Source organism: Nipponia nippon, unplaced genomic scaffold (genome assembly GCF_047370975.1).
Source record: "Nipponia nippon isolate SJK-2023a ecotype South Korea unplaced genomic scaffold, ASM4737097v1 scaffold_5, whole genome shotgun sequence".
Classification (NCBI taxonomy): domain Eukaryota; kingdom Metazoa; phylum Chordata; class Aves; order Pelecaniformes; family Threskiornithidae; genus Nipponia; species Nipponia nippon.
The window spans coordinates 4,724,453-4,836,074 of record NW_028262369.1 but is presented as its reverse complement, the minus strand read 5'-3'; the positions used below and the strand labels follow the sequence as shown (position 1 = coordinate 4,836,074).

The following is a 111,622-nucleotide window of genomic DNA, read 5'->3' as shown; positions in this document are numbered from 1 at the left end:
TTAATTTAATGCATTCGCTGTCTATTATCCAGATAATTCCAAAATCAGAATAAGAAATGGAAAGCATGGCAATTTTGAAGACTGTATTCTTGTAAATTTTTAGAATGAACTGAACACCTGAGAAAACCTCCTGTCTTCCCCTTCATAGGTGTGTGTGTTTCCACGTTTGAATAACAAGTTACTTGTGCTCAAAAAAAAATTCATAAAAAACTTCAGTTACTGAAAACAGTGCGTACGGAATGCCTTAAAGTATCATCTTTTCAAAACTAGCGTGGGAATAGCACAAACACTAAAGCATGTGAAGACTAGTCATCTAAAAATCAAAAGGCACACAAAATTTACTTTGTTAGCGATATTTTCTTCTGAAATAGGAAGCATTGTGATTTCTTCAGATATTCCCTAAAAGCTGCCAACATCTCATAAATTAATGTGAAAACTTAGTGACATTCAGATACAAGCTCATTTTTATATCAGTCTACCATAACATTAAATTTACAAAATATAATTAGGGCTTACTACTGCTGACCAGAGTCTCTGATTTTACAGAAATATTTTGAATACAAAACCTGACATTTACTGAAAGCCTGTAGAGACAATCCAAGTACTAGTAAAAACACCACTTGGATGGTGGTGTAATTTCTCGCCAGTTTGATGCAAATACAAATCAAAGGACAACTTTATCCACTTAAGGCAGGCCATTTAAGCGCTTGCCTCTACCTGTAACCTACACACTCAGATGACAAAAAAACCCCAAGTAAACAACTAGTTTGCCTTGCTTGGAAATAACAGACAGTTAAAAGCGCTGCAAGATATAAATTAAAAAGAAATCCAAACATACCTAGAACTTGAGCGATTAATTAGTTTTAAAGCTAAAAGAATGAAATAGATCTTAAAATTTAATTTAAAAATACTTGCTGGTGTTTTCAGTAATCACCAGAATCCATCCCAGAAAAAAGTATAAAGGCCATCACATGTATACAACCCCTACTACATGTTTATTGATAGGTCTGAGAAAGGGAAGCTTCTAAGCGCTTTCTGGTTTGGTTATGAATACAGGGAACACATTACGGTGGGAATCTATTACTCTATTAAGAGAGCTTACCTTTAGAGACTCCAGATTTCACTTTACACCATTTATAATATTAGACTTGAGAATCTGGACCACAAAATTTTGTACAGGCAGGCAGAGTCAAGTCTACCACAAAGACTCTACTACAAGCTTTACAAACAAACTAGTAAAATATTTTTTCCATTTGTCTTAATTGTACATGGCTCCTTCCTGGAAAACCTTTTATTTGTTAAGCTCAAATGTCACTAGTTAGGAGGTAAAAAACCAAAAACCAAAAAAGCCTCCAAAACCTAAAACAATTGAATAGAAAACCCCACAAATTTCCCCCAAAACAACCAATATGAGGATTATACAATTGTCAACACTTAAGAAAAAACCCACACCTTTACCCAAACCTCACAAATGAAAACACTTCCCAAAACTCTATTTCCAAGGAGAGGAGAAATCTTCTTCAATGTCCATGTCATCACTCACCGAAGAAAAATTTTATAGAAAATTTTATTCAACATACAACATTTTCCAGCAAAAAAAGGCAATATACAGGAAGAGTTGTTGTACACTGCGGCTACAGAAACAAAATAAAATACTGGAAAAGAATGTAAAATTAAGTGTGAATTGCTGATTCTATCTTTACTGCACTCAAAACTAGACACGCGGCTGGCATTAGCTCCAAAATAAAAGGAAGCAGTCTGGGGACTGAAATAAAACTACACACAATGAATATCAACATCAGTGAAATTCACTTGCAGACTCACCCAACAAAATTAACCTCCAAGTGTTAAATTGTACATGTTCATTCATTAAATATACAATTTCATTTTTTCTGTTTTTCTTCTTTTTTCTTTTTTTTTTCCTCCTTTTTTATACAAAGTCAACAGCTTACTAAACACTAGTGAGCATGCCCTCTGTGCTAAAAGGCTATTTCTTGTGTTTTCCCCATCTCTTCCCATGTTAACTAAATTAATGATATTTATAATCCTTTCACTTGCTTTTGCCAACTTTTGAGTGTCATTCTATTTGCCAGAAGATGGCATAATAAATCGCAACAGTATTTATCAATGGTTGAAAATTTAATAAAAAGACCCAAATATCTCTTTTTAGGACTCGGGGCATCCACTTGGCAAAACGGGATGCGAAGTAGTGACTAAAGTAAACGAAAACTAGTTTATTAAAAAAGATTCTATGCAGCTGGAGGAGACAAAAATCCCGAATAAGTGCCAACAATGTACACAATGAAGTAGAGATTGCTATTTATTGATGATGTGAGTTTTTTGCATTTACAAATGCACAAAAATGTCATTTAAAGTATAACTGAAGGAAATAAATCTGATGTGAGTCTAAACATAAGACTTACTAGCTGCAGTGATGGTGAACACCATACTGGGAAGGGCAGCCAGCCAGCTTATGCCATCTAGAAACGTACTACAGACAAATATTTTGCCAATGTCAACTGTTTTACTAAACTCTTCCCTCATTATGCTGACAATTGCCTTGCATTACGTTTACCATAAAATAACTCTCATTGGCATCCAAGCTTTATAAAAACACCTTCATTTTGCTCAAAAAGGGCAGTCAATAGATACAGAGAAGCCAAACTGAACAGCCTCAACAAAATAAAATTAACATCAGCAGCAAATCCTCTTGCTGAAGACTTCAGATATAGTGCACGTGTACCAAAGTTCTACAGTTGTTAAAAAGGTGCACACACACACTTATTTTTGTCCCTTGCCTTGACAATCTGGTTAAGTAAGTCAGTTATGAATTTTAATAGCTTTTTCAAGGTAAGTGTAGCGACTTCTCTTTGGGGCTTTATTGAAATGGTCAAGCCCTAGCCATGGCCTTGGATGAGACATGTTGCCTAGAAAAGAAAAGAGAAAAAAAATAATGAAGTTTTAAGATTAAATGGGAAAGTTTCCTTTACACAAACTACTCCTGTGTGCCCTGTTCACAGTTTGCTAGGAACCGCAGGGCACGGAAGAGGACTGCAGAACAGTCCTACAGTCCACAGCCAACCAGGCAGCTTTCTTGACCTCTGCTTTCCTTCCAATAATACATTTTACAGCTGTTTCTGGATCAGGTAGCTGGTTTTTCTCCTCTTCAGTCACTTATAGGAGTTTACAGCAGTGAAGCATGTGCTAAAGCAAGGGAACTGCTCTTATAATTCATGGCCACAGGCATATCAAAGTACTAGCTTTCACCAAAGTGCTGAGCCTGTTTGAAACAGGAAGGCATCCATCATCTAAATATGACAACCTATAGTATTTGCAGTATTATAAGCTCTCTCTGCTGTATTAACTTATTCCTATCACCTGGTTGAAGTGGGAATATTTGTTAAATACATGTAAAACGCAAATAATCAGTTAATTAAGAAATCATGTAACTGACCTTCATTTTCTGAGAAAAAAATTCAGTTATATTTAAGATTGTAAAGAAAATGTACACATTTTTTCACTTGTTCAACCCAATACAGTTTTATCTACCACTAGTTTTCAGGAAAAAACACAGTCCATATACTTATTGCAAATGAGAGAGATTCTCTTTTAAGATGTCCTCAATGCAGACCATCAAATGTTCTCTGAAGTGAAATGATAAAGGCAGAAACTAAACAGCCCCCCAGCAAGAAAAACACACTCCTACATTCAAAGCCATCAACTGCAACCACTAAAGCATGAAACACTTGACCTTTTTGGTTGCCTGCATCTGCATTTTTGGACATATTTTCTTCAATCAAAATTATCTGTCCTTTCGTTTGACGTAATGGTCAATGTCAAATATAAAAAAGAACTGCCACTCTTCCTGAGCTCACTTGAATGTCTTTTAAAGAAAGAAATGAAGTCCTACACCATTAGCGACAGCACAAACATTGCTAGAGTGCATCTTTGTAAAAGCAGAGGGACACTATTGACATCAGCTACGTCAATCAGATTAGAGAATGCCAATGGTTCAATCAATCCAGCACATGTTAAAATTCAGTATTTGTAGAAACACGTCAGCCCCACACCTTGAAATACTACTTAGATAAGAAGGCATTAGAGCACCATGTTATCAGCCCTTCAGAGAATTTCAGGGGAGGAAATGAATTCTATCAAAGGGGCAACTTCCCCTGAACTCTCAAATTAAAACCCTTTAATCTCACATTCCCTACAACTCCTACAAAGAGTTCAAGTTCTCCCTTTTCCAATCTCTGCCATGGTCTCTACTTTTGACCCAGTTACCTGGTTAGTCTTTCATGTTGTTTTGGCAAAACTGGCTCTGCTTTGCTCAGAACGTCTGACAGTTCATTTCAGACTATTGCCTTCCCCTTCCCACCCCCAGAAAAGATGACTCACAGAATAAAATCAGGACTCTGCCTGCTCTGAGCACACAAGAGAGAGGTGAGAAATGGAGAAATCCATGGAGAAATGTCCACCTCCAAGTCTGTCATCCAGAGACCCCTCACAACTAGTGCAGAGAAAGAGGGCCCTCCAGTGACACACTTCTCTGCTCACGGATGACTTGTGCAGATGCAGGCATTCAAAGTTTTGGCAAGTCCCCTCATGTTCACAACCACGAGCCATAAACCTGGCTGTGTAACACACCACGACGAGAGGACTTTTTGCTAGGTTCCTGCAAAGTACTCATTAATGGTATCGGTCTAACTCTCTGTGGGTTTTGAAATAAATGGACAGTTACAGGATTTCTTTACAACTGTTACATAAATCCAGAATACAGCTTGAAAGAAAGCAGAAAGTTTGGCTCTAACGGAACCTGCCAACAAAAAACAGAGCTCATAATTGTCAGAAAAATAGAACTGCAGAGAGCAAGTTGTCCTCAATCTCGTTTCTACCAGACAGAGCACCTCACAAAAAGGAACACTCAGCTAAGCTAAGGGAAAAAATCCCGATGAATTCAAGGCTTTCAACAGAGCCCTGACTGCAGATTCAAAGGTGCCATTCCCAACTGAAACTCTCAAAAGATGACTGTGTGGAACTCCTGAAGGATTAACCTGGTTTCTCCTGTGTGTAAATTCCTCAGAGAATAGAGCTTTAAATATCAGTCAAGTAAACAAGATGGTAGACCATCCACAGACAAATTCAGAACAGAGCTGCATTTATAGCTTGGTGAATCACCTCTTAGGAAGAGAAAATCTAAACAGCACCCTATTCACATATGTAATATCCTTGTTAGATTCTTCAGATTCATTGAAGATACCAAGAATGAACAAGAAGCGTCTTCAGTGAATATGAGAATTCAAATACCTTTTTGCAGCACACTTAAAATAAGACTCTTTTGAGAACGCACCTTAATATTTTTTAGGAATAACACAAGCACACACTCGAATAACAATGTGAGAATCAAACGTAGAAGGGAGCAGATGGCCAATACAGATAAGGTGCAACTGACGTTGAAACTCTCTTCTGTAAAGTATGTTATACTGATATTTGACCCTTTTGGTCACTCAAATGCAAACTTTTAAATCACAAGGAAACAGGTTACTTATTTATGTGCCTATAAAATACATATTCTCAGACTAACATATACACTTAACACTGTTAAGTGTGCACACAAGCTTATATAAATACTTGCTTCGATACTACATATAATGTATTTCATGTACAAAGAACAATCTCTTTCTGCATCCTGAGTTAAGGATAATCACATAATAACAACTGGCAGAGCAACTTTAGCAGGTCAAATGAATAGTCAGGTTGTCTAACAACTCACCAGGTTGGGGCTCAAAGTCTTTCAAGTTCACTTCATACTCATCTTCATTGAGATATTGGTGTCGGCCCATCATTACAATTGCAAATTTAAACTATGAAAAGGAAAGGAAAAAAAAACTGGTAAGATACCACATTAAAATAAAGCCTTCAAGTCTAATTTTGTAGTCTAGCTCGCAGCTGGTTATGAGTGGTATTCTTCAGGGGTTGATAAAGGCCAATCATGTTTAAAATCTTCATCAACAGCCTCGACAATGGGATAACATGAATGCTCAGGAAATCATGAGACTGCATCTGGCATACTGTGTCCAGGTTTGGGCCCTCCAGGGAAAAAGAGATGGCAACAAACTGCAGCAAGTCCAGCAATAGCCCAGTTAGGGGGCTGGAGTCCATGGCGCACAAGAAGCTAAGGGAAATCGGTTTGTTTAGCCCAGCAAAGAAAAGGCTACCAGGGGCATCTAGTCTTCCACTGACTGAAGATTGTTACACAGAAGCAGACTCTTCTCAAGAGCTGCACAGCAAAAGGACAAGAGGCAACCATCACCAGTTACAAAATGAAAAATTCTGATTACCTGCAAGGAAAACAAGCGTCTTCACAATGGTAGTGGTGATGCTCAGTATCCAGAACATGGCAGAATTCCCACCCTTGGGAGTTTTCAAATTGCAACTAGGTAAAACCCTGAGCAACCTGACTTAACTTCAAGCTAGTTCTGCTCTGAGCAGGAACCTGAAGTGGGTGGCCTCTAGAGGTCCCGCATCATCTAAACTCTTCTACGTTACTTTAATGTTTTGCCGAGTATCTCTTTTGATGCAGGACAGAAATACTACTCCTACACACCCTACCTAATTATTCTGAGAAGCAGCATTAAATCAAGCAACTGTTCTATTGATTAAAATCTAAACTTATCCCAAATCTGTGGTGTTCCAACTTCTTAAAATAAACTCATTTAGGGTCTACAATCAGCAATAAAAACTCTCCCAACTTGCCATTACCTTTTCAAATTCTTTTTCTTGTATGTCCAGCATTGTCTGAATCCGCTTCATAACCTCTCTGAAGTGTTCACCCTATTAATTACAACAAGATTTTTAATGTTTAAAAAAAAAAAATCTAGGAAAAAAGGGGTGCTATTAATATTTCCTGTTTCAAGCTTAATTGAAATACATTTCCTTAATCTCCCAGTTATTTACAAAATTACACAAGTGTCAACATCATCCACTACGATACGGAATAACAACATACAACTTTCTATAAATTCAGCAACTGGAAGTCTTATTGATTCATCATTACACAAACTGTCCCATAAATCGACCAAGCACTGCTAGTGATTTGTGCAAGCCAGGTTAAAGTTAAGAAACAAAGTTAGAAAATTAGCAGCAAAATAGGAATTTGGGAAAAAAAAAATTTACATATCCTTCCTAAGAATATTACTTTTTAAAACCTCTACACATGTGATGCTCCCTCTCAATTAGTAGCTTTTTGTAGTATGTTTCTGCACACTGTGTATGTAAACTGCTGAAAAAAGTGATGGATACAATCAACTTAAAAGATCAATAATACGATCACAGACTGGGAAATGCAGTGCAAATGGTTTCCAGCAGAAATCAACACACAGGTTTTGCTCTACATTGATCAAAAATATGGAAATATAGTAAAATTCTATGGGATGCAGAGATGTGGACATATTTCTCATGCCAAAACTTTTAGAAAAGTAAGTAATTTTCATACAAACTAACATACATGAACCAGAAAAAGTTTAGAAGCAAATTGCTAACTGTCCCCAGAAATACACTTTGATATTAAAAGAATGTGTGGCATTCAGTTGGAGCAGCACCACATAAAAACTTAAGAATTTAAATTAAGCTTTCAAAATTAGCTCTCACTCTTGTATTAATTTCCAGCCCTAGAAGATAAAGCACATCAAATTACCGAAGTTATGAAATGCAAAGTCATCTTAGAAAACGTTCAAGAAAGCAAATTCCTTTTCATAATTACGTGTCTCAGTAAGAAGCCAAGCAGCCATGGCCTAGCCACTTTTGCCAACAAGTTTGCATTGCAATTACTAAAATGGTATTAGAAATAGGATTCTAGGTTTGTTGGGGGGGTTAGTATTGCTTTGATAGTATTTTAAGTCCCTGGCTGATACTGAATGCCTACTTTCTAGATATTACACAGGCTTACTGAAACACTAAACAATCTGTATATGCAAGAGAGAACTGAGATGGCAAATGATTTAACTGTAAAAAGGCATATATGGGGCAGAACCTTTTATACAGGAGCGGTATTTTCCTATACACTTTTTATACTCATCAATTTCTTTGACAGTACTTTAAGAAAACATTATCAATGTAATCCCATGGGGAAAAAAAGGGAGGCGTGCTGTACCTGGTGTATCCTCAGCAAGAACGGAATTCCAAATGTCCCAAAAACCTCTTTGTGGAAATGTGCCACTGTGATTAGCATCTCGTTTTCTTTATCTATATCTACCTGGTCCAGAGGAATTTCCTAGATCCAGACATAAAATTATGACTGCAATCAGCTAAAACTTCCCCAAAAAGTGACTTATTAAGTAAGTAAACACAAAGTGATGTACTGTTACTAATATAAACCAAGTCTATTTAAAAACAATTAGAACCATGCTGTTTGACAGAGTCTTTTTACAAGAGTCATTCATCCCCGCATGACAGCATTTCAGCTTCCCCTACTCAGTATATATTCTCCTGGCTTCCCCCGAATGGCTTTTTTGACATGAAATCTTCTATCAGCTGTAGTCATAGCTGATAGGAATATCACAGACCTCTTGTTGTCTCCTCATTACAGTTTACATTGGAGATTTTTTTTTTTTTTTTATTTCTGATCTTTGAGGCGAGTTAACAGATTTGTAAGATGAAATGTTTAGAAAAATCACATGATAAGTATCAAAATTCGGCTCAAGAAGCTCAAACTTCACAGAAAAGGAAAAAGTCTTCTAGAATACTTAAGTTTAGAGTATGAAAGTGGGTTCTAAGCATAAACATTTACATCATGAGTCCTCAAACAAACCTTGGAATTATTGCTAGGGCAGCAAATGTCCTATGGACAAGCCCTTGCCAAGTCTTCCTGTACTGTTATAATAAACATACATAAAAATTTAAAGAATGAAATCGTTATGGGGAAGCAGATGAAACAAAGGAAAAATTTTAGAAGGATTATTTTTAAAAATACATATATATTATCAGGTAATCTAGCTTGCTGCAAGTAACACAGTATTTGAAAATGAGAATCCAGAAAAAGAGAATTACCACTTGAGAGAGTTTCTTCTCTCAGAGTAAAGTTTCGAAGTTTCTTAAAGAAAGTAATATTTACCTCTATTCGAAACGTTCGACTTGTTGCAGGTGACAAACACTCTAACAGCTCATCTTCCTGATGGACACCAATTATTTTGTAACTTACAATTTCTAGCAGCCTTAAAAATAAACAGGAAAAGCGTTAAAAATTAATTAAAAAAAGAAATCAATGCAATGTTTCTTTCTCAAACCTCGAGAAGGATTAGTATAGTCAGGATGTAAACAGGTACTACTACTGTATTCGTAGAACTTAAAATTCAGTCTTCAGTAAAAATTAAGCTGTAAAGTTACAAGAGGTTAAATTACTTCTGGCTCGTAGCAAAAAAGCCAGTACATGCAACTACAAGACAAAGGTTTTTAAATTAAATTGTTGTTTTAAACTCTCTTTACATGACCTTACTTTTAACTCCCGAGAAGTGAACAGCATGAAATGCTTGAATTGGAAACAATTATTAAATTGTGAGTTAACAAAAGCAATTGATAAAACTTTTGCATCTCAAGGATGTAACTTTATGAAATACAAAATAAATAATTATATAAAATACGTATTTGTAGTTAATAAAAACTCTCTTAATGCGAATCTGGAAGCTTTTTATTTTCAACATAGTAGCAGACTTCATTTGATAATAATGGTTTCCACATTATTTTAAATTCTATGGATACTTTTCTGCATAAAATCCACATGACCGCATAAAAGAAATCAAAATCTTCCAGTTTTACCTTAATTTCCCTGAACCTTTTTCAGAGAGTTCTACAACTTTTTTACATTCTTCTAACAGGTCCCGCACACACCCATGCTTATCTGGATATACTGTTATTTCCTACAGAATTTAAAACAGAAAAATCATTAGAAAACCTGAAAATGTAAACAACCATATTAAAGCACAGAATACACTGGATTCTTCATCAAAAATTCATCTTTAAAAGATGACAATTACTAAAGTGAACAGCTATGTTACCTTCAAAGGTTTTGTTAAAAACCGGCACAATTTTTCTAAATTTATTTTTTATGAGGTTTTTTGGTGTTTGGGGGTTGGGTTTTTTTGGTTGGTTGGTTGGTTTTTTACATAAGGTACAACTTCGTTCTAATTTTGTGTTCTTTGGGGACAACAGAGTGTGCGAACTGCACCATAATCACAGCCATACCAGCTTTGACACAGAAATGACAGCAAGTGTGTAACAGCCAGCCTCACTCACCTCTTCCCTAAACTGGCTATTTAGCCATATGCATTTAAAACTTCTTCTGTTTTCAAAATCAGTTATTTTCATTTTGAGCTTAAGGAAGAAAAGAAAAACACTTTAGGCATACTTTGTATAGGGCAGGATTTTTTTTTTTTAATTCATATCAATAAAAACCAAAGACTCTTACCTGTTGATAGTAAAGCTTTTTAGGTTGCCTAGGCTTGAAGAACTGCAGAAGATCTCTTAAAGTACCTTCATAATTATGTCTAAGAGGATTACCAGGGCCATCCCTATAACTACAGAAGGAAAAAGAAAAACATAAATATGTCTTCACAATCCGTCACTGCTCAGTAAATCGAAGTACCAAGTACATTTTTATTCCTGGCTTCCAGTTTTACACAATTGCTAGCACAGTCTAAGCAGCATTATATTCAGTGCTTTACTGATTTTTAAAAAACAGGTGAGCGTAGGGAACAGAAATACCATTCACTGTGCGTGTTAACTCTCTTGGATGTTTACAAGCTCGCCTTTAATGCTGCAGGGTGGCAGACCTACATTCCTCTGAAACTACTAGGATAGAAGCGCGAGTTTTAGATTGTGAAAGGTTAATTTGTGGAGCCGTATGACACAGCAACTTCCAGAGTGACCACAGCACTGTGAACTAGAAAGAGCTACTCAAATTACGACAGGCCCATTGACGATGGAGGGAGATGCCTACATGTTAATAAAGGGCAACCTACATTTACATGAAGACAAAAAGATGATGTAATTTTTGTGTGCGCATTATTCCTGCAGCATATACATATAACTACTAATATGCTGTTTTCTGCTATAGTGTTATACAGATTCAAATCAAGTTTTACACAACTGTGCCCGAGAACACCACTTTAACCAGAAATGCCCCTTTTAGCAGCTGTGAACTTGTTAGATCATCGTCATCTTCATAAAACCTCATTTGCAGACTTTGGGGAAGGAAGGGAAAAATCAGTGAAGTAACTCCTGCATTTAAACCTGTACAATCAGCAAAAATCCTGCTTTCATGTGCACTTGTTTCTGCTCACCTCCATTCTAGAAACCTGCATTCACTGAAACAGCACTTGCATGAGCTTAATAATTTGTCCCATACAGGAAGGCTTTGAAGTAACTAATGATTTTAGAAATTTAAACAGTGATCTTTAAAATGCACCTTTTTTCAATGACATTTACTAGAACTCTTCTAAAATGTGCAATTCTTTGAGGCTCTAGAGCCAGCCATTGCGATACTGAAAACTGTCTATGTCACTTGCTGTGCATGCCAGAACACTAACGTTTTGACTGGTAAGTAAACAATTAGTTTACAACCTGGAAAAAGCAACAAAGTAACTGCTACCTATCTATATTTGGGTTCAGTATTTTAAAGAATAGTTCAGGCACAAAACACTAAGGAAATTCATCTTACCCTTGGGACTTGAAAAACTGTAGTAGCATTGGATCCGTATTAAGTCTTTGCGCAACTGTCTTTGCAACCTGGAAATAAAATTTTTTGTAAGTTCTGAATTATCTCAGACAGTTATGCCATTACTCTACAATCACAGTCATTCGTTACACATCAAGGACATTATGCTACTGAAATTCTGAGAGAGACCCACTATGTCTACTTCCCCGAGGCAAAATAAACTAGTAGCTTTAGCTCCTGAACAGCTGACACAGAATAAGATACACTAGGGAAAAAAAATGAGGAAACTGTCTGTTTTATTACAATAAATCACTGTCACTAAAAGGCCACAAAACCCACAATAGCTCTACCCCTCTTGGTTTTTTGTTTGTTTGTTTGTTTGTTTGTTTCTGCTGTTGGGTTTTTTTTAAATTATACTATTATGGGGGAAATAAGTAAGATCTGCTCTTTGAAAATTCCCCACTGTTCTTTAATTCACTCCAAGGAAGTTACCTTGCTGGGTAACATGACCACGTTATTTCCATCAGCATATTTCATGTCACTGCCTCACAAAAAGCATGGGGATCCTCTGTCTATTTTTCCCTTATCAAAATACGCTGTAAAGACCTTACACTTCAAGTAAAAATTAAATAAGAGAAAGCGAGTTGCCAAAAAGCAGATGATGAGAGCAGGGTAGCAAAAGTCATCCCTGACTTCCCCTGTATAAGCAGGGGCTCAAAGTTCCTGCCTTGGTGACAGAAAATAAACTGGTCTGGTTTTAGGTGATCTTTTTGACACTGGCAAAAGCGACTGCAGGAGAATCATAGGGAGCCAAATCTACTCAGGCTCTTAATAGATCAGACCGACTGTAATTTTTTTTTTTTTTTTTTTAGTTTCATTGTCCAGTTTTCCTCTTCTAAACACCCCTGGTCACCCTTTATGAACACAACAGGTTTGACCTGTTAGTGCCACTGAGCATTGAACAGCATTGTGTGAAGAAAGCTATACAGTTTGGTCTACAAAATGAATATTGTTGATGATATTACAAGCAGAAAATAGGTGTCACTAGATTCCCAAGGTATTTTTCTTTTAATGGCTAAATAAGTTGAGCAAGTGTTACATGTCACTTAGAAAGCAAATGCATATTTCACTACAATATCATTTCCCTAACAGAGCAGAATAGCATATCAAGAAAGAATCCTATTGCCAAATAACTCATTATTAATAAAACTGGGGTTCTTTAGAGTATTTTCTTCTCACAAGCACTAGGGGCTTCCTTAAATTTTTCAGTACTACAACGCAAAAAGCGTACAAGAACAGATCTACTCTTTTCTAAAAATATGTATAACATGCTTGAGAACTAATGCAAAAGTTACTTTCAGAACAAGGAAACAAAAGCAACGAAACAAACAGGACACATGCCTGAAAGTAATTCATCCTATTGGATAAAGTAACAACAAAGCCCGGGTCATTGGGGATGGTTTTATCACAGAAAATGACATCCACGCGATGATAGAGGTCTCGGAAGTATTCTTTAGCTGTTGGTAGTTCACTGTTATCATTTTCTGGGTCATCCCTACAAGAGCAAACAAATGATAATAGCATTACATATCACATTGTTACACATACAAGCAGTTAGGGCTTTTAAAAACATGTTCTACAGTAAGTCAGCGACAGTTGAGAGATACAGAAATAAAGTTTAGAAACCTTTTTAAAGAGCCGCCATTCGTACACAGTAGAACTAATACAGTCAGTAGTGACCCACACCCCTGAGTATTTCTGTGCGGCGCAAGGGCAAACGCACTCACGCTGTGCTCGCTCCTTTGGCAGTCTGGCAACGCTCTGACTCCAGTTGTTTCACAGCGGCGGTCTAGCAGTAGCCTTTCTCTCCCTCCCACCCTGGCACATAACTGCACATCTGCCTTAACACTGCCACAGCTTTCCATAGACTCCTGTATTAACTGCTTTGCAGAGGCCAGATGTGTAACAGCACTCCCTGAACCACAGAAACAGAACAGTCGGCACAGGCACTGGTTTGGGTCACTACTGACTGGTACCCCTATATCTTCTCAGCGGAGAAATAGCACCAGGGTACAAGCTGTGCACTTACCCAGGAGTCAGCAGCCAGCCAAAGGTGCATAACACCAACTGGGTCAACAGGGAATGCGAGTTCCAAGGCATGACATGAGAAATACATTCATCTCACATAATCTGGGGTAAGAGTGCTGAAGATAGACTAGCTGGCTTCCACCCACTGTCAGCCCATGGAGAGAAACAGAGCAACACAGTTGGGTGTGACCATCAGGAGTGAGAGCATAGAAATGCTGATTTATAGCCCTGACAAGCTTATGAAAGATCCCTTTAACGGATACAAGATGCAGGAGTTCTCCTTTTGCCTTGGAGAAAACTCCAGTTGAAGCACCAGTACACCTATGAGTTGCATATGCTCAGGCAAATCATGAGCATATCATCACCGTGGACCAATATGGAACTTATCATGAGCATGAGTAAAAGGAAAAAAAAGGAAAGCAGTTTAGTTTAGTTCTAGGCTGAAAGGAGCTCCAAGCCAAGAGCCTTGTACGGTGGTAACGGTACAGAGCCCGAGATCTGAAATGCTGGTAGGCTCTTCAGTGTCTGAGTTACAGCGGCTCCAAGTAAAACGCTGCAGAACTCAGATGCATTGCTGAACCACACTCTTTGGCAATACTAAGACGTATTTTAGGTTATTAGTTTTCTAAACTAGGATGAAACCTTCTTTTCCTTAAATAATGTGGCATGTGATAATTAAAATACTACCGATATTTTTTCATTTCCCCTTTGAATAAACAAATGAGAACAGCTGAGAACATGTCTATTGTTGGAAAATTACACTTTGCTCTTGTTAAAAATGCTAAGTTAAAGGAAGTTCTGCTTTCAAAGTGAACCAGGTGATTTAATTGCAACGATAAGCTGGCCCCTTAAAATACATACTTCTGAAACACTATGATGTCGCCGTCCATGAGTTCATCAAGAGCTTTATCAAGAGATACATCATAGTCTTGAATCCTTTCTGTTAAATTGGGTTTAACTTCCTGCAACAAAGAACAAAAATTGTTGATCACAGAATAAACAAAAGACAAAAATAAAGTAGTAAATAGTAAAGAAATCATCAGATACGGTAACTTGTATCTTCTTTCAACTGAAACAAATGGATATATATATATATATATATATATATATATATATGTAAATTAAATGTAATCTTAGCTAAGGTCCCAATACATCTAACTGCTATTGATAAAGCTGGCTGCTCATTTTTACCTTTGGAGTCTCACTCAAGTCATCTTAATTTTCAAAAGTATTTTATCATTCAGCATTATCTTGTTAGCACTGAAAAGCTTCCAAAATTCAAATTAATTTTCTACTGATGCAGCTTCCAGGAAGCTTGGAGAACACTGATTATGCTCACTGATTTTAATAGCGCAGAGCTTTTGTACAGCAATTCACTTGTCTTTTTAAAAAGAAATAATAAACCCATGTTAAAAACGCGTCTATTATAAAATATCTACATGCATATTATGTTTTTATACTTGTAGGTTGACCTCTTGGGATAAAAGCACCTCTCTAAACAAACTGGGATCAAACTGCAACCCTGACCTGCACAGAGTAGCAGTACCTGACAGATCTGCTTTTTAGCATGGAAGTGTGCGCGCTCCCCTGGAACCACCAGAGAGAGCAGCATGACTGCTAACAAAAACAGCAATTAAAAAAAAAAACCAATTCCTTGTTCTTACTACAGCACAGACTTTGCCTTGGCAAGATCTGCATCTTCAGCACTCAATAAATACAGCAGTTATAAAGATTTACTATTTCTGTATTTGGGCAGAAACACATTAGCAGTCTAAATATTTTGTTTGCTGACTTTTAACTTAGGGGAGGAAGGAGAAGATGCAACATTTTCTCAGCTCTGCTAAGGGGGGCACTGAAACTACAATGGCCAATAACGTTAGCAGCATTAGCTCCTCTAACACTGCAACTCAGAGGATATGCACAGATTTAGCACAGCAAAGCTGCTTGTGTAGAACTTCATGTAGAGATTTTTTGGTTTTAAAGCCTCACACTTCTAGCTGTTGAATTTTAAATCTGTTTTGAAGCTATCTGCTGATACTCTCTTGCAGCACTGTAGACTTCAAAGCTACAGGTTACAGAGTGCTTATGATTTATAAATTACCATTCTTATGAGCAACTTTTTTTTTTTAACCAATAAAGTTTCTTTTTCTCTAGTTATAACATGTAAAAGACAAAAATGTTACAAAAAGTCTATCAATCCAAACCTCATAGAGGATAAGGTTAGTTTCTTGTGGAAATCCTGCTCTCTCACACATAACTGGAAGCAAGTCACCTATTGGAAAAGAAAAGAAATTTGAAATGTGTTGCACTTCAACTGCTAGCAAGACCTCCTGGGGAGAAAAAAAAAAAAAAAAAAAAAAAAGAACCTATTTTTCTACCCTGGATAAAGAGTATTAAAATGCCTAAGAAAGCCAGCCTTCCAGGTTAAAGCTTCCCTTATTGACATTCAGCCCAGAGACAGACTTTAAGGTTTCCTTCCACTTCATCTGAACAACAACAACAACAAAAAAACATGTGCAAGGCCATCCAAGATCAAAGAGATGAACTAACGCTGTCCCTTCCCCAGATAAAAATTTTAACCTCTTTTAAAAAAGAAAAAATTAAGACAGCTAAAATACAAAATAAGAAAGCATGTACAAGTCATTCAAAATGACAAATCGAAGTATTCTTACTCAGTGGACATTTTCTGAATTTTTCACATGGATCCATATGAAAACCAAGGCTCACACCCAATTCAGTCTGAGCGGCTGCTCTCAGGCTGCCATAGTGAAAAGTTACACAGCAGTTAATTTTAAAAGCTATTGCAGAAGTACATTCCACAAAAAAACTTGAAATAGAAGGAAAAAACCCAAACTGGGGAGCAATATCAAATCACAAAGCTTTACAGCAAGTCTGAACCAGCTGTTTATGGTCAGCAACACCTGGTGAATACAGCAAACTTGTACCAAAAAAAGGAACTGACAGCCAACGGTATATTAAGGCAACTCTCAGCCTTGCAGAAAGTTTCACTGACAGAACATGGGGAAGAAAATTATGTGGTGTTGAGAGAAATCAGAATTCCTTTCTGTGGCCTACCTTTGATTTCAGCGATAAAACTAATACTAAAAGAAAAGAAAAAAGTATGCAATCTCTCATCTTTAAAAAATTTCAATTATAACAATGAAATTTAATTTTAAAACTCACGTATTTTACAGGATATAGGTGTGTAGATATGTCCACAATAATTCAAACTCCGAGTCTTCGGATCATACATCTTCAGAAACAACATTACATCATCTACAAATTAAGAAACAAGATTTAATTTTATGTGAGACTTATTTGAGCATGTTGGGGCAGGGATGGGACCACCTAGATAATTTTCTATAAACAGTAATAAAGACGTGTCTTTGATTTATTAATTTGATTAATGCCCTTAAAATAGTCTTAAATACTTAATGTTTAGAAGTCAACTTTATTTATTTTATATATATATATACACACATATATATAAAAATTATTCAGTGATTCTAAAAACATGTGAAACATATCTTACACTTCCAAGATAAATGAGGGAAAAACTGCATGAGAAAAACTAATTACAGCACTGTAGTTTCATGGGTACATCGATGTCATCACTGAAAAAAGGAATGCACAATGTTTTTGGAGATATACCCAAAATAAAAGTATTTTGTATTTAACTCAAGTTTTAGCATATATGCTTACGATCTTTATCAAACTTGGGTAATGTTGCTCCAGTAGCAGCCATCTCTGGATCTACTGTTTCCAAAAATATTGTCCACGGATTTTCATTGTCACTGAGCTCAATCATCTATGTAGAAAGATGTGGAAGAAGAAAATAAAGTCTCTGAAGAATAGAATATAACCTGGTACCTGCATTTTCATCAGATACAAGACCTTCATGATATTCTACGAGTGGAAGAATTATTATTTTTAGTTGCATTAATGACAGGAAGTTAATGAAGTTTATTAAGAAAAACAATGACAGATATAAAAACACCAAAAAGGTTTTAATGAAGCACAAGTGATAGGTTTTATTTAAAATGGACCTATTTCTTTTTCATTTAAAAAATATACCTACAGCTATCTTTATTATGGCAAGAAAATTACTTCACTTTGGAAGTAACAGGACAGTGAAACCAATCACTCTTTTAGGCGGTATTTAGACACAGTGTTTTACATTTTAAGCAACATATTTCATTAAATTCAGAATTTTTGCCCAAATAATGGAGGACTCAAAAAGACATTTCTGTTTCAAATCTAACATAAAAATCATGATCATGCTTTTTTTTCATGGAAGAAAAATCATGCACCACACTCCTCCCTCCTGTCCAAATCAATCCACTAAATCTCAAGTCTTCCCACAGATCAAACTTTACCAGATACAGGTTAAATTAAAACCTTGAAATATCTGGTGTTCCAAACTTACACATTCCTAAAGAGAACTAAAAATCATGGGTGCTGTACAGAAATAATGTCCTCGGTCAATGAATATTTACCGTTTTATTGCCATCTGCTTCATTATCTAACATTGCAGGTCTTTTTGTTCCATTACTTCTAGCTTGCATTGGCCATAATCTGATTTGATCCTGGGGAAATCCCTAAAATAAATAAAAATTGTGACAGGAAACAAACAAACAAAAAAGGTTAAGATACTTTTATTAAACCCAAACAGATCTTCTATTTTAAAAGGTCTAAATTATGACTACTGCCAATACTTGGAGAAGACAAAGACTACGAAGCAATCACAATGTAATAAAATAAATACATACAGATATTCAGCTACAGAAAACTTACCATCGTTTGAGAGAGATTTTGAACAAATTCTGTAAGCGTGGAGTTTTTTAATACTTTGAAAACAGTGTATTTCACTTTTTCTTCATCATACATATCATTGCCTTGGTGACCACAGAACTGATCCTCTGCCACTATCTGAAAAATTACATTTAAAGGTTACTATTCATAATAACTCAGCTGCACAATGTAATACCTTCTCATGATACTTTACTATGCAACGTCACTGGCTCTCTGGATAGTGGCATACTGCTAACACTATTCGTGTTCTCATGAAGAAAATTTGCAAGTATACAGGTTATAATGAAATTTAAAAATTGTAACTGATAGTCAAATCAGCCTAAGTAATTAAGGTACACTAATTCTTACAACGCCCAGACAATTAAAAACCAGTTGCGCTTAGATCCCAATCTTGGAAACATGTACTCTAACAATCTTGGCGCTTAAAAAAAAGCTACATAATTATTTTACTGGTGTAATGCAAGGAGGCTGGCCTAAAATGCTTCCTATATCTCCCACAGCTCCCATGCATTCTTTGTTAACAGAAAGACAAACGGTGCAACTCTGACAGTCTCTCCACTGAAAACAGCTCTAGAGTAAACGCGATGTAAAACAAGCTGAACTTCACTGATATCTCCACTTATAAACACCAGAAAGAAGATGTAAGGAAACATGGAGGCAAATGGAAAATGGGTTCTATTTTCTTCTGCCAGATGGGCTCTGGAAAGAGCCATAAACAGGGTTCCTTAAGGCAATTCCTAACAATCTAGTCCATCTGGCTTTTCCAAAAAGATAATTGCAAATATAAGCACTCTCTCCTTCTGCTTCTACTTGATGAGCTCAGTTTGGCAGTAGTCCAGGCTTGCAGCCTATGGCTAGATACATTCTAATTTTAGAAAATAATTCCTGAAGGAGATAGAAGTGCAGTGGCAGGGAAGCCATTTAAAATAACCTGGTCCTTTTCCTTTCACCTGAACTTACTATTTTTACTTGAAAGCACAAAACTTCTAGAGAAAACAGAAATGTCTATAACATACAGTACTGTTTGTTTCATTAGGATTTCGTTGCACGTGTAAATATACTTACAAGCACTGAAATTGTAATTTCACTTCAAACGCTACTTCCAAACACAAATTCAAAAAACTGAAAATCAAGGTTTGTCTTGGGTGGCTCAACATCCTGAATTTTAACGGCAAGGTAGTTGCAACCTGATCTGTTTCAAAAGCTGACCTGCACTTGCATGTAGAGGTGAGCTTCCTGCCTCTCCTTCCTCTTCTGAGCTTCTATCCTTTTCTCTTCTTGTAGCCTTTCTACAAGTTGTTGAGGAATATCATGGTCCGTGACAGGCTGCAAAACTTCACCTACAAAGCAGATTTTCTGATGTCATTTCAAGATTTACATGAAACAGGGTTTTCTTCATACACACTTGACTTTCCTCTGATTTGAAGTCAAACCCAGCTTTTTTTCATCTTTTAGTTAAAACCATGGTTTGATATCATCATGTTTTGGCAAAAGAAGCATTTTCTATCCCAAGCCAAAACACACTACTTCCATGAAATGTGTATCAGACTTCTGAATTAAATATTCATTTTCAGGATTAAAAAATATTTATCACCCCTCACATTTTTTTTTGTATACATATATCTACATATTTATAATCAATTGGATCTAGTTTCCATCACTGAAGTTAGTTCACTACGTTTTCCATCCTATAAAACAAAATCAAGGCTAAAGCACTCTGCAGATACACATACACAGTCTTGCCTTACTGTGCTAAGACGACACTAGATTAGCACATACTTTCCAAAAGTGAGAGAAAGGCTGGTTGGTCCCACAGAATCTATAAATTCCAACTACAGCTAACGAAGCCCCTTTGTATAGGAAGATTGAACAATTCAGAAGTAAAATACAGTCATAAATCCCTGGACGTAAATCTAACTTGGAACACATGCAGAGTATACATACTTAATTTTGATTCCCTGATGTAAACCAACATGTACGCATTCGTACAGTGCCGTACAGATAAGTCATCATCATGACCTCCATAGTTGTGTTCAATCGCTTCTTCCTTTGTACATCTTGATACAACATCATCATCAAATTTACACCACTAGAGAGAAAATTTCATATAAATATAATTTTACACACAAAAACATGTTCTTGAATGATAAATTAATCCTATTTCTGGCATGTCTTTCAGCTCTTTGAAGTAACTAAAATTGCTCTTCAAGCAGCATGAGTTTAAAAAAAAAAAAACAAACTAGTTCAGTATAATTTGTGCTACCTGCTACTTGCGCTCAGCATAAGGAACGCCATAAATACCAAACCTTTACTGAAATATTTGAACATTTTACACTGAACATCAAAAGCCCAATAATTATTCAAAGAATTTATTCTTAAGACTGTCGTTCAAATGTCTAACTTTTCTATATGCATTTCAGAAAATTGACCTTATTTGTTGTAAAATAAAATAAAAACCAGTGATACACAAGATACCTAGGAATTATTTGTACATTTAAAGGAATTTACAGCAAATTTTAAATTAAAACAATAAAGCCAATTAAGAATGAAAGACAAATAGCAACAAATTCACAGCAAAATCCGACTTCTACTTTTACTGTGAACAGTCACGTACACACAAAACCAGTCACCTCAAGGGAAGAGGCACCTGACCTATAAACGTCCAATCCAATCAAGTCACCTAAACCTGCAACAGGGGGACATGCAAAGATATTGAACTTCTGAGTCACGGAAACATTTGACACATTCATATTTGCTTCAGCATAAGGTCAGCCTAAAAAAATGCTGGATAGAACTTGATTGCAGTAGGCCTTCCAACACACATACACACACAGCTGAAGGGATTCCCTTAGTTAGAAGTCTTTTGCCAAAAGCCAATAGCTTTTGGATGCTATTGGCTTTGGATGCAGATGAAGCTGCTCCTCTTAAGAGAGAAGGGATTCTTTAATGCCCTCAAATGCAGGCTCCTCCCTAAAGAGCACAACCTAGACACGAGGGCTGCTGTTTTTCCTTTGTAAATACAAAGTAAGTTTCCCAAATACATTAGAATAGGCATCAAATGGAAAAAGTATCAAGCTAAGAACTACATGGAGAAATCAAATCCCTGTGTGATAAAGTGAGTGTGCCAGCATGCTCTTCTGTTAGGGAACAAAAATTCCAAAGATTTGCTCATTACGAAAACTGCAAGTATATATTTGCAAAACACAAATATGTTTAGGTGCTTTTCAATACTCACTTTGCCATCCCCCTTTGGATTTAAGTAAACAACATAATGTCCGCCATGGTTATCTCCACTGTGTACTAGAACTGCATGAAGAATGTAATTGGCAGGATCTTTAGGATCTGTTTTTTGCAAAAATTCATCTAGTGGCAACTGTTCAGGAAACTCAAACCTAGTTTTGAAAACAATTAAGACAGTTGTATTTGTAGTTAAGACAGACACATACAATCATGCAGGACATCAGTACTTACTCCTAAAGCAAGTTAAAAAAAAAAATTGAACAAGTTGTTACAATGCCAGGATATATTGCATACAGTGGCAGATTTTACACCGTTTTAATATGGAATAAAAATAACCTTCATAAGCACCTGAGAAAAAACATGCCCTCAGTAAGAAGGGTAAGAGCACTTTACTGAAATAGTGCTGCTTTGGATTCACTGTGTCAAGGGAAAAGCTCAAAACCTGTTATTTTCTAGTACACAACTACAGCTTTTCTAGCACAGGTACCACTGGACTAGAACATTATTCTGAAATGTCTTTCAGCTGCTACAGTCTCAGCTTCTTGGTGAGACTGAAATCGCTGCAATACAGATTTAGTTTACAACCAACAATGTATCTCCTTGAGAAATTATCAGCCTCTACTTACAGCGAGTGGGCATGGAAATAGATGGAGGGAAAGCAGAGGACCAACTTGTTCACCCCACTCGCTCTTGTGGAAGCCTATGGGACTGTACCAACTTTCCACACGTGGCACCAAGAATGTTCCACAAAGCGTTAAAAGACACGTTCACTTGTTTCATATCCAAAACGACCGCTACAAATGACTATTTAAGTATTCATTTTGTCATTCTGATCATTAATATTCAATCAGTGCACCTTTTGGGGACCTCTAACATGTGCCAGGGCACACACCTTCCTCTTGGAGTTGATTCAAAAATAGGATTTTGGCAAATTATTTTCGATAAAAACAGGTCCAAATTCTACAATGAGAAAAACCTTACCTATCATTTATCTTGATGTTTTGGTCAGTCTGAGGATCATACATAAATCTCATGAGCTGTAGGTGTAATACTGGTGGCAATGTTAGGAACTTCACGCCTTTCTCTGCCTCCTAGACATTTTAAAGGAAATAGAGGGTTGAAATTGCAAGATTTTTAGCAACTCCAAATACTTGTTTGCTGCAGAGACTCTTCCTATGGACTTTTATTTTATAGGCTTGACAACACAATGTGCACCAAAGAATGTTCAGAACTGGGGTGGAAGTTAACTGTCTTAATGCTGCACCAGCCTTCCCAGGAGCTTAAATTTAAATCATTCATACAAGCACATGTGAACATCTCACTGCATTAAGAGCAAGTTACCTGTACAAATAAAATTAAAAAGAGAATACAGAGGAGAAAACTAATTTTTGATCAATTAAGAATTTCATGCTCATTGTATTCTGCCAACAAATATTTGGCTACCATGCTGTACCTTCCTAAGAACAGCTAAAGAATACATAGAACATTACTCACAAAAAATGGTATATGGAAGCTGCAATAATAAGCTTTAGTAAAACAAGGGTTTTTAAAAAGCACTTCAGCTTCCTCCAGTGGGTGCACCGAAGTGCAGCTGAAAAGCTCAGAAACATGTGCACACACATAAATGTTTAAAACTCCACAGGTTCATTTGGCGTTCTTGTTGATGATACAAAACTGACCTCTCAAGTTACTTTTAGAGCTATACCGCTTTTTTACTAGACACATAGAAGAACAGACTACTCTTAGAGGAAGAACTTCTCAGTCTTGAGATCAGTAGAGAAGTCAACCATTCTAGTCACTAGAACACTTAAAGGTATAAAAGCAAAACTCAGTGCTGATTAGACTGTCTTAAAATCCAAGCTCCACCTTAAGAACCTAACAGCAATTAAGAAGAGCTACGTAAAAGCTTGTCTGAGGAGAAAAATCACTAAAATGAGCTGATACAACCTAGAATGGGTTTTGCAACATTTTTTGGCTACTATAGCTTTGTTAAGTTATTTTACCAAGGACAGAGAAATAAAATTTAAAACCAAATTAAAAAAAAGAAAAATACCTGCAAGCCATGTTCTCCTGCATCATACTTGTTATCACCATCCAACTGTTCCACTGCAACGTAGTCAATGAAGGACTCAAAAACTAAATGAAAAAAAGATTGGGTAATTGTAGGGAAGGAGGAAGAAAAATGGAAGTTTGCTCTAGCCTGGGGGCTTAATAATGTATTAATCAAATAACATATTAAGACATGAGAGCTTGTGTTTGAATATTTCTGTCTTTGTTTAAAAAAAAAAAAAAAGCATTATATTGCTTATTGCTTAAGAACACCAATAAATGCACTAAATTGTAAGGGCATACATAAGAATATCAACAGATTTTAAAATCACATAGTTCCAACTGTCTGCCAAATCTCCTATTCTCACTTTGCAACTGTTAACTACCAAGCTAGATGATTCTGTTTGCTGGACTCGTACATGTCCTTTTTCATGTCTTGTATGCCAGGTACTTGGTAAAGTGATGATCGGGGACCACTGTTACGCTGCTCTGATTAGTTTGTTCTTTTTATTTGCTTATTTCTATGTTTAGGTCTAAATAAGAATCTATTTCCTTCAAGTTCATCTTCATATATAAATTATAACCTACTGTGACAACACTACTGTTATCACAGTAGTGCACAGTAGTGCACAGTATGCACTTTTACGACACCAGGAAAACGCCGGAAATTCACAGAGTTTTTAGGAAAAGATATCAGTGAGAGAATTAGGGAGGAGGGAGCAGGGAAGGGAAACGGGAGTAGGGAAAAAAGGTAAGGTAAGCAAAAACATTTTCTGCAGAAAATGTTTTCAATGAGGTGTCAAAGACTCGTTCCTCTGAAATTAAAGCAAGGTATTTCAAAGTGCTGAGCACCAACAAACCCATTTGAAATCAACAGGCACTAAAGATGTCCAACATGTTGAAGTATTTGATTGGTACATATCACAATGTATCACTTACTATTTTTCTTTCCCTTTATACTTAGCTGGATATCATAATAATCTTCTATTCGTTCAGATCGATAGTCTACGTGTTTGCATTGGATATAAGACTGTAAAAAAAAAACAAAGAAAAAAAACCAAAAAACCACAGAATTTCAATGTATATAAGTAACAGTTAATTTAAATTAAAAAAAAAAAAAAAAGAAAGAAAATATTAAATACATACCACCATCTTCCCTCTGAACAATTTAGGAATAGTGCCCTCTACACATGTGCCTTTCATTTTATTTTCCACATTATCAAGCAGCTGAAAGAAAAATTAGTTTTTACATAGGATAAACTTGCAGTTTTTGAATTTATACATCACACACAGATGACTACTTCACTGATTAAACTCTAAGTTACTTGCATAAAAATGAACTGTTAGTCTATTCGTACTGGCATCTCCTTTCTAGTCCTTTAAATCCTCCTCTTCCCCTTAAAAACCGCGTGGAGGACTTCCCCAGCTACATTCCTTTGAGTCTGGAAAACCTCACAAATGCATTTGCATCTTCAAAGCTGCATTTCTCTCCGTGGCTATACAAGGACCACTAGCATACGTTCCATTTCTTTTCAACCCTCCTATCCTTTACAGATTCCTCACCCACAAAAGGCCACAATCAATCCCATTCTTAAAAGAGAGAGAGAAACCAAGGCAAAAACTCTACATCTTAGACACCTAATGTAAATTAATCAGTGCCACTATTACTAGGAGTGTTATTAATTTATATATACACGATATCAAGAGACATTATGCATCACAGATCAGTAAGAAATAGTAAAAACATACCACTCGACATAATTCCTGGACATCATGTTGCATGAAGCTGTCTAAAGTTTCCCACCTTTGTAAGGCAAATTAATACAAAATTACTAAATTTTGAAGAAAACTTACAGCTCAAAAGACATTTTTGTGATTTCTTTGCAGATCAAGAATTTAACACATAGCAAGATGTAAAGACTGAGATTTAGTACTGGCTGATGCGCAGGTCTTTTTAGTTCTGTAGCATTTGCTTGGCAGTAAGAATGGGCAGTGAACCTGTGGGACGTGTTGGCGGCTGTTCTGTGCCCACCTGCCTTCTCCCTCTGTGGATCTGGGGACAGGGACTGGGAAGGCAGCCGGAGCCAGCCAAAGAGGCCAGGGCCATGCTGTTGCTAGCAGAAGAATTCTTCCAGTCTACAACCTCAGTTCACATCAAAAAAAAAAAAAAAAAAAACTCTTAAGAAAAGGCCTGGGAGCAATTCAATGCTGTCAGAACAGTTTCCGCAGCATGCTTCTAGCTGCCTCTCTTCTGAGGGCCCTTCAGGTGCAGTCAAGTAGCGTTCAGGGATTATTTCGGCACGTGAAAAGAAGTAAGTGGATTTATAGGAAATACTGGCTCCTTTGTGCTCATCTAAACAGTCAACCCTGGGTGCACAGTAACTCCAAGGATGCAAGGAGGCATCCAGCTTCCTGAACTGTCCATGTGCAAACACGCTCATGGGAAAGGAGGGGTGGGAGCAACAGTCTCTAAATGCCTCGTAGCCAAGGCGGCACGCTGCAACAAGGGTATTCAGTGCTACTGCCTTAAATAAAAAGGAAGCATAAAGTGGGTTTAGTTTCAGCATGAAATACTTTCTCCTATGAACTCTTTAACTTAAAACTCCAGAATGCTTTCTAAATTTTAAGTCTCTGGCAACTCTTTTTGCAACAGCCATCACTCCCAACCATATGAAATACGCTATGTTTACTGTAGGCTTTAGCTGCAGCGTGAGGTCCAACCCCAGCCCTGGAAGCCACAAGCACAGGGGCGATCAGGAGCAATACTAACTTCATCTTCCCCTTCCACTCTCTTCTCAGCGACTCACCGCCACTGTCACGCGGCAGCACGCTACTCCCAAAAGCAGGCCAGCACACCTGTGTGGGGGTCCACACTTAAACAAGCTGAATTAAGTGACCTGTTGGATAATTAAGAATGGAAAATAACCTCCTGACTCCCTAGGCTTTAAACACTAGCCAGCTTAAAGGACAAAAAAATCAAAGCAAAAGGTTACATACCAATATTAGGATAAAAAAAGGGCTCCTTCAGACAATGGCATCACTTTCTACCAAAAGAAGCCAAACTTCGAAACTCACAATACCCAGTAAAGAGTTCCGCTCTACACAGCATATAGGTAGGTCTCACAAGGTCAGAAACCCCTCTCTGATTTAATGGGGGCAGGGGGGAAAGACCAAATCTTCAAACATACTCAAAAATTCCTTCTCAAGAATGAAGGCAGGCATGAACACATTTTTAAAACCTTGCTCTCAGATACAAAATCAAGCATCTGCAACACCCTCGGGAAAGATCTCTTCATGCTACTGAAGACGACACAGTTGGGATCTTAACTCAAGATGAAATATTTACGATATCAGCAAGTCTTTCCAGTGTAACAGGACAGCAGTAGTGCTGATAATACACAGTGTGCTAGTAAGGAAGACGATACAACCAGATAAACATACAACACTGAGGTTACCAATCTCATTTTAAGATTCCCCCAAAAAGTGAAGAGGAAAGGTTACAAAGACGCAAGGTTACAAAGAGTCTTATCAAGACTGAGCACTACTACAAGCTTCAGCAGGAGATGCGGGACCAGAGACCTCACAAATGTGATGGGACACTATGAGAGCTATGTGAAAAAGATGATATAAGCGTCCTAACCTGTTTTCAAATAAAAAATGCTTGTCAATATTGCTGCAAAAGACTAGTCTACAAATACAGTGCGACAAAATAACGCGAAATACAATCCTTTAGAACAATTTTTTGATAAAAATCCTACTCCATGCTTACACAACATGCAATGAGAAGGCTTGTAACAGTTATGTTACTCAATCTTCTGTCCTAACTTGTGCTCAACTGAAACATCAAGCTAGTTAAAAAAATATAAAAATTTAACATCCTCAATGCATCTATATTGTATAATTCTATGTCTAGATACTCCCGATTTAAAATTACACTCTGTAACACCATCTCACAAGAAGTACCACCAAACTGGAAAAAATACCAGGCAGTGAACTGCATACTGGGCAAAAATTAAAATAAAAAGCAAGCCTTTTTGTAGACGTTTTATGGAGAAAAAAAGGGTGCTAGAATGAGGAAAATGCAAAGAATTACTTTGTGCGTGTGCTCTGACACCTTTACTTCATGTAACAGATACTCCTCTTAAGCTTTAAATCACGAAACAGAATACAGCATTAAATACTTCTGAAATGTGCACAGGCAAAAATACGTGCATCTTTGATATGTCATAAGAAAATGTAACAACAGTCATCAATGCAGAACTAACAATATGGAAATGCAAATTACTGCTATTTCTCTAAATTTAAAACAGATTTAAACTTTTAAAAAGACATTAACATTGCATCAACTGCAACGTTTCAACATATTTTGTCCTGAATTTTACTTAAGTAACATCACACAATTTTCAGGTAACAGGTAAATTATAACCCTGCTACTAACAGTTGTGTTTGAGCACTGCTCCCCTCCCCAAAAACCTGACTTTTGGATCAGCTCTCTTTGGTTCTGACAATAAATAAAAACATATCCAAGTAAACTAAGAAAAGTTTAACATAATGCTGTATTAACACTTCTCTACACCTCTCTAAAAATAGCCTGATTTAAATAAAACCTTTTTAAAGAAAAGCTTTACGAAGCCTCTAATAGACCAATAAACAGTACAAATTTCTGAAACTTACCCAAAAGATTTTGTTAACTTTTTAGTTCCAACTGGTTTGTCACTATGTTGCAGCTCATAAAACACTCTTTGCAATGCTAAAGGAACACTTTTGGATGAATCATCTCCTTCTGTGGGCATCATGTACACAGCCTGAAAAAGCATTTAGTTCAATTAGTACCTAAGGAAAAGTTTATTGCTCATATTGTTTAATGCATTCTTTCCTCTTCAGTGACTTCCTTCATATAACTCCATTTAATCATCACTCCAAAAGTCTGGTAAAAAAAAAAAAAAAGTCATACTGTAGTGCAAAAGCATTAATCGTCTGGAATCGCTCTTCTTAGAGCACAGTGGTTAGAAAGATGTGAGCAACAGATTCCATGCATGGTTATTCTATCTAAATAGTTCCCTTATTCCACCCTAGAAAAGTAAATGCCCTAAAGCATTCAACACCTTCAAACAGCTTATCCTGCCTGGTATGGCTACGCAATCATCACAGCTGGACCAGATATACTTATCAATACTATAGGCTTTTGAAAATAACTTCAGTTTTGTGCTGTAGCTTGGCTATCTGTGAATATTGTCACGGGGGGGGGGGGGGGGAACAACCACATGAAACCAGAAAGTGCAACAAGTGAACAAAACCAGAAATGGTCCACGTGGAGGAGAACCATGTCAGAGGAAGCTCTGAGATTCCCCGATGCATTCATCCCTACTTAACGTCCTCGCTGTCCAGCAAATAAACAGCTTAACAATTCCATTCACTGATTATACTGATCTGGGAAGGATTGAGAACAAAGAAATTGCACAAATAGACCAAACAGGGATTAGGAGAGTTCAATAGGCGCTGAAATGAGATTTACTTTTTGAAAAGTCTATACCAATATAACTAGGGGAGAGTAAGAGCAAAGAAAAGGTATTTACAAGGAGATGCTCATTTAGAAAGCATGAACACAAAAAGAAAACATAGACAACTCTGGAAGGAGACTAGGTAGTAACACATGGAAAAAATAAAGACTCCAATATTAAGTAGCTTATGAGAAAATAACCTACTAAGAAACAGAAAAATTGCCAGCTGAATTTTTGCCTGCGAAACAAGAGGGAATGTTACATTTCTGTGAGTGAAGCGCTGAACTGGGTCTCAGCAGTTCTCACTCGGTTTCTGCACCAGCCTAGATTTCAGGGGTGTCCAGCACCAGTAACTCACTGCGTACTTTAGTTCCCTATATACAGAGCAAGGTTAGTACCTCTACTACACAGCTGAATTGTTGGGGAAACGCATTCATCGTTATATGAATGCTCAATGCAGAGGTGATGAGAACCAGATGAGGTGGACATCAGATACAGACAAGGCTGATACAAAAAGAACAGAAGGGAATGTCAAAAAAAGAAAGGAAGAACTTTTTTTTGCCTTTTTGATTTCTTAAGAAGCTGGCAGGCCGGTTTCCTATTCCCACTTTGAATAGCCAGAAAATGGTTTTTCAGAAGTACAGAAACATAAACACTTAGAAGAATAATATAACAAGAAACTATCGGCAGAATAGCTACAGCAGTAAGATGACATAAAAGAAACTGTTTTACTGAAATATTGAAGAGTTTGATAAAGAAAGCAAATCACATATTCAGACAGAAACACACTGGTTAATTACACAACTGTAAAGCAATGACAGTTCACATGACTTTATCTGTTAAATTTAATTTCCAAAATTTAACAGTAAACAGAGATGACATAAAGCAGAATCATGACTGAACACTAGTAGCCTCCAAGTTTTATGTTTCTACTTAGTTGTGAGCTGCATCATTAATAGTGGTATTTATGCGCATAAAAGGGAAAACATGAATAGAAATTAGCTGACATTTTCATCAGCTTTTTGTTGAAGGACAGCCGGCAGAACCCTTACTACGTTCGCATAATTTTAAGAACAGCCCAGACCCACCCTGAAGGAAACAAAAAAATTCTTCCTTTGCCCTGCTTTGTTTTCAAAATTTGCTTAAAGTGCTTTTCCAAATTTCATAAATTGCAGACAACAGCATCTTTGATTTTATCATTGGCAACAAGTTTTAACTATTGAAACTCAATAATCCTTCATGCCACTATTTTTGCCAATCCATTAGGCTAACTACCTGGCTAACCTGGAAAAATTAAGAGAACGAAAAATAGTATTTTCTCATGCAGTTTCATCAGCAACTTTTGTATTGAGCTAAGCACTGCTTTAAGAGTTTAGATCTTATACTGATTTAGTCTGGGAGATAACTCTGTAGGTTCTGAACTCAGGTCCTGCTCAGAGAGGCGCCAAGTTTGAAGTTGGGTCCAGTTGCTCAGGTCATATCCAGTTGAGTTCTGAGCATCTCCAGGAATGGAGATCCCACAAGCTCTCCACATATCACATTGTAAAGCTGGACCACCCTGATTGTGAAAATTTCTTTCCCAAGATCAGAACATACAATTTCAAAACAATTCTAATAAGCTAATGAAGAAAATTATTTTCAATTGCTTCTCTATTTTTAGTATCCAAATGCAGAGTTACAGTTAACCATGCTGATCTGGGCAACCTCCAATTCAAGTATGAATAGCTAAAATTTTACCTTTGATTTTACAAGCAAAAGTTATTTTTTTGCTTTAAAATATGAATACCAAAATAAGTTAGCATCTTGCAGAGTCAACTTAATCTCTGCCTGCCCCTGCTTTATGAACCCTTTTATGAGCTGGTCTTCACTGGCTACAGGTAGAAACAGAAAATATTTGAATGATCAAGTCTCAAGTCTTCCAAATCTTTATAATCAGCCCCTATTCATTGTTTTTAACATCTTGTAAATGTTTTTTTAAATAACAAAAATATAGTAAGTTACTTGCTATGTTTACACAAATAGAAATGAGATATGAAAAATCAAGTAATGAAAAAAATTCAAATACAATCAGTGCTGACACATTTTCATAAAATATTTTTTTGTTTGTTTGTGGGGTTTTTTGTTTTGGTTTTTTTTTTTTTTACTTACAGATTTTCAAATGCTCAATACCCTTCATAAGAAACCAAGATGATACTATAACAGGCTAGAAGTCAATGTAGTGGGTTTTGTTACAGCCACCTCCGTTGAAAAAGTATAAATGGAAATTCAGAATACCTCGATAATTAATCAAAAACAGATCCTTTTCATTTAGTTCCTATTTGGTTTCCTCATATACCATCTGAACAATTAATTCCTTTCCTATACCTCTCAAGTAATATTAAAATAAACATTTACCATTTATTTATAATGCCTACATTCCAGCTGCCATTGAATAAAACCCAATTTTATTTCCTCTGAAATTCTAAATGTGTTACTACAAACTAAACATTTAACACACATCCCTTCTCCTTCTGTTTGTGTATATAACTATGACTGAAGCCCATTTCTCCAAGGTTAAGTGTTTCTCCAAGCTAAAACAAACCACTTTTCAAATATGATCCTGTACAAACCTTTATTTTTATGCCTTACCCTCCTCAACTCTGAAAGCTTGACCTCACGATCAAGGAGTGAGGCATTTTGATCCATTTGAAAAAAGCGGAATCTCTAATTTAACACTTGAGAAGTTCCCTCAGGAAATGAACACAAAAGAATGACAGGGACATGTATAGGCAATGGCTATAAGCAACAGACACAACAGATATGAGAAAAATTTTAGATATTTACATGGTAAAAGAATGCTACAGATGACCTTAAGCAGTGCGTTCAAGCTTAAGACAACTACTTGAAGAAGGGAAGAAAATATTGTGTATGAAATTCCAAGGCAAGGTAAAACATAGTAGATAAATTGAGGAGAGCCAGATCAGGGAGAAACGTACTGGACCAGTATTTATGATTTTAGCATAGCTATACAAACATTCTGCAGCGTTCTCATGAATTGTAGGGAATTTTTCAAGGGAAGCAGCAAAGAGTTTTAAAACGGACTGGATGTAGCCGCAAGTACTGACTGGCTGGAGGCACTGGTGACAGACACAGGAAGACTCGTGTGACGTGGTCCGAGATCAAACCTGGACCTATTTGGGAAGTTACCACCATCCCTTGCCTGGGCGGACGATACAGAAGCACGCATTTATCACGAACAGACAAAAAAAAGATATGCTCTGAAGAGGAAGTTCCTTTGCTTTATTCCCTACCGCTGAAGCCACCTGGTTGCTAACGAAGGGAGCTCTCATTTCAAATACCCAAGAACCTCCCATCTGGTGGCTGGAAACAGAGCAAAGAAGAAAGGATCTCTCCATCAATCTCACCCACGCTTCACCAGAGTCTGACTTTCCATAGGTACGTGCTTGCCTTTACCGTTGTTCATTGCTTTCCCAGCCCTACTCTTGACAGCAACTTCTCTGTTAACAAAGCTCTAAATAACAGCAATAGAAATCATTATTTCTTCTAAGTAAGGAGGATTAACACAAATAATGGAATTGGTGATAAGCAAACTGAGGATACTAGACATTTTATTTTACTCGTTTTTAAGAGGAACAAGTTTGCTCACAGTGAAAACAAAGATGATGTAGAAATTCATTTTTTCAGATGAGACAACTACCGATTCTTCCTTATCTGTAATAACAGCAAGTGAGTATGAAAACTGTCTAAAACTACCGCGGTAGTCTGCTCTGTTTATAGGGGCTCTGAAAACCTGAAGAATGAGCAGAGAATTGGGCATTTCAGCTGATGTCCAGTAACATTTCCATAAAGGAAGCTGCAGTTACCAGTTAGTAAATCGAGCCTTCTCATATGGTCACTATCCCGATACTAATGCTCCCTAAAAGCTGATATTTCTTTGGGGGCTGGGAAGAAATGTGGAGGAATGCCTGAAAAGATTAGTTCGGCTGAAACAAATCTGTATCACCAAAAGAATTTCTTCACAGAACAAGATTACTTCGTGGTACATATTGATTTACTGACTACAAGACAGTCTTGAAAGGAACTACTCAATTGGATTAGATGTAGCTATTATAAAAACCACATTTTTCTTTCAAGAGCTGCGTGAAGTTGTCCAAAAAAATAAAATGCACAAACATTATGAGTGCTGAGCAAAAAGAACAGGCATTATAATGAATGATAAACTGAATGAGCAAATGATACCTCTTGCAAAAAAGAAACAGGTGCATCACGTGAAACAAGTCAAGTATTTATTTCTCGTACATGGCATTGGTAAGATCTCAGTTACAGCCTACTGGAGTTCGATGTGCTATTTTTTGCAATGCTTCAGAGTAAGCAGCACATTGCAAAAGAGAAAAAAGAAGTCCCAACTGGGACACTTAGAGGCCACAGTGATATAAATAATGAGAAGATGGTGGAAAAATCTAAGACAGTGAAAAGTAGGTACATTTAAAAGGGAAATTTTGGAGAAAAGAAAGCTTAATGGAAATGTAACAACTAGTATACACAAGAGAAAGCAGAAGTCAGAATAGTTCACTTTCACTACGAGATACACAATAAGCACAGGAATGTGCAGAAGGATGAATTAGGATCAATAGGACACTCCAATAAACTAAATGGTGCCAAGTTACATTTTTTCCCAAGTATATCCCCTCTTCCAGATAGCCACCTCCAATACCAAGTCAGCATTTATGTTTTCATCCCATTAAAGCTATTGCACTGTTTTGAAATGATACACCATTGAGCATATTTTCCCCTGGGTTTGGATGAGACATTTATTAAGCTGATACTTAAAGCAGTTCTTCCTTCCAGCAAAGAAATAACATCTACAAATAAAAAACATATGAATGAAGCAAATATAAAGTTGTTTAAACTACTGAAATTATAACGCTTTCTATCACTGCAAAGATGCTAACCATAATAACAGAAAATTCAACTGCATAATATAAATTAAAAGACAGAACAAATGAACTACAAAGGTCATATGTTTATCTTTTTACACTGTTTATTGGCTGAGAAGTCATAATTGACTTCTCTATTTTAACTATTTCAAGAAAGGAAAATTACTTCCGTCTCTCATCTGCAAGATGTGGAGGTTTTGTTTTTGTGGGTTTTTTTTGTTTTGTTTTTTATTTTTTTTTATTCCAACAATTCATAGCAACATTAACACAAGACAGTCTAAGAAACACCCCTTAAGCTCAGATCTCCACCAGGTACTCTGTGTGCTTTCACAAAAACCAAGAGCCTATGGTTCAACAAACTATAAAAGGAAGCTTCCTGCGCTCAGCCTCAAATAAGATGTGCATCACCGTGCAAGTCATAACTTCTCTAAGAGGACAAAGTAGGCAAAAGGAACAGACAGCTCTGTTTTGAAGCATTTATAAATATAACATACTGGATATCTCAATTAGCAATCCCATTTTCTTTCACATATTAATTACCTTTCGTAGTTGATTCGTGAAAAATAAAGTCTGTAACAAACTGTTCATGTAACAAGTTGCTCCTTGGTTCTTCAAGCCAACATATCCTGTGTGCTTCTTTGAATCCCACCTAGAAAAGAGTTAGTAGTTTAAAAAAAGATAGTTTTGCATTAACTCTAATAAAGAGTATTTGTTCTCAGGTAGCACTGCTGGTAGATATCAGCTGCTCTTCATTACTAAGGTTCAAATAACAGGCTACACTTCACTACTGCCTGCCAGTAACAACAGCCTTGGCAATGAAATGCTTTCTGATTTTGTTAAGGTTTCTTTTTAAAATATATTCTATATGGCAGAAAAACTATTTCCTATGAAAACGTACTGGAACCCAGAACTGTACTTTTAAGTCTGCATTTCAGTACAACCAATTTGTTTAAAAGTTGACATGAAGTAGAACGACTCAGATGAGGCAGTTTTAAAACAACTGTAAACCAAGGCAAGTTAGATATCAGAGCCACCTGACTGCGTCTGAAACCCTTATCAGCTGTAACATCAGAAACGTTGAGGCTAGATTTGCAGAGATGTTAAATCACAAATCAATTGATACAGAAGTTAAAGTTCCACAACATTATGCTGACTAATGCAAATGGAAATTTAACCTACACAAAAATCTCTATGTGACAAATGAAAAATATTGCCATGTGAGAATTCATCAATTAATGGTCACAAAGTGAGAATGTCTAATGACAGCTACAAATATTAATTACATAAAATATTTGAACAATCTCAAGTAACAGAAAAATACTGGAATTAAGAATTTTATTTCTAAACAAAGATACTTACGCCACTCCATGCGGAGCATCTGCTTGAACATAGACTTCAAAAGTAACTTTGTCCTCTTCTATAAAGCCTTTTTCAGGATCAGTAACCTCCTGTAAAACAGGAATGATACACAAACATGAAAACTGGATCTTGCAACATGACTGTATCCAGTTACACATCACTTAATTTCCAAGCCTGAGCTATCAGTAATAATAAACTGAAGAACAAAAATTGACAAACAAACAAACAAGCAAGCTGTTTTTCAGCTTAATACACTTTAATTCTTTTTTAATGTCTCAATACAGGAAACTTGTTCCTGGCTTTTAAGATTTTGCAGTATTATTTCAATTTTCTGTGGAAAATAAGAGTCAGTAATCAAAGGCTCTGTTTCTTCTGGACAATATTCCAGCCAGATGAAAAATTAAGGGCCCAACCTTTGAAAATGCTTAAAAAGCAATCTCAAATCAAGATAAGCCGTAGTAGTATTATTAGGGCATTAAATATTTGTACACATATACAAAGAACAGATGGAAATGCAAGAAAAATCTATTTTGCTTCAGAATGACATTGACTATCACGTAGTGAAAACAAAAAGCAAGGATTCAGATATGCAGAAAATAATAATGAGAGAATATTTAAATCACAATGTAAGTAAAAGCAACCTACAATAACTAAGTACAGGAATTTATAAGAAATTGAAAAAGAATCTTCAGCAATGACAGAAAAAAATAACAGCTTGGGAAAAAAAACCCAACTTTTCTATAGGTAGCTCAGTATTCAGGAGTGCAAGTTCAAAACTGTTCTTATCTAGTAGAAGATTAATACATGTCCAATTACTTACACTCCAGGCCATGAAGTTGGAAAAGCCCCAGTCATTTTCCTTATGAAAGAACAAGTGACTAATACGACGACTGAATGATTTTTCATCATCCTTGTAGTTTATTATCTTGAGAACTGCTTGTGCATGACAAGACCATGACCTATAAATACAGAAGAAATACTTGAAACTCATTCAAAACGAAGCTTTTTATAGTTATTAAAATAATTTTCTGTTAGGGATTTTTGGTACATTACTTTCACATATAGGAATTTTTTTTTCTTATTGGATGTTAAGATCTGGTTAATTGTTATTGAGGGCACGAATCCCCGGGGCTTTCTGAAGCCACATTATGAACGTGAAGCTGGAACGGAGATTTTCTTAGGGCCAACAGTGTTGTTAAAGTACTGTGGGGCAATCGCAGGTAACAGTGGTTTAAGAAGCTAACTGCTCTCTAAGGTGAGCTATTTCTAATCTTCTTCAATGCAGATAGGTAGGGCAACTCAAAGTAGTCTTGGTGTCTAACAGAGTGGGAAAGTCAGCCTTTGGCTAAGGCAAGGAGGTGGCGGTTCTACCTTCCCTTCCACAAGATACTCTAATTTTCTCAGCAGCACTTCTTTATGACCATTCCTGTTCAAATTCAGCCCGCTTGTGCAATATGATCAGACTGAATCTCAGTTCAGACAAGGCCTTGTCACTCTCCCATGCAGCGGCATTACTGCTTGCTTAGCTCCACCAGCTGCACCTTGGTTGATACTTTGAAGATCACATTATTCTTTTTCTGTGACTACTTGGGTGTGAGCCACTTCTCCCGTGACTAGCTAATACACTTACAACTTTCTTCTTTACCTTCTGCACCAAGCGCTCACCTTTTAGATTACAAAAATGATGGAAAAGAGCAACTTCTTATTCAGAGTGAACGGAAGTTGTGTGAGATTTGGTGCAAGAACGGAGTTACCCTACTGGAAAGGAAACCTCTGAGGGGTCTGCACTCTCGCTGGATAACCTGCAGGGATGCCCCAGAAATTTGTATTTATCTTTTTAAATTTCCCTATTATTTACAAAAGTGGTCAAAGATAGCCAATTTTCATTTGCACACAGGACTCCAAGAACACGTACATGTTCGTATCGCCCTTGATGAGCAATGAACTCCATTTAAGGAGATGACTACCTCATACACTGCTTTGCCCCAGTTTCCAGCAGTTACCTGCTCCTGTGCTTTACAGGGCAGGATTTATAGCTCAGCAAGGTTAGAGAAGCTCCAGTAGCACTTCAATCTGAAATAAACCCCGAACTTTTCCCATGCCAAGGAAACTCTTAGTCAAAGACTTGTCCCCAACAATCAAACATAAATATATCTAAATTCTACCACAAACTTGTAGCTACACAAGCTACTTTTAGCTCCTCCTAAAGAGAAGACTACTCTTATGCTTTGGGATTTAGAACGGTGAGGGAAAGGGGACTCAAACCCTTGCAGGAATTCCTTCCTCTTGCAGAAAGCTAGATAAAATAATTTTTTAGATGTTTGTATTTCTTGTAATACAGATTAACTAGTATCAAATGAGGACCTGTACAATAACTAAGAGAGTCTTACGTGGAATCAGATTCAGCATTGCATTGAAGGAAGAATCCTACGCTTTTTTGGTGTGGTCTGTCCGGGTAGAGTCGTGGCATAACCATGATCTTCCATGGCAAATTCCGTACAAAGCAGGGAGGACTGAGAACTGACTCGCTCAATCTGTTGAAGCGTTCGACTGTAAACTGAAATGTCGCTTCTGATCGCCAACTTGTATCTGTAAGACACACACACAAAATTATTTGAAAAACCTGATGTTCTTCAAACGGTCATTTTCAAAAATCATGCAACATGAGCATGTTTTATGTAGCAGGATATTGGAAGCAACCAAAAAAAACCCCAAACCCAGAGAGGCACTGAACTCCTTAGCAACTGAAGTTGCAACTTTTTCATTTTGAAAAACACTGCAACACCATTCAGGAAAAAACAGAGCACTGAAAGAAACGCATTTTGTACGCTATTGTCTTAAATAATTCTTTAGTACTAGAATTCGCTACCACTCAAGTTTCTTCTAAAGCAGCAGATACAGCAGGACAGAGACATCAAATGCTTTACAACATAAATCACAGCCCACTCTCTTCTATGTTATGTAGTATCTTCACAGCCCAGTTTAAGTTAGCTGCTTGCATGAACCAAGATGTGCAAAGGATTTTCACAATCTGTTCAACTGCCCTATTGATACCAAGTCACCATTTAGTTGTTTTCTGCTTGCAACAGTATCTTTTCAAAACAGATGAACCCCATGGTTGGTTCTTGGGTTTGTTTTTTTTTTTTTTAAATCTCATACCAGTTTGCTGAAAAATAGCTCAAGAATAGGGTTTTGTATTCTTTGTGACATGTGAAAATTTTAGAGAGTTTTAGTGGTCTAAAACAAAGTTAAATGAGACACTTTTTTTTTTTTTTAATAGCTTATTTTGACACACACAATTAAACTAATTTGCCTTCTTCCCACATCCCCAGTTCTTCATATACCACAATCTGTTCTGCTTCTGTTGTACACAGCTATAACAGGGTGCTGGAGACTGCGACAGCTTCGGGAAGGCACAAGACTGGGCTCTCTTTATTGTGCCATGCCTCAGATTGCATACAGGGAAGGAAAACCTGCAACTTATCCCAACAATTTTACAGGGCAGGAACGAAGTACAGAGTATGCACAAGGCACTCCCCTTCTTTTCCATGGTTCCAACTTAACACGTGTGTAACATGAAGAGATTTGCTACTGGGCGTAAGGAGGTTTGAGCAGCGTACAAGGCAGCAGACAGCACCCATGGGCAGACGGCTACTGTCACACCACCCGTGGGTGATGCAGAACTGAAGCAGACGTGTCACGCGTGCAGTGACACCCAAAACCAAAAGTACTGAGGTACAACGACAGCAAGCCAGAAATCGGATCATGAAATTATGTGACAAGGCGCACATATACAACAAACGTATTACTTCTGTACGTGCAAAGCAGTCGTTCACTCAGAAAGCTTTGCATGGCACCAGAGACAGTGTTGAAGGACTTTTTTTAAAAACCGAGTGAGTCCTGGTGGCTCCCTTACTTAAAAACTTACTCTCTTGATTACAACATGCAACATGTAAAGATCATACATGTCAATAAAGAAAATGAACAAGTTATGTCCGCAACTGGCGGGGAGCTTTGACAGATTTCATGCTTCTCCTTGCAAAACGGTTCTCTTTTCAAGCAGTTGTCCTACTTCTGATATTGATCTTGGCAACACAGTTGATCTTATTTGTATGTATGGCCTGACAGCCCTAAGTATTCCCAATTATCTCTTGAAAGGAATAGTACTACAGCAGAAACCAGCTTCCCCTCTCCTCTAGACCCGCAACGACCTTCGCGTTACCCTGTGCCGTCAGCTTCCTCAGTAACCTCAGTAACGGGAGAGTTCAAAGGATTGTTCTCTCCTCTTTTTCCCTACATGTAAATGTAGCTAACCAGTAGTCTGTCACCTACTCAAAAGCTGTTCCCTACCCATTTTACCTACTCACTGCCTGTTGACAAGTGTAGAGAGCTGATATTCTACGACCAAGAGTCAGACAGGCTGCAGCCGAAGGAGCTGTACGCTCTCAAACTTGATTCAAAGGCAGAATCAAAGTAATCTGTGACACAGTTAACAATTTAGAAATCAGTCTTGCCTCACGTGTATCTCAAACCAGCTCGAGAACACCTCCCTATTCACAATCAAGATCAGTACTTCTGGGCTTAGTCTAAGCTTCTGAAAAATGAGCCGACTGAGTTTGCTTTCTGCCTCCTTTGATGCAGCTTTCAGAGCACTTCAGCACAAGGATGCAGCAGCGCTGCTACGGCGTCAGCTAAAAAAGGCAGCCCACGCAGCATCTGCAGATGCTTCAGAGAAAGTTTGCCTGTATTTCTTGATTTCTTTTCAGGAAAGCCTGTGCGTGAGAGCTCACCAGGGAAGGGTACTCTTCTCAGTAAAATATTTGAGCAATCACTAGTAACTTCTCCGCAAAAAGGCAGCCTCATACCAAAGGTCAACCCTAAAATAGAAGTTTCTTTAAAAATACTAAACACAACCCCCTGAAGTAACAACCTTCCTTTGCTTCCAGAAAGCCCATATTTTTAGCAAGCATGATTGATTAAAACAGGAATTATATTGAAAAGCAAAGTTTAAATAGTAAGTGTGATGAGTATTCTGAGCACTTAAAGAAATAAAACCTTTTTTCCCCATCACAAACGTCCACCAGTTTCCAGTAAAAGACTTCAATTGGCATCAGGATAATTTAGTAGTGACTGGCAAGTTAAGACTATAAATCCCTGAACTACAAACACAACATATGATCCTGAACATGCTGGGTAAAAAGAACAGACCCAGCTGACAATGCTTGGAGAAATTACATGCAACGGATTATAGTTGCTATGTGGAAAAGATTTTTTCACTGATGGGATGTCACATTTAGCACCTTGATACAACAAAGATCCTTCAAATCAGAGATCCAAATACAGAACATGATCCATTTTAAGACTGAAGCACATATGTATGTGTTTAAACCTTTGAGAAAAGCAGATTTCTTTATTCTCTTAGTAAATGTTGCTACCTTTAAAGTACATGGAGGTTATTAAAATATTCTGAACCTGAATTATTAATGGAGAAACTGGCTGAATATTCTAATAATAATAATAATAATAATAATAATAATAATAATAATAATAATAATAATAATAATCCAAATAATAATGATCCAAATACAGCATGCAGTACTAGCATATGGCTAAGACCGATGCTTCTGAAAGCCTCCTAGCCTCTGCAATTCTTCACAGAAATAAGACTTCAGTAGGTAATTGCAAAGCTGTGAGTTTATGTTTAGCTAGAGACCTTCTGTTTGAACTTTAACTTCTAAGGGAATTTATTCTATGTGCTGCTTCGAATAGCAATGCACTTGCAAACAAAATTTGATCAGAACCTTGTTTTTATTATTTTTTATTTGCAGAAGCTGCTATTCCAGCTCACAAAGCTTGCTTCATTGAGTCATTCTCTGTACAAAGCATGGCACATTCTTTCAGCTGGTTCTTTTTAATTGCTAAGACAGCAACAACAGGTTCTAGTGAAACCACCTGGGAGAACGAAGCCTGATCTGCAAGTCCTGTTGGTGGTCCACTGCTGCCCCCATTACGTGTTCTTCACGGCACCTGCGGTTAGTTGCCTAGCAAAGGGGATGAGAGCTGCACTTTTTTCCCATCTTATCAGTCCTTTCTTTTTGTGCTAAGCAGAAAGAACAAAATCACCTCAAAAGTTTCTTGAACTCAGAAATTCACCAGAAAGCTGGTTTCTATGGTCCAGCTGGAAGCATCAACCTTTTATCCTACTCTTCACCTCTTTTGCAGGAACCATTAAACTCAATGTTTTCGTTGAAGAGAGAACTAAATTCTCTTCATGCATTCTTTATCAGCTCAGATTGATCCCACTTGATATGAATAACAGCAATGGAAAACAGAGCATGTTTATCAAAGACGCCAATGTCTCCCTCCATTTTTCCTTATCTTGTGGATCTCCAAGCTGTCCATTATACATGTACACCATGCTGCAAACCAGGATAGCAAGAGAACGAACAGCAAGGGAGCAATTGCACTGATGTGTAAATCATACAACAGCAAGCAACTAATATGATTTACAAGACTTGGAAAAGAGGCATCATCCACTTACGTGATGCAAGTCTTCAGGAATGTTTTTACAATTATAATATTTTGCAATAACACTATTTTCTATCTGTGTCAATGCAGAGCTATCACAGTACCAAGATGTAGCCAGACACTCCTTATTCAAATATGATAATGAGGAACTATTAGAGTATTGCTTAATAATCACATTTTAACCCTGAAAGATGTCCCACAGCAGACTGGACCAAAGCTCCTGACCATACTGAAAGTCCACAAAGACAGGAGTACTACCACAAACACAGAAGCTTTCACAACCCTTACAACCCTTTTGCGAAACACCTTCAGATACTTCTTCTCCCTACCACACTTCCATATCCAGTTCTCTAACACCAGTCGAATATTCGGTAAATGACAGAAACTGTTTTACAGCGGCCTTTTAGTTAAAAGGTCAACGTTCTTCTGAATGAAGAGGTGTACACCTGATCACTCGCCATCCTTGATAGGGCCTAGGTTTCATCAGCTGCTTCTGCACCTTAAGTCCCTTTTGCTTAATTTGTGCATGTATATACAGAACAACTTCTGGACAAATGTTTGTACTAATTGACCAACGTGTTATCTACTGGCTATATTGACAGCAAACACCATCAGGCTTTCTACCTGTAAATATCATTACTGCGAACAGAAGTTCAACAGAGCTGTCCTTGCTAGTCGGTGTCAACCCACATGATCTTCTCTTGCCACCCTCCAAATATCATGGCCCAACAAAGACATTTAACATGTTTTATAACAGGTAACTTGATTTTGATAAAAACAGAATTCCCTAGTTCAGTCTCAGCTAGTTACTCTGAGCAAGAAATCAAAGCCCCCTGAATGAGATCAGGCAATCAGACAAAAAAGGTTCATAGGCTAAGCAGACCTCATTTTTACTTTATTCTGAGAATCTGATCACAGGAAACTATCTTCACCAACGATACAGAGGCAATTCAACCATGAGATGCTTTTGTCCTGAATTTAAACCATATTCTCTTCATGGAACATTACTATTTTCTATCAGTATTCTATGTTCCTTGGATACATGAAAGTGACCACTTTTTTGACCTTTAACCTCAAACTCTGACTTTTCTCAAACAAAAATCACTCAACGTTTTGCACAAATCTAAATAAATGTTTAAGCCTAGTCCTGAACGCACTCTCACAAGACAGCACGAAATAAGGAATCAGAGGGGAACAAATCCCACTCGTATTTTGTCTCCCTTCTCCCAATTCAATTTCATTTAGTTCTTTAAAACAAGAGCAGTCCCCCCATCCTCTCCTAAGAAAATATCATTGTACATTTTCCTCGCTACACAAAATAACAGACTTAAGCGATTTACAAACTCATTATCTCTCTTTAAATAAGCCCAGACACATCTCCTTAAAAATTATTTACTCTTCTGTAACAAACTGTACACCCTTATTTTCATTTAATAGACCAAAAAAAAAGACTTCAAAAACACGTCCCCTTTTATTAACAGGACATCAATACATACTTCTTCCTTCGCATTTGCACATAAAGGGGCATCAGAGTTGGGGGGGGAAATGTTCCCCAACAGAACAGTTACCACTGACGTGGGTACAAAGACAAAAACTGATCACAGCTGCCACCTGACAACAGAGTAGGACAGAGAAGGATTCTAAATGTCCTGAACGAATTGTGTAACTGACAAAATTACTATTCAGCAAAGCACCAGCTGCAGTACGTTTAAAGGGACGTATCACAAAAATGTAACAATGGACAGTAGCACTGTCAGCACTTCTTAAATGAGTACCTAGAAAGAGTACGAGGAAAAAAAAACCCCAAGCCCTCAGATGCCTAATCCTATTGTATACCTATGTTAAAAGGATGCCTATACAGAAAACCAGCAGTCGTAACTACAGAGGGTTTCATTTTTTTAAATGAGCTGCAGTTCAGAGGACACAGGTAAGACATGGACCATTTTGTCCTCAAAAACCATAAAAATGAAGAAGCCGACAAACCACAAGTTTTTTATCAAACATTTACTTACCATCTTCCATGTCTTCTTCAGTGTTGTTATGTCCGTCAGCCATTGCTACATTCCCATTAATGACAGGATTTTGAGTAATTCTTGGAGGATCATCTGTATCTCCAGCTAACACAGAAAGAAAATATAAAAATTAATCAGCTATATTAACATTTCTGTCTCAGGTAGTGCTTATGAGACACAAACGGCACACTTTTGTGCAAGACAGTATCTACTTAAATTACAGCACAACAATTGTACTGGCATGCGTCTAACTAAAATTCCTCAAATAGATGAATACTTCCAGATGAAGCAAAAAGTCTGCATTAATGCAGAATACAAATATGACGAACATAAATTGATTCTTAAGTTTCCAAATGGCCTTCCAGTCAGCATCTCATAATCAAGTCGCAAAACCAAACTTTTAAATTACCTTTTCTGATATTCCATCTTTTTATACAGACACAAGCTTCTAATAGCAGACTTTCTAAATTAACAATTTACTTTAAGACTTCTTCGATGTTACTGCTTTTTAAAAAAACCCTAAACATTTAATCAAATGTAAGGGTAAGATTTAAATCTTACTTGGGAAAAATTGGAAAGGAAATCCTTTATCATCTCAGGAACATTTTAGAGGTAACATTTTCCAGTTTACAAACACCATTGCTATTAAGTTTTGCTACAGTAACTGTTTAAAACCTATGTAAACACCACTAAAACAAGAGATATGAAACAACACCATGAGCTAAAACCCCACTATTTTAAAGATGCATTGCTTTGATTGAACAAGCATCTTCCCGATTTATCCAACAACTGAACAACGTCTCCTTCCACCGCTTGCGCATCAAAAGCTGATGGATCATTTCAGCATGATTACAGGGAAGCAGATATATTCTTGAATAAACCGTTTTTAAAACCTAGAACTGCTTGCAACCATCTCAAGGACAAGCACTGCTTAAAAGACACTCTTTAAAGCGTCTGATTAAGTTTGTCTTTGACATACCAGCCCCGCTATTAACTTGTATATGCTACTACACCACGAAACCCCCAAAGCCGCCGATTTCTGTAGGGAGGGCCAGTTTAGCCCCGCAAAGCCGCAGACAAGTTACCGACTGGCCGGTCGCCCAGGCGGCAGCTGCTCCCGCGGCGCCCGGCCCCTCAGCACCCTGGACAGCGCCGCCCGCGCCTCCCGGCGGGGCCGGGCCGGCCCCGGGCCCCACCCGCGTTCGTGCCCCCGCCGGCCCGCGTGGGGCTGCTGGCCGCTACCAACCAACCAGCCAGCCAGCCCGCCCGCCCAGGCGCTCGCCACCTGTCCGAACGCAGCTGCGTTTCTCTCGTACGAGACGGACAAATTGCGGCAACCACTGTGCGATACCCACTGGAGTCTTTTAAAAGCCAGGGCAGTAAGGCCGGGGCTCCGGTGAGCCACGCGAGGCACAAAGCAGGGCCAGCCACCAGTTGCTTCCCAGCCCTCCCTCTCCCCACAGCCGTGCTGAGGTGTGCCCAACGCGCTTCCGCAGCCTCACGCACGGCACACAGGAAAAGACACTGTCGTGCCCGGCATTCCTATTCTGGTTATCCACTCTTGTAGTAAATCCACAGAACTAACAACCTCTGCACCGAGCACAAGCAGAAACAGATCCGGTCAGAGACTTGCTTCTGGATTAGAACTACAAAAGATCACAAACTTAACGCTCAAACACGGCTTTCGGAAGCTTACTAGGATGCAGCAAACCTCACTGAGGCATGAGTGAAATGTATATGCTGAAACATACAGTGTGCAGCACCCACAATAAAGTGCACGCCTTTCTCATTTCTCATTATTCGTATGAAAGCAAAATCAAGTATGATTTAAAGTTTTGATTTTATTAGAGAAAGGTTTGCAGAAGACTGGCTCCTGAGCGATACAGCTGCAGAAGCCCCCACCAGCAGCTACCTGCACTGGCAAGGCTGCGGCGCAGCGGAACAAGCTAAAACACACAGAACTTCATTACAACAAAATTGGCGGGGGGGGGTACACAGGTTTGAACCGCTGCAACTCAAGAACAGGAAAAGTGACAAAAACAAGAATAAGAAGGAAAGATGACCAAGTTTATTCCTGCAGCTTGCCTTTTTTTTTTTCTTTTTAATCTTTTGGCAGCATGGTGATAGTCTAAAAAGGAAGCTGTCCTCTGAGTCGCTTCTATCGGGGAGCGTACAGCATGCCTACAGCAATGCAACAACTGCTTACGCTAAATTAATGCAAGGATTTTTTATTACTTTTATTTTTAAAGTCATCATCAAGGCAACTTAGTATCTAGAAACAAACTGAGGCGAACACCTGAGGAACAGTCAGTTCTTCACTAAAAGCTCATCCAAAATATTGTTTTAACAGAGAATTTACATGTTGATAACCATATTTTACAGGGAAAGAACTGTCCTTAACTAATAAACAGCTTTCGATGAGACGCTGCTCTACATTCCTCAAAAGAATGAATGGTTAGCAGAGAGGAGGGAGAAAATGCAGAAGAGATCATAGCAAAAGCAATCAACTTGAAAGCTAAACAGAGGCACCTTCTGAGAGATACTATTTTGTGATAAGATAAACTGAATCATGATGTATGCCACTGCCGTTTTTTCTGACATACATTGACACCCATTTTGTAACACAGCTTTCAGGTATGGAACCCAGATAACACCAGTGAATGTTTTTGGCTTCTGTAAACAAAAGAAAATTTTAACTTCTAATAAAATTCAACTACTACAGTAAATACTTTGCACAAACAGAACACAGTCCTTTTTCAACAGTTACTAGCAAGCAGTATGACAAAATTTATTTTCAACTATAGCATTGAAAACCAGTAATTTATGTTTTCCTCTGTTGTCCTTAAGAGCTCATAGGAAAGAACTGTCAAACCATACCAAGACTTAATTAAGAAACATGTTTTCCTTTGCCTCAAGCAGAACGGTGCCAAAGACTTATTCAAATTATACAATACAGGATTAAGAAAAAATACCTGTCCATACTGGCCAGGAAAACCTTCCTACCCAACATACTACTTAATACACTGCTGTCTTTAATGCAGCTTAAACCACAGTGTGTCAACGTCACCCCGGTCACGTCATCTGTCCGTTCCAAGACCAGAATACCCAGTTTCAATCGTATCCCTGGAATAAACTAAAGAGGCCATCTATTAATCAACCAAAAGTTACCATAAACCACATAAATTAAGAAAGTATTACAACAAAGCATGAGGTGACCTTATGAATAAGGACTCTTTTTAACTCTTGCATTACAAACAAGCAAGCAAGCAAGCAATACAGCTTGAAGTGCTTAAAGAGGGTCTCTGCAGTTTGGAGATTAAAGACACCTTCCAAGAAGAGGCATTTCAGATATTAGTGAGTTTGAGAAAACCAAGAGCTTTCACTTATTTACTGAAAGATCATGAATGATGAAATGAAATCAAGTCTAAAAATTGACGTATGCAACTGGAAAGAAACTGGAGCATGACAATATAGTTTGGGCAGTTAGTAAGAAGTGTCAGTCACCTTACACAGACAAATTACTGGATAATACATAAGTGGCTCTGCAGGTGCACACTTCTCATCGCTCATTAAGTCTGTCACTGCAGTGCTGAGATGAAAGCCAGAAAGCAAAATGGTTATTGCAATTGATGCTAAGGGGAAGGAAAGAAAAAAAAAAAAAAAAAAAGACAAAAAAAAAACATCAAACCACAAAACAAAACCAGACACACACAAAAAAAAAAGACAACCTTGCCATGGGATGCCAGACCTTACAGAAAGTATTTAAAAAAAAAAAAAAAAAATCTCCTTGTTATGGACTATGACCTCAACATTATCACACTCAAATACTCACACTGTTAAGTAATCAGAACAAAAATAGCACCAATGATTAAAAAAGACTATACTGAAAAAAAGCTGTTCGGATGGATTCAGCTGGTTTAATAAGATGAACTCAATGTCACTGAAAGATATAGTGCTCTCTTGTTCTACTGTTCACAATAATTCAAATCTACAGGGAAGGAATCTCAAAGTTTGCTATATTTTTTTTCCTATTAATGAGAAAGCAGAGAAGATTTTGTCAAGATCATGTTGCTTTTGGCACAACATAAGTCCTGTTATAAGGCAGGAGTATTGCAGAATTTCATCTCTCTCCAAGAGGTAGGATACATTGCTCAGCAGCAAACACGTGCTTGCAGTCACACGTGGACAAAAGCTACAGAATGACTCCACTATCGCAGCAATTAAATTACGGTAGAATACTGCTACTAGTTTAACAATGACGACAGCGAGCTACTAACTTCACAGGTTTCAGTCATGACTCATATCACACCAAGTATTCAAATTTTGAAAGATTATCTATGGTTGTCATTAGCTTTTGGATGTGGCAGCCACAGAGGAGAAACTGAAGTAGTCTCTCCCCAGCAGGTTATTAAACATTTCTGTTTCCTTTTGAGGTTGAAGAGACCGCAACGGAGGAGCAATAGCAATACTAAAAACTTGCTTACAATTATCACGTACAACTGCCTCACGACGGAAATCACTAGTACTGAGGACTTTTACATGTCACTACAGCCGGTTTGCAGACCTCCATGAAGAACTGCCACAGCTATCCCAGAAACGACGAGGGAGTTGCCCTAACGGTAGCATCAGCGGGCTGAACAGAAGTCAGACAGTCACTCACTGCTGGCAGCAGCTTGAAGACTTTGACACTACAGACTTCATAGCCAGGGTTCTGCCTTTGGGGGGGGGGGGTGAGCGAAAACACAAGACTTTCCCCCTTGCTGCTGGACTACATGGACATTACAGAATCAAAGCCTTTATAAACGAAGTTTTTAAAAGGTCTTTTAATATTTTTTTAAAAAATATAAATAGAACTGTATGTAGAGATATGATAAATTCGGGGGGTAAATTCCAATGGATGCATCAAGCTGCAGTGAACACTGAGAAAAGGGACTTAGTGAGCAAAAATATAAGGTGGTGGGAGATAAGAATAAAGTCAGGCTATGTAAATCCCACTGAAAAATGAGCAAAGTCAGCCTTGTAGCAGTCAAATTACATCAGCATCAAAGGATATCAATTGCATGCTGAACACACAGTCCAGGTCCAGCTTTGCACCTCAGCGTCGGGACTCTCCGGACCGCTTGAAAGCGGAGGAACCTGTAACCCCCCTCTGGGACAGCCCTGCTGAGCCGCCGGTCCTCAGCGCTCGCTGCGTAACTCCTCTTCAACTGTGGAACATACTATAAACTCTTTTAAAGTGTTTTAAAAATAAATATTTTAAAAATATATCAGGCAGTATTTCAAATAAACCTCTGTACAAGTTTGCTTCTTCAGTGCATAATGCAGAATGCCAGTTTCGCATGGATAATACCACACAAATAAAATTATCACCATTGCTAGAAATTATCATGAAGAATATTCAACGATTTCAAGCGCTATATTAAATATCATCTCTTTTACCACCAAATTGACCTTTGCTATTGTAACTGTTGGGAAGCATATCAAAATACATAATTGAAAAATTCCTAAAGCAAGCAGTAAGCGCAGTGCTTTCTGAAGCAGTTACCGAACTGTGGTGGTGCAAAGAGGACACTGATGAGACTCATTCAGAAAACCTTAAAGCAAGGATATTACTCCTTGAAGGCAAACAGGAAACTTAGAACAATGTGAAGATGATGAAGAATACCTGCCTCTAACTGGAAAAAACGATGTGAACAGGTTACTTCACAACTCTCTGTAGCACAGACTCCGCAAACCATGCCTGTAAGCAGGCTGGAGGTAGTCTATCGAACCAGCAGAACTGTTTCTTATGTGACTACGCTAACAACTCAGAAGAAAACCCATGGGCGCCAGCGACTTGCTTCTCTAGAAGTCTGGAAATCATTGCTATGAAAGCCAGATTAATAGGCATGAATTACTCCCAGGAGGCAGGGTTTAAAAATAAAAAAAAACCAAAACAAACCCAAAACCGAAATAAAAACACACACCAAAATTAGCTAAACAAGTTCCCAACTCTATGATCTGAATGAAATTAACTTACAATAGCCAATCTTTAAACAACCAGAAGTGTTCAAAGCAAAAATTTCCTCTCACTTGCTTTGGAAGAACTCAGCCTTTCAAAAATAAGAGGAACTATTTGGCCTCTAATCCCTACCTGCAGTTACAATACAAACACCACTTACTGCACAAAGGGACTCAGGAGAAAAGGAATTTAATGAAAAGTGTGCTACACAGTTTCATTTTTTAAAGTCAGTTCTAGGTTGCCGTAATGAAATTCTGAAGAAGCATCAACCAATTTCTGTAGCGTGCCTGCCTTTCAAAAGGCATCCAAAAATAAAGCAATCCACCTAAAACATTTTTAAAGGGTGAAACAGTAACAGAGATGGAGATTAGTTTGGCCAGCAGAATGGGAGGAGGGGAAAGAGAAGTACATAATTCCCTAAGATCCTACAGACTGCTGTCAAGGTGCAGATAACTGCTGCCACAGATGTTTCCATGACTTGTAAAAATAGTGTAATTTGCATTTACAGCTAATAGTTAATTCTCACATTAGCAAAATGGTGGGTAATTTGCTTTTGTTTCATTTATTATTTTTATTCCTTCATGGTTCCCTTCTTCTTCATTACCTGATCCACTGTCCAAAGGTGTATCTGACACTGTAAACCTCTAAACAAGAAAGAAGGACAATGACTAAGTCTTCAGGGGAAAAGGCTTCTAGAGAAGTATCAGGAGGCAAGAGGCAAGCTTACAGATTAAGGGAGAACGGTGTTATGAGCACAGAAATGAGATGACTTGCAGCTAAGGACGCAAGGTTTAAAGGTCTCCAATGCTTTCAAAATTTGCCTTAGCGAATTTAGAAAGAAAGAAAGAAAGTAGAAAGGACATTTAGTTACTAAAGAGCACGTAGTCAACATTAAAACTTAAAGAAAAATAGAAACAGTATTATACGGAAGTCTCTTACCCTCTAATTGTCATCTGAAACAAATAATTATTGCATTATTGACTGTGAACTGCAAATCCCCCACAGAAGGAGATGATGCTACACAAGACAGTAAATGAAGAAGAAAACATTACTGGGATGGGACAACTTCCTGGAAGCAGACTCATCATCTCTGCCATGCCTACAAAATATTTAGCAATGACTAGACAGACAGTAACACCGCAGCCAGCACTTATTATGCTGATCAATCATTGTATTGCTGTTGCCTTGTATTCCTATCATTATGTCTGCCTGTCCAAAGAGAACATTTTGACAAAAGAGGATGGCCAGATGGGTTTTAAATTGCGCCGATGTACCTAATGACTCAAAAAAAAATTGATCATATTAATAGGTTACATGACTATTCTAGTCGTAGATAAAACAGGTAAGTTGTTACTCTAAAAAGCTCCTGAACACTAAACGACATGCATGAAAGATACCAGTCTGTAAGGTAAATAGTATCTGAAACTTCATCCTACTGAGAAACTTATCTTTACTTGAAAACAAAAGGGAGGTGCAATGTAACTTTGTGGATCGAAAAATAGCTGAGAACAAATAGCCTACCCAGAACCTGCTCCATAAACTAGGCAATTTGTTGCAGCAACTCATTTATCTGCTTATCTTTGAAGAGAGAAGCAGTCTGAGGGCACTTTACAAAACAAAATTTCAAGTCTTAAAAATGTGATTAACTTCTTATAGACATGTATAAGCATTTAGGCTATTATCAATGCAATTACTCAGTGGATCAAAAGCTGCCATTTAAGAAGTCACCCCGAAAAATTTACTAAAACAAGCAGTGACTGAATTACTGCCTGCTTTCAGCAGTTTAACTCATTGCTTTATGAATAATTCAGTGTTAAATGAAAGACTGCATGAACCAGAGTTCAGTCTGGACACTAACAACACACCTATAATTATCCAACATATTTACAACTTTATGCTCTTGCTGAAGGAGTTCGTATAGACAGCCTTCTCATCTTAAGAAATTTTTCATACGCTTTTTAAGCTCCAGGCATTTATAACTTGGGGTAGACAGCAGCACCAGCATGAGTTTTTCTTCAGTCCGGTGATGTTATTTATCAGAAAGATACCAACCTGCCTGTCTCACTAACCTGGCTTTACCCATTCCACAGTGCCACAACCCCTTGGCAGTCATCACGGCCAGCGAAGGTCTGCTGAAAAATCTTTCATAGTTCCTTCTTCTTAGTCTGATGAGCTTTGTTAGCTTAGGTTGCACTTCTAGAAAACTATCAGATCAGGAAGAAAGGAAGGAAGACGACTGCTTCTGGCTCCCATGTAATACTCAAAAACCAGTAACTAGAACAGTTGACAAGACAAATTATTTTCTTCCATGATAAGGAAAGGCTGAAACATCAGAAGTGTCACGACCTATTATGGCAACAGCTACTGGACTTGCACTACGTTCTCTTTACTGTATCTAGAGCAGCAAGGCTGTAGAAGTGACTACCCTAACTCGTCACGTCTTGTCTCTGCACATTCCAGAGATGGTAGCATGATTACATCTTTGCCGAAGACAAGGCACTCCGTCCCAACCTACTGGACACACCCTAAACAATGTGTTTTTCCAGTATCACACCCCTCTTTATGTTTTACTGCTTTACTGAGTAAGGGACTTATCTCTTGCAACAACAAATGCTAAGCTCTTCGGCAATCATCACTAGAAAGGCTGAAACACTACTCAAAGAAAAATGAACTTCTGACACAGGGAAGAAAAGGATACACTCTCAGCTGGAGCCAGGGCAGTCCAAGCATCGCAGAGCATTTGTGTTTATACACGACACCACGCTCAGCACGCTATAGCGCTGCGATCACATTCTTGGTGGTGTAAAAAAGACAAATTAAATAGCCATTAAAATGAGTTTATTTGGATAATAATATGAGCACATCATGGGATTGGTGACTCTGCTCCCATCAGCACCTCCCTCTTTTCTTGTGAAAGTATAGAAAAGCACACACCTTCACCACCTGGACCAACGTAATTTTTAGTAGTCAGTCAGCTACATACGTTTTCAGAACTCACTTCTGTATCATTCTGGATGAGTACAGCCCACAGTTTCAGAAAGTTTGGGGGTATATCTATTGAAGTAAATACTATGACTGAATGCTTGCTATATACTTAAGCAGCAAAAAGGTTTTGCAAGGTTAGCAGTAATATGAAATGTTGTCTCACTCTTTCTGAAAATTGGGTTAGTATAATTACATATACCACTTGCCCAAACTAGCTCTGAAGGTAGAGTGATTCTGTGTAGTTACTTTGTTACAAAGTCAAAATATTATTTGCCATTATTTCACATTCTGAAATTCTGTCTGAGAATGGATTCATACTTACAGCAGATGCTAATTGCACTGCTCACTCCTGTACTCCGTCCTGAAGCCTGCTGAGCTTCGTTCACACTACCAGTAGCACGGAAAGGGAGCATGAACATATTAAATCTTCTTTTTTTCCTAATTCTGACATGATTTTTTAAACTGTTGAAACACTGTTGATCTGTGCATGTTAGAGTTTAAATGCAAAAATAATTTCCTAGCAAAGAACAAGAATGGGTAGTAAAATGGATTTTGCACTGCAATTAATTTTACAGACACTAGGAGGAAAAAAAATTAACTTTTAACCTCATACCTTAATTTAGCCTCACACCTTAATTTACCTTTAAAGAGGACAGATCACTCTGAGCTAGAGAAACTGCAATGTGCACATCAGAGGCCTCACACCTAGGATCTAACACCTTCAGCATTTCTTCCTGTTATTTTCAGTAATGCTTTTAAAGGTCTTCCTTTATCACTGGATTTGCTAGTGTCGATCTTGTTTTACCTCTTCTTCCTTATGCTTTCTGCTATGCGGAGAAATGGATAGGTATGTAAAGTAGGTTCACAGGAATCTGACCTCGTGGTTGCAGGTAGCTAGTCATTCTGAGACTAGGCTTTTGTGAGAAGAGGGAAAAGGCAAACAAATCAGATTCAGGAGAATAACTTTAAAAACTGTTACACAATTGTGAAAAAGAAAGCAAGCAGAGTTAATGGTATTTCCTTCTCATTTGACAACATAAACAAGCTTAAACCCAGGCTTCTTTGCTGAACAGTAAAGGAATCTAAATCGAATATGTTCACAAGGAATCACTCCTTTTAGGCTAACTACGCAACTACTAAACCTGTTTTAAAGGTGGCTATTACAGCAAAGCAGCATGAAATCACAAGCCAAATCATCTACAAACTTGATCTGGTAGTCCTATGGCGAATCCAGAAAAATGCAAAAACGTCCTTGGGTACACAGACAGTGGTGACCGATGCCGTGCCACTTGATGCATATGCTGCTCAGCTGGGATGCACAACTGGATGATCTTGGGACTCCCGAAGCACAGTACTTGACTAGAGTGTTCTTGAAGCGGTGCCTCTATAAAGAAGAAGTACTATGGGCTCTAATTAGCACAGTGCACTGAATACTACAACAATCTGAATTGTAATGTGGAAGCAGAAAGATACTGTCTGTAAGGGAGAACTGTAAATAAAGCCTGCCGTGTGTGCTGGTTTGACTTCTTCATATAACACATTAACAGGTTAAGAATGAGGACAGAGAAAATAGACTAGATATATTGACTTCAGAGAAAAGGGTGACTAAAGGGGGGTACCGGATATGCCAGACAAATATCCTGAATAGCATGGAGGAGGAAAAAAACCAAACAACTAAACAAAAACCACCGGAGAACAATTATTTTCTACTACTAACAATACAAGGGGCTTTACATGAAATCACCAGAATGTGAGTTTGAAGGAAACAAATAAAATCCTTTTTCATGCCACATGTGAAACTGCTGAAAGCTATGAAACATTTTGTCAGAAGATGCCATGGAGGCCAAGACACCTTCCCAGCTCCCTCTGGCTCAAAGGCAGCAGCACTAGTGCAAAACAGGAGACCCACAAAGCACAGCACGCAGGTTCGACGCCGGCCGACAAAGGAAGCCATGGCAGGCTGAAGGGACCGGGATCGGGGAGGGACGCTGCTGCAGGGCACCCTCCCAGGCCCCCATCTCATGGCTCTGAGATTCCTGATCTGCAGATGGTGTCTCTGCCCTTCAAAACGCCCTATGAGCATGTGCCCCAACTTTGCAAACCGGTAGACATTACTAGTATTTACAACATCCCAGCAAGGAGTGCCACAGTTTAACTATGTTTTACAAACTAACTCTTTTTCTTTTTTGTTTTCAACCTGCTCTCTGATGTTACATTCGATGTTCTCCGGTCTTACGTTGCTTCTGTTTCACCTTCTTCTGCCACTTGTGCTTCCCAGACTTTTAGCACATCTTTCCTCAGTTATCCACGACACTAGGGCCAGATGGATGCTTCCTAGTCTACTCAGTCAGTCCTGCTACAGCAGCCATTCGATACCTTTTGTGATCTTTATTTTCATCGTTGCAACTTCTTTACTTCTTCTATACCTTTTTAAGATGGAGGACGAAAGCAAGACTGTTAACCAGGCTTCACTCGGTGTTCAAGATGCAAAAGCACCGTGAACTTATACAAAGCATACATTATTCCCCATTCGCTTCTGAAGGCAAAGCAATGAATGGAAGAAGATTCCATCAGGAGCGGTGAAAAGGCTGGGATGCAGCCTGGCCAGGCTCAGACACCCTCGGGGTGAGCACAGCAGGGAAGGGAACCCCCCATACCTCCCCTGCCCCAACATTTAACATAGGCATCTGCTACTGACAGCCCCCAAGACACCAGGTTAAACACAATTTTTGCCCAATCCAGGGTGGCTGATCTTATGTAGATATGCAGAGTTTCTGTAAGAAGCTCGTGAACATTCATACCAAAAAATCCGTTACCAGCCTAAAGTTCACACTGTGTAAAAATGCGGTAAAATGAATGGAGTTAAAAAAAAAAAAAATCCAAGATTCCTGACTCTGAACACAGTTTTGCACTGTCTATAATTTCACTGTGGGAAAAAAATGCCTATCACAGAAGCGTTTAGCACTTTGCCTTCAAAATAAGAGCACACCCAAGTCACGCTTCTCTTCCACTTCAAGGAAAACAATCGCCAGTTGCCGAGGAGCATCCAGGCGGCGTGGGGCAGGGAGCGGGATCAGCCCCGGGCTCCCCACCAGCCCTGCACCCAGAGGCGACGGCTTGGCCTCCCAGCCCTGCGTCGGCGCTTCTGAGGGCTTCCTCCTCGTTTGAGCATGCCGCAGGAGGAGCTGCATCACACATCAGCGGCCGCAGCAGCAAAGCACAGGGCTGAACCAATTAGCGTGGGTCTGCCCAGCGCTGATAAACCCTAACCTCATGTCAGGGTCACTTTTACAAGTCTAGATTAACCGTGGGGAAAACGACAACAACAATTAAACCATTCAACGTTTGGGGGTTTTTTTTGTTTGTGTTTTTTTGTTGTTTTTTTTTTTTTTTTTTTGTATTTTTAAGCCCTTTATGTGAACTGATACACACACACATGCACATCCTGGTAACAGAGGAGCATTTGCTGTTTACTCCCAGCAATATAAGCAGTGCTGCTGGGAAAATCATTATTTTCTACTGACATTTAGTTTATGTTCAAGTTTATTAACACATACGTTTCAAGCATAATGATAAACTATGATTTTAAGAGATTCCTACTACCAAAAAAAAAAAAAATCTACACTTTGGGTTAATTTTACCATTTGTTTTCACTGTAATTAACAAGACATAATTATGCTCTCATCTAAAAATTAACAACCGCAGAATGAGCAAAACAAAAACCGTGCCTTTTTCAAATGGGATGCTTTACAATGAGCTGGACAAGAAACTGCTTTTTTGTTCTCCAAGACACAGATTTCAGAGTTTTCTATTCTCCACCAGTTTCCCAAATTCCTGAAAGACATGGTTCCCACGAGTTTTTGAGGTTGTTACTTAATAAGCTCATTTTCCAACCTCCTCTGTTAGCATTGTTCCATGTTCTACACGACCTGCACCGAGCCAAAGGGGACAAGCAGGGAATGAGCGTACCTTGCAGCACCTAGCCGGGACAGGGAGCTTGGTGACATCCCTGGCTTCGAACAGGCGAGAGGCTCAGGGCGGGTGCCCCGAGGAGCACTGGCTCTGGGGTGGTTTACCCCATCCTGCTCCCCTTCGGCACAAAAATCCCCTTCCCTACATCAGAAGCGTCCTCATTTTGACCGGAGCCGCCATGAAGATTTTGGGGCCTGGACACTCCCAAGAAACCACTGCCATTAAATTTCTGGCCAGGCTTAATTTACTGAATCATTTGCCAGGTGGCTACTCTGTCTTCCCCTACTTTGTAGCACAAACACCAGCAACCATTAAAATAATTTTAAAAGCCTTAACAGAGGACTGAACCCAGAGTCTTCCTCAGTCTTGACAACAGAACCATTAGGTCCCAAAGCAATTCAGGCTTTCCTCAGCATTCACTTTTACATAAGATTTAACCTTTATTTTCCCTTTCCATTCTGACAGCAACCTTTCTACCCCCAAGTGTTAATGCAGGGAAATAATTATTTAAGCTCTGAGAAAGAGCTGATTATTGATGTAAAATGTTCTGAAGATTAGCTTCTCTTTACTGCTTTGAAGATGTAAGTTACTGTACTTGAAAACATCCAAATGTTAGCAGACACCAAAATTAGCACTAAATTGTGTTAATTATTTAATACTGTCTACACGAAGAACGACTTTCTTCAAACAAATAACACAGCTGAAAAACTGTTTTGTATAGAAAACGTATGGAATCTCGGGTGCTAGCTTCCGTTATTTACCAAGGAATTCTTAAAAGAACGCGGAACAGGAATTTTATAATCCTCAGTTAAGCACTCCACTGACAACTTTATCACTTTTTTGTCAGCAATTTTAAGTCACTTTTTTTTAAGTGAAAACAAAAGAAAACTTTTAAGTAGTGACAAAAAAACCTTTTCCTGTTTAACTATTCAAGTGTCAAATAGCCAACCAGTTGTTCTGGTGCCAAAAAGGCTGCCAGGGGACCAGGTAGCCAAGTCCACATGTTAGTTAAGCAAACACAATCAGAAAAGAAGTTATACTTTGTATTCTGGAGAAAACAATATACACACAAAAAAGGCACAACCATAGACACCTTTTGAAGCTAACCTTCTCTTTCAAAACCTAACACAAACGCACTGAAATCAATGAGGCAAAGAAACTGATGTACTCGCCCATACCTGCATTAGCTGAGAACAGCTAAATTCAGTTCTCCAAAATTAAGCTACTGGGAATACAAACAATAAGAAAAAAAAAATCTACTGATAAACACTGGAACACCTGTAAAGCAGCAATCATTTTTAAAACAATTCTTTAGCACAGACAGGGCTTCTTGAACCAGGTACACCATACAGTAACATTCGCAGCTGCAAACTTCAAAACTACGTGGTTTATGCAAATCATGCAAACAACTATTTTAGAAACAGAAATTTGAGAGACACATTCACGAAATGAGACCTTGCACCCATGTAATTTAGATTTCATCTTGCAGTGCAACCAAGTCGATGAAGGGTGAAGGGATGATGCTTCGGATGGAGTTTATTTTATACGCTGGGGCTTTTGCATATTTCAGCGCTCTCATTAATGCCCTCACGTGTCACCACCCAAATTAGTTTTTCCCTGAAAAGGGAGACAAAACAAGTTGGTCAAAATTCTTCTCCTTTTTCTTTGGAAAGCCAGTCACCTCACATGTGGCAGCAGTTATAATTAGCACATTTTTGAGCAAAAATATATTCTGAAGAGGAAGTTGTACTTCACTGCTCACATGTTTGTTGTGTATTTACTTTCTTATTTATTACGTATTACATTTTCTTTTTTGTTTCACGAGCCAAATCCTCAGACAGTATTTCAATAGCTTTCTGGTCAACTATTCTAAGAGCATAAAGGCAACAAAACAGACTTGAAAATGTGTTTTAGAACAGCTGACTACTGCGTGTCACCCAGTGAATTACATCTTTCTTATGCTCTGCAAAACACCCCAATTCCAAAAATACCCTCCCAATCTCAATACTCTATTCTTTCTGGCAAATCTTCCCAACTACTTCTATTTTTGCTCCATTGCTAGCACCACTCATCTGAAGCAAATTTTGAGGACTTCCAAAAATTAATTACTGCCTTCCTGCTTTGCCTCTGGCTAGAAGCTGGTATAAACATCACCACCGAATTAAGATGCATCTCAAATTCTTTATTCTATTGATGATGAATGATTCTTCCGATGTCTCAGGAAAACCATAACTCCCTTAAGTTTTCTCCCCACCCTCTATTTTTCTCTCTAATAATGTAGCATTTGCAGCCTGTGTCATCATCAACTGCTAAAAACTCACAGAAACCCTCACTGCTCACACTTCTTTTCCTCTAGCTGGTCCATTTACATTCCCTGCTATAACTTTTATCCCACAAACGCTCTCAGTGTTTTGAGTATACCCTTGGAGAATGCGAAAGCAGAATTTTTGTCAGTCCTCCCCACTACTGGATCCTCACCTCATTTCCTCTCTTCCTGCTGGACTACTTTTCCATGACTTTAAAACTGCTAACAGTTTTCGTTGGAGGGGGGCAAGCATGGGACAGTGCATGGCAGTGGATCACAGGGGGGGAGAGAGAAATAAATCCAAACACAGAGGTACACCACAAACTGTCTAGTATGTAATTCCTGGCACTTGCTCAGCTCCAGACCTTTTTCACACACACAAAAAAAAAAAAAATCAATAAAGAATCCATAAGGATGTTTCTCCTTTCAGAAGCAGAGGACACAATTTAAGAGATCTTGCTTAAGAAATAAAAGTACATAAAAACACGTATCTGCAATTAGGGAGCACTATTTGAAGGTTTCTCATCGAGAAGTCTAATGTTTTTTTAATACCTCGAACTGACAGAATTGAAGCAGAGAGCTCCAATTTAAATGTCATTACAGTCAGGTCTGACCCAAACCTGAAACGAGCTCCAGATGCTCCAGGTCAAAGTTAGAATAAGACCAGGATTTCAGAATTACTAGAGACTGTCATAATTTAACTGCAACTGTTATCCCTACAGGAATACCTTTCCCTTTCTGAAAGGGGGAACATTCTTTCAGAAAAAAAAAAAAGAAGAGACATGCCATGCCCTTGCAATGAAGGATAAGAAGAGATATAGAAGACAACAAAACCAACAACAAAACAGACTGGGACTGAGAAGAGAATGGTTATTTTGCTGGAGGTCACCAGGGAGGAGAAGCTGCACTCTGGGACACAGCACTCAGACCAGCAAAAAAACCAAACGAACCCTTTGATACAATATTCAGTTATTTCACCTACAAAAAGCAGGTGCCCACAAGTAAGCGGCAACGCGTTGTGTTTGTCAGGGTGGTAATACAACACCGCCGTACTTTCACCAGCTAAGCCACACAAAAGGAAAGTTAGCTGTGCACACGTAACAGGAGAGTCTTCACCTGTTTAAGCTTGTTCACAAACCCCACCAGATACAATACACTGTCTAGATTTTCACCTAGCAGATATGCTTCCCCCCCATTACATCCCATATTAAAATAAAGAAATAAACATACACGTTTTGATTTGCTCTAATTCATATGGCCAAATTCAGGTATTTTAATGTCCCTGTGGATGTTTTACTATCGATACATGTTCAGCACACTTTTTAAGATCAAAGAAACCCCGCAAGACCAAAAGGAGACAGACACAGACAAGGGATGGATGTCTCTCTCACTTTGGCTTGGACAGTCTGCGTAAACAAGAGACTTCAGTAAACATCCAGATGATAATCTGCGGGATGCTAGAGATCTCTGGGATTTTATTCTTCTGTCAAGCTGTAGGCTCTCCCCATACTTCCCTTCTCAAGGCAAGGCCCTGGGACTTAACCCACGCGCAGCTGTACAGCAGGAGAGAGGACGTCCATCGCAAGGACAGGCTGCACGCACAGGGGAAATATCACACCCACTACTGCTGGCTTGCACAATCCACGATAAAAAAATGTGTTCCTTCATTGTAAAAACCACTGCAAATGCCACCCTCCCCTTCTTTGAAAATTTAAATATTTGCCTCAAAGTGTTGACGCAGAATAAATGACCCCAGAACAAAGAAAAACACCTTTCAATGTATCTTACAGGCACCTGGTTTTAGCTTTTGCTATTGCTTCTGCCATCATACCTGCCTAACAGATGCAGTGTTTGCAGCCACATTTGTTTTTAAAGTTTCTGGCCGGGGAGGGGAGTATTTTCTTTTCATTATTTTCTGTAAATGCTATTAGCAACCAACTCCACGAATTTCACAAGCAAACAGAAAGGCTATAAATGTAAGAATTTCAATGCCAACAGTGTTTATTCCCTATCACTTCGTGCAATCCAGCATTCTTGAAGTCCGAGCACCCTTCCAATCCCTGCAACCTTCCTTCTCAGGCATCGCCCTGCTGAGCTGTACAGGGAACATCCACTTGAATGCTGACCTCCAGCTACCGGGGAAAAGGACAGGTTATTCCAGGTCCACCACCAAACGCACCCCTCGCCCATTTGCACGCATGCAAACTAAAACTGAAGACGCTGGTGTCCGAAGCACTCCGGCAGAATTATGGCATCCCTAAGCGATAAACGCCTGTTACATGACAGCATTGCCTGTGCTGCATTAATTGCACGTTACAATCACTGTTCTAGGGATAGTTTTAAACCTTATTTTCCCATTTAATTTTTTTAATGTATAAATATGAAATATTTTTAAGAGGAATGGCATTTTGAGCATAAAAAAGCCTGCTGGACACACAGAGTTTCCATGCGATTTCTGTTATCAATTTTAACAAGTACGCCAATAGGCAAAAGATTGGATCAAACAAGATAGAGCTTTCTCACTTTCTGTTCCACAAGTGAGGACTAAAATCAGAAACAAGAGTGTTGGTATTATTTACAGGATTTAGTAGTATTTTACTATTACTGATACTATTATTGTAATAGTCAATTTACATGAATACTTTACCTGGGATCAAAGAAACGACCCCTACACTTTAATTCATACGCTGGTGTACTTGGCTTGGCCAGATCTCAGACCGAGATCTATCCAGCAGCAATCCAAGGGCCAGCAATACAGTTTCTCCACACCCAACAATCAGAATCTCTGCTTATGCAGGTTCATGACCCTCGTGATGCTTTATCTTAAGGTGGAAACAGGAAAGAAAAACAGTAGACAAAAACCGTAAGTTCTAGGTCATTAAGGATTTTCAAGACTGGATTGCATTTTTGAGTTTTGTTTAGAAAGACAGAGAGGATCAGTGGAAACCACGGCACGTGCACGATGTACACAGAAGAGCTGGTGTTGCCGGTGGTGTGTACCACTACCTGCACCGGTGCTTTTTAAACTTTTTGCAATGGTAACGCACATTTCAATACAGCTCCAACAACTTAACTCTAACCCTTATATTTGATTACTGTTGCTTGAAAAACACATCCGAAAGAACCGGTGGAAAGGAGAAGGTATTTCTCACCACTACAAGTGGCATAGCTACAGCAATTTGGATTTTCTCCCAAATCTTACAACACAGCAAGTGGTTAAACAATCTGGGTAGGCCACCAAGCAAATTATTCAGGTATGTCCAGGTACTGAACTACCATTAAAATATCATCTTAAAATAGCTTTTGCTGCTGCTGAATATCACAGGGACAGTCCAAAATCCAGGAGGCAGCTGCATACATTCAACTATGACACGACTCAGATGTTACAGATCTCAGTGAGTGAATTTACATGGGAGAGAAATATGGTGGGTTGAGGAAAGCGTTCCAGCTCCCAGAAATGCCCACCTCAATATAATCAAGTATACAGCTATCTTTTGAATATAAACTGAACTTCTGAAGTTAACATATACCACTAGAAATTCTGTCTTATCCGTCTGAGCGCTGGCACCGCTCCTTGCCTGGCAGGCAGTTAACATACCATCTTCTCAGTAGCGGCGGGGGAAAAGGAGCAGATACCCCTCCAGCCTCTCCTCTGCTCGGGTCCAAAGAGCATCTAGACAAGGCTGCAACCAAGAACAAGGCATTCTTCTCAGCTGCCCACTTCTCCAGGTGCTCTTCTGAACTGGACCAGTAGGCAGGGCAAAATTATTCTTTTGGAAGTAGTGGCCTATTTTCAAAGCTTGTTCTCCCACAGCACCCCTTCCTCTACCTTTGGTGCACCCTCACCTAGGAAACACAGGGGCATAAAGGAGGCTTCTGCCATCCCTGCGGCACGTCACCCAGCTGGGAGACTGCTCCCGAGGAAAGAGCGCTGCCAGTCACAGGCCCGTGGCCAGGTTAACTGGCCTGGCACACCATGGGGCTACGGGGGTGCGATGCAGCCCCACTGGAGAAGTTACCAAATTAACAACCCCTCCCCAAATTTCTGAGCATGATGTAGAAATCAAAAGTGCAACACTACCACCAAGAATAGCTTTGTAACACCAAGAGTTTAATTAGCATTTCATAGTATGCAGCTGTCCATATTTAGGATAGAAATGACCCACAAATCACTCAACAATTCCACTTACTTAAAAAAAAAAAGTCTTACTTCAGAAAACACAAATATCTCTCTATTTACAAAGTTGTACCCTGCCAAAATTTCAAATACTTTTGCTGTACGCCTATCCTTTGATTTAATAAAGCATGCATCTGAGGTGGTTAATGTGCATTTCAAGGTATATTAAAAATGAGAGATCAAAAATTAACATTAGCCCAGTTAATCTATGCCAATATTTTGCTCCAGCTACACTAACTAGACCCTGTCTAGCATTAAGCCTATCGGTAGTAAGCCAGCTTTATATTCTTAAGTCTAACCTGTGAACATGATGCTAATAGCAATAGGTATACTTTAAGTTGTATTTAAAATGACCAAAATTTCACACATCATCTCCTGTAAACTTTCCAGACTAGGAAGCAGGTTAACTCTAAAATTTCTTTCAACAGACCTGCTAAAAACCTGTATGATCCAACCACATTCCAGAAACCAGTGGCTCCTGTTTAAATTAGGACCATTACACTGGCCAGAGCGCTTGGCTGACAGAAGAGCTGCCGTAAGCACCAACTGAATGCGACCTGGAAATTTTTATCACTGTGCTGAAAATATCAGAAGAAAAACTAGTTTGGACAGGAGGTTAAAACCCCCACAAATACATTTAGATTATGATTTGAAGTAACTGAGATTCTAATAGGTACTTAAATCAGAAAATAGTAACCCACTTAGTACAGGGAAGAAAGTTGAAGATCCTTGAGATGTATCTTCAAGCTGGAAAATGCAAGAGATTATTTTTAGCTACAAGGAATACCCTTGCACAAAAAAAAAAAAAAAAAAAAAAGTAACAGAAGCGAAGACATTCAGAAGCAGACCTGGAATGGGAACAATTTCATCCCCAGAAGTGGTTTGCATCTGAACAACATTCAATTTTTATAACGGTAAAACCATGCGTCTGCACTAAGAGCTCTGCAAGCTTGCACTTGATACTCACCCTTGGACCTTTGCTACAGCCCTGTCCCCCAATGCATTTCTTGGGAGAGACAGGCCCAGGTGCCAAATAAAGGGTCTTGGGAAAGTTTAAAAAAAAAAAAATAAAGTTATAAAAGTTATTAATGGCTTAAGAGTTTTCTCTCCCTCCTGCCTGCTCAGTCAAGCTGACCCACTTGTTTGTGGGGCCAAACAACAAAGCAGACCAGTGAACTGAGCTAGGTTAAAAATAAACCCAAAATCAGGAAGTTACTTTAAATTCAGATCTCTTCATTCATCTCGTTTACCATGTGCTCCCACACACTTGTGTCAGTGCAAGCGAGGAGGCAAAAGGGAGGTGCAGAGGTCAAAAAAAACTGCTCTAGAAGATACCTCTTCTCCGTAGCAGCGTTAAGAGTGAACTAGACACAAACTCTTCTCCTGGCTCCCAGTAGCATATAAAAGTCATCTGATACAATGAAGTCTGGTGCCCAGACCAAAATCCAGGACCTTCCCTGCAGCTTGTGCTCAGTTTTGGGTTAGACTCCTCTTTCTTGCAGGCGCTATTCTCAGCTGGCCTGCTGCACAGCACAGCCACCTGACACCGCACCAGGTAAGAGACACTCCTTGGATGTGGGAGATGTTTGATGCCTCCGAATCCAGAGAGGTCTAGCACGCACACCTGCTAACTGCGAGTGGGCTTCCACTCTACCCATTTAGGCAAAACTTAGGTAACAATAATAATATTCTCTAATAAAATGGGCCTTGAAGATGTGCTCTGCGTTGGGTTCAGTGCTACTAGTATAACTTTACCAGCAAAAGCACGTGTTCACACATTTGGACACATAAGGCACTAGGAAGGCTCCCACGGCTCATGTTCAGACCTTGACCATGCTGTACTTCAAGCAACCAAAAACTTTTCTTGGACTTTACTTCAGCTTTGTTCTTGAGAAGTGCCACAAAGTATCTAAATTTTGATTCATCTTCATTCTTAGTTTGCAATATGGATTTATACAAACGCTTCTGGCACATGTGGAATTTGTATGACAACAGACAAGCATACTGAAGAGAACCACTTGAGGCACGGTCTCTCACTGCATTAAAGTTAACACCTCTCAGTTGATTACATACAAGGCTGCTGAAAGGTCTTAAAGAATTAGAATGTTTTCTTAATCCAGCAAGAGAGGTCACTGACCAATAAAGCTGAAGTGGTTTTATCCCAAGTTTAAAAGTCTGAAGACAGACGCTGGGGTTCCACACACATTTCTTCCGTGGCAATGCCAAGGCGCCCAGTCCCCAGGCTCATTCACACCTCCACACCCTGCTCTTCGCCAGAGCCCGCTCAGCTGTGTTCAGCTGCAGGGACGGGCCAACCCACCCATTTCACTACACATCTCCAGCAAAGCAGAGGCGACAGAACAAAGCCACGGCTGAACAGGGTTCCTTATGAACAGGCAACGGACACAGGTGAAACAAGAACTTTAATTATTTTTCCCCTTAATCTGTGCTATTATCAAGATCAAGAGAGGGTTTCCCCAGCGGAGCTCCACTGGTAAGCAAAGGAGCTGCACAGCATCCTTTCCAGTAAGGATCCTATCCCACCCACGCTAACCCTCTCCTACTTTGGATGATAGACTTCAGGGCACAGGTTGTAAGCTGAAGCATGAGCCCGATGAACAAAACAGGTTAAAAAACCAAGACATATCTGCTGAGAGCAAGAAAATATCTTAAAATCAATATGGAACTGAAGCAACACATTTCAAGAAACAATTATTATCAAATCCTGTGGTTAAACGTTTAGAATAAACTACTTTAAAAAAATTATTAGTAATCTGGCAGATTTTGGTTTGATTTTACTGCTGCTTATTTTTAATTCCTCAACTGTAAGGACACTTTAAGAAGGAAAAAAACAAAAACAAAAAAACAAACCAAAACTTACACTTATGGTTACTGCCTTCATGGCATAACAGAAATATTGCAAAGCGTTATGCTAGTTTTAAGGGGACTGTTTTTTTGGTGCAGGGTTTAAGTCCAAGAAGTATCTGAAACAGTCAGACTGAAACAGAGGAGATAAAAACCACACAGGAAGAATAAGAGGGAAAGGAAAGCAGAAGAAAATTGTGAAACACCACTACTGCAACTGCTATTAGCAAGGAGGGTTTTGCATGTGGATTGTGACCCACTGTTTAATTCATATAATTTACAGACACGTTTGAGTTCTCTCTGTGTTCAAACTTCTAATAGTATCTACTGTTCTCCAGAAATTAGGTTCAGCCCTCGATATTTTTAAGCAACTAACACTTAACTAGGTGAAAAATTCTGAAGAAGAGGTCAGTTCCTTGCTACTCCCAATGAAGAAGGAAATCTAACTATCCTTAGCCCGTTTAATGAACAATAAAAGAGGGTTCACGCAGCCTCTGCTTAAGCAGATTTCCTTTAAAAAAAAAAGTACATCTCACATTGTCTTAGGACTTGAAGCCTGTAAACCCATGCAACAGCATCCAAGTGTCTAGTCAGCTCTAACATCAGTAACAGAAGCAAACCAACCATTTATCTAAATGGCATAGTTAAGACATGCTGTGGAGGCAAACTTGTGTCTAAAAATTGTTACCTGATTATCGTTACCAGAAATATTGTGATGATATGTAACTGAGACGTATTTCACAACTACCGAACAACAAGAGCAAAGCGTCGGCCACATCAGGAGAGCTGCCTGGCTTTACATGCAGGAAGGGAGAACCCAAGTTCTTCCCCACCTCCAAATGAAGCAATCTCTGTTCTTGAAAAAAACCCAAAGATGATCCAGAAACCACCATGCCCCAGTACTAGGATTGCCAACTCCGCCTTGGCTGCCTAAAACAAAATATATTTTTAGATGGGGGGGAGAAAAAAATTAAAAACAAAAAAACCCCTGATGACTCCCCAAACACTTTTTAATCTCTTCATTCTTTTCCAGTAATCAGAGACTATCAAGACAAAAAAAATGAAACAGGTTACCGTCCAAAAACTGGATAGTGCTAAACAAGTGCAATTCAACACAGACACTCCGCTAGTCATACAGGGGCTGGGGCGGGCTAGTAGGACCAGATGGGTAATGGTCCCTGCCTGTCACAGCTGATGGATAAAATGGTGATGCATGAAAATACAGACCCCAGGTGCAGGGTGGCCAACCTTTCTGATCTTAAGACCTGCAAACCAGACTGTTCATATCACTACAAGCCACAACCCCCCACCGCTGCCACCACCACGTCCAGAGCAGCAAAACTGCAGAACACGTGCAAGTGTAAAATGCCTACCCAAAAGTCCTCACCCTCTACCAAGAGATAAGGGCTGAACCGCAGAGGTGAGCAACACGAGGGGGTGGCACGCCTGCCCCAGCACCCGCGCAGGCGGCTTCAGATTTCCCCCCAGCCTGCAGAGCATCCCCGAGCCGCTGCCGAGTCCCAAGGGACCGCGTGCTTTCATGGCTCACAAGCAAATTTTACAGCAAAAATTTCCTATCTAGTCACAGAATAACATGTTGATCTTATACTGGGAAGTCAGTTTCTTTTCTTAAAAATATAATTTTCCTTCTCTTTACATGTATCAACTCATTCACTAACACATGTACTACAGATTTAAAGTCTGTACATTTTTAATTCACAAATTAGCCATTTTATGAAACAAATTTACACCACTGATCCCTGTTGTATTTAACAGTAAGAATATTAAGCCACTAAGGTGGATTTGGAATTCAAAACCTTAGCCAAGTTTTAATAGGCATTTGCACCCTCATACTTTTATCAAAACCTCCATCTAAGTTCTGCTGGACAACATCAGTGATGTTAGAAAATAACTCTCCGAAACACAGTGGAAGAAAAAAATCTCTGTTGTGGAAACACATAAGCATTCTGTTTTTTAAACACAGCTCAAAAGAAATTAATCCAATTGTTGTATTGGCATAACACCACATTTAGAGCCCTAAAACAAAATTTTCCTTAGATCTTTAAAAAACACACGCACAGCTGGAGATGCCCTATTTTTTTAAGAACATCCATACAGTTGCACCTTGTGAAATCACCAGATGATCAAGCTTAGAGCTATGGTGAACACCAACGATACTCCTACACATCCTTTCCTATTTACACTAGGAAAAGGAAAATTGTGAAAAATGACCTTAGGAATTTTCACAGATTTCTGCATTTAAAGCAAGTTCTACTGGAGTGCATTCAATGCCTTAACATACAAAACAAAGCTCCAAGTTCTCTTTTTCAGCACTTGTATGATGTTTCCTATCATAGCCTCTCTAGGCTGCAAAACACTGCAGTACTGCAAAAAAAAAAAAAAAAAAAAAAATCTATTTTGAACTTTCTTCTCGTAGGATATTCCAGCTCACTATCCACGTCGTCTTCCTCTGGCTTGCAATATGCTTCGGAGTGCAAGTCGAGGTGCTGGTTTTGATAAGGAAAAGCCCAAGATGTTCAGGAGGCCTGGAAGACTGTCCATCTCCACATACCAGCATCTACGCAAGGATAAGCTGAGGTACGTGTGTTTTCCCCAATTTAAACAGGATGCTCCTGCCACATCTTCTCTGAGCAGCATCACTCTGGAGCTCACTTTACACCTGCAGTCACGGAGAACTCCAGGTTTGCAGGCACTGAATGTCCTGTTCTCCTAGGATGCTTGATGCTACAAAGCACGATGGTTCCGTTTAGATCTTCATTATTAAATGGGTCAGGAATGACTTATTTCGGTAATGTTTACCACAGCTGCCAAACAGCAATCAAAAACACAAACTGGGATATACTATACTGATTACATGACAGAATTTTAGTTTTATCAAAATTTACCCTTTAGTTTTAATCTCCATATTTTTTAAGAGATTTTGCTTAACAAATATGCACATGCTGTTACATTGAACAATCAAGCTGTGTTATTCTAGATGCATAAAGTCCAATATAAAACAGTCTTCAAATGTGTTTTTATATTCTGAAGAGAATCCCAAAGATTCCTAGGCACTATGGTAAAAGAGTAACACTGTCTTCCCCAAACCGCTAACATTCAGGACAGTTTCAGTATTTTCGAAAATCCATCTACTAATTTCCAGAAGCTTTATTATTTCTAGTTGACAAAATCTCAGCCTTCTAGGGAAACTAGGCAAATACAAGTCAAAATAAAACATTATTGCCAAGCTGGCCATTCTTCGTTTTGCTGGCAAGTCATTCAATCCCCATTCAGTGTTTCTAAACTTACAGAGCTTGTTTTACTACAATCAGTAAGCCAAGCTGAAAAAAAAAACAGTTTAGCAGAAATACTGAAATGTGTTAAGTCCAAACCTGTAACAATATGCACAGATACATTATGCTACAGCCGTTGCCACTGATTAGGTGCACTTTTACTCTCCTTGCTAGTGTATCAAATTAAAACACTAAAGCCATTGGAGCAAAATACCTTATCTTAAGTGACCAGTAAAAGAAGTTTTAGAAAACAACACTGCATATTTAATAACTTGACAAGTAAAATAGCCAGTCTCCAGCCCCCATTCTACTTGCCAAGACACTTTATAATAACTGTTAATCCTATTGCTGGTAACGTCAAACTAGCACATAGCAGATTTTACATAGATTAATATACATATGTATTTAAGGGGGAAAAGCACACTTGCTATGGATTACTAATGCCTTGTATTGCAAGCCACCCAATATTTTACTCCTTCAAAACCAACTTTTTACAGCCACAAGATATAAAGTTAAATTAAAGCAACTGATCTGAGACACCTCAAAGCACAAACTGAAGCAAACAATGTCCTATTTTAAATTTACTACCATTTAAGAAAAATTGGATGCTTCACAAGCTCTAAACCAGTTCATTTTCACCCTTACCCCAAATATCGAATGATGTCATGCAAGATGTACTGGCTAAACTGGTTTAACTGCTACAGGCTGGATGCACTGTTTAGATTTTCTTGTGATAAATTATTCTGCAGCAATGAAACTGATTCAGTCTCAAACAACTATCTCCATCTGCTATTTAAAGTTTGGGCTTATATTACTTTTACACACACAACTTGCTACTTTACTTAGTATAGCTTCCTAGTAGTGACAGGCAGCAGATTTTACTTCTCTTCTGAATTCAGTCAATAGCATAAAACAACTGGAGTGGAGTAAGGAAGTCTGATATATATAGTTCATCCTGAATAGCGTGCGATCTACACTTCCCTCTGAATTTTACACACATTTTCCACTATTCCATTTCTCCTTCACAGAAAGTGTACTAAGCCTGACGACCTATTGAGCACCCAGTTCATGAAGAATGCACAGAAGAAACTCTAGACATAGTTAGCACTCTTCAAAAGCCACCGATGCCGCTTTCTCGATTGGCATGAAGTGGCCATCTGTGAACGATGCAACGCACATCATTTCCCAGGGCCAAGCATGCTCTTTCCAGAGGTACTAAACATTATCATTACTGGGAATAAGAGGCCAGGCCTGGTTCTTTGCTCTAGGTATAACCTCAGAATTAACTTAATTTTGCTTGTTGTCTGCTGCATCAGCGTTTTTATCTCCCCTCACTTGAGCATCATCTATTTCATGGAAAAATGTCAAGGCTGGAGAGGGGAAGGGGCAGGAAGAACATATAAACAAGCAGATACCCACAGTCATATGATCAATTTAGTCTGCATATTCTCCTCTCAAACATACAGCCTCACTTTATCACCACTTGGCCAGGAGCAATATAGAAGACAGCTAAGGAGCTCAGGGAAAGAGAGGGATACAGGCCTTCAGGAGAAAGCCGTGGAAGCAGGCAAAAAAAGAAACGAACACTGTGTTATGTATGCAAATGATATTAAATTGCCAGGAACTGAGAATACTAATGAGGACAAAATATGAAAGGGAAGTAAGCATTCAGAAGACAGGCAAAAAAATAAGTGACGTACTTGAGACCAATATCACACAGTGGGTCAGAAATCTAGTAAATTCTGTCAGTAGTGAGCAAAATAGGAATGAGCAGCAAGCAACACAAACTTTCAATTGCACGGAAACTGCAGGACAGTCCAATTTTAAACTTTTCACATATATACATGCACACAGATATGTCATTTTTTTTTTCTTGTTCTTTGTAAATATGTTGCGTCATTTCACCTGCAATTCAAATCTCAACTTTAAATTGCCCTAACCAGGGAAAAACTGAAAAGACGGCATGCCCTGAGAGGCTGCAGAGCCAACACAAGGAGAACACAAGTGTGCAACCCGAACCACCAGTCATCGCGTGTTCGTGGACTGCGACACTGTCTCGATAAGCTTGTGCCGGCTACTTTGGAAAAGAAACTTCCATACTGCGAAACACACGTACGTACGTAACTACGGGCAGAGGCTGAACCTACAAAAAAGCAGATTCAAACTATGAACAAGGGAAACCTAGAGTTATTAAGCTGCAAATGAGACTTTCCATGAAAGAACTTAATGAAATATGTAACTCTAGATTTGTATTAAGCCAAGTTCTTTGAAGTTCAGACACATTTGTGAAAAGACGTTACAGAGGAAGCATATATAAAGTATCGGGATTTGGATTCAATTACACTTTATAGAGCAACTCACCAGCAACTAAACAGCCGGAATTCTTTGCATGATAAAGCAACCTACATACCCACCTTACAGTAAGGAAAAACTATTATTTATTTTTTCCATTACAGTTATTCAGCATACAAATAAACTCTTCAGAATTTCTACAGGATAATTTACTAATCACCACCCCAAAAATTGTTAATTTGTCTAAAACTCAGGCACCAACGGCTCACCTGCAGACTCCCACTCCGTTTCGGCCCAAAGGCAGCCACGGCAGCCAGAATCACACGCTTTTATGTGGCAATGGATGAGGAGTGCACACAAAATCCATGACTGGTGACAGAATTTGGCCGGATAACTGCCAGCATCCATGCCACCTCAAGCAGCCCTTCTTGTTCCTTCCCGCCCCAGTGCCAAACCTTCACCACATTCATGCACCACTACATGGGGCTGCAGGGTGAACCAAATTAAAAACCTAAACTACGTTTTAAAATCCCACTTTCTGTTTTTAATTTTGAGCCCTTCATAGTGACAGGGAGGTGCGCTAGCCCAGCCGCTGGCGTGGTACGCGAGATGAAAACGAGCAGCAGCAAACGCTGTGTTTGTCCAACTGTACCCTCAGCGAGGGAAGCGGCTGCCTTCAGCCGAGGGCACGCAACCTCTGCTGACAGTTCTCATAAATTTAAAGTTTCTCTGTCCACATATCACTACTGCCAAGCCTCAGTAAGGCTAAAGCTGATCACAAACAACATCCACAGGTAACAGAAGACTAGCACAAGGAGGTGATTTGTAACACCACAGCATTCTAGCTAAGTATTGCAAGTAGGTGAGCCTGCACCACACCTGGCCCTGCTGAGCAGGTACCTGCCCCTCATCAAGGCTGTCATTGCTTCTTCCCTTCATGATGCAGAGATTAATTTTTCTTTCTAAAGGGAATGTCCTTCTTCCTCCTGAAGTCTCAACAGCCCTGTTTAGTACAACTTTCTTTTACACAGAGTGTCCATCAGGTCATCAAGAGTAAATTAGTCATAAGGGAAAGGGAAGGGAGAATAACAGGGTCATGAGAGCAGACACTCGAAATACCATATCTGATTTAATGCTAAAGGGTTTAATTCCACACTTTTATATTACATCTGAAATGGTTATTTCACTCATCAAAATTGTTCATCTAGCATGGCTGTACACAGAATAAGCGAACCTCCACATAATTCAAAATCAAGATGTGCAATTTTCCACTGCGCATTCTTCACATACCTCCCAAATCTAACGTGATCACTCGCTGAAGAATGGCATCCGACACTGTTCTGTGCATGTTAAAATTAAGCTAACTACATGTTATTAAATATTTTCCGCACTGCTTAAAAGCATCTCTCTCAAGAAAGCACAAACACCCATACATTAAGATGATGAACATTGTTTTACACACTAAATTAATATGTACCCATGATGTCAACTTTTAATAAAAGTCAGCAATAATCTGATCTCTGCAATCTTGTAAACCCATTTCTCAAGAAAAATCAAGTATTGCAAAAAAACCTCCAAAAGCTAAACTTTTTTGGTTTTATTTTTGCATAAATGGACAGTTCTGTAAACTCTCACAAATTAGCAAGTTCATAATATCACCCGGAATCAGCTGTGTGCGGCCTAATAGATCTCAAACAGATTTCCAAGATAACGCCGTATTCTCAGCATCACTATGTTGGTATACGCAGAGACTCTTTCCTCACCCCTCCAATGGAGGTGGCCACCAGCGTAAGATCTCCACAACCATCAAAGTGATTTCTGCATGTATTTTGGACTCCTGTATCCCCACTGACAGAGGGGATGCAATCCAGACAAGTTCAGGACACCTCTAAACTGCATAAAAATACTCAGCATTTTTCAGTGTGCCCAGCATGGTAGAGCACCAAGCCCATAAAAATCGAAATCAAAATTAAAACATTAAATACAGTCAATATTCTGAAGGACTTGAAAAGGATATTGCGAAAAAGCAGATTGCTAAAGGCTATCAAACAATCTGCTGGAAAATATACCCCACAAGATGGTAATATTTGTACATATACAAAACCAAATATACAGTATATTTTAAATCAGCTCCTTTTACATATTTGCCACACGGCACATAAACACCAGTTTGGAGATTTTTCTAAAGCAAAACCAACACTAGTTGCTAGTAAATAAGTTGATAGTAAATAAGTTTTAGCTATTATTTTATGAAATAGAGATTTACGTGTAGGAAAGCAAGGCTTTATGTAATGACCTTCTAATCTTGAAATGTAATCTCACAGTCACGGTGACAAACTTCCACTAAAACACCTTTGCTCCTCCCAATTTCAGTGGCTCTTATTTAGCAGAAAGGTACATTTGCTAAGTCGATTGTCACGTTTCTGAGCAAAATATCTCGTGTTGGTGAATATTTATGTCACTGTTGATTAAAACGTAACAGAATTGGCATCTTCACAGCCAGGCATTCTAAAAGATATTTAGGTAGTTGGTGGTTTTGACCTCCAAGTCAAATACCATCGGTAGGAGCAGCGTGCTGTGGCTGCCCTTCCTTAAGGAACAAAACCCCGCCGTGCATTTGCCCAAAATAATTTTACATCCTTGAATTCAGACGGAGGGTGTTGCTCCAAGCGGGGGGAGGGCGTGTAAAAATAACAACACAATGCAAAAAAATGCTAAAGGCACCGCCGGAGACTACACCGGACGGGAGCGGGGAACAAGCCTGAAAATGTAGTGCCTCCTTTATGAAACCAGCGCAACTGCATGACGGTGCAGGATCCGGGCCGAGGGCTGTGCAGGCGCTACACATGGTCAGCGCAGCCCGCCGACCCCGCGCTAGGCCCGGCCGGCAGCGGTTTCTGTAAATAACCCTCCGAGAAGGGTTAATTAAAAATGGCGAGCAGCGTGGCTGCCTGCATACAATGAGCGGCCGGGCCCAGCCGCCGCGCCGCCCCGCACGGCCCCGGGCAGGGCAGGGCTGAAGCCCACCGCCCACCCCGCCGGCGGGAGCGGGGGCGGCGGGCCGGGCCGGGCCGGGCTAGGCCCCGCTGCCCGCCGCTCACCGCCCGGCAGCCCCGGGGGCCGGGCAGCCCTCGGGACAGCCGCGTCCCCTTCGCCCGCGGAAGGCAAACCCCCCCCCCCCCGACACCACAACTTCTCCGAGACGGAGCCCCAGCCCCCCCAGGCCGGACGGGCCCCCCGGGGCGCGGCTGCTCGCCCCCGCCGCCCCCCCCCTCCACCCCGGCTCACCTCCCGACCACCACCCCCGGCGGGAGGCTCCCGCTCCCCGCCAGGCCGGAGGTCCGGGCTCACGGCCGCACGCCTCGCCCCGGGGGTGCGGGTCCCCTTTTGTAGCAGCGGTTCCCCCGCGCCCTCCCCCTCCCGCGATGCAAATTCCTGCGGAGCCCCCCCCGGGCCGCCTCCCCCGGCCCCGCGCCGCTCCTCACCGCCGCAACTTTCCCCGGCGCGTCCCACCCCCCCGCCCCGCTCCCGCCGGAGCGCCGCCGGGCAGCGCTCCCCGGGAGGGGGGACCCCGGCTGGCGGGGCTGGCCGCGGCCGGGCACGGGACGGCGAGCTGCGGGCCGCCCCGGCTCCGAGGGGAGGGAAGGGCCGGGCGCGTTCACCGCGGCGGGAGGACGGGCGCTCCCCGCGGGGGACGCGGCGGCGGGGGAGCCCCGGGAGCCGGCAGCGAGGCAGGGGGGCGAAGGAGGGGGAAACTCTCCTCAGAGTTGAGGGCGCGGGGCCCTGCCCGGCCCCGGCTTTACCTTCCATCTCCATGTCCTCGGGCTCGCTCAGCTGCTGCTCCCCGGGCTTCTGGTGCTGCTGCTGCTGCTGATGGTGGTTCATGTCGGGCTGGGGCTGGGGCTCGGGCTCGGCGGCGGCCTGGGCCTTTCCCGCTGGGGGCTGCAGGCCTGTGTCGGGAGGGGAAGGGGCGGAGGAGCGGCGGGGCCTGGGCAGCGGCCGGGACTGGGCACCCGCCTCGGGGGGCTGCGGCTGGGCTCCGGCGGGCAGGGAGCGGGCAGCCGGCGGAGGCAGCGAGACGCGCACGTATTTGCTCGCTATTCGCCCAATCTCGGCGGCGGCACCCGGTCGGGGGAAAGGGGTGGGGAGGAGGGACCGGCCGGGGGTGGCGGCTTCCCCGGGGGCCGGAGGGGAGGGGACCGGGAGGAGGGGAGGGGGGGACGGGAGACCAGGAGTCAGGGCCCGGCGGCGGCGCCCGGCGCTTCCCCCTCCCCCGGCGAGGTGTCCCCGGCGCTGCGAAGTCGGGGAGGCGCCGCGGGGCCCCTCCTCTGCCCTCCCGCCCCCCCCAGCGCCCCGGCACAGCCGCTGGCCGACGCCCGGCTCGCTGCTCCCGGCCCGCGGGCCGCCCCCGTTGCCTGTGCCCCGGCGCGCTGCTGCCGCTCCGCCGCCGCCAGCGTTCTCTGTCTCAAAATGGCGGCTGCGGTAAACGCCGTGAAATGTCACATCCGCATGAGGGGCAGCCCAGCCAGCCGGGGAGGGGGAGGCGGCGCCGCGGCCGCCCCGGGAACAGCAGCCGCCGCCGCCGCCACAGGAGGCCGGAGGGGCGGGGCCGGAGGGGCCGGGCCCGGGCCCGGGCGCCGGCGCTGTCGCGGCCTCTCCGCAGGCCGCCGCCACCTGCGCGCAGCGCGGGCAACGCCGCGGCCGCAGCCGAGGGGCCGAAGCGCCGGGCCCTTCCCGGCCGCGGCGAGCGGAGAACCCGCTGCTCCCGCGGGCCCGGTGCGGAGGCTCCGGTTCCACCTGACGGAGGCCCGGGGTCGCGCCCTGCCCTGGCCGTGCGGGAGCCCGGGCCCGCCCGCGCCTCCGCGGGGAGCGCCTCGGCGCGCAGCCCCCCGCTGCCGGGCCCGGCCGGGGCCTGCCGAGGGGCTGCGGGCGGCTCCAGCAGCTCAGGCCCCGCGGGGGACACGCTGGACTCAGTCTGGGGCCCGCGGGCTTCCGTGCCCGCCACGGGCAGGTTTCCCCCTGGCGCCCAGGCTGGGCGCGGGGCTCAGGGCGGGCTGGGGGCCTGGCAGGGCCTTCCCAGCCCGGTGCTCCGGCCTCGGAGCCGGGGCACGGCCGGGCGGGGACACGGGCGCTGGCCGTGTCTGAGGTGGGCCCCGCTCGGGGCTCCGTCCCCTGGCAGGGCACCCTGCTGCCCCGGCCCCTGGGCTGCCGCTCTTGTAGGGCATGGGCAGGTGGGTGAAGGACATGTTTGTATGATGCATGGAAAGACGAGGGAGAGAAATCTGCTGTAAACAAGACTGTTCCTCGCCTGCATGGCACTATTTTTCATGAGCCTTGTGTGGAGGACATAGTCCCTCCCAGGGAAGAGACCAATCTGTTTCCCTCTGATGGAAGGAGAAGGCAGGGGAGCGGGTGAACACCTGGCCGGTCCAGTTTGGGGTTAGAGCAACGGAGGAAACAACTTCACTTAGGGATGAAAGAGTAGTGGGAAGGCTGTGGAGAGTTGCATTAAACAGCACAGCGTTTACTTCACGGTTCTGGGAAACCCAGGCAGCAGGATAGTCTCTGAAGAGAAGGGCTCAGGACATGCAAAATTGGGCCTCCTGAAGGGATTGAAAGTGTACCTGAGCAGACAGTGCTGGTCTGACGGCAAGTGGATAAGTGAACTAAAAGTTTATTTATTTTTCTAGTTTATAAAATGAGCAAATCAAAACCAATCTGGGGGACAAGTCCAGCCTGTCTGGGCTCCAGCTGGCCCTTTCTCAGCAACAAGGGAGTCTGCAGGGGTGGGCAGGAAAGGAAGATAATTCTGAAGTCTGAAGCACTGCCTTAAGTAGTAAAACTCCAGGGCTTAGAAAGAGGAAGAATAAGGGAAATTGAGGATCTTAGTGGGAAGATCAGGTTTTAAAAACACTTGATAGTTTGCCTTCCAAAAAGTTCATCCTGACTTTCCCTGTTGTTCCTGTCAATTCTCAAAAGCTGTTTAAAGAAAAATGATTTACAAACCTGGAAAAGGTTTGTTGCTATTGACCAAGGCAAAATCATGACAAATCTGCTAAACCTGGGTTTACAATATCTCAGCAAAAGAGGGTGATTTGCACAGAGATTGATGCACATATCTGTAGTTTCTTCATGTCCCAAGCTTCAAATTCCCCACCGCCAGTCTTTCCCTATAATTACCTCCCAGAACAATTGCTCTTTCCTAATGACTTCCATTCCAACCTCCTAAATCATACACAGGTTTAAACTCATCCATCTGTCCTCCCTCCACAGGTGATCCCCAATACAGGACGAACCAGTATGTCACAACAAGAAGGTGGCTACGGGTTAATACCCGATTCTTCAGCCACGGACACTGGGTTTGTGGGCAAGGATCAGCTGAGGAAAACAAATTCACTACTGCTAACAATGAATCCCTAAAGTTAACCGTAAGCTGATGTTATCATAAGCGTTAAAAACATTCTTTTACATACAAAAACTTCTCTGAGCTTCAGTTCATTTTAAAGCAGCTGATTTTCCAAAACTGTTGAACTCTTCTGTTGTTTTAGAGGAGCATAAGTCATGCAAAATACACCTGTACAAATCCTTTCCTGTGGAAAGGGCAGTATGGAAGAGAGGCAGGAATTTTCCTGTCGGTGACTGGACCAGGAACAATATATCACCAGTCTGTGAAGACAGCATATCGCAATCAAGCACCCCCCTTTCTGTATATTCCTAATTTAAGTGAACTTCATCTTTTCAGAGTCCAGCTACAACACGAACCGAAGTACCTTATAATGTTTTGAAAAGACGTGAAAATGTCTCTTATATTGTGTGAAAATAGTTGTGAGTAAAAAAAAAAAAACTATTGAAAATTGATTCATGTACTTATATTTAAGAGGAAATAAATTTTGAATATATGTATATAATAATCTCAAATGCATTTCTGAAATAATTAAATAGTAGGCATTTTATACCATCAGCCAGTGATTGTAGCACTGTGATTTGATTGTTTCTAGATGGGAAATAGAAATCTTATTAATTGCCGAGCCTAAGGTGAAGTCCAGATCTCAACATATGCTAACATTTTATCCCAACTACATGAAGAATACTTCTGCTGAATATTTCTGGCCCATTGCCACTCCCTCCTGAATCTTTCTGCTGATCACCTTTCTCTGGTACAAGACACAAAAGCTCTGCCCTTTGAAGGAAAGGATGGTCACCTTTTGTACAACCACCTGGCCATACCATTGCTGCCGGCATTTCACCCAGCCGCTACTCCGGCACTGATATCCAATCTTGTATTTATCCAGCTGTTCCATAAATGCCTTCTATTTTCTTAATAAATCCATTTCTGGATGCACACCCCATCCTCGACAGCCACATCCCTCTGCAAGTGATTCCTGGCGACTGCAGTTCTGATGGCAAATTCCTTGTGCAGAACAGTTGGGCAAACCCCCAACAGGGTTACTGGTATTTAAGAAGATGAAGATCACGAGCGGGAACATGATGAATACAGTCTATGTATCCATTCCTATTGCTTTTACTCTTGTCCTTCCTTTTCCACTCCTTCCTTTCATTTCCTACACCCACTTACTGAATCTTGTCTAAATTTAGGCCTCTATCCTGTCAACTAATCCAGTCCCTCTTGGCCCTTGTGCCTACACAAAGCACTGGGGAATCTGGTGAAGCTGCACCTGAGCAAAGGATTTCATCCTCCAGGTCGCGGTTGTAGATAGTAAGCAAAGGAGATCCCTTACTGCGCGCTCTCGGGGTCAATAGGGCTGTCGGACCGGCTGCAGCCTCCTGGCATTCTCTCCACATTAGTCATCGTAATGAGAGATGAAGTTAAAGAGGTGCTATCGTCTTTAAAATGCCATTGAAGAAATGGGCTTCGTTTTGTGAGGCTGATCTGCTCCCGAGCCTCCCTGAAATTTAAAAATAAATCCAACACAGGCTGTTTATTTTTAAAACACTCACAAGCCAGCGTTCATCTGCCTGTGAGCCTTTAGGAACCAGAGCGAGCCCTGTGTCTCCACTGCGTTTCTGCCCTCCGGGTGAGAGGTCCTGACCGTGGTGGAGCCGGGGAGGCTCACCCTGCCCTGCCGCTGCTGCCAGAGGCCACTGCGCTGGGATACCCCCTGTCTTCAGCAGGCCCCGATGGCCGCCCCAGGGAAAACTGTAGGAGGGAACCACAGAAAAGTGGGCTGAAGGAAAGGAGGAGGATGCTTAGTCCAGAATCAGCTAGGCCAGGAGCGTTTCTGCCAGTCTGCTTATTTCCTCCCTGCTCCTCAGCTGCTTCAGGAAATCTTGCTTCCCGCTCGGCTCCATTTGCTGCCCTGGCTTCAGCACAGATGTCCTCTCCTGGGCAGTCTCTACACTTACTTCCAGCACCACTTATGGTGCTCCACAATGCGTGCAGGTGACCGTGTCTATAATTAAGATAATTTATAGCCATATAATGACAGAAGGGCAATTACACCAGCACACACCCTTCACATAGATGCACTAAACCAGCAAAACTGGGGTTGCCACTTGTGCAGCTTGCTCTATGTTAATGCAAACGTGCCTCTCCACCAGCACTGTGCTTCCTCAAGACGTTGTGTTTGCGCTTGTGGAACCATTCCCACAGTTATCCCAGGCTGCCTTCCCCACTCAGGCAGCCTCTTCTGGTCTCTCACAGTTTTGCTTCTTCATCCTGTATCCTTGATCGGAGATGCTTGGTGCTACAGTGATAAGAGGGCATTAAAATATTCTCGTTGTTGCCAGAAGCTCTCTGTTCCCTTGTTCATGGTCCTTCTGATGCTTGGGCACATTGCCAGTGCTGCCTTTGTGCCTACAGGATGAAAGGTGGATCCCAGGAGACCTTCTTTAGGGCGCCAAAGAATCAAATCCAATGTCCCGGGCGCTCTGGATTAATGCAATCGCAGATCACAGACCTTCCAGTTGAACCAGGTGATCAGCTGCTCTTGGGAGCACCTGCAAGCTGAGTGTGGGGAAGAAAATAATCACGAGCCTCCTGCAGCACATGAGGCAGGAAAGCGACAGGCAAAAGGCAGAAAATGTTGTTAAAGGCACAAAATTATCTGGAAAGCTAGCTAATTTGGCTGCAATGTATGTATTTAGCTATAACAACTTGTTGCACAAGTAGCGGGATGGATGGAGTTTCACGTCCTATAAATGTATTTTCCACATTTTCTAACCCTCAGAATCCTGCAATAACCCCAGACTTCCCCGGCTTTTCTTTCCACAAAGTGACAAATAGCTCCAAATAACCTCAGTCTTTCTCTGAGCAGGGGCTGGGCCTAATGACCTCTGAAAGTCCCTCCCAACTGAAATAATTCTGTGGTTCTTTAATTAGCCGTCGATTTCCACAAAGTTTGCAGGTATTTATTAGTTCAATCTTCTACCCTTTTATCATTTTTTGTTGAGAGTGACAGACAGGCAGACAGTGCAATAACCTAAGCTCTGTTTCCTCAGGAAAGTAGGGTAAAATACATAATTGCAGAATTTTCAGGGATGTTTTCCAATTCAGAGATCTTTGGTTTGATGGTTTCTCTTTAACTGAACAAACATTATCTTTTAAGGAGATTGTAAATCATTATTCCTTAATAATAAAAGGTGGTAAATCCATCACAACTGAATGCATCCCATAGTTCAAAGCTTTACATGATGTAAAGTATATTTTTGAGAAGTTTTCCAAGGCCACATCTTTCATATGACTTTGACAGAGAGTCAAGACATCTAATTTCATAGCTATTACAAAAAAAAAAATTGATGAAGTTTAATTTTCACAATAAAACCAAGCCTGTTTTGCTAAAAAGTTGTATGTTTACATCTAAGCTGCTAGGTGGGACTCAGTCTCTGTTTACCATTTTTGAAAAGTCCAATGATTCCTTTTTTCTCATCAAATTTTGTTGGACTTCATAGTAAACTATGAAGTCAAGTGTTACAGTGATATACACCCAAAGTAAAAGGGGAATGGAAGGTACTTTACTGGCCCATCTTTTTCTTTACAACTAATTAATCAACGAAGGGTAGTTGTAAAAGTGGTGTCTTACTCTGAGTAGAAGGCGGAAAGTGAAGTTGAAAAGTATCTATGCAATTAGGTATAATTGCAACAGCCCTTTTTAAAATAAATGTATTATTGATGGAAGATACGGATTGCCTGCAAGAAAACTGATGCTTCTCGTCCAGCACGGCACGCATTGTTCTGCCGAAGCACCTCAACTTGCAGAGGTTCTCAAAATGCTTGTAATGTGGTGTTGGAATAGTCTAGACATCTTCTCCTCTGCAAGGGAGGTGAGGTGTTTGAGATCACTGCCTTTACAAACGGGCAGCAAAAGATGAAGTGACTTGTCCTGCACCACAGGTCATACAGCAGCTAACTCACTGTCAGCACCAGAATGCGAGCTGTGTATATATTAAAGAAGTGAGTTACGTGGTCTTTTTTAGAAAAAATGATGATTTGTGTGTTCTGGCTATCGCTGTATCACACATCCAAGGAAAGGTGGCACAGAGTAGTGGGATAAAAATTAGGTGAATTCTTCAGGCATGGCATAGCAGTTGATCACCCTGCTGCACATTTTCTAATGTTAAAGTCTCTTGACTTTTGACATCAAAAGCAAGTATCACCTGTAATGGTATTTGGCCACTTGTCTACCCACCTGTGGAGGATACCAAAGAATTTCTGTGCCCTTTGCCCAGAGAGCTCTTGAAGACAAGAAGAACAGAAACTTTGCAGTTAAGGTACCAGGCTGAGACTTAGGAGATGGGACTTCAGCTCTTGGCTTTGTCACAGACCTCCTCTGTGACACCTCCTCTGCAAAGCACCAGATGGCTGATCCAGAAGACCGCAACACACATTTAAGTTGGGTCTTGCTAACTAGAGGAGTCGGTTGTGTATCCACAAATGTAGTTCTCTGCTTGTCTGCTCACTGGAAAGGGTCACAGAGATGGGCAGGTACTGTCACTGGGAAATAAAATGTTTCCTGATGTTGACCTGGTCTGCCAGGGGTTAGTGCTGCTAAGCAAACAAACTATTATGTTCAAGTGAAAATAAATATAGAATATAACATGGAAAATTCTGAGTACTTCAAAATTTGAGCTGTTTCTTCTCCCTGAGATCACCTCCTTTTGCCTGGCCACGCATCAAATCCCCACCTGGATGCTGAATTTAGCTTTCGTGTACCATGAAGCTGCTGGCAGCCCAGGCATCAGCCTGAGACCTACAGTGCCATCTATCCACTGCAATTCCCTTATCTCCTTCCTCTACCTTCTTCCTCAGAGAAAAAACCTGCCTCCACAAATCCTTTCCTTCTTTCAAGAGTCCACATTAATGATTACCTCCTCTCTGCCGCTGATTCGTCTTCCCCCTGGTCTTCCCTTTATCCTGACAGTCTAACAAACTGTGAAAACAGGGCAGGGGCAGCATAAGCATAGGTAATGCTATGGCTACATCGAATCTGTATCTATCATATTAGAATAGTCTGTCGTACATTAAGGGGTAGATTTGATTTCTTTTCAATGTGTTATTTACAATCTGGCAGAGTTCAGTACAAATGTAGGAACCGATCCTGCAATTTGATCAGCCCAGGTAAACCCAATGAAGTCAGTGGAGCCTGCACAGATGGATCAGATTCCAGTATTGGAGATTATTCTTGTGAACTGTTTAACAAGCAAACCTCATAAAACCTTTAGTCACAAAATGACTAAATAAAACTAGGCAACTGAGATCTGCAGTTGGCATTTTTACTTCAGATGAATGTTACAACACTGGCTGAATTAATACATTTGTTTTAAGTGGCAGAGAAAAGATCCTAGAGAGGGAATAAATTAAAAGAAGTGAAACTAATAACAGAAAGAAACTTTTTACAGATAAGCTTGGGAAGATACACCTTTTGCTTTGAAGTGAATAAAACTAGGTCCTAGAAGACATGACTCTCTTTCAAACGAGAGCCCTGATTCTGCAGGGAGCTCTGTGCAAGCAGATCCCAGAACCATTGCAGTGTCCTTCAGTGTCTTGAGTTTTGATTTCAGGTCAGAAATTCCCAGTAAAATGAACAAAAGTATTTTTCCTTTGTGTGTGCATGTGTGTGAAAGGAATATAAGAATCATGAAGATTCATTGTTCCTACAAGAAACTGCTGAAGTGAAAGCCCTTTGGCGTTTGATAAAGATGTGACTGCTGAATTTTTCCCAGAGTAAGTTGTCTACTAAGTATTATTAGGAATTTGAGTTCAGTAGGAGGAAGAAGTTTGATTAGAAACCCCTGCCCTCTGATTGTTCCGATGCCAGCCATACTGTCATTGTCATCCTCCTGGTCTTCCTATGCTATCTGCCAGCTAGCAAAGCTGGAGAGGTCAAAGTGCAAGCAAGCCAAAAACCCAGGACAGAATAAAAAATGGTATCTTCAGCCTTTCTTCATAAAAGCCGTAAGAAACAAATGAGATGCTTTTTTTTTCTCCTCTTTAAGATACTTTCCAGAGGCATATGTGAACAGGAATGATTGCTACAGATATTTGAGCAGAGACGGAGAATTCATTGCTAGAAAACTGCTCCTATATGTGGGGTCTGAGGAGGGGAGGAGTTTCTCACCAGGCAATGCCAGGATTGTGCTATGTTGCGGAGAGGAGGAAGATACCAATTAGAGTAATAGAAAGAGCAGGGCTGGGAGCGCAGAGATAAACATCTGGAAGGCTCCCTGGGGCAATTGTATTTGAAGACTTAAAAATAGGAAGGATGAATTTAACTGGGATCCTGAAATGGAACTGAAGCTGGTAGAGTTGTTTGCCGGCTGAATCACATAATTGCACTTCTTCCTATTAGCAGCGGTGGTTTACATTTGGGAGACTTTAGGAAGCTGGACTTTTAAAGAACGTAGAAGGAGAACTGACAATAGAATGTGGGAGGCAAGATGAGAGCATGAAATAACATTTCCACAGTGGTGAAGCCAAAGCCAAATGTGGCATCTGACTACCTTTATTTGTTCTCAAGATGTAGCAATGAATATTAATTATACTTAATACAAGCTGCTTTGGTATTCGAATATGAACATTGAACATTCAGTTGGTGGTAACATCACAGCTTAAAGGAGGCTGTCATTATTTCAGCATGCCTTGCTTTCTAGGCAACCCCTCCTATGTCCACTGTAGTGGAAGTGAAGTGACCTTTCACTCACGGTACATTTTGGCTGAGCTTGTTTTTTAGCAAGAATAAACCATTTAATTTGTTTGAGAAAATTGAGGGGAAAAAAGATCTTTTGAGCAGTTTTAGATACCTTGTATTTGAAATACTTCTGACGCATGGTGCGGTCAGTAGTAGCAGGGCATAGGGAGGAAAGAGAATTATCAATTTAATTTTTCAGATATGCTGTGCATGGAAAACCTTTTAATTGATCATTTTTAAAGATAGCCTCGGGTCAGAATTCACTTCTTGGTCTGGGATCCTTAGGATAAGATAATTTTCAATAATTTTTGGTTTGATCCTTGATGTCTGCAGTTGCTGCATTAAGCAAAAAGCAGGATTCCTATGGTCATCACTTACCCTTTCCACCAAGCATATGTATATTTAATATCTCCCATCATTGCTTCCTGACTGCATCTGGCAAAGGAAGTCCTTGCAGAGTCATCACTGCTTTGCCAATGTTGAAGGCTGTTGCCTGGAGTGGTATGATGCATGTAGGAACCTGCTTTGAGACTTGATTTCCCTGGCTTCTCTGGAGGCTACTTCAGTGTTTCGCCAGACTGCTGTTGTTGGTACTCATTATACATCTTGCCTCAATGCTCAAGGTGCCTTGATACTTTCAAGAAGTTTTTCTTTAATAGCTTAACGTGCAGTATGTTCTACAAAAGTGCTAATTTGGTGCTTCTACATGCTCAATGGGGTGGCTGTTTCATATTTCCATCCATAGGCCCAATAAACTATCAGCATTAAACTGGAGGATTCTGTCAAGGGTTAGCTCGTGGACTCGTCTGAATGCTTCTGTCACAGCAGGGGAGAGGGATTCTTCTTTATCAATAGGATTTCATGCTTCTGAGTAGCTTCAAGGAAGTCATCGCAGAGGTCCTCCACAGCAGAAGCTGAAGGAGCAAAAGCCATCTTTCAACATAGACCAAGCCCCAGGAGGTCGGAATATCTAAAGATCTTGTCAGCAGCTTTCTAACAAAGGCAAATCTTCTTCCTCTGGCCTCAGATCAAAACAAGCAGAAGGTTTTGAGTGATGTTCAGCTGGGTTTCAAATCTGAGAAGACCTACAGCTGCTAGTGAAGAAGGACTGCCACTTTTATTAGATGATTCTTTGGTGATTTGGTCCATCAGAACCCAAAGCACTGACCTTCCCCAATACACATGGGAAGCAGTACATCCAAGTAGTCAGGCTCCTTGATGTAAAAATGTCAACAAGTTTTACCTAAACCGAATTACTCCAAGGTGGACTCTTAAGACTTTTTTATGAATTCATATGGCAATGGGCATTTTTGAAACCTCCTAGAAAAAGCTCCGTTCTAGGGTCTTTATGGAGTCTGCCATTGCTGACCTCCTTGGAACCACTCATTGTCTGGTTTCTTAAATACTTTCTCAGTGATATGAAGTGAGTTTCATGCATCAGTCATTTATCTTCTCTCAGATTTTACATGGTAGAGTGCTGCAGAGAACTCATCTGAGAATCACTGCAAAGAGGAGACTTGAGCTACTTTGCCATTTCCCCCCTGCATCTTATAATGAATCCTTGTTCTAAATTTTTGATAGAAAATAGTTGTGAAGTGCTACTTGAGCAAACTAATTCCCTTGGAAGGTCCATCTAACTTATCGTCTCACTTGGTATCAACACAACAGGCAACTCTGTTACCGATACCTTGTCTAACAGTTAAGCTACACCAGTAAATTTTGGTTTTATAACCTATCTGGCCTGAAGTTTTAAATTATGTCAAACTGTGTTTGATCTGAACAAAGCAGCCTCCACTAGTTGTCTCAGGGATATTCCCATCAAAGGCAACTACAAGCTAGCTATGTGAACTTTCTCCATGCATTTACGAAACCACTATGATTTAGGTTTTGTCTACAGCAAGAAATCCTATTTTAGTCATCCTGTGCTGTGGAAATTCTTTCCAATATTGCAGGAATCAAGCTGTTCAACCCAGTAGAAACTTCATCTGTTGCCGGATAACGTTACTTAGCTCTGAGTTTCTTTTGCTGTAGTCTTGCATGCATCTTTCAGAGTAAGCAGTGCCTTGCTGGAGATTGCTCTGACTTGCCTTACCTTTTGTTTTAAATATGGCTTTGCTTTTATAAATATAAATATGACTTTGCCCTTTCTCCTACCAATTCCATCCTTACGTGGCTTTTCTCATTGTTGAAGCCTCTTTTGTGTCACCTCCTGACACTTCAGGGGTAAGAATACAGGCAGACCTCTGGAGAGGGCTACCCAGTCACTAGGACTGACTTCTCTGAAGAGGCTGTTCACCTCTGTCTTATTGTTGGAGAGTTTCTGATAAGAGATTCATTTTGTAACTTCTGTATTGTTCTGTCAGACTTTCTTCCCATTCCCATCCTCTCTTATTTTCTGCCCTCCTTGGCTGATTTATTTCTCTGGTAAAACATTAACTCCTGCTCCAACTGGGAGCTGCACGGAGCAGGTGATCCAGTTGTGGAGACCACCAGTTTGTGCTTGGAACTAGTACCAAGCCACCGCTGTATGGACCAAAACCTCTCAGGGTTATAAAGGCTTGTGTTTATTCTGAGTAGTCAAGCAGTAGGACTGAGAATTTTCACTGAAATGAGAATCTGAATGTTCTGTTCAAACTAAAAAAATTGTAGGTCAGGAACTTTCTTCTTTTAGGCAGTTGATATTTCACAATCAATACTGTTTGGGATGTTGCTAGTATAGTATAAGATCTCATGAGGCATTCACAGCATTAAAGCTGAACCAATACTAGAGAACAAACCAACGACTAGGCAAAACCATGCATACATTAATGCAGAAATGGATTATTCTATGCAATATTTTGGATTTACACGGGCACAAAGAAAAAAGAGCCATTATTCATTCTGGGAAGTTGAATAAAGGTAAGAGAGGAGAGAGAATATCTTTCAAAAACTTTAGGCTGAGTATGTGAAAAATGTCTTATTAGTGCTACTTGCTACATCATGGACATATCTCTCGAGGAAAAAGGTGGAGGCCTGTCCCTTAAGGGGTTTAAAATAGTAGGAAGCAATCCTGCATTAGCAGATAGGATGGACCGAAGTACTGGTTACACAGACACTTAGGACCTGAGGAAGACTTGCCTTAGCCAGCACAGCTACAGCTGGAAGAGGATGAGTCCTGAACCCCTCAGGCTCACGCACAGGTTTTCAGTGGGGATGTTCCTATGCATAACTTTACATGTACACATTTGCAGACCTGCAAATCTAACGCAATTGATTTCTTCCTCTCTATATCCTGTAATTTGAGAGCTGAAAATTATTAATAGTGGAGGGAGTGTTGTTTAAACATGAGGGTAACTTGATGTTTAAATAGGCTGTTTTTTATGGATACTTCCAGTGTGTTACTGATCATCTCTCAATGCAACAGCTAGGCACTAGTTTCAAGGAAGTAGGAAACTTTTTCCAGTCCAATGTCCTCTTTTCCTATGTTCCTGAACACTAATTTATAGCAATGTCACACAGTCCCAGAAACACTACATTGCAAAGGTCAGTATGCTTAAAGATGTCACTACTGTTAGTCACCTTTCCCATCCTCTTGCCGGGTGTCACTGCCCTCAAAAGCAAGGACAGCTTTTTGTGAATTAGCCCTGGGACTGCTGCAGTTCTGTATTAAGGCCAGCCCAGGCCGGAGTTATTTTCCTTCAGTACATTGGGCTGACGACAGTGGCAATCTAGGACCTGATTCCCCAGAGGATCAGATGTCTCTGCCTTGGAGAGGAGTAAGGCTGAAGGCAGTGTAACCTCAGACTGCTGATTTTAATCTACAGTCCCAAGTGCGCTGGAGCTTGGTTGAGCATCAGATAGTGGCAGTGATGGAGAGGTGCTGGGCTACGTGACAGATACTACGGGCTAGGTAGATTGTTGGTCTGATTTTTCTGGCTGTGGAGAGCTTGGACATACTGATAAGCTATTTTTGAACCCTGCCAGGCAAAAGCTTGAGGACTGGCTCTCTAGAAATTCACGGGACATCCTCAGTCCTCTTCTGCCCCAATGGAGGAGACAGAAAAGTGAGGCAGTTATCTTATACACACAGCAGCAGGACAGCAGGGAAACATGTCACAGCTGGAAGGACCCTAGTTGACTTTTAAGGGGTTGCAAGAACGGCCACTGATTTTGGGAATCGGTGGCTGAGCGGGGGGAGCTACAGCTGCGTGTGGTGGTGGGAGGAGGCAGGAGTGGAAGCCCAGGCTCACCCACTGCCTGAAGAGAAGGGAATTTCCAAGGGTAGGTGGAAGTCCTGGCAGGGAGGGGTGAAAGAGCACAGATGGGGGCTCCTGAGAGCGGGGAGGCCCAGGCGTGCACCCGGATCCTCTGACAGGGTGCAGCTCTGAAGAGGGATACAGCCATTTGACGTGCACATCACACTGCAGTACGCCAGCGTGTACCTAGCTGATGGGTTTCTGCCTGAGAGTCGGTGTGGTCTGAAGCACTGCAAGGAAGCTGCTGTTTCACAGAGAGACATGTGCAAACACATGCTCCTTGTGCAATGCTTACGTTCCCACACTCACCCTCTCTTCTTTCTCTATCACATACAACTCAGGCTCATTACTTTTCCTTCCCCATTATTTTGGAAAAAAATCACTGTTTTGGAAAAAAAAAAAAAAAAAAAAAAAGAAAAAGCCATTTTATAATCATCAGGGAGACCAGAACTTTTCAAAGCTTAATTCTTCAGAGCACTTTGAAAATTCCCACTAGAAGATGTCGTGTGAGGAAACTGGAGGGAGCCAAGGCTGGTTCAGGAGTCATTTCTGGGGATATAAGACTTTGAGGAAGACAAAATAGCAATAACTTGCATGAAGGAGAAAGGTTTATTGGTCCTCATGTTGTTGTTCTTCCTGTTCTTCTGGCTCCATCAGCTCTCTGCCGGTTCCTGCCCAGAGGAGCTTCCTCATTCTTTCCCTGTTATGTTTGAATCCACCTCTCTCCATTTCCAAAAGACAGAACATGAAGCGGATCGATCAATGAAATAACAAATCTTGTGTTGCCTAATCACAGAACCACAGAATGCTTTGGGATGGGAGGGACCTTTCCAGGCCATCCAGTCCATCCCCCTGCAATGGGCAGGGACATCTACAACCAGATCAGGGTGCTCAGAGCCCCGTCCAGCCTGGCCTTGAATGTTTCCAAGGATGGGGCATCTACCACCTCCCTGGGCAACCCCTTCCAGTGTTTCACCACCCTCAGTGTGAAAATTTTTTTCCTTGTGTTTAGTCTAAATCTCCCCTCCTTTAGTTTGAAACCATTACCCCTTGTCCTGTCGCAGCAGGCCTTGCTAAAAGGACTATCCCCATCTTTCTCATAGGCCCCCTTTAAGTACTGAAAGGCTGCAATAAGGTCTCCCCGCAGCCTTCTCTTCTCCAGGCTGAACAACCCCAGCTCTCTCAGCCTGTCCTCATAGCAGAGCTGTTCCATCCCTCTGATCAATTTTGTGGCCTCCTCTGGACCATCTCCACCAGGTCCATGTCCTTCCCGTGCTGAGGACCCCAGAGCTGGACGCAGGGCTCCAGGTGGGGTCTCACCAGAGCGGAGCAGAGGGGCAGAATCCCCTCCCTCGCCCCGCTGCCCACGCTTCTTTTGATGCAGCCCAGGATACGGTTGGCCTTCTGGGCTGTGAGAGCACATTGCCAGCTCATGTCCAGCTTTTCATCTACCAAATGAATTGGTATTTTCCCAGTAAATACTTCCAGAGCCCGTCTGACCCTCCCCAGGATGGAGGATCGCTCTGGGAATACCAGCCTGCACCAGCGGGGAGCAGGAGACGGCCAGACCCAGCAGCAGCACGGCTGACAGAGTGCGTGTGCTCTCTCTTTTCTTGAGACTAAGGGAATTAAGTCTTTTTACAAATCTTTATGTAGAAAATCTCATTTTTGTTTGTTTTCCTAGATTGATGGTGTGTGATTCTTCTTGCTTTATTTATGGAGAGATTATTTGGCCACATGATTAACTAACACAACAACCAATTACACGCATATTGTAGTAATTGGGAGTTTGTGTACAGAAAAATTACCACAGAAATTATATGAAATAGGGTCATCTCAGTGAAATAGGGGAAGACAGAAGAAGACCGGCTATTAGAGCAGGAATAGTATAGACCATGTCTTCCCATATAGATCTGTCATCTTGCTTTGCATTAGCTGATGCGGAGATTTTTTTTCAAAAAATACATTTGGTGACATTTTTAAAAAATCTGTAGTTCACTAGATGCTCACGTGTGGCATTTCTTATATCAAACAATGACACAAATAATAAACTCCTTGTGGCCTGTGTTTGTTGCTAAATGCTTTTACTATGCCAAAGACGACACTTGAATAGGGATGTTACAAATGAAGGCATTTGTGTGATGTTTAGCAGCCAGCGGCCTGGTGTTGCCTCTGCTGCTTGAGACAGTTCTTTAACCCTTACCCTAGAAAAAAAAATATGTTTAGCTATTGCAGATGTCCTGTAGGAACTGCTCCCAAGAAATCAGAGGCTTCAGATATCAATGGCTTCCCTGTTAGGAAATTTGAATCTTTCCTTGAAGGACCGTGTAGCCTTAATGATTGAATCCAGGAAGCAGAAAAATAGGTTAAGTAAGTGAAAGAAGCACAAAAGGATAAAAGTAACCTGTAGGAAATCTCAGTTTGTCCCAGAGGAATTTTGTAACAGAAAGGCAAAATCCTTCTGCAATATATCTGGAATTCAAAATTCACAGATTCAGACTACCTACTCCCACTCCCAAAATAATTCGCTGTAAGATTTATCACCATCTTAGCACATTGATAATGGAAGAAATGCCAGCTAATTCAAGAAGAGAGGGGACTGGGCAGCAAGGTAAAGAAAATCAAGAGTTCTGTGATTTGTATCCCACCCTAATAGAAAAGGTCTGCACCACAATAACAATTCTAAGTCTAAGTTTTCCTTATGGATTTAAAATCATTATTGTACACCAACCAGGACAATACATCTGTATAGCTACACTGTTACTGTCAACAGTGCTAAGAGAGAGAAGGAAAGGCAGTTGTAATAGTCACCAGAAGTATAAATATAAAATTAAGGTTGAAGGAAGATACCGAAAACTGACAGAGAGAACCAAAAAAATTACTTGAGCCTATCTATCTTCTGAATATCCTGGTCTTTCACAGTGGGCACAGCCTGGAGCAACTCCCCACAGAGGAGCGCACATCAGCTCATCTGCCAACAGCAGCTCACCCTGCGGGGAGAACACAGGACAGCAATGGGTGATCGCAGTCCCCCTCCCAGGGAGCTATAGGATAGTCTGATAACAAAATTACAAAGTTAACATCATTAACATGCTGTAGGCTTTGCAAGCTAAATCCTCAACTGCTGTAAAACTGAACAGTTCAATGCAGTCAATACACGTACGTCAGTTCAGTCCACTGGAGGATTCGGGGCTGTTGTGCACCGCAGAGCATGCATCTTGCAAATCTCGGTTGACACCGCGTTCCTGGAGAAGCACAATAAAGGGGAAAACAATGTGCCATAAACCACGGTCGTGTTAGGCCAGCAGCGTCAGGTGACTTTCCACGTAGCCTTTACAACGGCCATAAACCAGGCTTGCATCGCCCACCCGTGCTGCGCACTCAGAAGAAATACAGACATCTTTACTGCAAAGCAAGTCCTGGCCACTCATATTTTCATTATATTTTACGTACTTGCAAATTATCTGTTCACTGAGAGCTTTAAAAGGGCAAGTTATGGTAGGGCTGATGGAGACCCAGCCATTGAGGATATTCCTTTGGTGATTTGAGGACAGGGGCTCCCCATGCGTGCAGTGCTTGGGATGAACCAGGAGTGCCGGGAAGGGCTGTCTGCCTTCTCTGGCCAAGCACGTGTGCTCTGCATGGCTGGAGAAGGGCCATGGGAAGTCCGTTAGGAAAAAGATTGCTGTTTAGCTTATAAAAGCAAAGATGATCCCCGAGTTAGACACGTGGCGGTACTTGTGATTGCCTGGGACAAAGCTCACATGTGCCAAGCTGCTTTTAATGGCGAGGAAGTGCCCTCTGCGTTGGTCCCCGGCGTGTCTGTGTTGGGGTCAGGCTGTGCCCTACACATTTTTCATTTTTCGCAAAAGAAGCAAGGAGATTAGCTCCCAAATGAATAAATCCAGAGTGCTGCACGTGGCAATCTATAGAGTGCTGCACAGGGGGGAAACCCACCACGTCTCCCCAAGTATAAAAGCTGCAAGAAGAGCACAACTGTGCTATCAGACATCAGAGAATCTGCACGGGATAACATGCAGAAACTGAGTCTCATCGTTTCTGCGGTTCATAGAGCATTGTTTGTAAGCAACATTTCTTCCTTTTGTAGGGTCCTTAGCCCTAATTGACTATATTTTAACAAGATTCTTGTCTGTCTTCCCTTATTTCTCAATGGGTTGCCATGCTGAGAGAGCAAAGGAAGCAGCCTCCGCCGTTCCCTTCCCTCCTTCTCCCCTGGGGATCTCTCCCTCCCCAAATTGCAGGCAGATTGAGATGTCTGGCATCCAGAGAAGTGGGAAAACAAACAACTCTCTCACAGTCCCAATTCTTCTTTTTGCCTCCTCTCTGAGACCAGCTTGGCTGAGCGTGCTGGCTGCAAGTACGCAGGCAATGAGCTGTTGCACTGCTGGGCTGGGATGTGCAGGGCCGTCACTTCAGCGTGCCATGCTGAATTTTGTCCCTGTGCTGGTATGGAGACACACACGCTTTTACACTCCCATTCTGGCCCATGTGAGGGAGGCCATGCTCCTGAAAAACTGTCTGCCTTAACTTCACTATTATTTTTTTCCCCCTGTTCTACAGGCTGCAACATAGTGAATTAAACTTCTGGAAAAAAAGGCTGCAGACTTTTTTTGCAGCTTTCAATGGTTCAGGTCAGGCGAGCAATCAAAAGGCAAGGCAGAAGCATGCCTTCTCACTGCCTGCTATAAACAATCAGACTTTGCACCATGTAGAAGGCTGCGTTATAAACAAGCACGGCTGCTATCATATTACCATCCTGAGGCTGATTTATATAAACTGCCTCCTGAGCTCTGATTAGGCTCAAAAAACCACGTGCTGTATAGGCAGACCAGATTGCTGGAATAGAATTTTCAATAACACCTCTAATTATTCACGTGCCTACTAGTGGGAAATTTCTGGTTCAGGGAAGTTGCATGCAGTTTCTTAAATATTTTGGGAGGAAGGTAGTTAAGCAAACGGACTGGTTTTTGTCTTTGACGAGGTTGTATCTCTGTTCTGTACATGCTGTATGTTCAGGAGCAGTAACTTCAGTTTGGTAGATTACTGGAGGGACACATAGATGTATCGTAATGTTAAAAGTAGCGTGCAAGGAGCTCCATCAGGTCTTTTTAATTTATGCTAGGGAAGGAATATTTACAGCTAGTGAAATCCAAAGAGTTGTCAGAAATACTTTCCGAGGTCATGATCAGGGCTACTTTAAGTGAACCTGCACGGTTCACACTTAACTATAAAAAGACTTTCTATCAAAGCATATAATAAAAATAACACGATTTCTTCCACTCAACAATTCAGAAATCACACAAGCCCTTGATTATAGACTTGTCTTCTTCTCCCACGTTATAAACCCCTCCACCCCCAAAGATTTTTGAGGCAAAGACTCCCTCCTTATTTATGTGAAGAGCCAGACGTACCTATGGCTGAGAATATATTAACTCATGCCTGTTCAAATGGCAGTGCCGTGAGGCTGGGGACACAAGAATTGAACATTGTAGCGGAGGCTTAGCTGCTTAGAAAAATGCTTCAAGCAATTAGGAAACAGCTGCCCAAAAACCAACTCCAAAAGGTCCTATTTAGTGCAGCAGTTCAAGGCCTGCGTTACTAGAAAAGCAGTACAAATGTGCTAACCTTTATCAGTCAGAAGTCCCCGCTGTCCTGGATTCCCATGCAATTGAAAGCAGAGTCATCTGCAACAATGGGAGCTTTATTTATCCTGCACAATTGCTGCCAAAGCAGTCCTGGGACTTCCATGAGACTGCTATGAATATGTTTGGAGCGGGATGAATCTGGCAGGGCGCTGCGAAACTGCTGTATCACCAGTCTCAGGTCTGCTGGCTGGCTGCACTGACTGGCAATTTTTGTGCAGGGTTGCTAAGGAAATTTTAAAGCTTTTAGGAGACTGAAATGGCACTGTTCAACCTGCCTGCCCTGCTGGAGACTCATGATTGCTCTACCCTCTAGAGGCAGTGGAGAGGATATGATTGCTGCTGTTATGACAGCTGAGGGAGATTTAGAGTAGGGACTGCGGTCTGTGCCCAGCCCTGCATCCCGCACATACTCACAGCTCCCACTCTGACGGTGGGGATTTTGAGGAGTAGTGAGTAAAGAGATGAGTCAAGAGTAAAATGGGAATCATTTTGCATCACCTTTCCGATGGCTCTCTGGGCCCCGTTATGGTATTGTCCATTCTTTCCTTTATTCAAGACAGAAGTAGGTGTGTACCCAAGGAACACGAATTTAAGTCTTTCCTTCATCAGGGACATTCAGCGCTTTCAGATGTGCTGCACGGTGCTTGTCAGCTGCAGCAGGGGAGGAATCTGTGGCCTTCCGAGTGTCCTACTGAACGGGTGATAATCCTGTTAGTCTCCCTAATACGACCTACTTCTTCCCAGGACTAAGAGTCATCCTGCTTTCAGAGGAGACAATAATGAAACTAAATCTGCTTTCCAGCACGTAGGACTCCTGAAAGAAAAGTCATTTGCTGACAAGTCTGGACTTGATACTAGAGAGGCAGCAGGGCTGATAAGTTCCCACCGGAGAGTAGGCTCGGCAGGTTAGAAGACTTTTCACTAGACATTATGACCAAGCTCGTCGGGCTTACGGAGCAGTGAGAATAATGTACCTGGAAAGCTCACTGATTGCATCGCCGGAGATGGAGCCATTACAGCAGAAGGACTTAAGCACTCTACGTCCCACGAGAGCTTGGCATCCTTACGAGACATGTGAAAATACTTCACTGCGTCACAGCCAGGAAAAGCACTGGGTCTTTCTTGTAGGGAGAATTTTCAAATCTTCACTGAAAATAAAGTAACAGTAAGAATTTTAAGGAGAATAACCTTTCCTGTTTCGTGAATGTGCCTTTTTGTTTATGCAGTCTCCCTGCCACCTCACTACATGGGCCCTCCAGATGTGAGGGCTGAATCAAAGTTCAGACTAGGTCAGGATTGCTCTTGGTGAATGCAAAGAAATGGGGGACAGCAGAACAGCGTGGAAGGTATTCTCTGAGGTGATGCTGACCTTATTTCCTAATGGGCTGAAAAGAGATAATCCAGAAGCAAATATAAGATAAAAGGAAATTTTATGTTAACTGCCTACTTGAACTCTTTCCAGAGTGAAGGTCAGAACCTTCTCGACAGCCAGCTTCCAGGCATCTGTGGTTCTGCTCTTGGGTAAGTGTAAATGATGCCTCGTGGAAAAGCCACTCAATTTTACAGTTTGAATTTGGTTAATTAAAGGATTCTGGGGGCATATTTCTTAACATATGACCCTTCATGTGAGAGGAACACACTCAGAAACTCTGGTACGCCAGAGCAAATGTGGATGCCAGATACACACCAAACCTGAGAACCAGAGTCTCCAATGCGATACCTTGTTCCTTAAGAAAAAGGCTTCTATTCTGCTTCCAAGATTAAACTTGTACTTTTTTTTAAGATGCATATCAAAGTGAGGGGATGTTGGTGAATGTTTCCCAGCAGGAGTCATTCTGGGCTACTCTTAGGATCGGCTTGCAGAGGCCAGACAGAGCAGCAAGGGTGAGCATATACTGAGGGATTCCCATGTCAGGTTTTGAAGATTTTAACTTGTCTTTGAAGACATAAGCTTGTCTTAATGATTGGCTGCAGTAAGTTCCCCAATATAAGGTCTCCCATGTGGTGTCCATCGTTAAGTGCACGCAAGTCCAAGTCATGAGTAAGGTGGGGGCTATAAAGGCAAACTTTGAGATGTACTGCCCAGGCAAAAGGAACTTGTCATAGATCCAGAATTAGGGCTCGGTGTAAAGCCCCGAGTATCACAGTGGCAAGCCCCTAACATGCTAAATGTCGCAAACTTCTAAGCAATGCACGTAGATGTAGCCAAAGTTTCTGTGCAACATTCAGCTGTTATTTCTATCTTGAGATATACTGCAGGAAGGGCATTATCCCAGCTTGCAAGACCACCGGTGTGAGGTATGCTGTGCATGCGAGACCACGTAAGAGAAGGATTCTCCCTGCTTATCAGATGCCTGAGAGAATCTGGGTCATCCTGATACTACGAGCAATAAAGTGATAAGTCAATGGAAAGCAAAGCCTGTAGGTTGACAGCGGCTCAAAAAATATTTGGCAGTTCCCAAAATGTTCATTTCCCCTCTCATCGTCACCTCCGGTTTGCTTAATGTCGTTTGCTTTTCATTTTGTTTTAAACCTCCGTTAGCTCTGGCATAATGTCAAACTGTGAGGCCCTTCGAAAACAACTTGCTTACCTCTTGCCTCAACTCCTAAATCCCAGAGAGTAAGACACCTTTCAGGGGGAAGAACAAAATATACTGCCCTGCTTTATTAAGAGACTGTAAGGGTCTACAGTGCTCTAGTGAAAAAGTAAGAGGCAAAGCTCAGCAGTGAGGAGGGTTGAAGGGCTTGCAGGAGGTCATGGGAAGGCTCTACAGCAAGGAGACCAACTTTCATCTCCGCTCCGTTGTTTTAGCCGTATCACTCTCTAAATGTGTATTGCGGTCTCTGTCCCGAGAAGCTTACAGGTCATGTTACAGGCAGCTATGATACAATACTCAAATATTAAGGTGGTTGTTTGACAGTGATAATACGGCTCAGTGTTGGAACGCTCTCAGTGGACAAATGGATATTTGGAATACAGTGGCAGGAAAGATAAAAGGTTGTGAATGTTGAAGTAGAAATGTCACTATTAGTATACAAAAGGATATAAAAAAATCTGTTAGTATGAAAACGTGATAACATAATGTAATTGTCGTTGAGCAAAGTAACACAAGGGACTATTTGAAATCTCTCTTCAGTTGTCCCAAATTCAGAAGTATGAGATGAGGAATTTTATTTTGCTGTCACAGCTCGTTATGGAAGAACATGGCATGCTCTGCATCCTCTCCGTTTCTGAGACTGGTATTTATCTCATAATGTTCTGTACGTGAAAGTATCCTGTTCTTTGATTGACATTAGACCTCCCCAAACAAAGTTACAGTAATTTCACTGGATATTATCTCCAGAGAAGGCAGGATTAGGAACAAAAGGCCAATTTAAGGCGCATTGACAAAGCTGGATGCTGAGCTGTGTCTGAGGAGTACTCCAGACAAGAGCAACACGCAGTTTCAATGCTGTATTTCAGCTTGTTCTGCTCTGTGTGGTGACTAATATTACATTGGTCTGGTGGAATCACGTAAAGTATCAGATGAAAATAGTCTTTCAAGTACAATTTGCTACCAATCAGGTTACAAGTGGGGTGAAAAGCTTGAAAGAAACATTGACTCATCAAGTTGAAGCTGTTTGGGTTTTGCCCAGAACTTTCTTTAAAAACAAAAACTCCACAGAGAGTCCCCAAATCTTTAATAATATGCCCCAATTTAAGAAAGAGTAGAGCCCAGAGGTGCAGGCTCCGCTACGGCAGGATTTCTTGTGTAGTTGTGTATCATCGCTATTCAGCAGCCAGACGTGGATCTGGTCCTCCAGTGCCAGCCCTTGCGCTGACTCTCCTGTCCTGCTATGAATAACGTGACACTGCACAGTGCCTCCAATGATGCTGTCAGGGACCAGGGTGTGAGGTAAGCATGATGACTCACTCCCTTCGTCTGTTAGAGAAGGGCGTAAATATTATACAGCTTGTCTTGATTCTGAAAGAAAAAAAAATAGAGTTTTTAGAGTTTCTGAACACAGTACATGGCAGAGCCACAGGCAGACTGCATTACATTCCTGTGAACCGGCAGTTCCTCTTTTTTTATGGGAGATATTTTTCATTCCTTTCACCAAGAGAGGGGAGAGCCGTCTTCCTGTCCGCCTCCCATTCTGCCTCCCGCAAAAATGTTTCACCAGAACTTTTCTGATGGTGCCAAAACCTGATAGATCGCACACAAAATACAGGGCTATCAAAATATGAATCAGTCACAAAGCACCTCACTCCTGGTGAGGTGACACGGGTTAAAAATGGGGCATTCCCGATGGATTTTCTGGAGAGCCTCAGCCTCCCAACCTCTTTTACTGTTATGCATAAAACAGAGAACATTTTTATTTGTGGAACGTATCAACTTGCTTAAAACAATACATGCAAATGAAAACACAGCCCTGCCTTCTTTTTTTAGTAAGTTTGCAAACCAGCACGGTCTAACCATTCATCCAGGAAAATCCAGAGGAATCTGACACTCATTCCCCTGGCAGCAGCATGGAGGACTGAATTAAATGGGAAAGCCAGCTCCTGACAGCAGAGAAGTTCCTTTCCTGGGTGGCATCAGACATATAGGTTCACATCCTCAGCTATTAAAATGGAGATTTATACAACACCAGCAACCACCTCTTTCCTTCTCAGGTTGACTCCGGGAAGATGAAAGGAGAAAACATTAAGGAGGAACCACGATATTAACAAAGTTCATATTTATAGCACTGACCTATGACTGATTTGGACAAATAAACTCCTGTCATCAAATGGCTTGGTTTTCTGAAGGTGCTATATGCCAGTGAAAGGCCACTGGCATTGGCCGCTGGAGTTGTTTGTAACCGGGAGGCACAGCATGCCACCTGAGAAACCCTGAGCACCCATAAACCACGGCCCTTAGCCGCCTTCTCCTTCAGACTGCTAGGTGAGCACCCTTCCGATGAAATGTAAGGCTCTAGTCCTCCTTTACATCAAATAACGCTCATTGCATGTGGTCTATCAGGAAAGGAACAGGTAGAAGTGCTGGCAAAAATAGCGCAGTGAAGTCTCTGCAGGAGCCTGTGGGCAGTAAGCGTAAACCATGGACCTGGTGCGCTGCCACCACCAACTGCCACGTTGTTGGGGTGAGGCTGGCCCGGTGAACTTGCCTGAACAGCACTGTTAGTCACCGCTGCCGTTAATGGCAGATGTGTAGCTAAACTTCTGGTGCAGCATCAGTCTCACTTGCATTCTCCTCTCCTCTCCGAAAGCTCACTCAGTGAGCTGACCCAGTGGATGGTAGTCTTCAGGCCAGGGGTCCTTACCCTTATTCACTCTTACTCAGTAAAAAACTGATTGATTTCCATCTGGTGACTTAAGGAGTAGTTACTGTACTCACATTGCCTCAGGCGCTATATTTTGTCTATTTATATCCTTGCAAAGGAGAAATAAATACAGGTAGATGACATGGGAAAGTGCCCTGAGCCAAGCAGAAAGCTTTAGCGATAGTAGTTTTATCATATCTATTCCAGAAGATGCTTTAATATTGGAGAAAATGGTAGAACAGAAGTGAGAAGAAATGAAAACAATTTGTATCTTTATGGATGAACTGTAAACCATGACACCAGGGCAGTTTTATCCTGAAAAAGAAACCCCACCCTCCTAACTGGTTTCTATTGCACTCAATCATTAAAAACTGATGATGGTGGGTAAATCTTACCTCTAGACAGAATAAAGCATGCCCCAGCTGCACTACGTAGTTTATTTTCCTGTCTGTGTGTGCACAGCGTGCACTCTATGTAATGAAGGATAATTATGTCAGTACATAATTAGAGATAAAAATGCGGGTGAGTGAGATGCCAGTGATGAGATCAGTATGGCAATCCTTCTAAAGAGATAGATAGGTACTTACCACATGGTTTGAGGCCAGGTCTGGGACTAGGGTCAAGAAACTACTCCTCTAACTGGACTGTTGCATGACCCTGAGGAGAGCGTTTAGCTTTTCTTTGTCCCATTTCCCGTGTGGTGCAAATTAAAGATCATTGTTCAGATGAAAGGACCCATGAAAAATTCAGGCAATGTTTGATTCGTTTAAATATTCTCTCCAAAATGCACCATAGCAAAGTTTACAGAGCAGCCCAAAGGTTGGAAGACTTACAAAAAGAGTTTAAAGGGATTATTTATGAATTAGCTAAGCATTGATTAATGGACAGTGTACAGAGGCAGCCAGGAGGCATGCCTACTATTTTTACACTGTAAAAGTGCAGAAACATTGTGAACAATAATCAAACTAGTAAAAAGAAAGAAACTATCAGGAGGCCATCCAGCAGCTCCACCAGCCATCCCAGTGCTTGCTGCTTCCCTGCATCAGCCTTCAACACGACATTTGGGAGATACACTTCTCAGAGGCTGGCAATGGCTGCTAAGCTGAGAGCAGTGCAGCTTGGAGCCTCAGTAGCTGTAGGAAAGGGAACTCATTTTCCATCTCATGATCCATCACTCTGAATTCCCTTTTTAACACACAGTCAGCAATGGATTTGTAGTGACAAGTGTGAACAGGGGGATCTAACATAGACCATAAGCCATAATCAGGACTGTAATCAAGAATTAGCTGAAAACTTTGAGCTTTATCATTAGTCATCATTAAAAAACAAACAAAGAAAAAACCCAAAGAAGTTACCACTCACTGTTTCTGACTTGGATTTTGTTCTTATTTTAAGAATATTCAGAAAGATGGGACTCAACCTGTCTGCTCAGGACAGGACTTGAGAGACCTGCTCAGGAGAGGACTCCAGCTGAAAACAGCCTCAGCAGCTGCTTCAAGAGCAGGTTTCTATGAATAAGACAGTCCAGGGCTAACCCGTGCAAACCCTGTCCTTCTCCCTCCTTGGGTCGGTCTCAGAACAGATCCTCTTTTCCTGAGATGCAGAGCCAACATCTCTCCCACTCGGTAGCTGATGGGTGAGGAAGAGGAGGGAATGGGCAATGGTGAAGGCATCAGCTATATTCTTGTAGGTCCAGCTGCTGACACAACGATTGGGATGAGTCTAAGCTGTGCTGTAAATTGTGGTACTGAACACAAGATCTTATTTTAGAGGCACAGTGGAAGAAGGGATTAAGGGGGAGAGAGAGATATGGGAAGAAAAGGGGGTTGAAGAAGAGGATAAGGTGGGGGAAAGAGGGATTGCAGAAGGGGAAATGAGCCAGGAAGAGTCAGGCAGCAGGGTCAGAGTTGGGAAAGGCTCTCCCTAGACATCAAGGGCAGTGGAAACCTGCACAACCACACCTAGGAGGTGGTGGGACCTCAGCAATGAGACCTGAGCATGGCTGGGATGCTCCCTCCACGACTGAAGCGAGCGTTAAACATTTGATCTGGGCAGCACCTGGAAAAATGGGTCTGGATGTAAACCCCCACATACTGTTGGAAACATGCCCTCCAGTGCCAGGTGAGGACCATTAGTCTTAGAGCCCCAGAGGAAGGGCCATTTTTAAAGTGCGGGTGGTCTCCTGGTTAGTGACATCAAGAGGAGGGGACCAAGGAAGAAGTTCACCACACCGTGATGTGAGTGGGATTGCACTGACTTCATAGAATCGGTTAGGTTGGAAAAGACCTTTAAGATCATCAAGTCTGGCGAGGGAGCGTGCTCAGCTGTGCAGCTGAACGCGGAGAAAACAGGGGCATTGTTAAAAACCATTCCTTTGTGGGACATTCCTTTGTGTTTACTTCTCCACAACACTTTTAAAGGCCATTCATATAATGCTGGAACAAGAATGGGAAATGCGCTGTCTCAGACTTCCTGTTGTCAAAGCGAAAAATAATCCAATATCCTCCCGCTCGGGTGCTGGCGCAGGCCCAAAATGCACTTTGTTACGGCATGGGGGCCTTGGGACGGCTCGCGCCAGAGCAGGGCCGCGGGGCTGGCACGGCACAGCCGGCAGCGCTCCCTCTGCCGATGGGCACCGCGCCTGCTCTTCCGGGCCGTATATTATTTTTTAATATTTTTATTCTTTCATCCCTCAGCTAGTCAGAGGGATGGAGAGAGGAAGAGGCGGGTGCTGCCCTGAGTTGAAGTCCAAAAAGCATTGTTTTCTCATTATGAGCATTGTGTTGCCATCATGGATAATTATAATCTTACATCTCAATTCATTTTTTTAAAAACCACACAAAGGCACTGAAGCCAGAGACTCCTTGGTGACAACCCAGGAGATGTCTCTTGTTCTTCCTGACTGTATATTTTATCTTATGGGGATTCCAGGGTAGTGCTGTGGAAATGCCAGATATTAAAACCTCATTATATTCTGTTTGCAAAACAGATCTTAATCGCTCACCATCCTAGACAATTACCCTGGCAGGCAAATTCTGGAAGAATTAACAGCCAAAAAGGATGAAAAATCTTCTCTTTTGCTTTGTTGAAGCAGCAAAATCTGCATGCAAATTCACTTAGTCAGCCAAAATACCCTGCTAACACAGCCCTATTCCCAAGGAGGCACTTTTCCAATTTTCTAAAGTGAAACTACTTATGTCTCTTAAACCTTGTTCTAACTATGGCTGTAGTATAAAGTTACATGTTTTTCTGCAACCTGTACCAGCATAAAGAGCTTTGATATGAAGTAGGGAGATGCGCTCCATCCTTACCCTCAGTCACCTTTCCTGTATAAATCACATGTGAAGTAAGAAGGGCAAAGCCCCGCTGGTCCCGAGTGGTCACCACTCAAGATTCAGTGCAAAAACATTTTGACATTAAGAGTTAACAAGGCAACACTGACGATTTCTGATATCTTCTTGTCCAACAGAAGAAAAATCTCATGCACTTTGGCTGGAGTTACTGAATGATTCTCACTCCCCAAGCTGATAGTGTTAATGGGGTAGGTAGGACTACCACGGATTTACTGCAAAAAAGTAGTGATGTCTAATAGAATTGGCTCAGTTTCATGGGGATCCCGGTCCTGGTATTTCTGTCCTTGCGCAAGTCTGAATTCCTTGGGGTCTCCGTTACCCCTTGGGGTCTCCGTTACATCAATCGTGGCAAAACCCCTCTCAAGAGGTTCAGGAGGTATTGCTTTTATGGTGGTTATTTGACTAAACAACGAATAGTATTGGAACACTTACTTGCCTCGGAGATTAATTTCTTTTGCCGTTTCCCTCCCTGTAGAGGGTAGTCATTCCTTGACTCTGGAGAACTGACTTCTAAAAAGCTGGGACCAGCTGGTCTGTGTGCTGCTGCTCCCAGCCAGCGCCTGGGCGTCAGCTCATTCCTGAGATGAGCAGCAGGGTCCCCCTCCAGGTCCCCTCATCCAGCTTCTCTGAAAGGGCCGTGTGCGAGTTGATACACAGGCTAAGCACGCTTGCGTAAAGATGGTCCGAACGAGCCCCTAAGTGCACAGCTGGCCAGCTGGGGCCGTAGGTCTGCCTGCTCGCAGCCCGCTCCCCAAAGGCTCGGGCAGAGCCTGCTGCCTCCCCCAGCAGCACCCCCTTTCTGGAGGGTGCAGGGCCGCTCCCTGGGGAGCCCTCTCCGCTTTCCCCAGGCGTTCATCCCAGGGGGAAGCTTACAGAAGCCTACGGATGGGTGCTCCCTTCCCTACAGCCACCCGCGGGGAGGGGACACCCCGCTCACGCCGGCCCCAAGCCCCATCCAGGCAGCAGGGTTCTGCAGTGAGTTAGAAGCATCTGATAAAGCATCTGAAATACCCAAAACCTGAGAGTACAGAACCCCCCGTAGGTCCGTGAGATATAGCAGGTGTGAGTAAATCACCTGGGTTAGTTTTGGTTTAGTGGCATTTACGTATTGTATTTTAAGACTAATGATGGGATGATGCGAGGGACAGTGATGTAATTCTCCTATGTAAGCTGGCTTCTCGCCGTGTCAACCCAACAGTTCAGCAAGGCACTGACTTCAATGAATTAGGAAATTTATGAGAGATCACTACTCCCCTTCAGCAGCTGTAATTTTCTAAAAATGCCAGAAGATAAATGTACATTATGAATTGCTTAATTCCATGTTTCATGTCTCAGCTCTCAGCGGCCAATAGATGTTTGTTTACTTATTTCGTGAAAGTTTCGTACTTGAATGGGAAGTTGAGTGCAGGTTTGAGTGTTCCAAGCACAGAGCCAACATTTCTGTGCTTGCTGAAGGCCCTCAGGAGGAAAAACCCGGCAGAGCGGCCGGTAAGGGCCGGGTTTAGTGGTGCTCCCCGGCTCTGGACGCAGATACCGTCTGGGTTGATCTGAGGCCCCTAGGCTCTGCTCAAGGCGGTGATTTAATGATAATCTGACCTAATGGCCGTGATTTCCAAAGCACTCAGCGTTATTGTGCATACCTTTTCAATCTTCTTTCTTCCTTAAATACACATGCTGAGTTTTCCATTTGTTCCCCTGGCTATTCAGCAGTCCCTGAAGCGGTCCAGGAAACCAGCCTGTGTTTTAGGAGGAGGCTTGGCTGAGGCTTTGTAAGGACAAGAAGACGAAACCGGGGAGGGCCGGGCTGAGCCCTGCCACCACCCTTTCCAGTCTCCAGCACAGCCCTTATCTCCTCCCTGCCTCGGTTTTTCCGTCTGTGAAATGGAACGGGCAAGAATATTTGTCTTATGTGAGTCTGTGAGGCAGCTGTAGCAAGGAAACTAGATGGCATGTTATCCGAACTAAATGGATATTTTCAGATGAAATGCAAAATCTTAGTGCGTGACAAGACTTTGTAATTTGTTTAAACCTAAAGGTATTGGAAGTCAGTGGGTTAAGTGTAATTGAAATGGATGTAATTGAAAAAAATTACATGTAACTGAAAGAGGTTCTGTCCCCTCTAACAGGTAAGTAGAGTGAGGTTTTATGTGAAAGATCAGCATTAAGGTCTGTAAAAATTATTTCTTCCCAGAAAGCATAACTCATCCACTGGTTATCCCAGGAACGTCTGCTTTAGAAGCCTTTTCAATGGCATTCGTCATTCAGGATCGTAGTTTTGTTTTCTTATGTCATTAGAAAGACATAGTTGTAAAGTTGCACAATGAAAAAAAAAAATCAAACCCAGTTTAAGAATTAAGAATGGATTTTGAATATTGCTCTAGATATGTTACAGAGGGACGGAGGCACTAAGACCCCGAGCGAAGGATTCCCCAGCACCTAAGGGCAAACACACTGGAGAGAAAGATTTCTGGTGAGGCAGTGCCCATCGCTGAGACCTTTCTTTAAAGGAGAAGGGATATTGCCTGTTGTAACCAAACAGCCCTGTTCTCAGCCTCCCTGGTTCTTGCAGGTCCCGGTGCCGTTGGCTGCAGGGCTGAGCGGCCGCTGCGGCAGCCATCCCTGGGACAGACCCCGTTCTCCGCTGCCCGTCATGGTCTGCAGTGCACGTACCTCGCTGGCACGCAGCGTCGCTGGTGTAAAGGGGTTTTCTGGGGTGCTGTGACCAGGAGGAAGCAGCTTTCATCAAAATGTCACAATAACTCTCTTACCTTAAACCTGCTCTTAATTAACGCTGGGCAACAGCATCAGGGTATGATGATGGATGGGCTCTGCACTCCCCCACTCCCACAAAGCGCCCAGCATGTGGGATACAGCCACCCTGACACAGTTTGGTCCCCAATACCAGTCTGCTGCTCTCTTCTCCTTCTAAATTATCCGAGGGCTGGAACAGCTCTGCTATGAGGACAGGCTGAGAGCTGGGGGTGTTCAGCCTGGAGAGGAGAAGGCTGCGGGGAGACCTTATTCAGCCTTCCAGAACTTAAAGGGGGCTTGTAAGAAAGACAGGGACAGACTTTTTAGCAGGGCCAGTAGTGATAGGACAAGGGGTAATGGTTTTAAACTAAAAGAGGGTAGATTCAGACTGGATATAAGGAAGAAATTTTTCATGCTGAGGGTGGTGAAACACTGGCAGGGGTTGCCCAGGGAGGTGGTAGCTGCCCCATCCTTGGAAACATTCAAGGCCCGGCTGGACGGGGCTCTGAGCACCCTGATCTGGTTGTAGATGTCCCTGCCCATGGCAGGGGGATGGACTGGATGGCCTGGAAAGGTCCCTTCCATCCCAAAGCATTCTGTGGTTCTGTGATTCTATGATTTGATGGCTCTGGGAGAGGACCAGCTCCCTCCTTCCCTCCAAAGTGGTGCTAGTGCTGAGCTGCCAAACACCAGGCAGAGCCTTTCCCTGGACCCACGGCTTCCACGGCCACGCTCCCCAGATCCCCCCAGCTGAATCCCTATCCGAAAGGCTTTAACTCGGCACAAGGCTTTTCCAAGGTGAGACCAGTGATGCAGGAAGGGGAACCTCCTCAGAGCTGCTGAATTCATCTTAAATTTGCAAAACCCGCTTTGATGTTAAACAGAGCCAAGCTTTGTAAGGGCCATCTCTGCTCCCACTTCTAGAAAGAAGAAAGTTTCACTGTTTTGGCCACAGGTGATGGCACCGATACAAACATTTAGCGTGCACAATGACAAATACTCTATACCTTAGCACATCCATACTTCAGGAGACACCAAGAGGGATTTAAGCACATCTGAGCGCTCAGCAGGAACTGGGATGGACAGGAGATTGTGTTTAAACCTTTGCAGTCTTGCCTTAACAAGAATTGCTGACAATTAGGAGCCAGCCTGCAAGGAGCCTGTACCAGGTATTGTATGCAAGTCCCCTGTGCTACACGAGGATTCTAGCCAAAAAAATGTCGCTTTATGTCAAGCGAGTGCACGTTGCCAGTCAGAGCAGACGGCGGCTGCGCTCCTGCAGTCCCAGGAGCAGAGCGAGCCATGGGCCACCTTTGCAGAAGCTAAAAATAGTGCATGGTGGGATTTGCAGAGCTAAAGCAGTAAATAAAAGCTTGAAGGGGAACTCTTGTAATGAAAAGGTGACTTTTTGTGCAGCCCTGCTGGGGAGGGCAGCCGGGGGGAGGGCAGCTGCTCCCCCAAACCCTGCCAGCGGGATGGGTGGGAGATGTCTGCTTAACAGCCCGCATTCCTGGGCTCTGCCAGCTCCCCCTTATCTTTCGATCTTAATGGTAACAACAACCAACCATTTGTACCTGAAGCAGGCTGGCGGGCGAGAAAGGCCTTTCAGGTGTACAAGCTCCTGCAGGCTGCCAAGTCTTAATTACTACACGAGGTATTTCACAGTATTCTGTGTGCTTGGGTTTTTTGATTTTTTTTTTTTTAAAGCTCCACATGCTGGAATCTTGTCAATATATGAGAATTTCAGCCCAGATTTCATATCGTTTTTTTTTCTAACCTGCAGCTTGTTCTTTCAGAGGGGAGGAGAGTGATTTGGGAAGCTCTGTCCTTTGAGAGGCAGTGCTGGGACAAAAGCACTCCTCATCCCGGGCTGAGTTGGGGAATTGCTCTCAGGATGAGCCCCACCGGCCCCAAGAGCAACTTTCCCGAAAACATGCCCTGGGAAGCTGAGGGATGAAGTGGGCATGCAGTACAGTGCCTGAAAGCAGAAAAAGGAAAATAAATATGCTGCTCCCCTTGCAGAAGTGGTGCGATGGAGAGGCTGAGCTGGGGAAAGGCTGCTCTGGGCGCAGGGAGACAGCACGGCGTCCCAGGGGAGCTTCAGGGACAGATCTGCTTGTCCAGAGGTTTCCATTCGCTGCACGCCTCTCGTTTCAATTTGCACAAGAGCAGCCAACCAGAAGGTTTAGTCCAATAATAAACCTCTCCCTATTTCTTTGGATTTCTGTATTCCCTTTAGTGGCCTTTCCCAAGAGGTGTTTCTGGGCAGACATGTGCCCTCCGCACCAGCTGCAGTCAACGGAGCTTACGACACGGCACACCACGCTCATCAGCAGGCCCCATCAGTGCCCTGGCTTGGGTGCAAGGAGATAGGGAACTCCAGGCAGCCCCGGCCGCTGTCCCCGCCGGCAGCGGTGCCGGGCTGTGTGCCACAGGCGGCGTGCCATGGGTGGTGTGCCATGGGCGGTGTGCCACCAGCTGGGCCAGCTCCTCTGCGGGGACCTCTTCTGCGGGGACCTCTTGTGCGGGGACCTCCCCGGGGCTCCTGGGCCCAGCAGAGCAAAACGCAGCCCTCCCGAAAGGGCGGTAGCTGGAGGCCCGTTCATTCGATCATGTTTGGAGTGAGTATGATGGTAAGAAGTGTAATCTTTCTTCCAGCAGCATCACAACACCCAGAGAAAGGCATTTGGAAAAACTTTTGTATTATGGAACCATCTCATGGAAGTGGCACTGCCAGCACATCTTTGGGCGCAAGGATCCAGACGACTCGGAGTACTGATGAACACTGGTTCAGGCCCTGGCACAGGCTGCCCAGGGAAGTGGTTGAGTCTCCATCCCTGGAGGTATTTAAAATACGGGTAGACGTGGTGCTTGAGGACATGGTTTAGTGGTGGACTTGGCAGTGCTGGGTTAACGGTTGGACTCGATGATCTTAAGGGTCTCTTCCAACCTTAACGATTCTGTGATTCTGTGATTCTATGATTCTATGAAATGAAGAGAGGAGCGGAAGCTGCAGTTTGAAATAAGATGCGAAATAAAGGTGGGCTAGAACCTGTGCTAAAGATTGGGTCACAATTGCAAGTGGCAGGTAATAGGCGAGCTCTGCTCTTGGCTGTATCAGAAGGGACATTTCCCCTGCCTCACAGGACGCAGGTACTAACGATGCTAATCAAGTACCAACACCCAGCCCACCCCACTCTCTGTCCCACACAAAAGCCCATGGCCGTTTCTCATTGACACCTAGTAAGCAGGGGCTGGATGCCCCTTCAGGTAACCTGGAGCAGCTCGGCCCAAGCTGATCGTATTTCAGGATGTCTCTCTATAGCATTTCCCTAATTCACTCCTTACATAACTCATGATATTTTTAACTCCAAAAGGCTTTTCTTTCATGGAAACAAACACTCTTCAACAGATTCCCAAAGTTAGGGTTACATTAGTGTTTAATAATCTTTTAGGGTAAATTGAAATTTCCCACTTAAAACAGCAGGTAGAATTTAAATTGATGGTTTCTACTAGAGGAAAGTGTTCCCTATGAAATTTTCCCGACACATGGAGTGTAGTTAGTGCTCAAGTCACATTTATGGTTAATTATTCATTTTCTTACTTTGAAGTGCCTGGGGTGATGGTGTAATAACCCACGCAGCGCTAGGCAGAATTTATTTTGGAGGAAAAGTTATTTGTTGGAATTTCTAAATATATTTTGGGTCGATTTTAAAACAATAAAAAAAAAACAACCCTGAAAGGTCAGTACGTGGAAGCCTGTAGTGAAGCGTGACCACCCTTCTCCTTCCCTAGACGTGGGTATTAAGCTAAAGAAATGAGGAAATCTCTCTTAGCCTAAAGTTACAAGAAATCATTTCAAAATCCCCAGAGAAATACCCTTGCCATACGCAGCGCTTGCCTCAAGGGATCCACACTCTGCAAATGCTCCTTCCAGCCTGGGGAAGCCCTGGACACTCAGCTGTGGTGCCTGGTTTGGACCCCGAGGTGGCCGCAGCAGCGGGCAGCAGCCGGCAGCAGGTGGCGGCAGCGGGCAGCGGGCAGCAGCAACAGGCAGCAGCGGGCAGCAGCAGGCAGCAGCGGGCAGCAGCAGCGAGCGGGAGCAGGCAGCAGCAGGCAGCAGCGGGCAACAGCAGGCAGGAGCGGAGAGCAGCAGGCAGCAGCGGGCAGCAGCAGGCAGGAGCGGGGAGCAGCAGGCAGCAGCGGGGAACAGCAGCGAGCGGGAGCAGGCAGCAGCAGGCAGCAGCAGGCAGCAGCAGGCAGGAGTGGGAGCAGCAGCAGGCAGCAGGGGACAGCGGAGGGCAGCAGCGGGCAGCAGCAGGCAGCAGCAGGCAGCAGGCTCCCGCTGAGCTCCAAGGCTCTCCCCGGTATTTTATTTTAATTTAGTTTCTCCCCGGCCAGGCAGAACCAGAGCGGGTTTAGAAACTGTTAGGGGCGATTTCTGGGACAGCGGGGAGAGCAGAAGGGAGGTTTTGTAAAATCAAGGTGCAGGGGCTGGGTAAGTGTGCGCGGATAAGGACCACGGTGTTTTTAGGGATCGCATATCCCCAATACGGATGTAGGGAATCCCAGGGGGAATTTTCCCACAAAACTGCAAGTGACATAAACAGAGATGAGTCAAGGAACTGTAGGCATCTAAAATCATAAAGGGTAAATAAAATGCTCTCAAAGCTACTGGGGGAAGAGGCAGCGGTGCCCTGCCAGCCGGGCCTCGGCCGTCCTGCCCGCTGCCGCTGCCCGCTCCCAGGCTCCCCGAAGAGACGCCGTGCCCGTTGGCTTTGCGAAGCAGCACCCACGCGATGGCTGGATGAAAAGGCATGAAAGTAAAGGCAGTCTTGCAGAACTCACGACCGTGCACATGTGCTTAAAAAACCCTTGCATCATGGCCTCCGGAGAGCGGAGCGCTGGCTGCGTTACAGTATAGACATAGCCGGCATAAAGTCCAAATGCATCTCTTCCCAGAGGTTAGCATTTCTTCCCAGCGGTTAGCTCCGCTAGTAAGCGCAGGGACAACAAGCAGATCTAAACTTTCTTCTGAAGCT

General features: G+C 41.7%; 1 protein-coding gene across 2 annotated transcripts; it reads right to left on the bottom strand.

Moving 5' to 3' along the window:
• Positions 1-1,548: 1,548 nt before the first annotated feature.
• Positions 1,549-76,687, bottom strand: USP7 (ubiquitin specific peptidase 7). 2 transcript variants are annotated; one of them, XM_087731341.1, is made up of 31 exons: positions 75,930-76,687; positions 44,237-44,341; positions 38,087-38,285; positions 36,517-36,655; positions 35,697-35,785; positions 34,878-34,986; positions 28,574-28,704; positions 25,649-25,703; positions 25,046-25,126; positions 24,839-24,929; positions 23,904-23,986; positions 22,832-22,941; positions 21,846-22,002; positions 20,555-20,699; positions 19,820-19,950; positions 18,593-18,727; positions 18,295-18,396; positions 17,501-17,606; positions 16,982-17,074; positions 16,003-16,070; positions 14,660-14,760; positions 13,112-13,265; positions 11,714-11,781; positions 10,463-10,571; positions 10,291-10,368; positions 9,814-9,914; positions 9,113-9,212; positions 8,153-8,272; positions 6,763-6,834; positions 5,774-5,864; positions 1,549-2,927 (listed from the first exon to the last, which is right to left on the bottom strand). In XM_087731341.1, the coding sequence occupies exons 1-31, from the start codon at positions 76,009-76,011 to the stop codon at positions 2,821-2,823; spliced, it is 3,312 nt and encodes a 1,103-aa protein (XP_087587467.1). In that variant the 5' UTR covers positions 76,012-76,687; the 3' UTR covers positions 1,549-2,820. The 2 variants fall into 2 exon arrangements, with proteins under 2 accessions (XP_087587467.1, XP_087587468.1); XM_087731342.1 differs by lacking the exon at positions 10,291-10,368.
• Between the last annotated feature and the right edge of the window lie 34,935 nt (positions 76,688-111,622).

Excerpts from the sequence above, each read along its gene's own strand:
- USP7 (XM_087731341.1), bottom strand. The coding sequence starts at position 76,011 with ATGAACCACCATCAGCAGCAGCAGCAGCACCAGAAGCCCGGGGAGCAG. Across the intron at positions 8,273-9,112 it reads GTCGAACGTTTCGAATAGAG|GAAATTCCTCTGGACCAGGT; the intron begins GTAAATATTACT and ends GTCTGGATCTAG. Across the intron at positions 2,928-5,773 it reads AGACTTTGAGCCCCAACCTG|GCAACATGTCTCATCCAAGG; the intron begins GTGAGTTGTTAG and ends TTTCTTTTCTAG.